Source organism: Centroberyx affinis, unplaced genomic scaffold (genome assembly GCF_046629955.1).
Source record: "Centroberyx affinis isolate AG114_WGS23_722 - 3 ecotype Tasmania unplaced genomic scaffold, CSIRO-AGI_Caff_v1 ptg001129l_1, whole genome shotgun sequence".
NCBI classification, from domain to species: Eukaryota; Metazoa; Chordata; class Actinopteri; order Beryciformes; family Berycidae; genus Centroberyx; species Centroberyx affinis.
In genome coordinates this window covers 1-115000 of record NW_027279668.1, presented here as the reverse complement: position 1 = coordinate 115000, position 115000 = coordinate 1, and the positions used below count along the sequence as shown (strand labels likewise).

At 40.8% G+C, this 115000-nt stretch overlaps 5 protein-coding genes across 5 annotated transcripts in view; all 5 read left to right on the top strand.

The window, feature by feature from the left end:
• fgf10b (fibroblast growth factor 10b) overlaps positions 1–2182 on the top strand; it is a 6951-nt gene extending 4769 nt beyond the window's left edge. Inside the window, exons 2-3 of the mRNA XM_071523892.1 lie at positions 918–1021; positions 1398–2182. Coding sequence (XP_071379993.1) covers positions 918–1021; positions 1398–1589 — 296 coding nt within the window. The 3' untranslated portion in view covers positions 1590–2182. The remainder of the gene's footprint in view (positions 1–917; positions 1022–1397) is intronic.
• A 3009-nt stretch (positions 2183–5191) lies between these two features.
• paip1 (poly(A) binding protein interacting protein 1) lies at positions 5192–13942 on the top strand. The gene is made up of 11 exons (XM_071523863.1): positions 5192–5568; positions 6398–6546; positions 6850–7047; positions 7253–7365; positions 8073–8184; positions 8342–8467; positions 8585–8691; positions 9469–9586; positions 9679–9733; positions 10709–10793; positions 11704–13942. Exons 1-11 carry the CDS (start codon positions 5373–5375, stop codon positions 11789–11791), a joined length of 1347 nt encoding a protein of 448 aa, XP_071379964.1. The 5' UTR covers positions 5192–5372; the 3' UTR covers positions 11792–13942.
• Positions 13943–21641: 7699 nt separating this feature from the next.
• itga2.2 (integrin, alpha 2 (CD49B, alpha 2 subunit of VLA-2 receptor), tandem duplicate 2) lies at positions 21642–43872 on the top strand. Its single transcript, XM_071523911.1, has 30 exons — positions 21642–21768; positions 23434–23557; positions 25319–25428; positions 25773–25864; positions 26658–26772; positions 27110–27237; positions 27432–27580; positions 27957–28107; positions 28820–28985; positions 29264–29340; positions 29663–29801; positions 30074–30219; positions 30572–30715; positions 31181–31384; positions 31650–31780; positions 31971–32134; positions 32260–32411; positions 32721–32831; positions 33317–33402; positions 34861–35002; positions 35373–35465; positions 35573–35649; positions 35735–35818; positions 35964–36063; positions 36152–36262; positions 36442–36549; positions 37253–37366; positions 37502–37591; positions 38079–38195; positions 39040–43872. The coding sequence occupies exons 1-30, from the start codon at positions 21723–21725 to the stop codon at positions 39118–39120; spliced, it is 3552 nt and encodes a 1183-aa protein (XP_071380012.1). The 5' UTR covers positions 21642–21722; the 3' UTR covers positions 39121–43872.
• Positions 43873–45541: 1669 nt separating this feature from the next.
• Positions 45542–51761, top strand: fsta (follistatin a). The gene is made up of 6 exons (XM_071523912.1): positions 45542–45624; positions 46811–47002; positions 47235–47453; positions 47626–47850; positions 48401–48631; positions 50617–51761. The coding sequence occupies exons 1-6, from the start codon at positions 45543–45545 to the stop codon at positions 50703–50705; spliced, it is 1038 nt and encodes a 345-aa protein (XP_071380013.1). The 5' UTR covers position 45542; the 3' UTR covers positions 50706–51761.
• Positions 51762–52658: 897 nt separating this feature from the next.
• ndufs4 (NADH:ubiquinone oxidoreductase subunit S4) lies at positions 52659–68824 on the top strand. Its single transcript, XM_071523882.1, has 5 exons — positions 52659–52766; positions 54847–54925; positions 65986–66158; positions 66413–66486; positions 68193–68824. The coding sequence occupies exons 1-5, from the start codon at positions 52684–52686 to the stop codon at positions 68294–68296; spliced, it is 513 nt and encodes a 170-aa protein (XP_071379983.1). The 5' UTR covers positions 52659–52683; the 3' UTR covers positions 68297–68824.
• The last annotated feature ends 46176 nt before the right edge of the window (positions 68825–115000 follow it).

Sequence of the window (115000 nt, the reverse complement as noted above, 5' to 3'; positions counted from 1 at the left end):
TATGTGTGCTTATCAGGATAAAATAACGACACCACACAGGAAGTGGGGAAAGGAAGTCAGGGAGGGAGGCATGAAATCAAACATGCCATGGGAACCAGGGAGGTTCACATCACACACACACACACACACACACACACACACACACACACACGAGCGTCAGATGAGACAAGTGGGTTCTCTGGTCAAAGGACACAGTAGGAAGTTATATCTCTCTGACCTCTGATACTGAGACCACACAAATAACCATAGCTGTCTGCAGAAAAGGCAAGCCCTTGTTACTGGGGTATAAATTAGCCCTTCTAAATAGCCTTTGGGAAACCTGAATTATTTGCATTGGGACTTTGTAACCTACATACCAAACAGAACATAAACAACTGGAGAATTTGTCCGGTCTCCACCTATTAATTTTCAAGCTAAATGGCCTACGCAGCTGGGATCTGTTACACAGGTGTAGGTTGTAAAGTAACTTTATTATATCGCTGAAATGAAAAATGTGCACAAAGGAGAACTGTGACATTACACAGAATTCCCACAGCGTGTTCCCGCATGGAAATGTCCTGAAATGAGAAGGTAATTTGTTGCTATTTGTTAGTTACTCACCAGTGTCTGCAAACATTAACAGATTTACCCCAGTCTGGCCTGTCACCGCTGCTTCTTATCTACAGCGACTGTGGGCCGAGAAAACATTTTATGGCCTTTAATTCTGACCTTTCCTTTAAGTCCTTTTCGTCTGACTTTTGGATGTGATCTCATAGAAAACTGAGATTGTCATTCTCTGTCAGGTCATCTCAAACCATTAAAAAGCACATACTGAGCACAATCTTTTTACTTGCACAAATGATGTAGGACTTCTTCTGATCATTCAGAATGTTAAAACTTAAAACAATATTGGTAATTTTGTTTTTTTTGTATTTTAGGTATTCTGGAAATCACATCGGTGGACGTTGGAGTGGTGGCCATCAAAGGGCTGAACAGCAACTACTATCTGGCTATCAGCAGGAAGGGAGAGCTGTACGGAGCGGTTAGTATCCGGGTCAGAGGTCAATCTGGATGCTCCAGAGAGAGAGAGAGATAGTGTTAGATTCTTCTGTGCTTATCAGAGGAGGCCTTATCTCTGCTGCTGTGGCTTCTGGGTCACCTTTGGATCATAAGCAGGCCGGGGCACACACTAGGAAAAACTAGGAGAAGTGCAGAGCATTCAAAGTACACACTACCTTGTACACACACTAAGTACACAAAGCTACTCGTCAATATGCCCTGAAGGTTAAGAGGCGCTAAATGAACGCTGCACTGTGTGTTGCCACAATAGATTTGCATGGGAAAAATGATCTCTGTTTTGACTTAACCTCACATGTCGGGGATATAATACTGAAATATGATATCTGCTCTTTTTCCAGAGAGAGTTCGGCATTGACTGCACCCTGAAGGAGCGGATCGAGGAGAACGGCTACAACACATACGCGTCAGCTGAGTGGAGGAACAAGAAGCGACAGATGTTTGTGGGTCTGAATGTCCACGGGAGGCCGCTGAGAGGGAAGAAGACCCGCAGGAATAACATGTCCAGCCACTTTCTCCCAATAATGGTGTGAACTGGAGGACTGGATCTGGCCAGAGAGAGAGAGAGAGAATATTCAGCACTGGACAGAGAGTTTTTGAACACTGACAAACTGTATGAGTAAATACGAAGAGAGACACCTCTCATTTGGAAAAAAAAAGGCACTAACACTGTTCAGAAAACAAGTGGTCTCTGCTCCTGACTTTCAGTGAGATCATGTTCTTTGTTTGGAGGGTGGTATCTGTGTTTTCTGTGGCACAGGATGCAATATTTATCCTTTTTCTGTGCCAAATGGTTTGTAACTGGACCAGAGTATGTGTGTAATATGGACAAAATATAAGATACAGTCCAAGTTGATGAACTGTGGAGTCATATAGCTATGTAGATTCAAAACTGTCTCAAGCTGTTATTTATAGTCCAGATTCTCATGTGAGAGATGAAATATTCCATAACATAAAGAGGAGGGCTAGAAAATGGATAAGATGGGGGGAAATACTTGGTCAGCTTATCATGAAACCATTAAACAATAGTGACTACAACACATTTAAAGCAAATGTTTGATACTTAACCACTGTGTTTTGACTGTATTGAAATGATTTATTTATTTTGTGAAAATATTTAACTGGAGGGGAACACTTACGAGGCAAGCATTCCTTTGCATTCTTTACTTTTTATAGGAACTCTATTATGTGAAAATAAAAGTACCATTTTCTCCTCTGCAACACAGTCCTCTTGCTTTCTTTACATGGCGAATACAGATTTTTACTGTACGCGAGAACGGTGAACAACTTCAGAGGAGGGCCAAGTTTTCTCACGAGCCGCGAGAGAGGCTGGTGACGGTTCAGGTCATGGTAAGTCTATTCTTATCAGGTTCTCTGTGGTAGGAAGGGACAAAAGGCAACCATTAATGCCTAGCCAGATATTCCATGTGGCAACCATTGCACTAATGATTAGAGTTCCCAAACAAACGGGAAACATACAGACCGACCACATCAAAATGCGAGGGAGGTAACTTCCCTGGTATGGGCTGTAGATGCTGACATCATTTCCTACTATCACCCCATTACTGTGTAGCTGCAGCATTCCTGAATGGCGGGAGGCCTTGCATATGAAAAGATAGACCTGCTGAAATGCTAACAAAATATATTATGAAAGCCACTTGGTCGTGTCGGTCACGCCTAGAGGTTTCAGGGCTCTGGAAGAATATCTGAACGTGTGAGGAGCAGGGGACGCAAATGAGAGAGAGAGAGAGAGAGAGAGAGAGAGAGAGAGAGAGAGAGAGAGAGAGAGAGAGAGAGAGAGAGAGAGAGATCAGCGATATGACCTGTGTCTGACCACCCACTTCCTTCAGTAATCATCTACAAATGCACTAATCAATGACAGCTGCCTTGATGCCAGATCAAAAGACCACGGGGAGAACATTAACACCACAGGCTTCCGGGCCTCATGTTCTCTTATCCCGCCTCTCTGAACATCTATCTCAGGGAGGGCATGAAAAATTGGTAGGAGTAAGGAAGGAGGGTGAGAGAGAGAGAGAGAGTAGGGCTGCTAGAGGCTGCAGCCAAGTCTTCATTCCCATATTCTTCTCCAAGTCAGCCTGAGACTGTGACTCCGGGCCGTAAGGAGCTGAAAACACTGGAAGCTACTGTGCTATAGGATTCCAGAGATCAGAAAAGCATTTACCTTGAGCTGTGTACTCATATTGTCCTTTTAATGATGGTTTAAGGAATCGCCGCAACGAATGATTAATACTATGGTATGCTGCAGTGGATTGCACCATGACAGTCGGGCTCATGGCAACATATGGAATACTATTTCATGACATCGGGCTCTGCATTGAGCCCGATATTGTCTGTAAGGTTTTTTCTGCTCTCTCAAGTTGTTTTGCAATATGGTGTGGCCGTTGCACCCTGAGGCCAGATTCACAAAACTGTTCTCAAGACAGATCTCAGGAAGTTACCCAAGAAGACATTTTAGGAAGTTCTTAAGAAGGTTCTTAAGTGCAATTCCTCAATATTTTCTTAAGATTAGTCTCTTCTCTCTTGGTTTCTTACTTACAAACCTCTCAATTAGGAACTACCTACTACAGCCACTGCAGTGTAAACAAGCATAAACTCTGTCTGCTACCTATAGCAATATAACCTTTTTTGGCTTGAAAATTTATATCCATTTGCACAACCTTTACAAAGAAAGCATTAAAGGTATAAACAGCATCATCTAGGAAACAATTTGGAACAGGTATTTAAGGTAGCTATATTTATGGTTCACTTAAATGAGTAACTTTGAGTATAGGGCTCAGACATTGGTTACTGCCTTTTAGCTAAAGGCCTGTTAAGTGTAGCTGAAACAAGATATACACAATATGGTTAAATGTTAAGCTTAAAATGTAAGATACAGTGAGTAAAACTATATTAATACTATGACATACCTAATTAATTGTCTACACTGTGTGATTAATTGAATGAATTTAGAGGCTTATCTTAAAAAACACTAAGAACTAATTTGAGAACATTACTTTCAAAATTCACATTTATTCTTTAAGTTTTTTTCTTAGTAAGTAAAATAAGAAGAAAGTTAAGAAAATACTTTTGATGGATATTATCTTTTCTTAACTTTTTTCTTAAGACTAAAGCTACGAAAAAAGAATTTTTTAATTTTTCTTTTTCCCCTAAGAGGGTTTTGTGAATCCGGCCCCTGGTATGCAACACCACCATACAGCACTGTATTTTCCTTGGTTTATCTTCAATTACTCTAGGCAGCCTTTAAATCACCAGGGATATACATAATGTCTACTGAGGTAAATAGGCCTAGTAACCCTGAAACCCTGAAACTCTACTTACTGTCTGTATTTAAAACCTGTGGTGCTGAATATGGCCCAAATCCCTCCCGAATACCAAAGCTTTGTCATTTGTCATCCTGTGCATTCCCAAGACTTGTGACTGTTTGAACTTCCTCCAAGACACTGGCATGGGGGAAAAAGGGCAATAACAGAAAATAAGGGCAGTAATCTTTTATCAAAGTGGGTCTCCACATTTCTGGAACGGGAATTCTCTTTGGCATAATGTGATCCAGCTTTGGGAAACAAGTGGAAAATGACTGGAGGCTAAAAACAACTAATGAATACTTACACTGAGAGGTCTGGTGCAACACACATGTTTGTAGTGGGCAGCTACTGAGTGAGCTGGGGGAGAGAGGCACTTTTGAGGGGTCCCATAGGTCCTGAATCTGCGAGTGTGTGAGTGTGTGTGTGTGTGTGTGTGTGTGTGTGTGTGTGTGTGTGTGTGTGTGTGTGTGTGTGTGTTTGCCGTGTGAAATGTGTGTGTCTTTCTGCCTTTGTGACTGGAGTTCTATAAGGCGGTCAGGGGTATGTCAATTAAATCCAATCAGCTCACTCCTCTTGCTATGGCAAATATGTTAGATCAATATGAGGTTATTTAAGTTACTCAACAAAGTGTTCTGTAACATTAAAAAGGTTTCTCTTTTTTTCTATGGCTGTGAACTCCCACTCCTCGCCACTAGAGGCCGACAGCCTCGCCTTGACGTTAGACACTATCATGGATAATCTGTGACAGCGATTTTGTTGTTAAAGGAAGTGGGCCTTATTTTAACAAAAAAAAAAAAAAAAAAAAAGTTGTGTACTGTATACCTATACGAACGAGAAAACGTCAACATGAAAGAGAGATAGGGCGCGCTGTGTTGTGGTAAAGCACAAACATTTCCCGTTGAACGAAGCAGGCTTTGGTTACGTTAATAGGATTCCGTCATTTTCAGATGCTGCTCGGTGTCGTGCCCTGAGCGCCCTGACAAACTAGCAGTCATGAACGAGAATTTCGACCGAGCTCCCGGGGCAGGGAGAGCCCGCACACATCCAACAAGCCCCGGCCTCTCGAGTGCTGGAGATGGAGACACCAAAACATCGCTTTTCAATCAGAGGGAACCCCTGAGACAGCCACGAACATCGCCACCTTTAGCCGAGAACAACATTAGCACGACCAACGACTTAGCTTGTGGAGGTAGGATGCCGCCAACGTAAACGTTAGCCACTTTCAGATTCGATTCTGATTGTGCTTGCTGGATCGATTAACTATCTAACGTTACTGTCAACACTAGCAGCGCACAAACTGTATTTGGCCTTCATCCAGAATTAATAGTTATCAATTTTTCTTTGATCGATAATTTTATCTGAGAAGTGTTGCAGCTTGCGCGGTTAACCTGGTCCGCGTTTAACCTGGTCCACCAATCTGTAGGTTTGTAGCTAACATTAGCTAGTTGCTAGGTAGCATTAGCTAACCTTAATTAGCATTTTGGCCTTTGCGACATGCACCTGTTGGATTGTTGGTTCGCGTGTGCAACCACAACATCTAAATAAAGCTCTCACTCAAATGTCACATGTCTAGCTAGTTTGCTTAACAGCTAAAGTGCCACAGTTAGACTGTCTTGCTCGCTTCATATCTGTGATTATAGAGCTGACAATGGCTACCTAACGTTAGCTAAACAGGAATCCACTTCCTTGAGCAGTGGGGACAGGGATGAAATTGGCAGTCATAGCTAAATGGTCTGTTGCACAATCAAGTCTGTGTGTGTGTGTGTGTGTGGATGTGTGGATGTGGGTGGGTGCATTGGGTAGGCAGTAGGGAGCGAGATCAGGTGTTGATCAGGTGCTTCACCCTGCTGAACTGCCCTTGGGCAAGAGGGCAGCTGCTCTGTAGCCGACCCTGCCTGCACTCCGACTTCCCTTTTAGGGAGGCAAGAGAAAAGAGAATTTCCCCTTTTGGAATGAGTGGTGTCACATAGAAAATCACAGAGTAAGCACATTTTTTTGTTTTTGTTTTTCTCCTTCAGACGCTAGAAGACAGAGCAAACCTCAACAAAGTGCATACAACAACAGCACATCTGCATTCAAAGGGTGTAATGTGGATGCTTTGGTCAAGTCATCGAAACTTTCAGCCAGCGCTCCAGAGTTTGTCCCCTCTGGATGTACCCAATATGAAGTAAGGGGGTTTTCTAGACCATCACTGGCTTTGTCCTGACACATCTACTATTCCTTGTGCTTATTTTTAGAGGATTTCATGAGGCAGATTATATGGTAGAGGTTCTCTCTTACTTTCTGATGTGTCAGCTAGGGATTAAATGTGGGTAGGAGCTGTGTTGGTTAGCTTCAGAAAGATCAGAAAATCATATAAATCTTGACAACTGGTGTTACTTATTCAAAAATGTTGCGTTGCTATGATAAACGACTGGAAATCACCATTTAGTTTACCATCTGTTTTTATTCCCACCTTCTTTCTTTGTAGGACCCCAATTTTTATGATGACAGTGAAAACTATTACGGTGAGCCAACATTGGCTGATATGGTCGCAGACTTCCTTGGCCACCTTAGCTCCTCACCAGGGTCCTTTGAGTCGGACATTGATTACATAACTAGCATGCTCAATTCCTGGGTTACTACTGAAGAGACGCTGCAGGAGCTGGTGGAGCTGATCTATACACAGGTTTGGAGACACTCTGTCAGTCCTCATTTTGTTCATTGTTTAAAAATGTAATGATCCATTTGTGTACCAAACCCCTCTAAACACAGCACACCCACACATAAAGTATAGATGTACATATTTCTGTCAGAATGTATGATTATATTCAATATTAGATTGGAGTAGATTCATATGCTCCCACGGGTATTAAGTTTATTTTTCATTGCAGTCTACTGCCATTCCAAACTTCTCTTACACGGGTGCCAGGCTCTGTAACTACCTGTCCCATCACCTCACTGTCAGCCCACCGAGCGGCACCTTTCGTCAGCTGCTCCTGAAAAGGTGAATTTTCTTTAAATTTTGACACACTTCCACTTATGTTCATATCAGGATCAGAAAATAACGAGGGCTCGGAGTAAAAATGCCATTGAAAGTTCACAAAATACCCGTGAACTTTAAAATGGCGGGGAAAAACATGGATGAGAAAAATGGAACGTTTTACTTATCAGAAAACAACCGAGTATGCAGCCTGAAGCAGCAGAAAATGTTGGCACCACTCGGGGCTGCAGGCAGCAGTAGAAGAAAATGCCGACCCCACAAAAACCACTGCGTCAATAACAAACAAAACAAAACAACCAATATGGTAAAAAAAAACAAAAAAAAAACTCAACAATGGAGGGGTGGAAGATGGATTGGCTGGGCACAGAGTGGGGAAAACGGCATCAGGAGTTTCCAGTAGTGGGAAAGAAGTGGGGGACACATGAAATATTATGATTTAAAATGAAACAAACTGTAGTGGTGCAAATTGAGTGGCTATTTGCCAGTATGCAAAGCATATAATATGTGTATAATTTCATCGTTAAGTCAAGTTAAAAAAAAAAAAAAATCCCCCTAAAAATCAGTCCTCTGAAAAAAAGTAAATTTCTTACCCTGATTCATATGTGGCTAATCTGCATCATATGTTTTGTTTTTGTTTTTTTTCATTCACCTCTTTTTATCCTCCACTTTCTTATCAATCACTCACTCTTGTCTGTGTGTGTCTGCTATAGATGTCGGACAGAGTTTGAGCAGAGGGATGCAGCAGTACGAGGAGAGCCGGAGACTCAGAAGAAATTCCACTCCTTTGTGCTCTTCCTGGGAGAGCTCTACCTTAACCTGGAGGTAGGCGGTCCCACTCACTTGTCTGGTTATCTGTTAGGGTTTTTCTTAAATCTTTTTTTCTATCTTTTTTTTTCATCTGCAAGAGTAAATTTAACCTTTCCATTGTGTCAGCCGGTCATTTGGTGAGTTTGAGAAGAACTGTTTTGTGTTTGTTCAGGTGAAGAGTGGGAAAGGGCCTCCGAATCGAGCTGAGATCCTCCTCACTGCTCTGAGAGACCTGCTAAACAGTCTTTTCTCCAATCCGGTGGATTCAAACCTCATCTGTGCTGTCAAACTGCTTAAGGTCACAAAACTTCCTCAGACAACACTTACAGTCAGTGGTCACATGGTACTTCAGGCCTGCCAGGTAGTTTTACTGCTGAGGGAGGATGGGTAATGAGAATGTGTTTTTGCTTTGCAGCTGACAGGCTCGATCCTGGAGGACGCGTGGAAAGACAGTGGGAAATCAGACATGCAAGAGCTGGTCCACAGAATAGAAAACATTGTACTGGATGCCACCTGCAGCAGGTGTGTGTATGTCTATGTGACTCTGTCTTGTGCAAGTGCTGGGTTGGTTTTTGTTTAAGCTAATTTTAAGTGGATAGCATGGAGCCTGGTGAAGCTTATGGTGTGCAGATATATTATTATGCAGGGTTCTTATGTAGGTTTGGAAAGTATGAATAAGTATGGAAATTTAATTTGATCCATTTTCAGGCCTTGACGTTTTGGAATTACACAAAGAAGTCAGGAACAGTAATAAATAATCATGTTTTTCAGTGTGAAAACACATTTTATGTTGTTATAGACCTGCTGCCATGGTATTTTTTGAGAAGAATCTTCAGCAATGGAGTGATATGTTTGTACGATACAAGTTCTTGAAGGCCAATGTTATATATATTGCATGTACCGATATTTTAATAAGTCGCCGACAGCCAATATTTTGTGTCAGTATTCAATCTTATAATGTGACCATTTTCATGCCAAAAAATTTCCCCCCTGAATTTTATTAAGCCCCTGAAACTAAAAGCCCCCTAAAAATCTCCATTGAAGCCCTTACTCAATTTTTTTTAGGGTTAACAGCTCTTAAAGGCAGGATGACCTACTATACCTTTAGGACGCATTAGGCCTTTAAATTTTATATAGCTGTGGTCAGGGAGGAGCATCCATCATGTCGGTGGTGGACGACACGATTTCCGGCCGATTTCCACCGCATAATAAATGGCCGATATTGGCCTGATATATCGGTCTCACCCTAATGGAAACCCTGTGTATAATTTTGTGATAGGACTACTCGTTTCTCCTCAGGGATGTAAGACAGATGCTTTTGAAACTAGTGGAGTTGAGATCCAGTGACTGGGGCAGAGTGCATGCTGCTGCTGCAGCCAGCAACGCCACGCCAGACAATGACCCCAATTACTTCATGGTGAGTGTGATATGGACCACGCTCCCCCTTTTTCACAATTTTTATGGTCACTGTTTTTCTGGTGGTCATTGCAGTATGTTTTCCCCTCTCAGAATGAGCCCACGTTCTACACGGCAGATGGCACTCCTTTTACAGCAGCAGACCCAGGTGAGCATTTTAAACATGTTCAAGGTATCTTTGATGTCTTCAGACCAGGGGCGGGCAGCCTGGGGTTTGCAATCTACAGGTCAGTCTACATGTCAATCACATTGTGCCTGCTGATTGATCACGGGCACCATGAAGAGATGGGATCATTCTCAACTATTGTGTGGTTAATAGAGATATTGCACCCAAATATTGGGTTGTAAATGGTGCATTTACTCGCGTAAGTAGAAAAAATAGAAGCGTAAAAAGATGGAACAGGTTGGAACCAGACAATAGTTGAGAATGATCTCACCTCTCCATGGTCAGACTTTTGACACTCATAACTGTTTGGCCTTGATGCATAAATAAATTTGATGATGAAGACACACAAACAGGAGGGGGGGATATATTTTCTAAATGCTTAACGCTCGACCATCCAAACTTCACACAGGCCTACCTGTCTGCAAGGGGCCTCAAAGTGCATCGAACCACATTTGGTCATGCTGTATAGCAGCACAATCAGGACAAATTGGCAATTTCTCCAAATGAAAATATGTTGGGCAACATTTCACCTGCAGTTGCAGCACTATTACCGGAATGTTGTATCGTTGAGATGTCGAACTTTTCCATAGCTTATATTCTCTCTGTCAAATCATTCACCCCATAGGCTTGGACACCACTAATGGCTGCTTGCGGCTATATTTTTAAATATTATTTTAGATACAAATACCAGTTTATAAATTGTGTCCTCAAATAGCCAGAAGCAGTTCTTTATTATTAGAATGAAATTATATTTATTTATTCCCTGCTTGCATAATTCTTGTTATGAATAGTCATACTTTTTACTGTATCTGCTTGCCTGGCACAGGTAAGTCACCTCACCCTAGTCATTGATAACGTGGATCTCATGTCCAAAAAGTTTGCCACTCCTGTTTACACAGAAAAAATTTTCAGCCATGTTGCAGCAACTTATGTATGTTGCTCTCTCTGCTTTTGCAGAATATTCTGAGAAATACCAAGAGATTCTGGACCGAGAGGACTATTTCCCTGACCTTTATGAGGAAAATGGAAGTGGAAGTGACACGTGAGTACACACAAAAAACAAAAACATCTGCTAAATGACGTAATGTAATGCAATGTAATATAATGTAATGAGTACAAATACTAAGCATGCAATCACAGTGTAATCACAGTGAAGAGTTGGGATAATTCTAGTAGTCTGTGCATATTGCAAAGGCCAGCCCCCCCCCATCTGTGGTAGAGTGCTACTCTGTAGAGACAATTGCGTAATACTCTCTGGGTCACCAGGGTCACTGGCTAACTGATGCCATTGTCATATGCTGGGTATGGCCAGATTGAATGAAACTCAAGCACTAAGTTTTTCATGCATGACTATGGTTTGCTAATTTCCTGGATGGCAAACTAAATGCTAATTACTGCTAACACACTGATTTTCAGGAATCATCTGGGCTGTCTGTCATTCTATTTTGATTTCATTCTGACCACAATAGATATAGAATATATAGAAGTTAAACTCTGTGACTCTGGTCATGTGACTGGATGGCAACTTCACACTGGTCACATGACCATGTCTGTGTGCGGACATTGACCTGTGGGCCCCTCTGAGCTTGGTGGATGTGATTGACTGCCCCACAATGCAACAGGGGCAACCAGGGCCTTAGATTCAGATTAGTCAGCAGATGGGTGTGAAAGAGGGCTAAGCTTGCTCCTACTGTCCACTCACTCAGAACTCTGTGTGTGTGTGTGTGTGTGTGTGTGTGTGTGTGTGTGTGTTTCTGCCAGTGTGCTTGTGTTTGTGTGTCTCTGTGTGTATGTAACATGCACCTGCACGTTGGTCGTGTTAATCCTCGTTTAGCAGTTACTCGAAGCGTCGGAACAGCCGTGCGCTCCTACACAGGAACACATTTGTCTGAAAGGTGTAGAGCCCAAAGTGAAATCGGTGACTCAAAATCACTCCTTTTTTGTGTTCACAGATGCGACTATGACGATGAGATGGAGCCTGAGATCGAAGAAGCTTATGAGAGCTTTTGTTTAGAATCGGAGAGAAAACGACGACAATGACATGAGAGAGAGAGAGCTGTGAGAGACTGAACAGGCACATAACTGTACCTTTTCTACTCGGCTTGCTGGGATGTTTGTGATGGGGGGGAAAATCAAAGAAAACTTGCATTGGATAGGTTTCTGCTTTTTATTTTACCGCAAGCAAGCATTTTAACAAAAAAAGCTGTGCATAGTTTACACTTCCCGACACTTCAGTTTGTTTTTGTTCTGGCAATGTTGGTTAGAAAATGGGGCAACAATCAACAGGATAATTATTCTCAATGTTGAGGTATTCAGACTATTCTGACTTGAAGTTCTCTTTTTGTTGTTTTTAATTATTTTAGAAACACTTCTTTCCTTCACTCTTAAACCTTATGCCATGAGGGAAACTGTGTGCTGTGGAGTTTGAGCGTTCTTTTCTGAATGGCAGATAAGTTTCATCAAATGTGTGCATAATTTAATACTAACTTTTGGTTTTGTTTTGTTTTTTTAAGCAAAAAAAAACTTTGAGCCAGAAGACTATATCAGGGGGTCATTGCGAGGGACACAAGTACAACATTTTGGAGATGGAAAATCTCTCTGTGAAATGCAGTGTAGATGGAAGAGATGCTTGTTTTTCTACATACAGTGCATATACAGTCATATTCTATCTCCAGTGTTATGAATTTGTGTCTCTTATCGGGTTGCCAATATTCAAGGCTGTGTTCAAGGCTATTTGTTCATTGTAAATCTTAAGTCAAGCACCCTATTAAAGGCTATGCATTTTGGAAGGTGGTTTATAGAACTAACAAACACAAATACTTAAATTCAGTCAGACTGGCCAGTAAACACAGGCAAAACCGTTCTTTTTTTTTTTTTGCTCTTCCTTTTGGGGGTTCAAATTAACATTTTAAGAAATTTTGTTGACAGAATATGTTTCACGATGCACGGTATGCATCCAATTTGTCTCCTGAATGTAGCTTTAAATATCTACCCCTCTTGTAGTTTTTTAACGGTCAGTGTGACCTATTCAACTGCAACGGGGATTGATTTTAAGTCCAGACTTAAAGACTGTTTACCAGCAATTTGTGGAACCCATAAAAAGGAATGTTGTTTTATAGTTTGTAAATATTATTTATAGCATTGTTTGCCTGCAATAAATTCTTTATAATGTGAGATTTTTTTTGTTTGATCTGTGTTTGAGCTTTTTGAACTTTTCGTAAGTGTAGGAGATGTACAGTAGTATTTGGCAGGGCCAGACTGATGTTTTGGCTTCAGAAATCTTTTTGATCTGAAATGACACATTGACTCAGACTCAGTTATATTCAGTAATCATTTTTAATTTCTCATCAAAATGTCTTACCGGCCAATGACCTCTATATGTCAGCCTTTTGCATTTCAGTGCCAAAGCAGTCAAACAAGCAACCGCTTAAGCTGGGTCATCCTATCGTTTAGGAGAAAATAATAACATCTGCATTGCTCTATATACTGTTGAATAAAACTGAACAAATGCCACTCAACTCTTGTCCAGGAGTACTCCCGCCTCCTTAACCTGTGCATATTTTGCATGTATAATTGAGCTCATTAAAACAACAAACATCCTGTGTAGATTCATCTAATTGAAACTATTGAAATACATCCCTACTAATCGGTGGAAAAATAATGGAAACGTCTACCAGTAAGGACTATGGCCTCCCTTTGCCTTCACGCAGCTTCAGTCCACCTTGGAATGCTGTCATACAAGTCCTGAACTGTGTGTAGTGGGAAGTTGGACCGTCTTCAAGAAGTAAAACCTCCAGTTTTTTGACAGATGCAGAGGTGGAAATCTACTTCACACTTTGCACTCCACAACTTCTCATAAAGGTTCAGTAATGTTTAGATCTGGCAATTGGGGAGGCCGTGGAAGGCGTTACCTCATCCTGAAGATCATGAAACCCTCTTGAGTTTGTTAAGCTATGTGTCTGGGCCTTTAACTATGGGAATATGGGAACATGTTTTGCACCATAGGGTGTAAAATTGCCTCATATTGCTTGGCAGTTATGGCGTACAGAGCAATCATTGGACTTAACGACTCCCATGAGAAGACTGCCCAGACTATTCCAGATCCACCAATGTGTTTAACAGTTGGTAATGGACGTTGTGAGCTGAAGGGATCCTTTGGCTTTCTCCAAATGTAAACCTGTCTGAATGTAGGAAAAGGGATTAAAGACAATTCATCCATCCGTATTAGTGTTTTCACTGCTCAGGGGTCCAGGTTGTGTGCCATTTATACACCAGGTTATGTATTATTGTGTGGTGGCCTTGGGTACAGAGGGTTTCCAGGTCTGTGAAACTAACAGGTTTTTGTTGAGACTGTCACAGAGGTGTTGATTCAAGTCTGTGGTCAATTTTGAGGCTTGAGACCGCTGTTGCTCTTTGCTGATTTAGTTTGTGTTTGGTATATGTTGTCATGATTTTGAGACTGTTCTCCTTGCAACTTCAAATAATTTTGCAATTTTGAGACCAAAGCAGTTCAAACACCAGCTGTTTGGCCCCTTTAGAACCCTGTTTGTTGCCTCATGTTGCTTTAAAAACTCAACTAAATGATGATTGTCAGGCCGCTTTTAAAGCCGACACATACTAGCAACTGGCATTCAACTTAATATGATTTGCCTATGTAGCTGCCTTTGTAAATGTGGTTTAGTTACGTCAAGGCTTTGGTTATTTTGTCCACCCTCTGTATATCCTAACAGGTCACAAGTCCCTTGAGGTCAACTGTAATTCTCACCTGTGTCGCTCCAGCTTCCTCAAACATCCAATCTAATCCAAATCTTTGAGTTGTTTTCTTTGTTTGTTGACCCTTTAAAGGAACTCCTGACAGAATGGTAACCTTTCAAATTCTTTTAGACAGACTGCATTTATTGAATATTTCCATCAAGTCAGGCATTACAATACTACATCAAAATAAGATTATAGGTACTTTTGAAAAAAAAAAAAAAATAGATTAGTTACTGGGTTGGATTCCTTACATTTCAAAGTAAAGGGAATTTTGGTTATGAGATTATTAACACAATTTTACACCACTTGAAATTATGGTGAACAATGCTTATAGATTATGATAAAACCACTGTCCAAATTCCACTGTAAACCGGAATAAATTGTCCATTTAATGATGCTGAAGATATTTGAGGCAAAGTTTCTGAAAATAATCAGATTACATTGCTAGTTGCAACTTTAAGCAGGTAATCAGGTAATCGCAGCAGATTGTATTTTGAAAATAATTTCTCCTACCCTGTTCCTGAATATACAGTATACAGCATTATTATTTTCTGGCTAGAAACAAAACAAACTCTGCCACCACCTGGCGACTTTGTGTCTGTGCAACACATTCCAGTCTCAAATTTGTGTTGCATTTGATCACATCAGGGCCATTCTATTTTGCAGACATCACCTGTTTGTAATCAAATCACAGGTGATTGTTAAGTCATAACCATAACCACAGCAATGCACCATGTTTGGAAATGAATGCTACGTCTTGAGAATACTATGAATAAACAGCAACGCAATCATCATAGTCATTAAACATATTTACTCAAGTAAAGAATTTACAATGCTTTAGAAGATTTGTGTCAAGTTACATTGGCTTGTTGGTTTTGAGTGGGCTGACACATAGGGGAGGAGCAGTCTAGTTTATTCATGAGTTTATGGCTTTCTGAATACAATGGTCTTGTTAGCCGCAGTTGTGTATAGTATCCAGAAATTCATCTCAAGTATCTGGTTCATCATAAAACATCAAAAATAAAAAGTTAATTGAAATATCCAGGTTATAAATAACTATTTACTACATTGAACTACATTTGAGAAATAGTTGCTTTACATTCAGAGGATGCGTTAGTCATACTTCGGCACTTTGTAATTCCACACAAAATGTGCACATAGACATAGATAGTTAACTAATTTTAAAACACAATGACAACTGACAAAGAGTACAGTACATCACAACTACATGTAACAATGACAGTGAATCACTGAAGACAAGCAACACAAAATACACTATTTTTAATGTTAATGAAAATGGTGATAATACTGGAGGTAATACTAGGAATAGTAAAAAGAAAAATAATGGCTCATCACAGCTCAACTAGGGGGTTGGAAGTGTGGCTTATTACTCCATTATACAGTACATCAAGGCATTAAATTCAATCTGTGACCCATTCATTCTTCACAATCATTAACTCATTAAGCACAGTAACACCGGTGAGTCCATGTTGTTGAATCCTCCCCCCCTCTTTTGTTCCTTTTCCCCCCCTTTTTGCTACACACAGATACATATACATATATATATACACATACACATACACATACACATACATACACATCAAATATATGCATATAGGCCTACTACATATTAAACACATATGGTATGCACACTTCCTAAATGTAACACAGTTTGCACCTATTCAATTGTATGTGCAGTATGAATCTATCAATTGAAATAAGGGGGATAAAAATTAGTGTTGTATAGCCTAAATTAGATTTTAAGTTTCAGGTTTAAAGTGCTTTAAGTTTGCAATGTCTCAACACACTTTACCAAGCAAGGGGTTAAAACAGTTCAACATACATGGCAATTTAAAAACAAAATGGCAATTACATGATTCCAGAGTGGTAATGTTTCACATTCCAAAAAAACATCTGTTAACAGGTATGATCATATAGTTCAAGCTGTAAGGCTGTGCAGATTTTATTTTGGCCTATACCACCACCTGGTGACCAAGTAAAGTTATGAAAGTTAGCAGTCATTCACTGTCATGGAAAGAAAGTTGCATTGTAGGTTCGGTCTTTCAATCTAGTGTTGTGTTTTAAATCTTTCTTGCATGCACACCATACTCTCTCATTAACAATTACAATTGAGAAAAGCCCATCAAGCAGCTCCATTGCAGTCGTTGGGGATTAATTTTGTTGGCCAACAGTGCTTAAATAGTAGTTTTTGAGGATGGCGAGCATTTCAGTTACTCAGTTCAGTTCCCCTGCCCAGAGTCCAGGGATTCAACATGACAACCTCCCAATCTCAAGCCTGCTTCTCTTGAGGATACCACCGCTCCCTTGTGTTTTGACCATAGAATGTGAATTGATTGAACGCTTATTCCTATTCAAGTCTACACTCCTGAACGGTCATTTGGCTGGCACACTTACAATGGCTGCCATAGAATGTTTGATAATGTTGTCATGGAAATCAGTGTTGATTTGTTGCCTGAGACCGTAGAGATAAAACAGCTCATGTGTTACCATGGCAACGTCTTCATTTGGATGAACATTCCAGTGGCAGTTGTGATGAACACTCTGTCAGAGTCTCATGTTCTGTCCACATAAAAACATTATCAAAACTCTATGGAAGCCATGTTAGCTGTGCCAAAGGAAATTTCCATGAAACACTAGGAAGTGTCCTCTATAAAGGGTGCAAAAGAATACCAGTCCCCCTCCATTCCTTGGTTTACACTGCCACCTTTTCCACATAAATTGAAGATAGGGAACTTCATACTTGCCGTGTCAGAAATGGACATAACATTTGTCATCTGGGTTAAGACTGGCCTTGAAAACTCTTAGCGGTTGCTTCTTAGTGGTTGCAAGGGTACTGAGGAAATGACAACCAGTCACACACCACGACACTGTCTCAACCTCACTGACACCACAACTATTTTCTTTCTCGCTACAATGAGATGGCTCTACTGTGCTGTAAATCCCAACACTAAGCATATGTTGAAAGTTGCAAGACTAAGACCTTGGGTTAGTGTGAACATTTGCAAATATGGCATTCTGCTTCTTGTTTCAGAAACTCCCATAACGGGGATCTTATAAGGCTGCTGAAGAAGCACATTGCACATGGCTGATATCTTTAATCTGCAAACCACTGGGTGACCGCTCATGACTTGCAAATAGGAAATTAATCATCTTGGAAAACACTACTCCCATTTAGAAAGAATCGCATCCTTCGCTGTGTTTAGATCTTGTTACACCCCTCTTGAGGAATACTGGGGCAGTCCCATGCCAGGAAATGCACCTGTACAGATGCAGCAGAACCCTTCCCCTGGTTAAAATAAATAAGTAAAAAAAAAAATCCCTGGTCATGTGACTAGATGGCAACTTCACCCAAGTCACATGACCACCATGTCTGTGTGCAGTGACTCGTGAGCGCCTCTGAGCCTGCTGGATGTGATTGTCTGGCCCACAATACGCCAGGCAAAACCAGGGCCTTAGATTCACATCGGTCAGCAGATGGGTGTGAAAGAGGGATTAGCTTGTTCCTACTATCCCCTCACTCAGAACTGTGTGTGTCTCTGTATCTGTGTCTCTGTATTTGTGGCTGTATTTGTGTGTCTGCACATGTATTGTGGTTTTTCACTTACTTATTAGTAACACAACACACTGAAACAGCCATGTATTTAATACAGGAATACATTTATCTGAACAGTCTAGACACAAAAGTGAGAGACTGAAGAAGCTTTTGACAATTTCTGCTTACAATTGGACCGAAAACAACAACAGTGTTATGAATGCATTGCTGGAATGTTTGTGAAAAATCAAAGAGAACGAGCATTGGTTAGGTTTATGCTTTTATTTCACCACAAGCAAGCATTTCAGCAAAATAACGCTGGGCATAGTTTTCCATGATTAGGGAAGTACTTTCAAAGCACCAGTTTGTGTTGGCCATTAAATCAGTTGTCTCTAAGGGGATTAATGAAGTTTAAATAAATTGAATCATAATGGAATATACTTAATAAAATTATCAAGTTAATATGAACAGTATAGATATTTGAGCTTAGTCTGCAATCATAAATTGTCTCCAAACATGCCAGCCAGCCTCAAATGTCCAATGTTGATACTCAACTAACTATCAGGTGACAAAAAGTAGATGTTCAACAAAGTGTCACTTTGGTCATTTAGTGTATCTTCACAGACTATGTTACCCTAACCCTGACCTTAGCCTAACTCTAAACCCAACGCAAACCCTAGCCCAGACACTGAATATCTATAGACTACTTTTCACACAATTATGAGCATCACTAACATAACTCAGTAGACTTTAGTGACACAGGACGTTGAGTATCAACATTGGTCTATCCAAATAAGGTGTGATCCATGATGCTCCTCAATGGGGATTTTTAGTGACATGTTGTTTCAGAATATTTTTAGACTGCTTATCAGGAAAGTAGATCACTAGAAAAAAACAAGGAAATGTGTTGTGGCTTCCTGACGCGCAACCTCAAGTGTACTGAACTTCAGCATGCGCAATGCGCAGTTGGATTGATATCTCTTGAATAAGTAAGAGATGGTCCCCTTACAAATGAATCATGTTTTGCTCACAATTGTTTTAAGTGAGTGATTTCATTCAGTTCACAAATACAGCTTTCTTAGTTTATGATGAAATCATAAAATGATGAAAATTTCAATCAACATCAACATTAGACAAGAAGACATACTGTATGCCTCTATAGGAACTGGTCCATATCACTCACTATCTCACAAATGATTAAACTTGTTCATTTTGAATTCTCAAGGTAGTCCAGCCCACCAGATGACTTGTACACGAGTCATGACTGAACAAACTGGCCAGTGGGCGAAGCACTTAGCAATGCACTTGCTGAATCAGATCGCACATTGCTTCTTTCAGGCCACTCAAAACTACTGAATCACTTGCACTGAACAAATAGAATGAATCACTTAACTAGGGGTCTTGAGATCAATAGTCTCAATTCAACTCTCAGATAAAGACAATCTGTGGCCAACCTGCCTTGCCGATGACATCAGTGTATCTGGATGCTCTCTGGAGGCGGTTCCAGATCACGCACTAATTCACAAATGTTAAAATGTCTCACTCAAAGTATTCCAGCCCACCAGGTGACTGGACAGATCAGCCAGAGTGTGAATGAGTTACAAATTCATCTGAGTTTAGTTGAAAGTTAGACCAGAAATTGTTTCATTCAGGTCATTAATTACTTTTACTGAACAAATCTAACATAATGTTCATCAACTTTCTGAATAAGATTTGCATCAGCCTCGCCACTGCCTGCATGGCCTCTATCGAGTACAGTAGTTTGTACGAGCCAATCCCAACTACTATTCCTACTGCCAGCCATTATTGAATTTTTGTGGTTAGTAATATGAAGACCTAAATTATGGCAGCTTGGAGGGTACGCCTAGTTTACTAAATTCATCATTGTGATTTGAAATGTGACTTGACCTACTTAAGGCCAAGATAACTAAGGATGTTCCACTCATTCCTGTGATTAGACTGCAGGCTATTTGGCTTGGGTGAATATGGTTGCAGCATAGTAAATGAGCTTCTTTGCTCATTGTGTTGGGGCAGGAGAGGGGCGGTGGTGAACTGTAATAGAGTTGGCCATGAATTCTCATTTTTGGAGAGGTGAATCAAATGAGTCATATTAATTAAATGAATCAATTCACCACTACTGGACAGCCTGACAGATCTGAGTTGAGTCAGATCTACAATTTTTACCCAGAACACCCTTGCTGTGCCCCCACCTCTGACTTTCATCAGCTCCCACAGACCCTAGCTGCAACCACAATTAGATCAAGGAGAAGATAATTAGCAATAGGTGTCATTATTAGGTGTCAGTCTACCAAGCCGATAACAGCCCCACATCACTGCAATTACCACTGAGATCTACTATTTATTTGTTTATTGAATGGTTTAATTCCAAAATGAGATATCCATTTGAAAAATGTGACACCTAGTCTAATAAAATGAGTGATGGCATGGAGATAAAACTAATTATTTACAATTATTGAAGTTGTCAGCTATCTTGAGCCTTACAAAATAGTATGATTTTAGAGGATGTTATTGTCTGTGTCTTTTAAACTATTGAACAATGAGCATCAGCTAACATTTTTTTCCCAACATGGATACATGGCATTTTGGAATGAAATCATTCATTTATAATAAAACGTCCTTCAGTTGTGTCCGACATCCTGTCTAAAATTCCATTGTAAGCTCCTGTTCCCAGCAAAGGAAAATGCTTTGTTATTTTTCTCTTGCATCAATTAACCCAACAGGCCTGTTAGTGGTTTAGCTTACAACTAATAAATTGTTTATACTGTATTCACACCATTTATTATAACAGTATGAACTTATTCTTCCTTTTATGCTTTAACACTACAACAAACCTCATACCATATCTTCTATTCATCTTTTGTTTGAACTATAGTTTGGCCTACTACATGCTTATGCTTCTTGATATTTCAAGATGTGTTCTTGCCTCAGCCATGAGTATCTGGTCTGCAACTAGTTCTGAATTCAGAAACTATAGACTTTTAATTAGAGCTCAAAGAATGATGTCCCATTTAGTTTCACAGCAAATTTTGCGGTGTTGATTTTTCAGTGACAGTTATTTGGAGTTAACAGGTGTTTGCTGGAGTGTTTGTCCACCGATTGCGCTGATATGGCTCTGAGACAGCTGGTCAAAACTATCTACGCGTGTTAATTGAACTGTGATGGGTGTGAACTGTTATAAACCCTGACCCAGTGTTGATTTTACACACTCTGAGTTCAAACATGAATTCTGCTGTTGTACCTTACATTGGCTTTCTAGATTTCATCTATTATTTTTAAAGCAATAAATGGCTTTCTCTTAGATTTTCTGCTCACTGTTCCAAAGTTTGGATTAATGAATATGCCATGTCGGACGTATTCTTCAGGTCTTCTGCGTGTTATTAACTGGATTTCAAGTTACAGTAAGCGTCCAATACCCAACTGGACTCTTCAAGTGATGAAAGGAAACGTCATTGAAAACTTCCCAGCCTTAGAAATTGTCGGTCCATTGGTTTTCCTAATAATACAAGGAAGTATCCAGCAGAGCGCCAGTCCTTATTTAGAGGACGCACCGTGACGTCACCAACTGGATGAAGGCTGTGGAGCCACAACTTTGACAAGTGCGACTACATTTAATCATTCCACACAAATGGAATAAAGGTGAAGATGGAGTACTTCGGGAGGAATATCATCTTTACCATATTTGTCATAAGTAAGTTGTGAACTTCTTCGGGGAGGGGAATAAATCACACTTTTTACGCATCAAGTATTTTAGACGTTTTCATCGTGATGCGCTCCGCCGTCCGCTCACTCTTTTGATGTAGGTTTAATCTTCAGTTTGAGTCTTGGAGAGAAATGCTTCAAATATCTAAAGCTGTTGTTGTGCATCCTTTTTATAAGGTTGGAATCGGTGCGTTTTGGCAGTCGTTCATACGTTTTTATAGCTTTTAATGTAAACGTGAATGGTGAAACATGTTTTTATAGACTGGCACCTTTGATTAACAGCCGAGAGCACCGGATGAGCGCGTTTCTAGTGTCGGTAACACAATCCCTTTCACTTAATGGATCTGAATAGAAATGCTATCACTTTAAATTAGATTTCATATCACCCTGCTGGGCTGCAATGATTGCATGCACAATTCCTCCTCTGCCACTGAATACAGAAACCACTCACTCCCAAGTTATACCATTAAATAAGGCGAGCTCGGTTGTTTACTGTGCATCATACTGTATATAGCCTACAGGGGATGTAAGTCACTAATATACACAGTTTGTGTTGCTCTCGTCAACTCTAAATGGATGGCCACAACTTATAGAGGCTTTCAAGAAGCAGCCAGAAAAAAACACCTTTAATCACACATGCATACACATGCCCGTTTCTGGAACCAAAGGGAATATTACGCATTTCTCTTGTGGAGTTTGTGGAGTCCCTCTGGTGCTGTGCTGGCTGGTAGATGCCAGGTAAACAGGCGTGGCAGGAGGCTGTATATGCTGGTAAATGTCTCCTGAGCCCAGTGCCCATAGACATTCCTCTGCTGGTGCATGTAAGAGAGGCTGGTTTGTAGCGGAGCTCTGCATGTATGGGCTTGTGGGTCTAACAGTGATAAACTGCAGCAAGAAAGACTCACTGGGAGAAGCAAATTCCATGTCCTGAAGGGGTTCAGGGGCTGTGTTTGACTTTGGATTGTGTCTATGGACACACACTGCCCCGAGATATATATTTATTAATTAAAGCCTTATCACTTCATGAAGAGTATTATATTTTATGTGTTTTGTGTCTATATCAGGGTGGGCTGCCTTCATGACTCAGACTGATGTGGTGATAAAAAGCTTTAGGTGATTCAGTCACAAAAAACACCCCTGAGTCAAAGGGGGAAGTCTGGCTGGCTGCAACTATTACAGGAGTTATAACATCACCTCTCCCGTAAAATCTTCCATGAGACCAGAATCAAAAGTTAATTGTGAAATCACATCCGTTTTCCTCGCCATATCTGTAATTCCTGTGGCCACTTTAAAGCTATAATGTCTGGACACGTTCACGTTATAATGCTCCATTTACTTTTATCAAAATGCTTTGATAAATCAGCTTTTGGGCTAGGTTTCCCTAATAAGATTTTTCTAATTTTTGAAATGATCCAATAGCACCTCAGTCTGAATCTTATAGGACCCAGAAACCAAATCAGGCTACAAAACTAACAATTATAATGGACGTCCAAATCTCCTACAACATTAACAGATTCCAATTGGATTCTTAAAGGAGTTTCATATTGATTTGATCCCGAAAGGGAAGTTATTGTTGAAGTATTGATGTACAGGTAAACCTCCACTACCACTGTCACTGTCAAACAATCATCTATTTCTCATACTTCTTCTCCAGTTGACAGAATCTGGTACTCACAGTCCTTCAACGTTGGCACTGCAGACGCCAAGATCTTCAGCGGCCCAGCAGGAGAAGAGTTCGGCTACACGATCCAACAAGTGACAAATCATCAAGGCAAATGGTACGAGTGCAAGTCATCCCCCCAAGTTAGTTTAATGAAAGAAGAGTGATTGTCTTTGCCGTAATTACTTTCAGTCTGAACTTGTTTCCTCAAGTCATGTTAGTGAGAGCAAATTAAGTGGTTCTATCATCATAAATACATTTTATTCAAGCCCCAGACTGCATGGCTTTGATTCAGGTTTCCAGGTAGCTTTCTAGGACGGTCAGTCAGCTGTAGATACACATATTTATGCTGCATCCTGTTCCACTTCATCCCAAAGATGCTCTATTGGGTTGAGATCTGAGGACTGTGCAGGCCATCGGAGTAAACTAAAGTGTCTGCCTCATTCCTGGAACCCTCTTGAAATGATGTGTACTTCATGACATGGAGCATTTTCCTCCTGGAAGTATTCAATTGACCGTGGACAGTGGACATGAAGAGATGCACCTGATCAGCAGCGTTGTTTAGGTACACTGTGGCATTCAATCAATTCTCAATTGGTACTAAGTGGCTAACACATTCCCCACACCATTACACCCCCACCACCAGCCTGTTCCATTGACACCTAGCAGGATGGATCCATGGATTCATGATGTTTACACCAAATTCTGACCCTGCCATAAGCATGTCGCAACAGAAACCAGGAATTGTTGGACCAGGCGCCGTTCTTCCATTCTTCAGTAGTCCAGTTTTGGTGCTCATGTGTCCACTGTGGCTTCATCTTCTTGTCCTGTCTGCTCCGCTTCTTTGTTCAATGAGTTGTGCGTTTTGAGATGCCTTTCTTCAAACCCTGTTATACTGAGACGTTATTTGTATAAATGGCGCCCACCTCTTAGTTTTAATACGTCTTGCCATTCTCCTCTGACCTCCCTCATCAACAAGACTTTTTGTCCACACAGGACAGCTGCTGACTGGATGTTTTTTTGTTTATTACACCATTCTCAGTAAATTCAAGAAACTGTAGTAAGGAAAAATCAGGATTTCAGCTGTTTCTGAGATGCTGGAACCAGTGCGTCTGGCGCCAACGATCACACCATGTTTAAAGTCTCTTTAGATCATACATCTTGACCATTGCAACATTTTGTTAAACAGTAAAACCTAACCTAAACCTCCCAACCCCGTCTGCATGATATATTTACTGAGTCACTGTCTCGTACAGTAACTCATTGTCTGGAGGCGTGAGCTGTTTGTGCAAACACGGAAGTATACCTAATGAGTGTATATTACACATCAATATTCCACGAGAAACCCACAGTGAAAATAGCAATATAATAAGGTGATGAACTATATGTTCAACTTGCGAAATCCTGTTTCCTCTTTTCTAAGTAATACAGAAGAATGACGTATCCCACTGTGTCTAGCTCAGAATAGAGCCTTATATTGCCTTGTATTATGTAAAATATTGCTTATATCATCCTTATATCAGTTGTGGTACTTATACATTGCTATTACTAGTGCTTGTAGGTTATGATAAATGTATCATAATCATAGCTGTTAGTGCTGTAAGGAAGTTTGTCGGCCAAATCAGAAGTAATCTGCAATGAGATTATTTTTATATTTCTCCAAAACCTACAGTGAAATTACTTTTGTTTCGTCTATAACAAAAAAGTCAGCATCTACAGATAATGCTATAATATTTTTTTCCACCAAGTAACACTGAACAAGCCCCATTAAACTATATACAGCCTGCAGTGCCTTGTACACAAAACCATCCAGAAATGCCTCTTGTGCTGAGTGTTTATGAGCGTGAGGAAGAAGTGAATATTGCTCTGTTTTCTCCAGGCTCTTGGTTGGTGCTCCTTGGAGTGGTTTCAGTCGAAACAGGAAAGGGGATGTTTATAAGTGTCCAGTCTCAGGGTCCCAGAGCAGCTGTGACAAGCTCAATCTGCAGGGTAAGGTCTGCTGTTTTGTTGTTTCACTTTTGACCTTTCCACCAAACATTAGACAAGTGTATAGAATGTGTAAACAGAACTTAAAATGTGCTCCATGTGGAAACACTGTCACCCAGCTACTGGCTTTGTTTATGTTTTGATTAATTAATATGTTTTTTACTCTAAAATTGACTTGACTAAGATATAGCACAAGCTAGCACAAGCTTAATATATATATACTTTGAGACTCTGATATTTTGTAAACATTGGCTGAATAAATTACGGATTGGGGTTTTAACATATATAAACTCAGTTGTAATATAACAGCTACTGCAAATTCATCACCTTTGTCAATATATTCTCAGATTCTATTAGTATTCCAAACGTCAGAAACATCAACCGTAACATGAGTCTGGGTATGACCCTCACCCGGATGCCCACAATCAATGGTTTGATGGTAAGTGTGTGTGTACCTGTGTGTGTGTGTGTGTGTGTGTGTGTGGTGTTAATGTGCACTCTCACAGAAGAGAGAGTGAGAGGGTGAGAGAGAGAGAGAGAGAGAGAGAGAGAGAGAGAGACTGTGCATGGGTGTGAAAGGTAATTGTGCTATTTCAAAAATGTATCTTGTCACAAATTATTAATACTACCTCAAAACAAACATCATAAATTACCAAACACATAAGACAACAAATGTATTTATTCAAAATATGCACTTTTTTAGTTTCAAAATAAAGATATATACAGTATACAGTAGCAACACTACCTTAAAGTGCTGTAATATTATAATTATGAGATGAATACACTTTAATGACCAACAAAGTAGTAAATACAGCTGGGAAAGTCAGGATTTCTTTCTATGAGTTGAGATGTGGCGTTTGGGTGGAGGAAAGTATGTAAGCCATATCATTTTATGGTAAAAGTGATGTGCCTTACAACTTTTGGTCAATAACTTTTGGTTTAATAAATTAAAACATCAGTTACATGCCTGATGTGCATTTCTCTTCTTCATTCTGTCCCTGCAGTGGGAAGTAGTAGTTCTGTGCCAGTCAAAACAACAGCCACCCAAAACTACTTTTGTTACAGGTTCCATTGTGTTATTATTTCCGACCAAAAGCACTTTAATGCACGACAAGTCGGATTTAACAACTCTTCACCTCAGACATAAGATCTTACCGGTAGCTTTTGAAGGCGGCGAAAGATTTGAACATCAGTAAGTGGCCTCACTCTTCTTCTGTGGTCACCTGGTACAGACGTGTGGTCCTCTGTGGGCGCAGCAGTGCGGCAATCAGGACTACTACCCAGGAGTCTGTGCAGGAATCGACCCCCTCTTCAACCCTCAGCCTGCCTTCTCCCCTGCCGTCCAGAGTAAGACCTGTTACACTATCATACATCAGAACATTTCTCATATTTATGCTCTCTGCTTAAAGCGATGCCTGACATTTTGAATTGTACATAGTTGGTTATTAATCTGATGGAGTCATTAACAAGCAATTTACTAATCATCTGTCCAGACGAGGTGAAGTAAAATAACCAAGTAATCCCCAAAATGTTGAGGTGTCCTTATAACCACTGTGCTGAAATCTCCCCGTTATGTTTGAAAAGAGTCTGAGCTTTTCCATCGTTCTGTGGTCTCAGCATGCGTAACTCCCTCATCTCATCTGCATTCATCATCACATGTATGCCTCCCTCATGACATCTCTAGCATGTGGAGGACCTATGGACATTGTGATTGTTTTGGACGGCTCCAACAGCATTTATCCTTGGGCTCCAATGAACCTGTTTCTGCAGAAACTTTTACCTGCGCTAGACATCGGACCTCAAAGCACCCAGGTAACGTCATGTTCCCGAGGCTACAACTGATGCTCTGCACTGACAGCAATGTTGCAATATAGTAGTAGTTGATAAAGTAGTAAGTAGAGCTAAAGCTAGGGATAAACTGGAGTTAATTCACCTGTTTTCCTTTGGTCCTCCTGTCATTAATGACATCTTTGTGTGCTTTATCACACCATTCGTTATCCTGCCAGGTCAGCGTCATTCAATATGCAGTTAATCCCAAATTTGAATTCAGACTGAACGATTATAAAACCAAAGATGGAGTGGTGGCTGCAGCCTCCAGAATCACACAGATGTATGGTCATTCTACCAACACCTTCCATGCAATCCAATATGCCAGGTTGGTATGGAAAAAATATTGTCCTTTATGCATGTATGTGTGTGTTTATATCTTTATGAATTTATTACATTTTTTTCTATTTATGTGTGTCTGTGTGTGTGTCTATTTATCTATCTGTCTGTTTCCTTGTTTATATTGAATATTACCTGATGAAAACTGGATGATTATTATGGCAATCTACTTTTATATTTACCTGTAAACTAGGAAGCTACAGTTTTAACTCTTTTTTTTTCAACCACCATCAATTAATAGAAATATATTTTAAGCATAGCCTCAGATTTGGATCTCTTACTCACTTTTGTCGTAGCTGCTTTTTGTGGAAAAACAAAAACAGAGAAAGAATAGTGAAAAGAGTAACTTGTTTCCATTCTCTTAGCCAATGGGGCTTCCATCAGGATAACGGTGGCCGTCCAGGTGCTGCCAAGGTGATGGTGGTTGTCACTGATGGGGAGTCTCATGATGTGGCTTTCAGGGAAATAGTCATTGAAGATTGTGAGAAACAAGGAATTACCCGCTTCGGTATTGCTGTAAGTGATAACCTGTATAAGCACCAATTATAACTATTGTTGACTCTCATCATAACGTTTATACTGTATACTAGTGGTGATTTTTGCTTCAGCTAATTTTATTTTTGTTTAAAACCCACATTAAGTCATGTATGTAGCCATTAGATAAACCAATGAACTGATACAGGTCCCATCTCCTTTTTATTTGAGCAACATACAGTACCTTTAAACACACTAATTTCCACTGTGGAGTTACCGTAATGGATTCTGCATTGTAGTTGCCTATGTTACTGATCATTACTAATTAACCTTCTTAGAACATTAAAAAAGTTTGTATACGGGTGTTTTTGTTTTTGAGAAACTGCCACCAGCCTCTTGTAAGCTTTTGTGAGCAACTCTACTGCAAGTCAGTGGGAATGACGCCACCTTTTATTAATACTACAGCTACCAATGGCTTATAGAAGAAGAAGGAATGGTTGGCATGCGAGGTTGACGGAAATTGTTTCATCATGTGCACAGAAATATTTTATTCACCAATGACTTGTACTAGCATTGCTAACAAGTGCTGAGAGGTGAACAGTGATCCATTGTCAATGATTGTAAAAATCCTGATCCTAAACTTATTAATTTTGCATACATTTCTGATTATTTGATGTGTTGATGTGCTGATGATGTCACTGCTTACAATTTTTAATTTGCACTGATTTCCCTTTTGTTATGCTATTGTTCTTAGGTACTGGGTTACTACATCAGAAACAACATTGACACTAAAAACCTAATAGCTGAAATCAAGTCCATTGCCAGTTTACCCACAGAAAAGTACTTCTTCAATGTGTCTGAAGAGGCTGCCCTTTCCACGATTGCTGGAGCACTGGGGAACCGCATCTTCAACATAGAGGGTACATATTATGTCTTTCCCCTTCCTGTTGTATGTACTGTATATGTAATTTACTTGAAAGAGTCACTGCATGTTCATTCATACAGTACTTCAAGGGCTCTTTTCAAAGAGTTTCACCCAGACACGTCAAAACAAGTCTGTCATTGTTGAAGATCCCATGAGAGATCTTTAAAAGACACAATGGCATTCTTTCATACACATTTTGCAATTTGTCTGAAATACTTAATCTGCCTCTGTATTTCTGTTTGTGGTGATGACATGGTGCTCTTTTCCCACAAGGAACCGGAAAAGGGGGCGACAACTTCAAGATGGAGATGTCCCAGGTGGGATTCAGTGCTCACTACTCCAGCAAACAGGTACAGAGCGCTACCTTGTACACCTCTAAAACCTTTCTTTATCTGAGGAACTTTGACAGGGTGTTTTACACTTTTGGCAGTTATGCCTTTCTTCACCTTGCAAGGTGCAGAGGAATATCATAGCTCTCATCTTAACCATTTGTTATAATTAGGTTCACCCAAAATAGAAACTCCTTTGACTACAGTACAATACTTTTGATTAACATTATGTTGGGGTTCTCAAGCTGTTCAGTCTGGCACCAAGACCAGAGACACAGATGGCTGTGACCCAGAATAATGTAATGTGTTCTCATCTGTTGACCTTTTACCTTTGCTGTTTCAGAAAGTGATGATGCTGGGGGCAGTGGGAGCCTATGCATGGAGTGGGACTGTCGTCCACCAGACAGGATCCAGAGCAGACATCCTCCCTTTCTCTGCCTTTGAGGGAACCCTGCAAGACAGAAACCACAGCTCATTACTGGGTAGGCACTGGCATTGGTCCTCTGCATCTGAGGCTGGTATTTGACCAAACCCACTATGTGGTTACTTGTTGCATTAGCTCTTTTCATTAAAGAAGCAGTGCAGGAATCAGAGTGCAGTATAATCTGTGGTGTCACCTTCATCCAATATTGCCTTATGTTTGTATTTATTTAACTGAAGGCATTCTTTAACTCTCAAAAGCATTAACTGAGCTGAAGAACGGCTGATCTAAGTACATGTCCACTGCTAAACATTTCTTTTGTGGTCTTCCCAGGTTACTCAGTCAGCACACTGAGCAATGGGCCCACAGAATACTTTGTCGCTGGTGCGCCTCGCTCCAACCACTCTGGACAAGTTGTCGTCTATACCATCAACGCACAGAAACAATTGACTATCGTGGACTCGGAGAGAGGGAAACAGGTACTGATGACTTTCCCACACTGCCACTGCAGAGGTTATGACATTGACGTTGTTCCATAAACTCACTCTGCATACAGTTTCCATTTCATCTGTTGGCCCTTTGGAAGGTATTGGATGAGGACCGGATACACTGAACAGTATAAATGCAATTGAAAACATTGATACCTATTAATTGCTGGCATAAGCATCAATGTCAACAGATTGTAAAAAAAATATATATATTTTTGAAAAGTTGAGTAGCTTTTCCCCACAATCTGAGGTATCACATTTTGGAGTAAAGTCCTTCAAATAGAGTAGCACCTATGAAATTAACTCAGAAAACATCAATAAAGAGTATGCAATCTTGTCCTAGATTGGGTCCTACTTTGGCAGTGTCCTGTGCTCTCTGGACGTGAACAAAGATGAAGTGTCAGACCTCCTGCTGGTCGGTGCACCCATGTTCATGAGCGACCTGAAGAAAGAGCAGGGCAGGGTCTACCTCTTCTCCGTCACCAAGGTAAACATGAGCACAACATCTCGTCGTTATATGAACATCTTGGAGTGTGGATTTCTTGAGCAAAGGAACGTGAACATGATCATCATAATTCACACAAATCAGTCAAAAAGATGAAGACACATTGGTTGAATATGGGTTGAAGATGATGATGTTGATGATGGTAATTAATACTAGAAAGGCCAGTGGATTTTGTGGGTCTAAGAGAAGATCAACAAGACGTCAATTGAAAGGGGTAAATATCATTATAACTACTATTTCCTTGCAGATACTGGTTTGTACTAAAAGTGGATCTAAGAAAAGTCACAGAGGGACATTCTGAAAATTGAGATATTTCAATTCTAAAGTTCAAAACAGCCATCAATTGACTGTGGTTTGGCCTTTCTAGTGTTAAGACATGGATGAGGATGACTAAAGCAGCTACAGTGTGATGGTTGGATTATTCTCTGTCTTACTCGCTATCCAAAGGGTATACTGAATGAGCAGGGCTTCCTCAGTGGTCCGTCCCCAGCTGAGAATGCCCGTTTTGGAATGGCCATCTCTGCTGTTCCTGACCTAGACCGCGATGGTTTCAACGATGTGGTGGTTGGAGCACCACTAGAAGACCAAGAGAGAGGTGTCATTTACATCTACAACGGGGTGAAGAAGACATTACGCAAACAGTTCTCACAGGTAGGGAACAAAACGGAGTGACTGAAAGAGAGTGAGGGGAAAAAATACTTATTGGAATGTTGCCTTTGAGCCTAAACGTCTAGCCGTGGTTTTACACAGGTATGATAGATCCTGGTGCAGATGGTCTTGTGCCACTTTGGAGCTAGTCTATACAAACAGTAGCTACAAAGGAAATTTTGTCTCTCATTTGACAAATATATTAAGTTTGATTGATCAAATATAGTGTGATAATAAGCCAGTGACAATGATCTTTGATCTTTTCCAGAGAATCCTTGGCTCCAAACTGGACCCTAAGGTGCAGTTTTTTGGAAGGTCCCTAGATAGCTTTAGAGATCTGAATGACGACAGCATCCCTGACATCTCAGTCGGAGCACATGGTAAAGTGGTACAGCTGTGGTGAGTTAAGCCAACACAATATGTGGGAATAACAAGGATAACAATTTTTGAATGATTATGAATTGAGCTAACGATTGCTTCTAAGGCGATATATTGTACTATATTGTTTGTATCAAGTTCAATCAATAAAATGATTGAATTCTGAAGTGTATTACTTATTGCTTGTTATGTTTTTGCACTTGGTTTTCAGGTCCCGTGGTCTGGCTGCCGTCACAGCTAAAGCTGCCTTTACCCCCAGTAAAATCAGCATACTTAGTAAGCCTTGTGTAATTAACGGACGTAAGCTTTCCTGTTTCAACACCAACCTCTGTTTCAGTGCTGCATTCAGGCCCGTGAAGCCCGTTGGACCCATTGGTAAATCTGATTAACTCCCACTTTAGCTAGATATAACAATATGTTAGGCTTTTCAGTAGTAGGCTACATTAGCTCAAATCAAATCAAATCAAAAAAGTGTCATATACCGTCTTTACTTCTTCCAGATGTATCCTACAACCTGACACTGGATGCTGACTTGCAGGCTTCTCGAGTGACTTCTCGAGGACTGTTCAGTCAAAACAGTGAGCGCTTCCTTTCTGGAAATGTAAAAATATCATCTCAGCCTGTGTGTCAAGACTACCAAGTCTATGTTCAGGTACTTGATGGAGATTATCTGCATTGTTTTGATTTTGATGATTCAATGGGTGCAGTCATTAATGGGCATGAAAAACTTCAGATATGATCCTTAGGTGTGAAAGCCAGCTGTTATTATGTGGGTACCTTGATGTGATAAGGCTTGCAGAGAATGCATGCACATCATAGGCTACTTCTACTTTGGCAGAATTTATCCCTTATTGTAGAGACATTATATGATGAACTTCAGGCAATATTTTTTTTTCCAAAATAGGCAGCAAGCATTTTGGAAATGATCTCTTGATGTGTCTGTCTATGGTTTCTTCAACAGGAGGCACCAGACTTTGTCAACTCGATCAGTCTGAAGGTAGATATCGGTATGCAGAGCCCAGATGCAAACCCAGTCCTCGATGTCTTCTCTCCAAGTGCATGGGAGTTCTTTGTAAGTGTGATTCATATGATTTTCCCTTTGTCGCTTTGCACCTAGTTTTTTGGTTAAAGTTGTTTTCACCTATTCAGTCTTTACAGATCTGCATGACAGGAAACAATTCAGGTGAAAAAAGCTTCAAACCTAGTTGTTATTTTGCAGAGGCATTTGTCTCAGTCATTTCAAATTACAAGGTGTGCACGCTCCCTAGTGTCATGATTACTAGCTGTCAAAACCAAAGTGTGTCACTAAGTCACGCAAGTTCTCAGATACAGACATCACTTGGTTGCTACTTTCCCAACTACAACAATAACATTAAAGTTCATGCAAGTGAGTAATCATATAATAACCTATAATAATACAAAATATATAGTTCTTTACAAATGATAACAGAATAATAAATAAAAGCCAATAAGATAAAAATCCCAGACATGAATTGAAAACATGTCTTTTGAAGAATAAAGCACATTACTGACTATGCCTCTCTTTCATTGTTTCAGGTCCCCTTCTCAAAAGACTGTGGCACTGACGAAGTGTGTGTGAGCGATCTGGTGCTGAGTGTGAAGACAGAAACACAGGGGTCCAGGTGAGTAGAACCTTCCCGAACCTTAGTTATAATAATAATAACTTAATTTAGATGTATACAGTGTTTTAGGAGTAACACGATATGCTCATCTCATGATTTCATTTGATATATGATAACTGGTCTCAGGTTACACGGTTTTATTGCCATGAAATTAGTTGAAATTGAAAGAATATTGTGTGTCACAGAACATGTTCAGGCGAGGCTTCGTCTTTCTTAATTATGAGTTATTAAATGATGAAGCAACATCTTGTTCCTTTGGTATGAAGTTGTTACTATGATGAATCATATGCTATTGCATAAGGCTAAATTCAGGTACAAATTTCTTTAATACAAAAGAAATAATTCTGTGAAGATTTTGCCAAATGTGACAAAATGATTGATCTCTCCAATAAATGTCACACCCTGGTTATTCCTAACAGCCATTACAGCATTGTTCTATTTTAATCTTCTTTATGAGTCTGTCTTAATTGCAAATGGCTTCACGAAACAGAATATTCCAGTTTATACAGCAAGTGCAGAGCTCATAAAATGGGTGGGTCAGTCTGTGCTTGAGAGCTTGGAAAAATTTCCAGAGTTTGGGTGACGTGCTCAGTGAATTAATTCAGATGAAAGCATGTGACAAATACACTTACGGAGAACCTTACAATACTTTTTAAGATGTTTTCTCACATTCAAGCATATTTGGTCATATGTGGTTGACTCTCATTTTTGTGCCACTTTGTGTTAAATGCAGACTTAGTTTCCATGTCAGAGTATTGGAATTAAGCAAAGGGGAAAACAAAACATGTGCTGGTTATATAGCAAGTTAGTAAAGCCTGGTAACTAGTTTGTGAGGCTGTTAACACTAATTTCAAGGAAGTCCCCTGTGATTCATTCCTATGTATAGTACTCAGTGGTGGAATGTAACTAAGTGTATTTACTCAAGTACTGTACTTAAGTATAATTTAGAGGTACTTGTACTTTACTTGCATTTCATGCTACTTTATACTTATACTCCACTACATTTCAGAGGGAAATATTGTACTTTTTACTCCACTACATTTATTTGACAGCTTTAGTTACTAGTTACTTTGCAGATTTAGATTATTAATACAAATTATAAATCAACTAATAAATTATGATATATTTTTATAGGTTAAGCTACCCAGCAGTATATAAAGTAATTAAAATTAGCTCCACCTTTACCAGCTGCAACATTAAAGTGATGAACATATTAATTATTACACATAATTAAGTGAAGTGGAGGAAGGGGGATTAAATAAAATTTGGCATTCGTTGTTATTCCTTTACCTCTGGACTATTAGTCTATACTAATGTCTATACTATTAGTCTTCTCGTGGCTACAGTTGCAAGAGCAGAGATTCCTTAATCTGTGATGTACAGAAAATAAATAACATATTTTGTGAAAGCTAAACAGCAGAGTAGCAGAGTACAGTAATCATAGCTCTTGTGTTGCAGCTCAGACCCCATTCTGGTCAGCTACAATAAGCGGGAGCTGTCATTTGAAGTTGTTGTGAAGAACAAAAAGGAGAATGCTTACAACACTCAGGTCTTGGCCACGTACTCCAGCAACATCTTCTATGCCTCCATCACCTCTCCTGTGAGTTATAATAGCGGAGTTAAAGAGCAATTGATGTTGGTGTTGACATGATGGTTAATGTGAGAAAGTCTTATCTAATGCTATCAAACTCTTTCTTTAATAGGCTTTCTGCATAATAACTATAAAGTACAATTCCACAACATTATCATTTCAAATCACACACAAACTGGGTGTTGTGGTAATGGTAGCTAACTACAGTTGTGGTAAAGCTACCTAACTACAGGAATTTGAAATGTATGATGTATGAAAGTGTGGATTTAGACAATTTCCCTCAGCTACCTAGTGCACTAGCATAGAGAAACATTTCAAAACATTTTAAACATTAAAAAGTTATGCACAGAGTATACTATCTTGAACTGTAACTTTACAGAAGGATGGTACAGCGGTCAAATGCACCTCTACAAAGCAAACACGTGTTGTCGCTTGCCAAGTGGGATACCCAGCTTTAAAAAAAGACCAAGAGGTAGGTGCAAGGGGGAAAAAACTATTTGTCCATTCATGTGACGTAATTGTGTGACTTTGGTGATATGTATTCTCTTTGTTTTAATATTTCATGTGATTTCTCTGCAGGTGAAATTTCGGATCAGTTTTGACTACAACCTTGCTCAGCTGCAAAACCAAGCCGAGGTGAACTTTGAGGCAAAAAGGTACACTGACATGAAATGTTTAAAATGCTGATCAATTAATATATCATCATGTGCATATGTAATGATGTACCTTTATCATTTATAGTGATGGTAAAGAGTACAGACCTGCAGACAACAAAGTGGACATAACGATTCCTGTCCGATATGATCCAGGGATCATTATATCCAGGTGATTCATGAGATCCTCAGATGCTGCATCTTCTTTTTGTATCCTAAACATACAGTATAACATTGACCATAACTATTAAATACCAGATTTAGATCGATTACAAAAGAATTACAGTATTAAATTGTCATGTTTTTTTGTCCTATAGGCAATCAAATATCAATTTCTATGTGGCGGAGGAAACCAATGTGGTGACGACAGTGAAAACTCTAGATGACATCGGTCCAGAGTTTAACTTCTCCCTGAAGGTGCAGTAAATGAGTCTGCCTCTAAAACATCACCATCTCCCATTTGATACATTATAGACATATTCATTGAAATATTCTTGATTTAAAGGTTTCAACAGGTAACTTCCCAGTCGGCCTCCTGTACCTGACCATAGCTCTACCCATGACAACCAAAGCTGGCAATCCGCTGCTCTATGTTACCGGTGTGGACACACAAGTGGTGAGCATTCAGGCACCAAATTCCAGTGAGAGTTTGAGTTTCCAATTTTGTTTAAATAACATAAACATCACAGTTGAAACCCTAACTTGAATGAATAGTATCTGTATTTAAAATATTAGAGTTTCACACTATTATGTTTTCTGTGTTTTCTCTTTGGATTGTGTGATATGTTGAAAAAGGGTTCTATCAGCTGTGATTCCAGCAGCCTAGTCGACCCGCTGCAGATTGGTACGAAGACCCACACAGCCTCCTTCTCTGAGGAGAGCCTCAGAGGCATAGAGACACTGGTCAGTCACGTTATTCTTTCACGTATCTTTCTCTTCATGTAAGTCAACTCATATTTTTGGAGACATTTCTGCACATATGTTGAACATAAGGTGAACAACCAGTAACGCACACATCCAAATCTGCACATTCTGTACGTTATCTAGAAGAACTGAAAATATTTGATAAGGTGACTATTTTTTTTACGCTGCATGTCTGCACACCTACACACTTCAATCTGTAGACCTGTTAATGTGTACTTGACACATTTTGCACATCCTGTGTATTTGCTGTAAATTCATGCTTTCTTCATATTTTCATATTCTTCTAATTTGTTATGTATTGTACCTTGATATTTTTATAATTCCTCCCTGATTACAACCTGCATATATTTCAGAATTTCATCTTTTATATCATACATATTTTTCTTTCTTTTTTTTCTTTTTTATTTGTCTAAGTATGTTCTACTGCTGTTAGTTTCCACACCCTCTTACTGCCATGGTTCATTTTTTCAAACTTTTTATTCATACATTTTACTTCGCATGTTCTAGTGTTGAAATTGTCCGTTGCATTGTGTTTAAATAACCTCCATTTTGCTATATTCTTATTTCTATTCTATTTTTCTTTGTTGTATCCTTTTATTAATATCAATAAAAGAATACTCATCAACTCATATAGAATTGGAACTAACACCTAATCGAATTTCCATTTTTCTCAAATTCGCAGGACTGTAACAGTGCAAACTGCAAATACGTAAAATGCATACTGAAAGACATTGAAGTAATGAGTGACTATTTTGTGAACGTTACGACAAGGATCTGGACCGGCACATTTACTTCGGTAAATATATTCAATATTAAGTCCCATTCTCTCATTATGAGCATTGTGTTGTTTTTGTAGACCTGAATGTTTGGTTCATTACCATTAATTGTCTTGTATTACTGATTCATTAATTCATGTTTTTGGTCAACACAGACTACCTTTCAGACCATTGAGCTGACTTCCACTGCTGAGGTCGAGAGCTCCCAGCCTGATCTACTTATCATCGGCCTCAAGCGGTTACCAGTAGGATCACATTTCAACATTTTGCTTTGGTTCCTAATATAAAGATACTGAGGGAAGAGAGACTTATCACATTAAAGCAAGTTGTATCTGTAATTCAAAGCATTGCACTTTAAAGTTCAGCGTGATTTAAGTTGACCTCTGATGTCTTAAGTTGATTCAAGATCATTGTTGATACAGTTTTATATGCTAAGGATTTATGTAAGGAAATGTAAAAAAGAAAAAAAAGAAAAAACAGGAACCAAAGATTCCATAGTAGAAAGAAGGAATGTCATTCTCTCCTGTTAAAACAAAAGAACAGTAAAAGTTTTGGCCATGGAGGCAGGCCTCCACTGCCGATACATCATGTTTACATTGAATTAAATAAACATAGTCTTTAATGACGAGAGTGAATAGCCGGTTTTCTTCCACTGATGCTGTTTTATGTCACATGAGCCGTGACATGCCCTGGGCCGTGTTGTGAGCTGTCCTCCCCCCCCCCCCCCCCCAGGTGGTGGTCACCGTCAGTAAGCCTGGAGAGACGGCTGATGTTCCGGTCGGGGTGATCGTGGGCAGCGTGATAGGAGGGCTGCTGCTGCTGGCGCTGGCTGTTGGACTGCTGTGGAAGGTGAGCATCTATCTACGTTAGAGGGAAAATCAACTTACATTTCAACTTAAAGGAGAATATAAATGAATTTAAGAGTTTGTGTGGATTATTTCCATATCTTAGGGCTGCCCAATCAGTATTTGTCAACATGAGCAGTTCTCCTCTGCAAAAGCAAGAAAACAGAGAACCAAGTTACTGATCTGATTTCATATAAATGTGATACGATAAATGATAAACTAATTGCCTTTCAATTAGTTTACTTGCAACACTAAGGCCAAGATTCTCTAAGGTTTGTGCAGGAAAAAGCACACACTGTATCACCAAAATGATCAAATCAGGATGCCAGGCTCTGCAATAACTATGTGCAGTGAGGGGAAGAGAGCCACATGAAGCCTCTTTCCACCTGCTGTGGTTGTACATATGTTAATTCATTATTTTGCCCACATATCTATTTGTAAATCAGGCCATGTAAATTGAGATTGCCACCAATTCACTAAAACTTCGCAACACTACAGTCAGGCAAGCATGGGAGAGGGTTTTCAGTCCTAGAATCTCAAATCAGACCAGGGAACGCTGCAGTTATAAAGGCCGCTTTAGGGCACAGGGCTGCCAGCCATGGTGGATTAGTTTTACAGTTGAAGCACAGTTTGCACCTGCAACTGATGATGAAGTGGGCTGTTTGCTTGCACAGTGTGCTTGTTCTTAGTGAATAAGACAAAAACTCACTCACTGTCTCAGCTCAAGCAACTGAGCCGCGAAAAAATGCTGTGGTAGTGAATGTGGACCTAGCACTGTAACACAGTTTTTTATATTTTTTCAATTGTACAAGAACTGTGTACCTGAACATTATCTGTTCACTTTCTAGTTTGGGTTTTTCAAAAGAAAGTACAAACAGCTTCAGAAGGAGGCTGGCGACGACATGGACGCTGAAGACGATGGGCTGTGAACTAAAGAGAGAACTTCCAGCCTTCTCTCTTGGATGGATATTATCAAAGTGGACACTGACATTTCTCACAGGTTCTTGCAAACTGGGAATGGACAGTAGCTCAATCACTGGGAATTGGGCATTTTGATAAAATGGAAATTACTTTCCATGGCAGTTGTGTTGACCTCTTCCTCTGTTTGTGGATAACTGGGATTCAATCTTCTGTTGATCTTACAGAGGATTTTTGTTCGTCTTTAACTTTTTGTTTTCTGGATTGTACATTGACAAATTGCTGTTATGCACTGATTTTGAATAAATGTACAAAAAAAACATAATTTTCATGACAAAAAAATTACAGTAATGCTCATTTGGCCTTAGATGGATATTTATAATTTTAATGCAAATGTTGCCATCCCTAGTATTACACTGTCAAGGTGTCTGTTATATGAATAGCCATTTATTTTGACCATTTCTTGGCAACATGATTGGCCAACAGCACATTGTGTTTTTATATGAGTTAGAAATATGATGTTTTAGACTTTATAATGTTTTATATATGATAAGCTATGTGGCAGTGTCTATGGGTCCCTGGAGTGGCCAACTTTGGTGGTTGACCTTTCATAAGTTACGGAAGAGGTACAGAATGTGCACTAAAAACAACCAAACAAACATGTTCTTGCAAAGTTTAATATTACTTTAGGGAATACATTCAAATAACTGATAAAGTAATTTATATATTCTATAGTAATAGTATTCTATAGTAATATAGCAGCCTGTTGTTAGGAGACCATCATACTTACAGCCATGATACTAGAGATATAAATATACTTTCAAGCAAACATTAGATATGATTACAAGTGTTGGGTGGTGGCAATCCTAGTTGAACAAGTCAAAGAGGGTTTATGTTTTATGAAGAGATTGGACAGGCTATTGATGATGTTTTTGAGTTATTTGCCACTAATGATGGTAACCCAGCAGTTATGAATATTGATGAGAATATCTGTAGGCCTCATTAAACACCAAGATCATCCACCTAGCCCAGTCGGCCTCAAGATGTCACTGATGAGTTCTGATAAGATGGCTCTCCCGTCTCGGGTCACGGCCAAACAGAACTGGAGAAATCAGGGCGAGCTGTGTGACATGAGCAGACAGTGGTTTGACTACCTGTGCAAAAACTATGACACTTAGCTAAGTTATAATATAGTAATAAACTATAATATAGTTTAGCATATAGAGCGATGAAACACAAAGTCTATTGCATGCTGTGTTCTCCTCCTGTTGCTTGAGGATCAGTCATTGATTATGGTCAGCTGGATGAAGTGATTGCAAGGGTCATGTTCTCCCAACTGATACCTTTGTTTCTCACATTGGGACTGAGGTTAGATCAAAGCTAATTCCACTTTGTGTGGTTGTATTCGCCCAGCTTCACCACAAGATGGCAGCATGATATAGGTGACATCTTGGGACTGTTCAAGATTTCGTCACTGCTTTATGTGGATGACCTGAACACTAAACCACTTTATGGCATCAAACATGATACTTTATTTAGGATTCAGATCATATTTGTTGTTCTGTTCAACTCTGTTCTGTTCTGTTCTGTTCTGTTTAGTCTTCTCTTCTCTTCTCTCCTCTCCTCTCCTCTCCTCTCCTCTCCTCTCCTCTCCTCTCCTCTCCTCTCCTCTCTTCTCTTCTCTTCTCCTCTCTTCTCTTCTCTTCTCTTCTCTTCTCTTCTCTTCTCTTCTCTTCTCTTCTCCTCTCCTCTCCTCTGCTCTCCTGCTGGAATACTTTTGGAAAACCTAACTCTGCTAGGAACCCTGGTTGGATCACATCCTTCCAAATATCAATACAATTTAACTTTTCTCTCTAACTTCATTTCTTTCTCACATTTTTGATTGTCATGTTCTCCCATAGCTGGGTTAGTCTTTCCCTTGACTGTTTTGGAATGTTTTTCTTAGTGCTTTTCTTATTAAGGAGCCAACTACAGGGTCTTTAGCATACATTCCTTTGGATCTGGCAAGGTGGAATCTACTATTTGTTTCTCATAAGTAGCATAGTTTTGTGATCCCAGGCTCCAGCCTTCCTTGTTGGGGAGAAATATTACATTTTGATAAATGATCGAACTACTCTATTTCACAATTTGTGATGCACTACAGAGTTGAGAAACAGCATTTGGATGCTATGTGTCGACAGGGAACAGTGTGGAAATAGTTCATGAAATGAGATACAGTGGAAGTGTTTGACCACCTTTGTGAGCGTATCCTTCTGGGGCTTCTGCAGAAGATTGGCAGTTATGTAGCAATACACTCAACACATACCACATTGGGATGATTGCTCACAAATTGCTGCAATATTCTTTGCAAGTCAAAATTGACATTGATCTCATGATTAACTTTTTGATGATAGCTCAAATAGGATTGACCTTTATTTGCACTTTGTCATGCCTTTGTAGCCTATAAATCTTAGAGCATGACGTTCACAGTAACTATGATTTAAGACAATTTCTTTGTATCGTTGCATAGCATTGGTTGCCAATAATTTGACAAATTACTGACAAGTTGCTGTGGTGATGGTTCACTGGTTTTTCTTTTATTTCACTTGAGAATGAAAATGAAAACTTGAACATTTTGTTATGCATGTTTGGGGTGGATTTTCTATGCAGTGTTACACATAATCACTCAAGGGGCAAAAGGTTGCATTCCACAGTATGACAGTATACACTTTAGGCTGTTTTTATGCAAGAATTTTGTAAACTTTTGTAAAAAAAAAAAATGATAACAAATAGTATCCCTATGTCATCAGGAACTTGTGCAACCAGTCCAACCAATGCACAACATCTGCTCTATTGCACTCTCTTAGAGAAAGTACCTTTTTGGTGGCAACAACTTTTATATGCTAGATTCCAGTTAAAGTGAAATTAGTAAGTTCAGGTCCTGGGACAGCGAGCCTGGTTGTCCCTCTGCTGGTGCCAGTCATGGCTCCAGGGCAGCAGCCAGCACTTGAAGGTAGATACGGTGAGGCAACAAGTGTTTTGGGACCTTTAAGTCTTCAATGACAATTTCACTGATTTTGCTTTTCAATTTCGGCAAGAAGAAAATCTCACAAATCATTCTCACCAGACACAGGATGATTTGATGAACTTGCTACCGCTTTAAGGTTTATATACAAGTTTTGGTATATCCTTATCTATTCATTCAGACTCAGAAAAGGACTCAGTTAAATGGCCAAATTTATTAAATGTACAGAAATTCGATCTTTGTGACACTAGTGCAGAAATTCCACAACACAATTCTTACACACATACAGGACAAACATTAAATTGTGTCTGTACCCTGAAAAAGTACTTGCTTACTATGAGTTTGATGTTTGGGAAAATGTTTAAGGTGATAAAGGAAAGTCATCATCTTCACTGTAGTTATTGAGTTGGCAAAAAGGGGAAAATGGTCAAGATTCAGGCCCAAATGGTATAATCTGCTTGCTTAAGTTAAAATAGTTGAATAACACAGTATGTGTGGCATTTTAGGCATGAATGTAGTGTAGATGTTTCCTTTCAGACTGATCATCTGATTGATCACAGTCGACCTCTCTGGGCTTTCACTAGAGATGATGGGACGTCTCTTTAGCAGTGTTTGCTCATTCAAAAACTCATATTGTGTCCAAATCCAAATATGTGAGATATCTTGGTGCTACGCTGTCTGATTCACTCACACAGGAAGCAGTGGCAGTAAAAATAATCATCACAGGTCCAAAGCTTTCTTGTGGTGACGATCGTTTTTACTAAGTCTGTTCTGCAGCACAGCAGACGGCCAGCTAAACATTCAGTGTTGAGGAGTAATAGATTATATTATAATAATTATCGTAACCTGATTGTGAAAGCAGTAACCGTAATCTGCAGACTGTGTGAAAACAGTAATGATTTGCCAGATGCTTTTGAAAAAATAGGTGACTACTTGTTGGATTACTGATAAACTACATTTAGATTGTAAGAATATCTGCATCTTGAAACAATAGTTGATAAGAGATAATTGTTAGTAGGAAAGAAAATATTTGTTTACATTCATATCCTGAAGATTTTGATTACAATTTAAAGCAGGTAATCAGTCATCTGTAACATTAGATTTATACCAACCTCAGCTTTATATGTGGGTCATTTAAATGAGGACCAGGATCCACACAGGGACCAATGAATCAATGAAGCAAAAGGGCTTCTTTTTCTTCTTCTTCTTGATAAAAAGTGTACAGCAGCTGAATGAACTCCATTAGCCTACATATTATTGTTCCTTTCCCTGGATCACAAAAGGATACCCGAAGTAAATAATACTGCAATAACTTGTCTCTTTTTTTTTTTTTTTTTTTTTTTACATAGGCATACAATTAATCCACCACTACAAATTAAAGGGTCTCCTCTTAGCCAAGATATTAGTGTGTGTAATTGGAGAAAGTAAGAGAGCTTGATAATTAATGTGTAAGAGGTGGGAAGTATCTCATTGCAGTTTGTATGAGGCTGTATCTATTTCTGATGTCTGTGTAATGACCTTTTTCATTGTGATTTGTACGTACGTTTAGCGTTTTGCGTAAAGTGTGTCACAGTAGGTTGATATCTGACGGTTTTGACTCGTCTTTTGTTCTGGGGGGCGTTGGAAATGAGTGGTTCTTAAAGAGAAAGAAACACTTGTTTTTTAAATGAGAAAATGTCTTTATATTTCATGTCAAGGTGGCTTTTAATGTCAATATGGCTTTTCCCTGGGGGTTTATTACTGTAAATGGTTGTTTGAATTAAAAATTATATTAAAACTAATCCAAAATAGTCAACGGCATTTGGTTTTGTCTAACTTGCCACCCCACACACACACACTCTCTCTCTCTCTCACACACACACACGCACCTACGCACGCACGCAGTATGCCCATTATTGCGCGTCTGACGATTTGAAGATTAAAGCCCACTGTATTTTATAGTGATAATGCCCTAAAAAAACTGTAGTAACACATTGTATAAGGATACTATACAAATATCACCGCAAAACTGTAAACAAATATTATAGGGATATTATAGTGATAAGAGATAAAGAAAAAATATCATTAAGTAGGATAAGGTCACTATAAACTCACTGTTGAGTACCACAGACACATTTTAAGTCCTTTAGAAATATTATAGGAATATTATGATTAGGATTTCAGAGACTGAGGAGACCATATGTTCTTATAATTTCATAATTTGTAGATTATGGATTACCTGAGCAATATTCCACCGGTATAAAGAGAGATTACAACCTTCTCCGTCCCTGGCTGACACTCTAATTCCCTGATGCCTGATTTCAAACCAGACACTTTGCACTGGGCTTTGCCGTAAAGTTGTAACCAATGTTCCGCTGAAGAGGTCGCGCAAGGACTTCTGAAGGAGTTCAGCCTGTGCATCGGTGTGTGTGTGTGTGTGTGTGTGTGTGTGGGTGTGTGTGTGTGTGTGTGTGTATTTCATTCAATGAAACGTAACACCCTGCTCCTCTGTCTGAAGCCTCTTCGGAAACAGGTTTGATTATATTTAAAAGCTTGACCCGGGAGAGAAACCCAAACAACTGTCTGTTCTAATATTAGTAGTACGGCTGCAGGCTACTATGAATTCTATTATTGTCTGTGCTCAGATGTATTCCAATAGGCAACTCTCATCAAAAGATTAGCACTTTTGTCTGCAGTTGGTGGAAAAAATATCAGTTATCACCAAGTACTCTTAATTTGAGGGACTGATTGTAGGTCCGGAGGTATGTTGGCTATAGGCCTATTTTATTATAATTAAGGCCTTGAAATATAGTTATGAGAAGTGACATTATTATTATTATTATTATTATTATTGTTATTATTATTGTTATTATTATTGTTATTATTATTATTATTATTATTATTATCATTATTATTATTAGGCTATTAATACTATTATTATGTTGGCACATACCCACGTCCAGAAACGTCATGCGTAAAAACGAGCTGTGTATCTCACACTTGCATAATATGGTCAATAAATGGAATGGCCTAAAACGTTTAAAATTAAACAAACCAGGTTGTATACACCATCAAAACCACACTGATATCAACTAGCGCATTTTGTTTGATCTGCTTCTGTGCATCAAGCCTTAACTGCCTGTCTGTAGTTTATTATGAATTCATAAAATTTTCATATTATTTAATTATTGTGGCAAGAGAAAGTTGCTTCTAACGATGTCACCTGAATGGGATTGAAAGAACTTTGGTAAGAAAAAAAAAATCTCCCCACCCCCACAGAAGAGGAGACCGCCCACCACAGACAGTCAACCCGAGACCCCTTATAGATTTAAAAAGAGAGGCTGCATTCTCAGACTGACACTTATTCAACACTGCCACCTTAAGCAGATTACTTTTGCGCTGCCTGTGTCAATACTACGTGGTTCACTTTGCCTCTCCATCATGTTTAGGATGCTGAAACACCACCTTCACCCGGGCATTATTCTCTTGTTGATATGGCTTTGTCATCTCATGGAAGATCAAAAAGTTCAAGGTAAGCTCTTCATCATTTTGTGCTAATCTTTACGTTTTGAAAAACTTCGACTGCTGTCAGCTACAGAGCGGGCATGGATAGGCTACTTACTGGAACCGACAAACTTTTTAAAGTGAGTTTCTGTTTTTCCCACTGATAAAACTCTCTCTTCATCAGACAGTGCGTGCGTAAAGTGTCCATAAAACAGGTGCCATATGGGACACTTCAAAGTGATAGACTAGCATGGCAAGTTTTGCAGCTCTCGCAAGGCGCACAGACTTAAGCCGCCAAACCGTGTTGATGGCTGCGTCAGCTCTCCATAATACCTGAGAATAGCCAAATATTTCATGTATGTACTGTACGGTTAGTGTCTTACGATGTTCTGGTCAAGCCTGAAACAAACTTCAGCATTTACACTATGAGTTTATGGGCGTGTTATTTATAAATTACCCGCACACCCCCATTGGTGTCTAGGGAATGCATTCTTTTTAGTCATTTTGATTGTTTAATTATGTCAAATATAAGTGGAGACTTTTTTCACCTATGGTTTCAGAACTTACTACCCAAATGGCTATAAAAAAAAAAGTGCCTTAATCTAAGAAGCCCATGCTATACCTCAGCTCGTGAGCACTTGGTCATCTGTGTCTGTGTCGGTTTTGATATCCTGCTGCTGTCTGGACCAAAAGATATTTGTGTACCATAGTAACAGGACAGGTCCTGTTTTTTGTTTTTGTATTATTTTTGTTATTTTGATCAAACTTTGCATTGGTTTGCTGATAAGCAGATCAATGTCTGGTAGGCTATATTGTTCTGGGGCGTTCAAGACGGTGTGGTGTGGTGTGGGTAGCCCTGTCACCTCAACACCGTGGTTTTCTGAAAGAGATAGGCTGCTATTTAACACTGTCTAGACGCTCCACTTTCTGTCCAGTGATAACAAGGAGGCTAGGAGAATAAAGGGCAACCCCCCCTCCAAAGATTCTTCCTACTTTTTGGTTTGTGATTGTATTGTAGGGGCTGTCAGTCAGATGGGATAGGCAAGTGTTAACGCAGTCTCGCACAAAATCAGACAAAATACTGCGGGGAGGGCGAGAAGGGAGGGAGGGCGCGTCTCAGATAATGCAGGCTGCGTGTGTAGTGCGTCTGGGTCAGCGGTTTCAGACGTTCGACATGCGACAGTAGGGCAATTTTTTTCTGTTTGTGTTTACAGCTGGAAACTGCTGGTTGCAGCAGGGGAAGAACGGGAGGTGCCAGGTGCTCTACATGCCCGGCATGAGCAGGGAGGAGTGCTGTCGGAGTGGAAGACTGGGGACGTCCTGGACCGAGGAGGACGTCCCCAACAGCACGCTCTTTAGGTGGATGATCTTCAATGGCGGAGCCCCCAATTGCATACCTTGCAAAGGTGGAGGTGCACTCAATTCCCTTGGTTTCCACGTAACACATATCCTCACGCATGACCTTTAATTCTCTTGCCTTTTTTTGTAGTGATGACTAGTCTCAGTTGTTTTACCAACATGCGTAAATGATTCATTTACGTGCTCTTTTTTTATCAACTGCGTCAAAGTGTTTTAACGCGTACGCCCAAAACCCTTACTAGCATCACATAAAGGTATAACACAAACCTTTTATTTTAGAAACCTGCGATAATGTTGACTGCGGGCCTGGGAAGAGGTGCAAGATGAACAGGAGGAGTAAGCCACGCTGCGTGTGCGCGCCAGACTGCTCCAACATCACCTGGAAAGGACCCGTCTGCGGCTCGGATGGGAAGACATACAAAGACGAGTGCGCGCTGCTCAAGGCTAAATGTAAAGGCCACCCCGACTTGGACGTGCAGTACCAGGGAAAGTGCAAGAGTAAGTACACCAAATTGTTGTTTTTTTAAATTATGACCACTGATGAGTTTCCACGAGGTACTTTAGACACGTTTTTCAAAGTCAAATGGTCTGAACTGGACGTTTTGTGTTTATCGGCAGCTGGCATTTCAGGTCCTGTTCTCAAAATCTTCCATTTCCTTTGACTTGACAGAAACGTGCCGTGACGTCTTGTGCCCCGGCAGCTCCACATGCGTCGTGGACCAGACAAATAACGCGTATTGTGTGACGTGTAATCGGATTTGCCCCGAGGTGACGTCGCCTGAGCAGTACCTGTGTGGAAACGACGGGATCATCTATGCCAGTGCCTGTCACCTGAGAAGGGCTACCTGTCTCCTTGGCAGATCCATCGGAGTGGCATATGAGGGAAAATGCATCAGTAAGTCTGCAACAGGAGACTCAGCCTGAGACTTCATTCCCTGAGAGTGGCCTCCTCCTGCAATTGACTTTGAATATTATTTGAGTGTGTTTCCCTCCTGGCCAACGTTGCAGTTATTCATTGTTCATTTGTGCCAACATTCCACTATGAAGGGGGTCTTGAGCTGAGAGTGTTTTGTAGTTGCTCATGTTTGCTCAAGAAATGATGGACATCTTATTGTTTCCTGATGTTGGCAGCACTATCCCATATGGGAGAGAGGGAGAGAGAGAGAGGGGGAGGGAGAAAGAGAGAGAATTGTTGGGGGGATAAAGACATGCTGCCAGTTAATATTTGAGTCAGATGGATTCTTATTTGCATAATAGCTAACTTAAACTTATGTAGTATTAGTCATTAATTACTAGGCATTACCAAACATATGATGCAATGTCTGGACGGAATTTACTTTTTACTGCAAGCTTAGCTCACCAGTCATCTGATCTAGCTTGTAAAACAGTCATGGTAATCCATCTAATCAAAGATTTCCCCTGCACTGATTCCTCTCTGCTTCCAGAGGCCAAGTCGTGTGAGGACATCCAGTGCAGCGCAGGGAAAAAGTGTCTGTGGGATGCAAGGATGAGCCGGGGCCGCTGCTCTCTCTGTGACGAGACGTGTCCGGAGAGCCGGACGGACGAGGCGGTGTGTGCCAGCGACAACACCACATATCCCAGTGAATGTGCCATGAAGCAAGCTGCTTGTTCTTTGGGGGTGCTGCTGGAAGTCAAGCACTCGGGATCTTGCAACTGTAAGTAAAAAAAACAAAAAAAACACCCCTCCCCCCTCCAAGCAAAAGACAATATTCCATGTTGTTTCCCCAACAAAACCTCCCCTGAAAGTACCCCCACCCCAATTCCCCCCCAATTCCCACCCCACCCACTCCACCAAGCACAGCTTAAGCAAGCAGAAAGGACTTGGGAATGGAAGAACTTGCATGATGTCATCTTTGTCGCTGGCTTTTGTTGTTGTTGTTGTTTTGTTTTTTTGCAATTCTTCTGCAAAACAAAATAACAGAAAGGTGAATAAACAAGCATACATCTATAGGTGAACACATAGTCAGCAGACTCTGTCTGGGAGTCTGGGAAAGACTAACTTCATAAAACTAACACAAATAATAAAGGAGACTAATTTTTTTTTGCAGTGGAACAATCCTGATATTTAAAAGTCTAGTTGAGTTTGTGGCTAGTGACCTGCCTGAGCAGGTTGCCTTAAGTTTCATGCAGTTTTTTTGTCAATAGTGGTTTATTTTTATGATAGTGGTCATATCTTTACAGCTTGTAAATTCCATGGTCACATTGCTAATTTCATGGTAATGGTGTATTTATGGGGTTTTTTTGTTTTTTTTTGTTACTTTTGGCTATAATCAATCAATTCAAAATGCACTGCCTCTTGTGACATACACCGCACTGCCAACATCAATAAGAACAGAATACTTTTGAATATACTCATATGATGTGCATAAGGTGATTGTAACATTGGTGCCATTATAATGATGATGGATTTTAAAGTTGCTATTCATGTAGACTACCTATTTGTAGAGCAGTGTGAGCCATTCAGGTGCTCACAGATCTGGGGGCAAACCATCAAATTGAACACTAGCCTCAAGGAATTATCAAATTTACATTCCAAGTTGCTATGTAAAAGAATGTCTCCTTGTTAGTTTTTTTCCTCCCGACTGAGTACCTTAATGTGATGTGCCTTAAGGTATACAATGGAATCCAAGGGACCAACTTTATGATCACCTCATGAACTAAATATAAGTGTGATATTTTACAGTATGCAGGATAAGCATAAGAAGCTTGTAGAACCACGCTCTCTTACTTCTCATCTCATCATTACAAAAAAGTAACATCTATCAGCTGACTTTTACTGCTTGTGCTGTTTCCAGTGAATGTGTTGTCTATCAGAATATGTATCAAAAATTACAAATCCATTTGGATTGATGAGGGACTGCCTGTTTTTTGTTTTTTTTTGTTCGTTTGTTTTTTTGTATTGTCACTGTTGCTCTTGCTTGTGTGCTTTTACATGTCCGATGTAAATCTCTTCTGTAAAAAGAAAAGAAAATACCTCAGAACTGTGTCAGTGAGCTTCGACCTGCTTGCTAAGGTCAGGCTGTGACACAGCGTCCTCCCTCCCAGTAGCAGCAACTGTACGTTTGTGTCAGAGACAAAATAATATAAGAATAATCATAATGAGAAGCATAATAAGGACACTAGCAAATCCTAGAACACAAGAGCACTTTTGTGTGTTATGTGTGTCTGCTTTCAGGAACCTGCTCAAAAGAGACCGAGCCACTGGAACCGTCAGCCCCAGTGACCTAACCCCCCACCCCCACCCCCCCCACCCCCATCATCCCCCACCCCCCCTTCCCTTCTACCACCCATCCCACCCCTCCGCCATCATCCCAACTTTCTCTCTTGTCGCAGCCCTGACTTGCTAGATTATGTAAATGGGAGTTGCATAATTGGGGATGCCACAGTGAATCGTTGATGCCAAGTCACACAGAACAATCCTACCCCTCCACCCACACCCCCACACACACACACACACACATACACATACACACACAAACACATCCATAAACACATAAACACACACAAACAAAAAAAAGAAAGAAAAGGGAGGTTGTGTACTAGTGGCTTTGCTGTGATCTTTTTTTGAGAACATTCAGTGATATTCTACGCTGTTGTGGTCCATATTCATACAACAGCTACCATATATTCTCCCATATAGCCATTACGGAAGACCAGGAGGAGGATGAGGAAGATGAGGACTCAGACTACATGGCCTATGTCCATTTATCTTCTATACTGGATGGATAGGCCGCCATCACTAGGGGAACAGTCCTAGGGCAAGGAATCATGTCCATACTGTACATTATGTGTATGCTTATTTATTTTTTAAAGAAAAAAGGAAGTATACATATAGTTCAGTCTGCTAGATGTTTATTTATACTGTTTTTTTTGTGTTTTATAATTTATACATTTACAATGTCAGGCTTACTATCTACCATGATATATTGTGTTACCACTCATTTTCCCCTTTTGTTGTTGTCTCTTTTACTTTCTTTTTTATCATGAAGAAATATATTTGTCCAAAGAGAAGCAGTGTTATTTATTTGTCATGTTACCGTGTAAGTATAAGTCTTCTGCAAGCTGTAAATTGCATTCCCTGAGCTGTAAAAATCTGCTTGTTACTGTCAAATCTTTATCACAGATGTTTATGTCACACATACGTAAATGCATGTTTAGGCTGTGTGTTTATTTATTGGGAATATATCAATCATTTTATGTACAGAAGTGTTTCTGGTTTGTTTACAACTCATAATAACTGACCAAAGGGATTCTCTCAATGGTTCTGCAAAGGTGCGTTGTAAAAGCTGCAACATGGTGGTGATGAAAAGGAAGAGAAAAAAAGAGCCATTTGTTTTTTTGTTACTCTTCAAGTGTAGTCCTTTAGATTTGTTTCCCCATGAAGATGTCGAGTGTAGACATTCAATAGCATTCACTTTTACTCACCACATTAGAGCAGAGATGAGTTTTGGACGATACTTGATTATTTTGGAAAAAAAAATGTGCCATTAACATTTGTGTGCTGTCTTCTTGCCAATGTGCTCCGTATTGCTCTCGCAGAGCTACAATAGGATAACGTACAGCAGTACTCAACACTATATCGAACTTCATCACTTTGCTTCTTTCTCTGTTTTTTTTTTTTCTCAGAATGCATTTTTATTTTCAAACATCACAAGAGAAATACAAAATTCTGTTATGAATATATAGTTTTGTATTTTTTATGTAAATGTCATATGTACATACAAAGTTTGATGGTATTTGTACAGATATGAAGAGTGAAACAATAAAAGTTTTTTTTTCCTTATACATTTTCTGACTCTGACATATTATTGATATTTAAATCATATCAACGATGTAATTATACTTATCAATTTCCACAGTAGGCAACTGACATATCAAGTACAATTCAAAACATCAGTTGCACCTTGTCCTAGATAAGTATCAATAATTCACTGATGATACAATACACACACATACCTTTACATGTGCTGAATATAGTATCTCAGATATTTTTGAACAGAAAAGCAAAACCCTATTAAATGAGAAGTACTGAAATGTTTTTAGCCCTATCACTGCATAAGCTACAGTATGTGTGGTCTGTAATACAAAACTGCCAACTTCTTTCTTCTTATTTACACCTTTATAAATCTGTAGCTATATGATCTGGGGTAAACCATTTATCCTATTTTAACTGAATGATACAATTTAAACAACAGTTGATATGGGAAAGTCCACCAGACTGTTGCGAATCTACTGAGGTTTAAGACATTTTGCATTATACTCCCTACTCCAGTATCATCAGGATATAAAAACTATAGCTCCCCAGACTAAAGATCATATTAATTCAAGAACTTTTATTTTGACAAGAAAGAAATAAAGAAAGAAAGAAAGAAAGAAAGAAAGAAAGAACGTCCAGTTGTTTGAAACCTTTATGAGACACAAAAATTATACATAAAAACTATGGCAACGTTTTCTTTGAATTATTTCCATATTGGATAGTTTTCAGGTTGTTGTTCTGTCTATTTTTGTAATACGAACTAATCAGCAATAAGGCTAAATAAATGATGGAGCCGACTGGAGATGGTTAGTGTTCAAAATACGTGAGAAAGTTATGGAAACTTAGGTGATGGCATGCATAGTGCGATCACTTTGCAAATATAATGCATTCATCGTCAACACGTACTTTTTGTGCCTTCGCAGACACCGTACGAAATTGTTGACAATAATCATGGCGTCCTCAATGTCACTTTTAGGCTTGGGGCGTCTGTCTGTGATCAATGCGGCTACTAAAGTCTTCCTGAATCCCACCAGGTAATAACATATTAATTTCTATGATATTTATTATCGTGTGCGTTAGTGTGAGTCATTCTATTTGAAACATTTCTCTCGATGTAGACTAAAGGCAATGCAAGTAGGCCCTGCCTGGCAGGCCACGAGCTAACTGACGCTAACATGAAGTTATTGTAAGCTAACCAACGTTAAAGCTAATAAAGTAAATATTGCTCATTCAGTGCTAGACATAAGAAGTGCCTTCAGACACTTGACTGATAGTCCACACATTCTGATGGCTTCAAAGTAACTATGCTACTAGCTAACGCTCGTGTTAGCCTGTGTCCTTACAGTATTCGGCTAGCAAGCTAATTAGCTAGGTCTAGTTGTGAAAATATTTTCGCTTTTCCAGCTAAAGTTACTAAATGTTGCTCAGTGCTCGGCATTACTCGGATTACGACAATAGATGCATTAACTGTTGTAGGACTGCTATGATGGCTATTGGCTAACAACTCCATTATATACCATATGCTCTTAGGTTTTGTACTCAGATAAAGTGCATTTTTGACACTTTTTAATAACAGACACACCTGTGTACTATGAAATGCCAGTTAATTCATGGCGAATAAACATGGGCAGGGGTGGCCAAATGTTTGTGTTTTAGAATTTGCATTCTTGACAGACAACTACTGTGAAAAAGGCATGTTGTCACATAACTAGCAGTCTGGCCGGCCAGCTAGAAACATAGCAGCTGCAATGAAGTTGGCTGTAATGGGGATAAGTTGTGTGTCTGCCAGAATAATTGAAGTAGGCTAAGTGTGAAGGCTGACATGATTATTTTTTATGGAGTATAAAGTGTTTTTGGGTAGGAACCACAGATCAAATAGTGAACATGAAGGCAAGAACATCATTACTTGTGGTCAGCATACAACAATGAGTAGTTTAGGTTCTGAGTGAAGTCTGTATTGTAAGAACTGACAGCTTTGCAAATACAATGAAAACCTGTGAGTTCCAATTGTCACTGTGCATTTCATACCTCTAAAACAGATATTGTTGGCAACATCAGCATTATACTAGTGACTAGTTTATACTAAGCAGTAGTATTTTTAATTGAGTTTTCCAGTTTACAGATTGAGTGGCCTTCCTCTCAGTTTTGATGATCAGTCATTTGCCTCATCATGCACAGAAATAAGTCAATAAATGACAACAAGTTGTATGATTGCATTGCTTGTCATGTCCATATGCCACTACAATTGTCAAATCCATATTTTTCATGGCTTTAGCATCATTTAAAATTGCCCAGATAATCCCATGATGACAGATGTGGTCATTGTTTTACAAAAACCTCAGCAAGAAAGTTATGGATACAGCATTTTGTGGCACTTACCTAGAACTCCTCAAAAGACATTTTACATTTTTTTTTTCTCTCCTGTTTCTTTACCTGTAAAATTGTAATTCATTGGAAAATCAAAACCTTAGTGGGGTTGGTGACAGCAGCCTTTGTATAAAATGGTCTCCCATTGTTTAATATAACACACACCATGTGGTGATTGTTTTATCTCAATAGCCTTACAGTGCCATGAGGGCCTGGCGGGCACAGAATGTCACATGAAACAAATATGAACTTTGTCACCGATTTTTTTTTTAATTTTTTGATTTTTTTTCAATTGAAAATAAGAGACACAGCGTGTGGAATATTCTTGGCACACAATTTAAACCTTTGAAATACATTTTAAATTAGATTGACATTGAGTTTGAGTGTGATATGGACTTGCCCTTCGCTGGCTGAGGCATTATGGCACATTGCTGGTTTGTGACAGGACACTACTGTACAGTCACAAAGAGCCACATAGTCCTCGGCTGACAGTTGGCCACAGCCAACATTAAGCACATCCTGTCATTAGGAGGAGAGTGAGAGCCTGCCAGAAATTCACCAGACAGAACTAATGGGGAGGGGGGGATTCCCCCTGTCTCTTCCTTTTCAGTCCATCCTCTCCCCGCCACCTCCTCCAAGATAGTCACTTGTTGCTGAATGTAACTTGTTTATGTAATTTACTTGTTTGTTGCTTGTCTGCCTTTGGTGTTGTGCTTTGTGTGTAATGTCTATCCAACTGATTTTCAGGTCTACAAGCACGTCAGCATGGAGGCTGGCAGAAAAACCAGGACAAAACACGCAACTTATTACAGTTGATGAGAAATTGGTAAGGATCCCTCCCTGTTCAACGTGACACATGGGCTGTTGTCTGTCTGATCTACTGTCATCCAATTAGGCTATGCTTGTATCAGTTTTGGTGGGGATTTTTTTTGCTGGACAGTTTGCTGGATAGTCTCTCAACTGTAATTTAGGTGAAAAATAATTTTCATCCATGAAAGCAAATCAGCTCATGTGTAAATTCAAAAGTAAACTGTAACATAGGTAGTAGTAGTATCATTTAATATCAGCCTCTGAGGCTGACAAACCATTCTGGAAGGAAGTTAGGAGAGTAGTGAACTGCATCAGCAGTAGAGATGTTCTGATACCATTTTTTTCTTTCTGATACCTGAACTTGCGTATCGGCCAATACAGAGTACCGATCCGATACCAGTGCGTTAAAAAATATATATATATATTATTCTTATTTTTTAACAGCTGTATACTACTAACCCTGTATGGATGTGATATGATTGCTATCATTGTTGTATGGCCTGGCTCAGGTTAAACCCTTTGTAAAACATGAACAAATACATATAGAGAATGAATGCCATAGAACTTTATTATCTAGTTTGACAGTCAGTCATAACTGAAAAAGAACATAAATAAATACATCTAGAAATACATAACAATTCCTTTAAAAACTGTTAAAGTGCAGCCACAATTTAGTAAAATAAAAGACATTTAAAATTTTAAATAGTACAGTAACAGTATAAATTTAGTAAGTATAAGTATAGATTTCCGGGAAAACGGCTGTTTTATCCGGGTGAAACTACTTTAAGGTTGATTTTTTTCAGGGCTAATAAATTACATGATATCGGATCGGTGTATAGACTCGAGTACTCGCCGATACCCGATCCAGCAGTTTAGGCTGTATCGGAGGCATTTCCGATACTGGTATCGATATCGGAACAACTCTAATCAGCAGTTCAAGAGTCAGGCTTCCTTTTTGAATCAGAGCAGCCTTGAAGGCACTATTGACCACTACTTTGCCTGTAAGGAGACTGGAAACATGAATGCACTGCAAATTAGCAATGGAGGTAGCATGCAATAATTTGACAAATATAATGCACAGTAACAATGTGCATGCTCTCTTTATAATCTGTGTGCATTGTTTAGGCTAAGTGTTGATTGAATTAAATTAAGTAAACTAGCAGTAGAGATGCAAGGCAGCCAGCAGCTAGCTTGTTGGCTTTAGCTTGGCATCAAAGCATGTTAGCCAAGTGGCAGTGAGAAGAGATTTCAATACCCAGAAATCATGTAACACGGCGACACTAAACTGCACACAGCATGCTCATCTTTGCCAGCCTGGCTGGTCTGTGGTTGCTTTATACCAAAAGGATGAGCGAAGCAAAAGATCTAACGTCTTTGACAAATCTTGGAAAAAACATTTTTTCTTAATGGAACGCTCGCTCACTACTGTTGAGATGCAGGTTTTGTATTCATTGTTCATTGTTAAGGTCTGATTTGTCACTTCCTGTGGATGGAAAAGTGACCGTACCTGTGACTAGAATTTAATTTGGGTGAATGTACAGAATCTCAGTTAGGGGGGACTCTTCTCTGTTATAGCCCCACTTCATGATTAAGTCTAAGACAGGTATAATTTTACATAACAATCTTGCATAATGTAGCTTTAAAACAGATTAATAAAAAGTTACCCAAGGATAAAAATATAACCGTAGTTTTGGTTGTCGTTTCAAGCCATATCCATAACCTTGACAAATCTAACTGAATCTCTGTCAAGCCACTTGGCACACAGCATAGCTCCACATGCACTTGAAGGGCAAGTTTCAGTTAACAATAAATAATAAAAGCTGGCTATTAGGGCAACGGGTGAGTTGACATTGTAGTAAAAATGTCATCTTCATTTATAATGAAGTCATCATTGCTTAAAATTACTTTTTTATTGTTTGATTTTATATAGCTGTAATTAGCTTTAGGTTTGGTTAGACAAGGTCTTTGCCCCCTCTGTTCTTAAACTGTTAAAGTGCAGCCTAAACACTGATAAGAATGCATTTGAAGTGGCCAAGGTTAGCAATGTCTGTTGATTTTTAGCATAGCATTTGAGTAAACTGTAAAGAAAAGAGAAGGCTCCTGAAGTGAATGCCTTGTCATTGAAAGAGAAAGAAGAGATATGGAGAAAGGGAGAGGTGGTGGGGAATGTGGGAGTCTGTTGTGGACTTGTTGGGGGGGTACTGTGTGTGGGCAGCGTCAGCGCGCTTTTGTCCCAGACCAAAGCTGACCATACTGGCAGACAAACCTTTGGCTGGGCGGAGTGTCTGTCTCTGTCCTCACAGTAGGGGCCACTGAGAGGAACAGCAGAGGAGAAAAAAAAGGGCCTCTCAAAAAAAAAAATGGGGGGAAAAAGAAAGAAAAGGAGCTCGCATGGAAAAAAAAAGATTGTGAGACACCCTGAGACTCACGAAAAAGACAGCGGCCACTTCAGTGTTGTCGGCCACAGAGGTTCCTTTGTGGCATGCTGTCGCTGGCGACGGCGGGAAGTAATGCTCACCCAGACAGGCCAGAGAGAGAGGCCCTCAGCTGTTTACAGTACAGTGGTCTCCGTCTCACATGGAAGAGGGCAATGAGAGCACTCTCCCTTTTGGGCATTCAGCAAACAGGCTAGTCATTCATCACGTTATCAATAAGTGTGAATTGCTTTCTGGTTAGACCAATCAAATGAGGTCTCGATCCAATGAGAGGTTATGCTGGGTTTGCACGCTGTCTCTCTCGGACGGCCCGAGGAGAAACTGGCCTGCTGCTTGTGGTGCAGTGAAAGTTTCTGCATTTTTTTTTTACATTGGATGAGGTTACATTTTGGCCCGGGCAAATATTAATTTGAAGCCATTCCAAATATGGTGTCGGTATCTTTGCACGACACTCATTATCTTCTGCTTAGTTCTTTTCTGTCCACATGTAATGGGGTTTTTTTTATAAGCAGGTAATTTTAGCTTATAAAACGCAAACCTCACTTACGGGAAAACAATTGCTTCTCTTTAATTGTGGAGTTTGTTTTAAGACATTTTCCATCACCTCAAGAGATGTAGGGTGTGAAGAAACCCTTCCTGGTCAAAATTATGAACTTATCCAGTGAAGAGGATTTTAATTGGGATTTGTTAGCACTTTCACTGTAGGCTGTAGACATGGGCTATCTTGAATGAAAAACATCTTTAAAACCTGTCGTTTCTGTAAGCAAAACTTTGAAAGCACTGTCTGAATTTTAGAAATTATGGCAATGAAAGACCTGCGTGATGGAGCCTCAGTGCCCAGAGCTGTTCCCTAGAGTGCCCATGCCGACCCGCTTTTGTTTGTAATTACTGTTTGATTAAGCATGCTGGGCAGCTCCCAGGGTCCGGCTGGCTGGCCACTGATACACAGCTTTACACGGAATGTCTGCGGCCTCCCTCAGTTCGAGGCAGGCCTTTCCAGTTGGACAGGAGAGAGCAGTGCTTGCTTTACTCTCTGGCCCTGTCTAGACACAACCACAAGCCTGTGCTCCTTAGCAGCTGGTTCACTACGCATTGCAAGAACTAAACCTAGACTGTCAAGAAGCTATAATGGTGCAGTAATGCAGTATCTTCCACATATGCCCAGTGTCTTAGGAGTAAGGGCCAGAGTCTATCCCTGCCTCAGTCTGTGGCCAACTACCCTCCCTCTCTCCACATAAAGACAACACCATAATCTTAAAGCGCTTGTGAAGCCTTGTTATAGAGTTCTCTAAAGGCACTAGGGTTTTACGAGACAGAGGAGGACAGTTATGAGAGTGTGGGGAATTGCGGGAGGTGAGGAAGCAGGGGAGAGGAAAAGAGTATTAAAATTGGTAGGCTTGTCTGATGCTTGACATGTTAAATTTGCTAATCTGTCATTCCATTTCTTGCATATTTAGAGTGTGCTGTTTGGCAAGTAAGATTACATCTGGACAAAAGATGCAGGATTTGATGATTTCTGTGAGGTACTAGTTGGGTCTAGAGGCAGGTTGTTAGTTGTTTTGAATAGCCCGAAATTGAAATCAGATTGAAAGATCTAGAGGCAGTCAGTCAATATTTATCCCACACAGATATCAGGAAATTCCCTGTTCAATTCCCTGTCCTTCAAGGGAAGCTGGGTAGCAAAAGATCACCTCATTATTCCGATGTCTAGGACTGTTCAATTTGACACGCCAGTTCACTTAGTGACACTTGAGAAGTCAATTTCTCAGAATTAAGTGCATCTTCAGAGTGTCATCAAGCAAAGTACCTTCAGCCACTGCAACTTCAAACAATTATATTCGCTTTCACACTCAGAAACTGTAAGAAAATCCTTCTGTGTAAGGCAATGAAGACGTAGAATCACAATAAAAAAGAGCAATGCCAACTATGGGATATTTTTAGCACAAGCAGTTTAAGTCTACAGTACAGGGGTGTAAATTCTCTAAGCCTGTCTAGCCTCAGACACAGAGTGACCTACAGTGGAACAGACCACATTCACCACCCCACCCCCTTCCTCTCCCTCTCATCCTTTTCTCCCACCCTTCCTCCCTCCTTCGCACACAGACAACTTAAGTGTCTGTTTTGTCTGGTTGCCCTCTCATACGGCGCGCTTATGCAAAAAATCTCTCGGCTCAAGTTTGGAGTAGTGGGTCAGAGGATGTTGCTCTTTGAAGAGTGCCAGACAAGAGGCTTTATTATGTATCATCCACTAAAAAGTATTTCGTTCATTAACACTCTCTTCCATAGAGACTAAGCCTCTTAAGGACTCCTCAGCCCTGTCAGCGTTGGGTAGTTTTAGGAAGCGTCTAGCTGCTCAGTGTAGTGTTTGCAGTGGGGATAAAATGATTGCTTGCTACTTCTGTTTGCCTCCAGATCCATTTATTTATTGGTCCTGTTGCATGATATGGGCTCTTCTTCTCATTTTTCCAAATTAGTTTTAATCGGTTTGGTTACAGTATTTTAATACTGACTTCCTATCGTGTGGAATATGAATGTGTACTCCTTGCAGGCTATTTATTGTAGGTTATTGTAAAAGTAAAACCTATTCCTAACAATGTGTGGTGCGTTTGGATTTCCACAACAAAACTTGTTGTACGGTGTCTTGAGAAGAAGGCTGTTGCACTCACAACACACACAACATATTGTTGGCCTTATTTTTATGCATTCTACTTCTAAGAGGGCATTTGAACCTGCGTCTTTGGCATACAGCACACAAATAAACAAGTGCTGTCCAGCCATATTCATAAATGACCCCCCATCTTCCTCCCTTTCCGATCCTCTTCGGTATGTGTAATGTGAGATTTAAGATGACCCTTAGCGCCAGCTGCTTCTCGTTCTCCAGCGTTGAACCACTCCCACACATGAGCAAGCAACATAATATTTGTTTCTATTAGAGACGCCCCCTATGTCCAATCCGTAATTGGCACGCTCTTTACACTTCAAAGACGTCTGAAGGTGGGAACCGGTGGAGGGTGATGAGTGAGGCCCTTGGTCTGGGTGTGGGCTGGACACCGGGGGGTTAAGGGTGATGTGTTTGGGCTTTCGCCACACGCTGACTCAACATGATTCAGCTCTGCTGACCTTATGACCCCCTCAGGCTGCCGAGCTGCAGTTTTGGCATATGGGTGTTCACGCTACTTTCAGAGCAGAAACGATAGGCTGACCGATAGGCTACTCTCAACACGTCTGTCAAGGTGTCCAATGTTACCCATCACAACATCCTAGTAGTAGTTACCCTGAAAGCAATTTGTCACAGCCAAACATGCACAGAAAGGTATTGTTATTTATTTATTTGCTTATTTAAATTATCTGGAGTTTTCTGTGATCACTGTTTTAACGGGCAAATACACTCTTAAACACATATGTTACTCCTATGATGCTGGGCACCTCAATATAGATCAGTACAAAGTCCTGGGAATAAGAGAGCCAAGAAGACTAATCTGTTTAGACAATGTGACAGTAACCAGGGCATTCAAGGATTTTGTTTTCCAGGAATAAGGATACACAGGTCTGGTTATAAACTATTATTATTAAATGTTGCTCATTTGGGAGAAAACGCTCAGACAAACATTCTATGATTCCACAGTCAGTGTCAATAGAGCAGCTCTAGGTTTTGTCTCTTGAAAAAATCACATTAGTCTTAGTTGTCTGGTTTGTAGCTTTGGAAGAGGGTTGGTCATGTTCACAAATATTGATTGAGCTGTCCAAGATCATAGCAATAACAGATGTGAATTCCCTTTCAGGGTTTATTTTAACTTTAAAATAATCCTCTATTTCTAAATGGGCACAAAGGGAGTATCAAGTGATTGAGTGAAAAAGACAGGGCTATTCACTTCAATAAGTGAATGAACAGTAATGTGTTTGGAAGACAAGGTTCTTCTACTCGCCTCTTTTCAAGCTCTGGGCTACATTTTGTCAAACCTCATGAGGCCCCAGGTCCCCCTGTATGAACTGCTATTCAAAGCCCCATATAGTTGATATTTTCATTGGAACTGGTCGCTTAAGAAAAACACAAGTAATTTGCTTTGCGATGCCTTAAGTTCATTTTTAGCGTTATCTTCCTATTGGCAAAAACACTTTTAGGGTAAATTCTATCGGGCAAGATGTGACTTTACATCAATACATTACACACCACAAATATCCTTTTAACTTTCTTTCCATTTGGACCGGACCTGCAAATCATATCAAAAATAATATGAAGGCTATATTTTATGTCAGTGAGTGGTTAATAATGGGTCCGCTTCAAACAGCAGCTGTATAAACTGTGGGAGATTGACTTCTGGGAAATGGGGACATTCACCTGTGAATCAGTCCGAACTGACAAGATGTGCTGAAGGATATGGGAACAGTAATGCTGGAGTTAGTCCAGCACAAAACACATAATAGAATAAGATTCATTATTTCATTGTTATCAAAACATTTCAAGTGGATTCTACCCAGTCAAACAAATTTCGCAACAATAAGATGGATGTCAGTATTATTTGTTTTCATGATCCACACCTAAACCTACCTCTTCTAAAACGTGTTAATTGACAAATACGAACAGCACTTCTATAACTGGAGGAATTTGTACCAGAAGGGGCTGGAAAGATGCACATTAATTTGATTGCATTTCATTTAACCAATGTTTATGCTGGGGCATTTTGCACCCGGGCTTCCCTCAGAGAAAAATGCCATTATATATTTGTGTTTTGAGCTGTAATTTGAAACCAAAGAGCTGCTACTAAGTACCTTACACTTTCTTTTTTATACCCCTATCTTCTCTGCTGTTTTGCCCCATTTAGGCGTATTGAGGTTTTTTTTTTCTTGTTTACATAGAAATCTCCCATCCCAAGTCTCTGTTGGAGCATTAGGGGTACCAGCTCTCAGCATTCTGGTGGGCCCAGTGGCCCCACAGCGACAAGCCCCCATGCTCTTTATTCGGCGAGGAGCCTGGAGGTGTCAGAAATATCGACACGCTTTCACGTGACGGAGACTTTGCCAGCCTTTTTCCCCCCTCTCTTAAGCCCGGCATTCTGTCTGCCCAGCCAGGTATTGTAGGGCCCTGTGAAGGCCCTGTGAATAGTGTCAAACTTGATAGTTTTCATTTTGCTTCCTGTACATGGCAGAAGAAAAAGTGCCCACCGTGTGGGTTTTCCTTTTGTGATGGCCCTCTCTAGTCTTCCTGGGAACACACCACATTCCAGCCACAATCATTCTCTTTGTGGATCCAGGCATTGTGGGTGCGTCTGTTGTGCCGATAGCCCTCCTAGCTTTCAGTCTAATGTATGCAAGTATCATGGAAGTCTAGACTCGTATTTTTACAAACAATGCAAGATAATGAGCACAGTATTTCCAATGCTTCGGCAGAGCTTCTGTTTTGACACATCCTCCCTCATTCATGAAGCACCTTTTGTGCTCATCCACGCATAAGGTGTGATTTAAGGTCTGCTACATCTGGACAAATTATTGCATGAGTTTACCATACATGGGCCCCATGTGTCAGTTATGGTTTATGTAACATACATATGCGTAACCGTAGTCTGGCCTGCTAATCCCAAGGGTATAATTTCTAATGCTTGCATCTGTCTGGGAGAGGGATTTTCATGCATCCATCTTTCGGAAGTGTTTGTTGGAGAGACTACAGAACAACTGCTAAGTTTTCCTGTCCAACCACAAACTTGATTTACCTCAGCGCTGAAGTTACTAATAATTAGTGTTTTTGGCCTGGATTCATCCAAATGTGCTACCGTTCATTGTGTGCAAAGTACTTGCAGCCACATCAATGATGGTTCTTATGTTTCTCTCCAAAACTCTCTGGAAATGTTTGTTCACCACTAAAAATCTTGTTTGAAATACAAGTCACAGAAAGTAGTGTTCAATTAAGCAAACCACACATCCTGTAGAAAGCACTCCTGAAACATTTAACATTTTTTATTGTCTGCTGCTGCTTCCAAGATCAAAAAATACCTGGCCTCTCATATTCTTGCTCTCTCACATCGTCTTGTCTGTTGTTGTGTCATGGACCATCCGCCATTACCCTCTTTGGGTGAAGAGAACGTGTTTTCCTCCTTTCTCTGACAAGGAGGAATTGTTAAGGTTAAGTAGATAGGGCAACCGGAAATAATTACCAAGTACTTGTGAAGTTTTTTTCCCCTCCTTGTCCTTCTTTTCCTTTCATTTTAACAATCTTTTCAATGTGCAGATCTTGTTCATGATTAAATTCAATCTGGTCTTCCAGGATGGCAAAAGATGTTTCACTGAAGCAAGCTGTATTTTAGCAGTTGGAGCCGTAATTTACCAGGCTTAAATATCATTGCAACGTTCTGTGCCAAAGCAAAGGCGGGCTTTTGTGTGGAGTTCATGCAAAAAGACCCCCTTTCTACAAATCAACTGGCAGATGACAGACAATGATGAAAATTTGATTCTTTGAAGTTGTAATGGCCATTGAAATGTGTAAAATTCTTGTATTGAAAGGGGAGCGCCCTGGAAAGCCCTCAGTCTTGGGTGGCTGCTGCCTGCGTGCTGGGAGGTTCGTCTGTGTTTTGTCGCCGACTTCCCATTGCTTGTTTGCTAATTCCCTGAAGAATTGAACGAGATCCTCTATAGGAGCTTGAAGGGGCTCCAGTTGCCCAGGAATATGCATTTACGCCCAAAGGCCCCTCCTCCTCTTCTCGTGCTGGCCTACTTTCTGAAGGTCTTGAATAAGGTCTTTTCCATAGATTTAGGTTAAGGTGTGTTGTCACCTCAAGTATTTAGCTTTTAATTTTATCCACCTTAATGCAAGAGAGTATGAATAATGTATAAAGAGGGCCACTGTATTTGTTATTTTTGTGCACTACAAGGCCTTTTGAATGCATCATTAACCTTTTGTACAAAATACTAATATCAATTCTGGTTTCCTGCTATTTTTTAAGCTTGGTGTTCATCAGCTAAATTAAAGCTGTACTATGTCATTTTGGGAAGCAAATTTGAACTCAAAAACAAAAATAATGTGAATTCCTAAATTATGTCCTGAGAGGAAAACTAGATCCCTGGAAAAACAATTGGATGTTTACAAAGTAAGCTCAGTTTGCTGATTAGTTCACAGAGCTTCACTTTTTTTTTTCTTCACATTATCGTAAGTATTTTTCAGTTATTTTCACTGACATTAGAAATACGTTGTTGCAATTTTATTCTAATCATCTTTTTTTCTTTCTATTCTAATATTTTTTTCCTTTCCAAAATGACATTGTCCATCTTAAAATTAGGTGTCCAGTTAGAATAGCCAGTCATTAAAATGTATTAGAAATGCTAAATGCTATTAGAAAGACTATAGACAGCTAGTGATATTGAATTTTTCACATGCCTGTGATATAGAGATTGGCCTAAGCCTGAATTTTATTTTCCCACCCGCGAGCAATGCTGTGGATGGACCGCCTCAACAAACACGTACATACACACCATGTCCAACCTGCAGAGAGGCGTTAACCTAGTTCACTAGCAAAGAAAAAGACGTCAGTCACCAACTCAAATGAAAGTCAAAATGGTCCTGGAAGACCCTTGGCCAGGCTGTCACCACAAACAGGTCAATTAGTTATTTTCTTACACATAACATGCCGGAGAGGGATCTAGCACAGGAACGTAGCATAATTGGGAAGCTTCGGCTGCCTTTGTTCTTCGTTTTGTCTGCACCCCATAACCTTCATTTCAGTTCCATGTTTTGTCGTTTTTAAAGCGGTTGCACTGACTGATTCATTCTCCATCAGTGAGCCACTTGATATGCATTGTTCATTCAAAAAGAATTCATTATGCATTATAGCTTCCACCTCAAGTTATTTTTGGAGTTTCTCTTTAATTTTTCCGCTCTGTAAGAAAGAGTGAAAATATAAATACATCAAGATAACTTGCATATTATATACAGTGTCCATATTCATTTATTGATAATTATTTGTCACATTTATTTTATTTTTTATGTAGTCATACTCAAGATCATGGACAAAATGGCACTTTGCAGAGTTGTCTATCTAGTGTAGAAGCATCAGAGGAAGTCATGCAAAAGCGATTGTATTGTAAGTGTTATGTAGTTTTGCTTCATGTATTGAAGTAACATCCAACAGTTTCACAGTGCTGCGAGGGGGTTTGGGTAGGTAATGTTATCTTAGCTGCCTCGTTTGAAAAATGCACTTGGATAATCAAGTCGATCTAAAGATAATGTTTTCAAATTGTGGGCATACGTGATTTATAACAACAACTGCTACTGAGTATTGCTGTGTGTGCTCCTCACATTTACAGATTACAAGTACCACAGGAATTTTAACAGACCTGAACAAGCTTCAGTAAGACTGTAAACACCCTAAACTGTCATCCATTAATGTTTTTCCTTTTTTCCAGTAATATGTACTACACACAAAACATTTTTATTATTATTTTGTATTTTTATATTCTTTATATTCTGACACTAATGCGGGTTTGTTATTATGCTCATTTCTGAGGTCAAATTTGTTTGTAAGACCTTTCTATAAATGAGGCCACTGGTAGTTAAATAGGTTAAAAATACATTTTTTTTCCACAGCCACTGAATTTTTTTTTTTCGATCCCTAGTATCATCCAGGCTAAAATCTGCCTCGTTTCTGTCTCCTAGGACATCACCTCTGTGACAGGGGTGCCAGAGGAGCACATCAAAACACGGACGGTCCGCATCTTTGTGGCCACCAAAACGGCCATGCAGTCAGGAATCAACAACACCAAGAAGTGGAAGATGGACTTTGACACCAGAGAGCGCTGGGAGAACCCGCTCATGGGCTGGGCCTCAACGTAAGAACCGTCTCCCTGCCATTTTCTACACACACACCTTTTATACTTTCATATGAAGAGAGCAATTAGCTTTCTTTCCTAAGTCATGTGATAACTTTAAGCATGGCAATATTGATAGGGAGAAAGTATTGACAGCACTTGTATCAGTAATTGAATGCTGTTTATTGGATCGGATCGTAAAATGTTCCCTAGTGATAGCTCTAATTTTGTGGGATGTCTGCTGTGTGGCTGAACGGCTCTTTCTTGTCTTTCAGGGGTGACCCTTTATCCAACATGGTCCTCACTTTCACCTCCAAGGAGGATGCCATTGCTTTTGCTGAGAAAAATGGTAAAAAAATAATCATATTATATTTTCATAACAGTTTTCTAAAGTGCCTTCCATGAAAGCAAGACTTAATAGTATAAAACACTGTCAAAATGTTAAAAAAAACCCCCACTACAATTTAAATAAAAGAAGATCAAATTTACAAGAACAAAAACTCACTAAAGCATTACCTTAAAGCAAGTCTGTAAAAATGTCTAAAATACACACACACACCACAGTTTTTCTCTCCTGGTGTAGGAGGCTTGTGATGTGATAACATTGTAAGTGGAAGCTAATTTGGTGGCATTGACTGCATCAGTGAGTGAATTGGTCAGTACTGTAGTAATTGGATTTGGTCTGGATCAATGTGCGCTTTGATCTCTGTCTAAAATTAGAGTCAGTTACAGCATGTTAGTTAATGCAAAACATCATTAGAGTACTTGACCGTCCTAGATGGCGACTGAAAGCATCCATTCTCTCGTCCACCAAGCCACGCTCAAACAAAAATATAATTTCAACAGTCACACTTATAAGCATTTGATGATATTTCAAGTTTTATAATAGTATATATTTATTCAGATATGAAAAAATTAAATGTTGGAAACTGCTGTCATGAAAACCGGGATAATGTAACCCTTTAATTGCGGCATAGTGCAGCGTATACTCTACAGTTAAATTGACAAAACTCAGTGACAGTTTGACTGCTGGATATTGATACTACCTTTAAAATACCACTATGGCAAGAAAAATTTGAAACAATACTGTATGTGAAAATAGCTCTTATAGCACCTTCAGCTTTCTTGTGTAATATTGGATATTTATTCATCATCACTGGCTTTGCTTTTGGTAGTAAGATGAGAAGAAAGGCAAACAAATATGAAAATGAATATATATAGGCAAATTAATATATGCAACAATTTTCTTATTTTGTGAAAGAGTGGTTCTGGTTGTTGCTCGGTTGCTCTCAGCCTGCCGGTCTCTCCACCAAGAGCAGGATCAGTGGATTAAACGGTTAGGCAGCCTTGTGAGAGTTTCAGTGGACTTATCATCTTAATAATTAGTGAGGGAATTAGACTTAATATAATTTTTTTTTTATGGTGACACAACAATATGCTACCTGAATGGGATTGAAAATATAATAAACTTTTTTTTGTTGATTTGTAAAATTCATGGAATAGCACGGTGCGCAAATTGATGCACAGAATAAGCTTTGGTCCATTTAGGTGTTCCCTGCTCTTTTAAACTACATTCAGAGACGACGCTGTTCCTCTCTGTGACTGACACAGGCTACAGACAAACAATAGGTGTGCATGGGCCCAATAACAAATGACACGATTAAACGTTCAAGCAATAATTCCAATGTGACAGGACTACAAGCCGAATCATAAAGTTCCCTGTTAGTTAGAGTTAAACGTGGTCTGTGCATCTGCACAAGCTTCCACACACCAACCTGGTTAGCATGAGGACTCACCATGTCTAACAGCCTAGCAACGTTCAGCAGAAAGTACACATAGACCTGGGGAACCGAACCATCTGGGATACTTTGTTGAAACGAAGCAAAGGAAACTGGCTAACTCTGTTTATTGCACCATGAAAGTGATTAGGGAAGTTCTGATTATACACAGCCTGTTGATGTCTACAAAACACCTCATTGTGGTTGGAACGCGTCCAAAGTGAATATACGTGATGTTCTCGCCCCCATCACTTATTATAATGGTATTTTCCCCCAGGTTGGAGCTACGACATAACAGAGAAGAGAACATCAAAGCCCAGGGTGAAGTCCTACGGAGCAAACTTCTCCTGGGACAAGAGGACCAGGAGGTCCGCTAAGTAAACTGAAGACACCCATCTGTTAGGTTGCTTGACCTCTGTTTGTTCTGCAGCAGACCTGTACATTCTCAACTTGTCAATAAATGGATAAATATATATGTATGTAAACCAAATCTGTTGGCCTGTGTCATTTTTATGGTTCAAACATTCACCTCATTAATTATTACCTAAGATAGTCCGCTTGTTTAATGAAGTGTTTGGTCTCGGAGTAGAGCTGTGCAGCATCAAAATGAAGGAGAACATATTATTACAATTAGAACCAGTTTAAACAAAAGGATAAATATCACTGTAAGCCAAACCCAATAACATTTTTCTTGTGTGACTGTTTGTTTCCATCCTGTTACCTGAAATGCGTTGGTGTTTAAGGAGAGCTGTTCAACAGGAATTTGAATAACAACCAAGCATGTTTTTTTCCTCCTAAAGGTTAACTCCACCACTCCAACCCCTGGAGCTGCCATGTCATTTATGAGCATTATCGTAATTTAGATTGTGGTTTGTCCAAATGTAACCTTCACCTTTTCAGTCAGACCTGCCACATTAACATGTGATTTTCATTTCTTTACTGACATTTATCTGAAATTTGTAATAAAATGACTTGGAACAATCTATGGTCCACCTCATACAACTATACCAAAAGTTAAATACCATCGGCCATGGTGATCCAGTAAGGTAAACAAGTCTATCAATGTTTCCCCTTTTCTAGTTAAATCCAAGATGGTGAATAAAATAGTAAGACTTGTACTGCAGGATAAGCAGCCTGGTTTTCATATGAGGAGAGTCTGTATGGAGCAGAAACGGATTTCCATTCCTGGTTAAAAAAAAGAACCCTCTTGTCACTTTACTTTATCTTACTTGTTAATTGAGCCTATTCCACATAAGCTTGTAAATCATGAGCCACGCAAACATTTCTCGCCCCACTGAGATAAAGTGGAGATCTTTGGAGAGCGTAAGCCATAAATTCTTTTAATGCCCAACTATTCACACTTGGCAGTGCACTTGTTGCCAGCTCTTGTTTATGGTCTTTGTGTTCAGTAAACAGCTCTGTTAGTCTGCACCGAGCCCCAAACTGCGTGACTGCACTGATATTCGCACACCAATCATGGGCGCCTAATTGGTATAGCCCTTCGTTAATTAACGCACTGCATTGCAAATCCTTCGCAGCCTCGCGCTCGCTATTTATTTAGTTCCGTCACTCGGCACATCAAAAGGGCCGATCTGATATGAGCGTAATGGTCCATATGAACGCAAGACATGAATGACAGCATGTGTTGCTTTCCCTTTGAAATCCCCACAGAAAGAAGCAGGGAAAACAACTCTCGCTTGGCACAAGTCTGCACCATAAAAGTTGAAAGCATTCCGCCAGTCTTGGCCTATAGGAGGGTAACGAGAAACGAGACGGCAGAGCGTGGTGGCACGGTGCTATTGTTTCAAGTCATCATTACACTACAAAGACCACTGCTGCCTTGACAGAAAAGACACAAGTATCATGTTATTGTCTGGAATCCTAGCAGGTTACTGTCCATCCCAACCATAAACTGTGGGAAAAAAATATGAGTATGCTAGGATAGTACATGCGAATGTCAACACATTATATGCAAACAGTACTGACATCAGGACTCAGTACCTGCAGATCACTACGCCTTTTCACTATAATGAATTTGTAATGAATTCAGCACCAGTGTACTGAAAATGTCCCGACACACTGGAAAGATTCTAACAAGAGAACTAACTAGTTTTCTAAACAGGACAGTGTGTCATCTTTACTGTGATCTGAGTCCATGTTTCTGTTGTTAGGCAGCATGTTGATATTATTCCACATGGGACTGTGTGTGCTGAGTAGACCAAGGACTTGCAACCTCACAGCACAGCTCCTGCTCATTATTACAGTGTTGTTATGTTTTTGTTTTTTGAGTATTTTCAACTAACAGTGCCATAATGTTATATTATTTGATGGCTTTGATTAACTAAAAATTGGCCCAGCTGGAAAACAGAATTAAAAAAATACCTGCAATGGTCCATGACTGACGTGATGATAAAATGCACCAATCACTAAAAACATGATGCAAGATTTGGGGTATTTTGGTATGGTGTATTCATTTATTCATTCATGCAAACTTTATTGTCCTAAAACACAATAAGAACATGCAATAACAGCATGATTTGTACTTAGATTAAATTGCATTATAATGTAGGCTAGCATATTCATATTTTTTTGATACAGCATGACACAATATACAATGCAGTTAGACATTACTGTTAGGTTTCCTCTTGAGCAACACATTTTGAAGCAGATGGATGAATGTTTTTCTTTGAAACCTAAGCACATGATAAAGGGATTTCATTTGATAAGTTCTCGTCATTGACAATGCTCATACATTTTGTGGGAATGCATGCAGGCATTAGTGAGTAGCGCGTCCTGCTTTGACTCAGTAACGGGACACGAGACCTGACGTGAAAGTTTTAGTTTGAACCTGTGCCAAGACGTATTGGATAATGGAGCTTCTCTAAATAACACACACACACACCTTCTAAAGATCAGTGCGGTCCGTGGCCTCTCACTACTGTGAACTCGCCAATCCAGCCGATGAGGCACGCAACCCAGCCTGTCTGTAGCCAAAGATCTGCTTCTACTGTGTGTGTGTGTGTGTGTGTGTGTGTGTGTGTGTCATTGTGAGTTTTCAGCACATTGTGTGAACTGCAGTTTTAAAGGGCATAGATCACAGATTGATGGTGACTTCTGGCTATCCAAACAAAGCAAGCAACACTGAAAAGTACTTGTTTACCTAAAGAGTGCTGTTTATTATCCTTGTATCATTTATTACCCATTGTACAGTAAGACAAAAAAGCAGCCATGCCATATTGTCACGTTATACCCCTTCCTAGAAAATGATGTTTTCAGATATTTGAGTAAGGTTTTCTATAGATTGAAGCTCTCTGCAAAATGATCACAGCGATTGTTACAACTTTGTCAAATAGACGTTCACATAATTTTCAAATTGATTGGATTTCCAGCAAAGGGTCTCAACAAAACCCAGAGAACAAAAGCAGCAGAAAGTATTTGTGGCATGCTACTTGATTTGAGTGTAGCTGTCTTCAAAGGGAGACGCTCAGATGGGTCGACTTCCCCCTCTGCCTCTCAGGTCTCTGGCAGAAGAAAGGCCGGGGTTAGGAAGGCCCTCTCCTGGGACTGAAGGCATGCCACGCCATAACACACTCATGTTCCGCTATTTATCAATTGCTGTATTCATCTTTTCTGTTGTCCCATTCACACTGCTATCAGGTTGGATGTGACGCCTCCCCTTAGGAGGTCAGGATCCCCCCCTTCCTCCCCCCTCCCTCCCCTCGAAGAGATCAAAGATGCTATTGGTCAGTAAAGAAGACAAAAGAGTTGTCTGGGTTAGTTAAGGGAGCCCGGCTAACATGCTGATCCCTAGATGTCTATTTTAATGGCATTCTTCTGACATTTAAGTTAAATTGCTATGTTCTCAGTGCCTCTTTAACATCTTAATGATTGATGGTTGGGAAAGGCATGGAAATACTCCTAAATTGTTTCAGGGTGTCTTTTAAGACCTCAACAAACAAGTTAAACCTAATTTTATAAAGGAATCTCAGTGTAGCATTCCAGCATAAATCGTTTTGAAACTTAATTTTCGGTGTAATTGTTGGCTCGCATCTCTTTGTGAAGACGGCAGGGCCAATTACACACTGAACTAGCATCAAAACTAATTTCCCTGTTGCCAAATTAGAGGAAAGTTTTTAAAATGTCTGGAAAACTAATTCATTTGCCAATGTTTGAAGTTCCTTGGCACATGGCGGGTGACGATGAATTGTCCCCCAAAGAGTTAATTGATGGAGAGGAGAAACCTTCAGGGAGGGAAAAGTTCAGTTTTCTATCTCCCTGTCCTGTTTGAAGGAGATGTGAGTTGGCAGTGCAGGAGAGGCTTGAAGATTAATGTTGCAAAAGGGGGCTCTGACAGCCTTTCCGCTGGTTGCGGTTCTCTTGGGTGGCCCGATTGGTCTTGGATGTCACTTTTGCTACTTAATCTTGTGTATGTGAAACAGGCTGATTCAGAGAGACTGGGGGCTGTCCACTCGGCAGCAACAGGAGAGGCAGACGGAAAACAATGCAAGAATGTCACTTCGTCAACTTTCAGCAGCTAAATTTTGTTTATTTTGTCCACAGAAAAAAGAATAAAAGCAAAAAACGAAATATTAATTTAAATCTTCCCCTTCTGTTCTTTGTAGTGTAAATGTTTATTGCACAGCTGCACTTTTATAGTCCTGCCTGCTGCACGTTTGAAACTGATTTTACAGTTAGAGTTTGGAAAATACCTCACAATACCTCATAGAGCTGCTTTTGTGTATGATTTACTTTATCACGCTAACTCTAATTTTAAAATAAGCTTAAAACGTCCTGCAGTTTTGGCAGTGAAGTTGGTTTTACCCATTTAACAGACACCATTACAAAATGATAATTCATTTAAAGACATGTTGGGTTTTTTTATGATAAATATGAACATTAGACCATAAATGGTTAAGAGTAATTCTAAATCAAACTTCCTAGGATATCCAAGTCAACTTTGTTGCTGAATTGCCCAATAGGTTAGTAATAATTTGTAAGGGAATTCCCTTAGAGATTTTTAATCAGGAATGAATGAATAACATAATTAGCCTGCCACAACTATTATGGCAAATATACATTGGCTTTATAATGACTATACAGTGTAGACAATATTGTGGTTTTACTTGTAGGTTTGCTCATGATCATATGTAGACCTACATGTGTGAATACCTACATTTACAGTAGGCATGCTTTTTAAACTATTGAAATGCTTATGAAACATATTACTCATGACTTCTTAAACATAACTAGGGTGCATCATTACTCCATCCACATTTCTTTTCATAAATCGTTGAATTTGTGTGGCTAGGTGTGGCATGGCTACGCTTGGTGGGTTTTGGCCATTTCTGGCTATGTGAATCTCTGTGAAAAACAATCTAAAAGTGAAAACTATGTGATAAAGTCATTAAATCCCTTTAGTATATTTAGAAAAATCAGTCTAACAAATCTACATTAATTGTACAGTTTCAATGCCTTAAAAAGGGGCATTAACTCACAGTGAAAACTAAGCCTCTATGTATAATGCATTTGTACCAACAGTAGATGTTGAACTGTTTTTCTTCATTTAAGGGACTGGGTTGGGTCACTCCTCAGTGTTAGAATAGAAATAATTTTACAGGTGGTCACATTTTTCTGACTCTTGGCTATAATCTAGTACCAATGAATACCTACATCATCACAAGGTCAAAATGTGTTGTTTCAATGGGGAAATAGTATGTTTTAAAAAATCTACAATTAAATGATTATCCTAAAAATATTTCCACACCTGAACAGAAAAAAGAGCAGGAACATGTTGAACCAGGGGATTAGGTTTGAAGAGCAGCAAATTAAGTGTTGGGGCTAAAGTTAACATTTTAATGATTACACAGTTGTTGTCTACACTGCCTGGTCAGCCAGTCACCCTCCAGCAGGTAAAGAAAGGCTTCTCCTTCCTTGTTTACAGGCCCAATCCTCAGAACAACCATAAACAAAAAGGAAGCACTGCCAAGAGAACCCAAAACACTGGACTGGAGACATCAAAATCAAATCAAATTGACAGAGAAACATTTAGGAACTGAGTGTATGTGACAATTACCTATGTATAATGTGCTTTGAAACTGTAATGTGTTTATTTAATCAAATGTACGTCAACAATCTATACATGTATACAAATAATTGACATGCTCAATAAAATGTTTGATTTGGGCTTTAACGCCACATCTTTTGCTCTTCATTGAGTCAAAATAAAGATGTTTCAGCACATCAACTGTCACTAAATTTCCACGGCCTGTTACTAAAGCTACCTTGAGATTTATTAGGGAATGACCCCATTCATAAAGAGGCCAGGTTCAGGCTTGTCTGCGTCATATGCCAAATCGGACATATGGCATCAGTCACTGTTAACATAAAATATACAAGGAGTTCTGCTCTGGAGAGAAGTCTGGCTGCCAATTGACCAATTGTCCAAGGAGCTCCTTCCAGCTAACCTCTCTAAGCCAATCTAAACTGGTATCTGACTTGACCTTTCTGACATTTAACCCTAATCCTAAACACTATTTCTGGCAGCCGCCCTAAGCCTATTCCCATTATCTAACCCCTATTTGTCTCATATTCACAGTGGGAGAGGCTGCCTTAACGCTGCTCCCCATCTGCAGTCTGCTACACCGGCATAACTGCATCACCTCGGCTCAGCACTGCTCCACTCAACCTGCTGTATTCAACACTCATATCGCTATTTTTTGTGATTCACTTTGCACTTTATCTGGATGAGTCAGTCAACATTTCATCATAGCTGTAAAGGCGATATTCATTTTTCCACTCGACCAAATATGGTTCCGGCATCCATCAAACCACTTCATGCCAACAACAACAACAACAACAACAAAAAATAAAAAATAAAACACAGGTGTTCACTCTCTGCAGCTATCGTGTTTACTAGATTGTGCCTGTGAAAGACTCACTTTTTCTTCATTTTCTCTTTCACACGGAACGTTTGTATTTTGAGAACTGCAAGCTGCCCACATAGTGTCGTCACTGGAGCTGCTTTCCCCGTAAACTGTTTGGATTCAATGAACTAATCCACCTACAGAGTTTGGCTCGGTGCCACGCAGCACACCAAACAGACCATAACGTATAAAAGGCTACATTTATAGGAAATAATGAAGTATTTACTACACATTAGCGATTGATTAACTGTGGCTTTTTACGATACATTCACAGCCATGCCTCATTATAGGAGTTATCTTGGAAATCAGAGGCCAAAGCTCATAGACTAATATTAAAGATAGAGGTAAATGCCACACATGCTATTGAATTCAGGTTAATGTGAAAGTAAGGTCAAAGCTGCAGCAATTTAATTTTGGCTGACAATGTCCTGTTCGCATAGAAAGGACTTTCCCTCCCTACTATTCCGCAGAATCCAGCCTTCCTGATGATTGTAATTCATGTTGATCCTAATTTAAGGCTGGCGACTGCAGTACATGAAAGCCTCATTAACCATCTCAGAGAGCAGCCAAGCCACAGCTGCACTCTCCACATGTTCATCGCAGACTCCTCAGTCTCCTGGAGGGAGAGGGAGTGGATGCTCGTCTGCTGTCAGAGCCTTTCCCTTATTATTCCCCAAGCCATAACAGTAAATTCTACAGAAGTCCACAAAAAGGATGGTCAAAGAGTTATGTCTGTCCGTCTTCAAAGAGTTATGACAAGAGAGAGTCACCAGTAAAACCGAAAAGTCTGATAGCCATCAGTGGGATGGGGACTCTAGTAAATGGAGCTCTGAGTCTAGACCGCTCGAGACGGGCATGTTAAGGTCACGCTCATAAAAGTCCCCTAGACACGGTGCTCCTTATAGGCCTGGAGGGGAGAGGGGAAGAGGCAGAGCGAGCATCACCTGCACAGATGGGTCAGGCGGCTGCACTGCCATCACAGGGCCTGAGAGAGCAACAGGTTTCATATGAGGCTCATCATGAATCAGGGTCGGCGTCAAATAAGTCACAGCGGACGAATTGTATCCTGTTGTATCCTCAAAACGTAAATTGTAAAGTGACAGAGGTGTCGACATACTGAGGAAAAAACACCCCAATGCTACATGTGTGAAGAAAATGATTGGTTTCTATAATCTAGAACAGTGTCTATCTCCCAAGAAAGATTTTCTAATAAGCAAGCTCCCCTTATTTTGACTTGAAGAAAGGGTTAGACCCTGCGACGGCCACCACTAATTGACCTTTTGAAGGAATGCAACGCCTTCTACTTGACTGACATTTGCTTTTAGCGGCTCCTGTGGGATGGGGCAGCGAGCCGGCGGAAGACGATAGCGGGGGAGATCCTCCGGAGATAAACCGCCATGCCCCCTGTCCCTCACACAACAAAGAAAGTGAGTGATGTTTGTCTGAAAACCAAGAGCTGGGATCCCTCTTGTTTTGATGTGTGGGCCACCTGGGATGCGGGTCTCCATCAGCACTCGGGCCGGGCAGAGAGGAAGAGAAACAGGAGTCACACAGACCCCGTCCCTAGGACAAACAATCTGAGTGACAAGCCCGCTGGAATCCCACGGAAGTCACCCGACAGACGAGGCATTCAAACACGCAGAAAAAACAAGAGGCGTTTAGGTGGCCACAAAGGGCCGGAGGAGAATCACATGGCGTGGTTTCCTCAGCTTTGGAGGATTGACGTTTGAACCTTTATAGCAAGTAATTTCCAACACCTATAATAACTGTAATTTACCCTGGATCCCCGCATGGATCAATAAAGTTTTATCTACTCCAAAGCTCCGTTACTCATTAATAGTACAACAGTTAATGCCAAAACCATCCTCTGTTATGGAGCAGCTGAAAATGCGAGCATGCGAGGGGGGTTGGGCGGGGAGTTTTTGTTCTAAAACAGAGTGCGGGCTGGAAAGTTTTCAAAGCCAAAACATCTCAGCATCTTGTGAAGTAATGGTTGAGTCATTGGTACTGATCAACACTCCATCAAATCCCACAATATATTATGGTCATTTTGTGTTACGGGAAAGTAAAAAACTTAATTCCTTCATTTTTAAACCTTTATTCATTTGTGGTAAATCACTAGAGGCTAAAACTTCTGATAACTAGAACATGTTGTAAACTGTCTCCTAATGATTTACTTATCATCTAATAAATGGCTTTAAACATTTTTTGATGGCCTAGCCATCAAAAAATGTTTAAAGAGACGGAGCCAGAGGGTTTACAGAAGAGAAACCGGCAGAAAATGTGGGAGTCAATCCATCATCACCTGTAAAACTACACATTCAGTGTGCTGCAGGCTGGTTGACTTTACTGCAGGTTTACCTGGTCTGGTTCAGTTGCAGGGGGAGTCTGAAGAGGTGAGTTCACACTTGAATCCCTGAAGATGAATCCGACATACTGAACGTGCTTCTGAAGGCAGTGCTCACAGGTTTCAGCAGGTTACATCTGTCCAAGAAAGCGCACACTTTTGTGGGGGTTTATGTATTCTTCCATTAAAATCAAATGTTAAAGCAATATTACACTTAGTATGGTAACATGGGGGTTATTCGGCACTTGACTGCCATGAAAACCAGAATATAAACTAATCAGCTGGACGAGTTTGTAGCGTTCGGATTTTTACTTCCCATTCGAGTGAGGCTATGAAAATAGCCTGAAAACTGACATTTAACACGTTTGTGAACAGATTCAACAACAGATCCTGCTGTTGTGATTTTCAATTGACTGTGGGTTCAACGTTTTAGAACATAATGTAGCATTTTTATTGAAAGAATAGAACATAGCGGAGGAATACCATTTAGGAGAGATAGTTCCTGTCTGAGAGACTGGATCTACAGTACTTTTATTTTTAAATACCAATTTTAGTGTAAACCAAAAACAGAAATACAAAATGATGAAAGACCCAGGACTGCATTGTTGTCTTAAAAGCAGGATCTGTTGTTGAATCTGTTGGATTTCATGGATCACATGAAATGGGATTACATTGTACCATCCATTAAAGAATCCATTAAATATCCATACATCCATTAAAGCAACATAATGACAGTTTTCTCACTTTCTCAGCTCGCTTAAAGCAATATTCCACTTAGTTTTAACATGGGGGTTATTTGGCAATTGACCGCCATGAAAACCAGAATATAAACTACTCACCAAGGTCAGATGCAGCTGGAATGAGTGATCCATGTTTCTTGTATGTATACAAGAAGCCACGTGAAATGCGATTACATTGTAAAATAGGTTTGAATTCCAGTCATAAAATGTATGTGTGAATGACACTGTACTAGCCCACTAGTCCAAGGCTAGCAGTCATCCTGGCCTAGTGGAAAGCAGTTCTCACATGTCAGAATTGGAATGATTGAAAAGAAATGGTGATGGCAGCTCAATATCTTCAATTCCCATTCCTAAATAGATTTCATAGGCAGGACCCACAGTCTTAATTAAAACTTCCTCATGCCTTGCGTTGCCCAAGTATCATGGCTTTACATCAGATGTAATAAAATAAGTAAAAGTGTGAAGGAACAAATCTAAGGTTAGACGGAGTTTAACTTAAGGTGAACTGAAGTTTAACCTAAGGGTTAAACTCAAAAACTGAGTGACTCATAAAGCAAGGTGAATGAAAAATCAAGCGGAGCAAGTCAAATATTAATTGGTGTTGATAATTTCGTTGTGGAAAGCACATGGATCATTAGTAAGATCATTTGGCATGTTGCTGCAAAGTGCACTTTCAGCTTGGCAGGGGTGTAACTCATTAAGATCGTATCAGGTTGGTGCAACTTTTCCTTCACAGCTCAACCACAAACTGACTTCCAGGAACACATGCAAGACTGATGGAATTTCTCCACCTTTACATTCATCATTAGATGTCAGTTTCAGAGGAACCCTGCAGCACATCTGAAGACACAAAGCTGGCAAGGAGACGCTAGGAAATTATCAGTAAGTCATTGCATAATTGCAATAAAGCAAAGACTTTTGACAACTTCTCGAGTGAAAGAAAAAAAAAAGTTAGTTTAATTTGTTGTCATGTTTGTTGTCATGTTTGTTTTGGTCAAAAACAAAAAAGTCCATATCAGACCTGGCTCAAATAGTATTTGAAAATAATTCATTGGATTTATTTTGAGCATCATGTGGATGAGCTTTACTCCATTTGGACAAAATGCATTATGTAGAATAAGCTTTCAAATCACAAAAAAAGTCAAGTATATTGGCTTTAAAACAATCTAAAGTCACTTTATTGCCTTTTGGCAAGCCCTAACCATGCGGTACTCCATGCAGATTAAAAAATGCTAAAAATAAAAAAATTGTAAAAAGCAAATAGTCTAAAAAGACTGTTTGGACGCACTGACTTTTGCATTACAGTACACATGAAAGTAGAATATAATGCACAGAGGAAGGGGTTAACAGCACATATAATGAGAGTTTAATGGGCGTATGCTTCACATGTTTGGCTCTCAGAGCTGTGGGTTGTTTTGGATAAACGCAAATGGCAGTTTGCTTATTTAAAAAAAAAAAAATCAATTGCAGAGTATCTTCAGCAGAACGCTTGTTTCCTGTTTTCCACTGACGTCTCATGGACTTCCATGTAAGCCAGGCAGTGACTCTGCAACAATCATCTCACAATTCTGGCAATGATTATTTGGACGAAGGCACATTTCCCTCACTAGCTCACAATTACATCATATGGAGCATTCCCATTATTTGTGTTTGTTTTTCAAAGGGGGGAGTGTGTTTGTGTGTGTGTGTTTTGAGGGGCTGGGGCAGTGTGAGGGTGGGAGGCAGGAGGCAGGAGGGTGTTGACACAAATAAGAGGAAACACCTCGGATGAACCCGGAGGTCCCGCCTGTTAATTGCCTGGTATCTCTCCTCAAGAAAACACAACATGAGTGATAGCTGCAGCCCGGCTGCTTCTGTGGTGCGTCACTGCATCAGGATCCTGACGACTGTGTTTGTCTTTAATCGCACGATGCCTTGTGGGACTTCACCGGGGCCGGGGAGCGGGGAGCAGCACCCAGAGAGGGGGCGACCCCTCGCTGTGAGGGGGCGGCCTGCGCGGAGCATCACTTGTGGGAGGCAGAGCAGGGGTACAAGGCCCAGATGGATGTCAGGGCAACATCTGTTCCACCTCCATAGGGGCTGGACCTTATCAGCAGAAACATTACCACACAGACTGGACTGTGAAAGCGAGAAGACAAAAAAAAGGCATTCTTTGCAGAGTTTAAGAAAACATGCCCGCTTTTGTTTGTCCTGTAAACGAAAGTGAGGTTCCCTGTCGGGTGGTACATTTGCATTTCACAAAGCTCACGGGGTTCAGGGGTTTGTGTGTGATCAGATTTGTTTATAGTGCTAGTCGGCTGTTATATGTGGCACATTTTGTCAACATTTAGATATTACGGATAAAAGACAACAACTATCTAATAATTTTTGTCTTAATGTTTCACCACCAACCCTCCAGAGGAGATGGGTCAGTGACGAGACAATTTTAATATCCATCACAGAACAGTATACTATGTTGGCTTTAAAATGATCTAAATCTCAATGTATTGCCTTATCAAGCCTCAACCATCTGCCACTCCAGGTTAAAAAAAACAAATAGAAGCTATAAATTCACAATTAAATACGGTTTCATACAGATCTAGTCTGGGCATTAAAAAAGTGTAACTCTTTGGATACAAAGGTTTACATTACAGTAGAAATATTTTCCAAAATCAATGACAATGATAACAGACATAATTGTTATGATATAGCCCATATTTATTTTCTGTCCTTTTATTGATATTTTACTTTTACTAGTGTAATCTTTGTTTTTGGCAGGCATGTGGATTTATGAACAATCAGCCACCAGGGTTTGTTCACCTGGTCACTCTTTGCTTTTTCTTTAGTTTGGTTGATCACAAAACGCTACATCTGGGGTAGCTGGACAACTGTAAGCCAATTCATGCCAACTTTGTTTATGTTGTGTTTTAACAGCACACTATTAAATTCTTGTCATTTTAAAAGACACGGGGCCTCAGAAATAGTAATTTCAACCCAAATATTCAACAGCTCAAAGTAGCAATGCCAGTCCAGTTTTATCATGTTCACAAAGCTTCCTGCATTGCTTTTGTAAAAATATCTCATTAATACCATTTGAACACTACAGAGAGTTATATGACTCTGAATCTAATGATTAGAGTGACCGTCCCATAATAGAAAGGCCTTAACTGTTCACTCATTATATTTGTAAGTCGCTCTGGGTAAAAGTGTTGACTAAATGCCTAAATATTGCATATTACTGCATTAAATGAGAAAAACCTTTAAGTATTTACAGTATGCTTGTTGAAGTATATGAGGGAAATAGAGTTGTTGTTATTCTGATAAGCTTGGACAGTCCAATCAGTATTTGTAGATATGAATGACTCTGTTCCCAAGCTGGAAACAAGACAACCAGAGTCTGAAGATTTACATCCGAATGAGCTTCATATTAAAGTCAATTCTATTAGTTTGGAGTTATGAGAACCAGTAGTGAAGTTCACTAATACAAACTGAATTGTCATAAGGCAGAGGAATGACATATTTCAAACCTTGAAATCAGCGGCATTCTCCCCTAGAATTTCACGTTATTTGTGTTTTGTGGGAATTAGTTGACAGTCATAAGAAACAGTCTGTGGAGTAAAAAGCAGAAGGCAAAGATTATCTGTTGAGTGAAAATACAACCCCCTTTAATAATTCTATCTCGGCTATCCCCCTAAAAATATTCTTTATCTATATCTTAAACAGAGAGAAAAAGGACTGTCCTGCTCTTTAAACAAACAAAACAAACAAAAAATGTCTGTTTACTATATCCTTGTCTCTTGTTTCTGAACAAGCTTTGCACTTGCATTCTTAAACTGTTTAATGGACAACACCACACTATAACTCCAACCTCCTCCACTCAGTCCTGATGGCCACAATACATTTAGGCAGAAGTGAACCTCTGTCTTGACTGGACAAATGGCTGAAAAATCCTAATTGCACTTGTCTATTGAAGTGCATTGGGATATCGAGAGTTTTTTTTTCAGCTTATCTGTGGGCATCCTTGAAGGTCTGCCGCCGTTTGAACAAGGACACAAGAAGAAACTCCCTCAACACCGCAGGCGAGGCCATTCTGCAGGGACCAGCAATTAAATTGGCTTTACGCCGGTGCAGCAGGTTAAGGTTGGGTGTAGGAGGATTGGATGCGTCTTTTTTTCAGGGGGATGAGTCTACTGGACAGAAAAACAGGAGTGAAAGACCGAGAGAGAGCAAGAGAGATCCCCCATCTCTCTCTCTCATCTCCCTGGAGGGCTGCTTCGCTGAGGTCCTGGCCTCTTCCCTTCCCCTGGGCACCCTGGATGCCCATGCTGAGGGAGGGCTCCTTTAGCGTGACCAAAGGGAAGCAGAGCGAGTTAAGAGAGACAGAGAGATGGAGAGAAACAGAGAAGGAAGGAGAAAAAATTTTGAAAAAAAACAGAAGGGGGAGAGAGAGATAGAGAGGAAGCACAGACAGACTCAAAAAACAGAGAGAAAGTGAGAGAGACAGGAAGAAAAAGGGGGAGTGAGACAAGCGCAGCAGCCCATGGTTTGTCTCAGGGCAGCAGCTTCCAGAGCCGGTGTGCAGCAGACTGAAGAGAAGCACGTCTGCCCCAGAGGCAGAGACTGGAAAACAGGATCAAAGAGTCGCCAGGGCAACCTGCGTGACACACATTGTATTAAAGCCACACGGTTAATTTGAAAGAGAGGGAAGAAGGGCAAAAGGAAAGAAAGGGGGAGGCAGAGGTAGTACAGAGTGGAGTATATATATCAGGAACTCCTGTCTCACTCAGTTAACTTTCCACTCAAACTTTCTTCAGCTGCTCCACTTTGACTTCCAGGGTCTTTCTTGCTTTGGCCCGACCTGCATCGGTGAATCAGCGCTGCCCCAATTATCTCCCAGCTATTGAGATTTTCACAGGTCACCTCAAATCACAAATCCCACTTATTGTGAAGAAAATCCTTCCTGAAGAAAATGCAGATACTCCACTCACCACACATTTTATAGTGGTATAATGAATACAAATATTCATGTAAAATAGCCAACAATAACACAACTTATCTGGCTTGTTTTCTAGATTAACAAACCAATAAAATGCGACAAACATGGGCTACACAGGTCTTTGATTATTCTTTATGCATTAAATGACATTGCTTGACAACCTAGAAACTGTCATCCATAATCCTATTACAAATGCTATGTATTAACATTGTCAAGTGTCCATATGAGTACTCAGAGTATTACATACATAGAGTGACTAGTCAGCACATACTCTTTGTGGCACATAAGATTAAGTGATGCTCTAAAATAATTTGAATTAAAAAAAAGAAAACACTAGCAACCAAAGGCAATGGAATTCTAAATGAAAATTAAGACACAGTTTCACTTTTTAAAACTTTAATTGCCATTATGGACAAAACTCATGATTGAATAAAAAAACAGACTGCAGTGAACATTTGAAAGACCTAATGTGTAAGCAGATACATGATGATATGCAAAAGCTAACACTGCTGTACTCCCTAGCTGATAGATTTATCTTGCATTCACTGAATGTGACTGAATGCACAGATCCATCCAGATTACAAAAAAAACTAGTTGGTAGATCTCATGTCAGGTATAAAATGTGATTAAATCTCTAAAAAATTGACAAAATACAGAAAAGAACACATAAAAAAAAAGACAAAGCACAGAGGGAGGAGGAGGAGGAGGATTCATCTTCTGTTACCAAAGCAGGTCTTGGGAACAAGCGCACACCTGTGGCACATCAAATATCACTAATTTCAGAGGTGTGGGGTCCACATGAGGGCGGCCGGGCTGGAAGGTGGCGTCGGGACTACATACCACGACGGGGAAGAGCGGGGGACAGGGAGCGGAGCTGCAGCGGAGGGGCTTCGGGTGGGATGGAGCGGGGTGGGGGTCCGCGATAGACAGCAGCGAGGTGGCAGACAGGGAGGGGTCTTCACAGACAGTTGGGAGGCATTAGGGTGTCGGACAGGGACTTGTCAGATGCAGCTGTTGCTGCGGCTGATTGATAGAGTTTGTATTCCACCCTGATGGGAGACTGTGGAGTCGCGAGCCACTGCCGGAAAGGGATTATGTCAAATTCAAAAGCAGCAAAAAAAACAAACAAAAAACAAAAAAACAAAACAGTAAAATGTAGAAAAAACAGAAACAAACATGACATTCACTAAAACACTGAAACAAAGCTAGGATCCATCACATTTCTCTATCCTGCGGCTACACCAAGCCAGATCAATCGTTGTTTTTTGGTCTTTGATTTGAATGAATTCATAAGTGATGCTACGATATATAAAAAATTCTTTGTAATCTGAAGGTAGCGCTAAGAGGTTAACATACGGAGCTATAAAATATATCCTAAGTTGCACATTTAAAAAAGCATTCAGACTTGTTCCCATTTACTCCAAATGGACTCATCTCTCCATTAAGTTACCTAGCACTCCGTCATTTGATTAGCAGTACTTCCGTATGGCCACACAGCAGGGTACACAGCATTATGCTCGTTTGCATGTACATGATACTCCATGAGATATTCAGACTAGACTATTCAGACTAGATATTCAGATGCGGTGTGACACACCGATATGTAACTACTGTACATAACACATCACGTAAGGCTTTGGACAATGTACGTCAATTAAGCAACGACATTCTTTGTTACCGAGTCAAAAGGAGAAGCACACTTGACAACCATACAGTACTTTTCAGCTTTTCAGTGGAAAGAACATCAACCGTGCCCACCCAAACATCCTGTAAAGTAATTAGTGGAGATGTTAAACATATTTACAGACAACCTGGGCTCCACTTAGTGTGAGAGTGTGTGTGTGTGTGTGTGTGTGCATGAGAGTGAGAGTGAGTGTGTCCAATGATGATTTAAGGAATGCCATATGTCCCAACTGCCATTCGTTTGATCACAATGGCACAGACAGCAGTAAACAAGATTTCTGTTTCTGACAAAGTTCAATGATTTTTCCGACAAAAACTGCATTAAGTTGAATGGGACTGGGTTTAATGGCGGCTCTCCTCTGTAAAGATGTAGTGGGCGGCTGTCGCCTGTGCACACTCTTCCAATTTGAAAATTGAGAGAGCAGTGAGTGGAGGATAACATACAACAACATACAGCTCAAAGAGAGAGGCCAACATCTGCTGTATTTGTTTGTGTGTATGTGTTTGTGTGTGTGAGTGTGTGTGTACACATGGACACCAGCAGGATGTGGTGTATCTTTGTCGTTAGCCGCTAATGTCCGTTCACATTAGCAGGGTTAGCATCATATCCTTGCAGGCTCTGTGTCTTTGTCCTCCAACAGGCTAATGAACTGAGCGAAGCTCTCCTTCACGGCCTCCATGTTGTCCGTGGTGCTGCCCTCCATGATCCAGCGCTTCCCTCTGGCCAGTGGCTCTAGCTCCAAGTACTTCTTGATCTGCCGACAAGCACAGAGCATGGGGTTAATGACAACATTCAACTGTGACTCCAGACTTTCAGAAATTGTCAAATTAAGCAATAAGCCACGAGAGGCTGTACTTTACAGTGACTTTAGAACAGCTACTTGTTAGGCCTGATATGAAGCGGCAGCTAATCAATGTTATAAATGTTGTATTTTAAGTAATAGTAAATAATAATAATTAAATGTTATTTGTTTGCAAGTAATTCCAATCAAGTATGAGTGGTGACTTTTGGTTACTGCATTAAATATTTAAATTAAGAGTGATGTCACTGGTCTCAAACTATGTGCTATGTAGGGCAGAGTTTTCATTCCAACCAAAAATTACAGCAGGTGATGTCACTAATTAGCACAGCTTCAACCAGAGAGGAGAAACTAACCAGCAAAATCACCTGCTGTAGTGATTGGTTGGAATGAAACCCTGCAGACTCTTGGCTCACCATAGCACATGGTTTGAGACCAGTGAGCTGTGTGGTCACATGTTATGATTCAGCCATTTATAATTGAGGACCAGAGCTATCATTCTCTAATGCTATTTTGACAAAAGTGTAAAAAAAGCCCTAGTTTTACTGTAAGCATTCCAGTTTTAAGCAGGGTGCTTGAGGTCCAGGAGCGCTCCAGGAATGCTGCAGGAAAACTGAATGAGATTGACAGAGGCCACAGGCCTTGCCTTTGGGGCCGAGAACATAAAAAAAAACAGGGGCCACAAGCCTCCCATCTCATCCCTATACACACTTCAATTAGTTTTCCATGTGCAATGTGTAATCTTCACACAATCACTCATAAAGCCGTGGAGACACTGCCATTGAAGCCCAGCCTCCAAGGTGAAGCACGGTTTCACCTTGGAGCTTTGCTTCAAGAATGCAACCAAATTTAATAAATAAACAATATGGTGTTCAAATCTGAGAAAAAATGTGGATTCTTGGCTTGGCACAACCTGTTTGTAACAGTTGATTATGAAGTTCATATGTTGGATTTATTCAGCGCCTGGTTTTTTGTAATATGTTGGCAGCTCATGACAGTGGGCGGGGTGGGGTGGGGAGGGGCGGGGGGAGAGAACCAGAACCAGCTGTTACGTAAAAACACATCTGAGCAGAGGGAAACAATATCTTAGACCTCCACTAAAAGTACCACAGGTTGTTAGGGTTTCTGACATTTTCAAGCTGAGAGTAATGGGAGCAATTTCATTTTCCCGTTGTGAATGTGGTTTAGCCATCTCCTCCTGTCTGTCTGACAGCAAATGGTGAATTTACCATGACAGTATAAGAAAGTATATAGTCTACAGCCTACAGTCTCTGAAATGCTCCTAATGAGAACCGATTCATGCCATGGATGCAATAAAACTGGTTTTATTGGAATTTGTCCTGGTATATGTACTTCATGAGGTGCCCATACACTCATAATTGACATTATCATTTTAAGAAATATGTCCATCAGTATTAATTAAGCAAGTACAAATGCTATTTCCCCAAGGGAAAAAGTGATGGAATACTTTTATGACATGCATAATATATGCATAAAATAACCTTGGTTCCTTTTAGCAGGTGATGCAAAATTTGAAAAATTCAAAGAGCCATCCACTCCTACCTTTATTTGCTAAAATATGACAATACTTTAGCCTGATATATCCAAATTAGACTTCTAGTTCAATAGAGAGTTTCTTTGTACCAAGAAATCTCAGGTACACATGAGACTGAAATACTGTTTGTTCAGAGACACATATGCCGGAGAGATGACATGCATCATTCATTGCAAAAATAAACCAGTGCTGAGGAGCCATGTACTAGGCTCAACTTACAATGCAAACTGTACATTTAGCTTCAGTAGCAATGATTTAAAAAAAAAAAAAATGTCATTACCATTTGAATGGCTTTCAGGAAATATTCTGATATATTTTTGCAAAAAAATTATTGATTCAACACATTCATAAATTCAAAATAGGTCAGATGTGGCAGATAACCTCAATATGCTGAATAGGTTTGCGTCAATGCATAAAACAAGCAGGCAAATAGATTTGTGCACCTTGGAAACACCACCAAATCCACACGGGTGCCCGTCACACAGTCAAATGACTTTTCAACTTCAAGTGAAATTGCTTTTGTCTAGACCGTGCTGGGCTGTCTAGCTGTGCCATGGTGTGTGGCATGAAGAGGATGGGGAGGAGGAGGAGGGAGCAGGGGGGAGGGTATTCTTTGTGTCTGCTCAAATCCAGCCAGCCATGCCAGTGAGTGGGAGAGTGAGCTCTGTCTCTGCCCCCCTGAGCCGAGTCTCTGTCCGGGTGTAACGTGAGTTTAATGACAGATTAAGTCACCTCAGCCGCGTTTGGCCCAGAGGCCTGGCTAGAAAGCCGAGCGGACCCAAACAGTGTTAACAAATCTGTCTGGGTAACTTGAGCTGCCCTAGTCCGGGCTCTAGCCCCAGACCTAGACTGCAGACGATGCGGCTGGCTGCCTGTCTGGCTGGCTGGCTCACTTGTCTGCCTGTGGCCAAGGCCCTCTTCTGGAAGACTCCGGCCCCTGCACTGGCAGACAGTCAAAAGGCCAGCAGTGACCTCTGTGCAAGTGCAGACAGGCTCAAGCTTCTCTCACTTCCCCTCCTTGCCTCACAGGCCAGCAGAACTTACCCAGGGGTGTCTCACGGTGCAGCAAATGCCATCTTTAACACTATGCAGCAGACAACTCATCTTACCAATAATACCAGATGACTTATAAAGTTCTCAGTGCAGCTTTACATTTCTGCGCAGTCATGATAACATGAGTTGTCTGGGTTACTAAAGAATCCCCCATTTACTTGATACTGAATGGGTAGAGATGCTTTCAAACTGGCCAAATTTTCACACATTTGGCACATCCACTCCAGAGATTTTATCACATAACAGAGGGAAGAGAGGATATGTCCCCAAAAAGGCTGTCTCAGTCTTATGTGACTGAAGGAACCCCATGACCTCATGGCTGGGTGTATCCCCACTGGCACTTACCAGTGTGGCCCAAACCAGTTTCTCTGAGATTAAGTCCTCCTAAGCACACTTATGCTCGCTTAAGGAGTTGCGTGAGGCAGTGGGAAGGGTAAGCCCCACAAGACGTGGTTGCCAGATGGCTCCTGGGATGACCACTGGGTCATCCAGTCTAGCCTCTTCTAGGTCATTTGGACCCCGAGCCTTGCCTTGTGGAAGGGAGAAAGCGGCTTACCCTTGCAAAAGGGTGTCAAAAAGTTACTCTTTAACCACCCGTGTCTGTGTCAACTGTATTCCTGCTGCTGGAATCCAGCCACATGGGATATGCTGTTGTGGGGCAAGCCATTAAACTCAGGAAAGCAGAACTCTTTTTGGTTTGGCAACAGGCCTGCACTGAGTGGTCATAGTGACTTCCGAGCCTCACTACTAGTGCAGAGTGGACAGTACAATGATTGAGTACTTGCATGTGCTGGATTTGTCATTTAAAATTGATGGTTTGTTCGATATTATTTGTTTTTTTCCAAGACAATTACACTTTGCATTACTTAGTATTACTTTATATCAAGTATAGCTTATCGACATGCAAGTTATTGTTACCTTACATTCTTCTTACATGTTTCAGTGAGTGCATTTACCTTTATAAATTAAGGCTTGTGGGGATCTGTACAAGAATGTGACTCAATGATTTAATGACTGCTAGAGTGAGAGGTGAGGGGCTGTTGTCATGGTGGGAAAGTCTATATAAACATTCTTTAATTTCCTTGAATCCCTATTGGAAATCAGTATCTAGGATAATGCCGGGACAGACAAACAAGTCTAGGACAACAAGATTGTGAGCTTCCACTACTGGTATCATTTTTTCCGACATTTTTTTTAAATGGCAAAAGTTGATTAAAAGAGACAATTCAGCAACAACTTTTTTAAGGTAGTTTTCAGAGTGTGGCTTTCAAACTGAAGATACGTGAGTGGTGAAAAAATGGCCTAGAGGAAATGTCACATCATAAAAAAATACATCTGTAGGCTTGATGATTTGTTGCTCAGTGTCTGAAGGGAGTGGTTCTACAGCTAGTCGGCTAAGCTTAAGCTCCAGCCCTGGCAAGCCTACTTCATGGGCCTTATGACAGTGGATGGGCATGCATGGCATGTGCACCCAGCTGCTCCCTGACCTATGCCAGATTATTACATGTGATGGTCACTGTTGGGGTCACTCCAGGTCAATAGGATGTCCTGGCAGGATAAAAGGAGCCTTGGCTCCAGTCTGCTGCCAGCAGAGCCTTGCCCTGGCCTCCTGACCAACTAAGCACATCAGGGAGGTACAGACAGAGGCAGATATAGAGAGAGAGAAACAGAGAATTTTGTATTGTAATTGTGGCAGTGTGTTTTTCTGTGGACACTTCTTGTGTGTACTGTGTGATTATATGTTTTGCTGTTGTTGAGCGCACCAAAGCAAATTCCAATCAACTGTAAGGTTGATCTGGCAATAAATTATTGAATCTTGAATCTTGAGAAACAGAGAGAGAGAGAGAGAGAGAGAGAGAGAGAGAGAGAGAGAGAGAGAGAGAGAGAGAGAGAGAGAGAGCGAGCGAGCGCTATCTAGGGATGGACCGATACCGTTTTTTTCACTGCCGATCCGATACAGATACCAGAATTTTGAGTATCAACCGATACCGAGTACCGATCCGATATTGACGCGTTTTTTTTTTTCTATAATTACACAGCTGCATACAACATGTAAATACCATGGGAACAATAATTTTATTGTTAAAAAAAGAAAAGCAGCAGGGCAAAAGAACTGACCAAAATAGGAATGACAGTTCCTAGGATATATAAAAGACTGCTGCAATATAGGGATACAGTGCAAAAAAACTCACAAAAGTGCAAAAGAGCAATAAACTGACCAGTGCATACTGCTACAAAACAATATTGAAACAACCATACAGCCGTTGCTTATATTTGTTTTTCTCTTCTTTGGTGTGAATAACTGACAGAAAAAATACTGCCACACATAAGCTTTTTCTGGTCATAATCTCCAATGTGTGCCAAGTCTAGTCTAGTTTTAATCACTTAAGGACAAGGTGCAGGTTTTTCGTCAGAAACAGAAGCATCTCACCTCTCTCTGCTGTCAGCCTGTTCCTCCATTCACTGACAGTGTTGACAGTCACTGACGCTGACGCACGCACAGGTCGTGTCAGCGTCATCAGCGCGGTAGCATTAGCTTTAGCTCCCAGCTCCAAAAAGCTTCGTTTTGTGAAACGGAAGACTTAATTGAAACCTTTATGGTGGCGTGTACATGATACTAAGCCCAAGGACACTCGAGGTAAGTTTGAGCCAAGGAGCAGGCATTTGGAAGGCGTCGCTAGATGAAGTTCTTGGTAAAGTGAGTTGGATAAAGATCTTTGGGACGCTAACTAGTAATGGCATAGCCATCTAGTAATGGCATAGCCATCTACCGTCCCTTTGGGGCTAAAATAATTCCCAACCGCTGTCATGTTTACATCTGCACATTGCCTGCACGCTCTCTTTCTTTTTCCAACTTCTTCACTCACTCTTGTCGCGTCACGTGCAAACTCAGGCATGTTTTACGGCAGGCGACTACGCCCGTTGATTACTCGAACTGATTGCTTTGGATCGCATCGGATTATAACGTTCACTGCCACCGATGTCCGATCCAGCATTTTAGGCCAATATCGGCCCGATACCGATACCAAGTATCGGATCGGCGCATCCCTAGCACTATCTGAGTCAATCGAGAGAGAGATGTATGTTTGAGGCCAAGTTCTGGTCAAGGAGGTGCATTATGTTGGCTGCTGAGAGCATGTGCATAGAAAGCCCCCGAATTCACAAAATTATATTCCTCCTACAAATGACAGCAGGTTCCTCTTGTCTGAGATGGTGTTCAGTTAAAGACATAAAATGGGGGATTATGGCGAGAAAGAAGGTGGTGCCATGCTCAAATGCTAGTCTACTTAAATGGTAAAAAAAAAAAAAATCATACAGTGATTCTTTTGCCAAATATTGGGATTGCAATATAAATTGTAGATAATTTCTAAGTGATCAAAAGGATGAAATTGGGCAGTGGGGTACCAATGCTTAATATTTACTCAGTTTGAATAAAATGAAACATTTTCTCCAACATCCAACTTAGTTTGTAGGCTGGTAATTCTGCATTGCACAAAAATAACTTAAAGCTGTCTGACATACATTTCTCTAAGAAAAAAAAATTGTAAACTACAGCAGTCACTATAGTTAAGTGATGTGGATTACATTATAGCGTTACATTAGATGCCTCTATATTTTATATGTATGCAGCCAGGGCCACCGTCTCTTTCCTATAGCTATTTATGCAGCAGGGTTTGTGCAGAATCAATTCAGGTTAAGTGCCTTTCTCAAGGGTACAATGGCAGAGGTCCAAGGCAACAGAGCACACAGTCAACATGCCATGTTGAGGATCTTTCTGATAAAAAGAGCTGCTGTGGTTCGATGCTCTTGTGCTATGTAGATGTATTTGGGAAATCTAAAGCCAGTTCTACATAAGCATTCTTGCAGAGGTTAACAACAAAGCCAGATGGAACAGACCCTAGTTTGTTGGATACACTCCTGCAGCAGATCAGTATCGTAAAAGAAAGTTAAATGACCCGCGCTGTCAACTCTCAATTTCTCATCTAGGGTAAGTTTCTTTGTCGAGTCTGGCTCTTGAAGTAGCCTCAGGGTCCAAAAGTCTGAGAAAAATATCTAAACTAAATTCAATAATATCAAATAATACTAATAATCTCTTCCTGTTTAAGTAATAAGATCATAAAAGTAAGGACAGGAAATGTTCACTTGAGAAGATTTTGCCTTTCAGCAATGCTAAAAAAGGCAAAACATAAAGAGAACCTGATAAAAAGAGTTACTCACACAGAGAAGTTATCCTACAAACACTACTTGCCTGCAGGCAAACTATCAGAACTCCTCTTCTGAGGAAGGGGAGCTTTACTCAATAAACTCATTGGAGAAGAGGAAGATTTCAGCCTTGAGCTTTTCATTTGGACAAACTTCAGCAGGGCCCATTTTCAACAATAATCCTTTATTCAGTGCCTATGCATAAAATGACCTATGACCAAAGCAGGAGAAAGTGGCCCAAGCATGTCTTTATAAAAAATTGCCTCTTACGTATTTTTGCAGTAACATATAGTATTCGCTTTGAGATGACTGGCTGTGCCTTATAAAATGGCAAATATGGTCTGCCATTTGCCCTTGGCCCAAGACGTAGCATGACCACATGTCTATCACACTTCAGGTTGTCACGCGTCAAAACCTCACCACGCGAGCAAGCTATATAACTGGAGAAGGAAGCATTAGGGGGTCTCTGAACTAGGGAAAGTGGCATACTCAAATATCCAAGACAATCAATTACTCCATCCCTTGACATGTTGGCCCCTGTGAAGATATCAGTCACCTGGAAAGTGGCCCACACTGGCGACTGCATTGAAATGGGGGGTAATGCGAGATCCACTTACCATATAATAGATATGCCTTTGTTTGCTTTTCCGGCTTACCTAAAGAGCCTTAAAGACATGAGAAAGCCCGGAGGTCCCCAAGAAGGGAGCACTTGGGAAGCATGCGAAAAAACAAACACTTGCCCCACAAACTCAGGGAGGCGTCAAATGAAACGGCCTGCTGTCCTGTAAGTAAAAAAGTCTAAAGCCTATTTAAGCAAGGCTGTAACACCTTGGGCAATGGATGTAAGGTTTTGCATTTGAGGGGATTACTGTCCTCGAGCCTTTCCCAAGGTAGATAATGCCCCTATCACCTGTTAAGTGAGAGTATTAGCAGCACGTGGGGCACATGACACTCTCACCTTTGTTTCCAGATTATGTGGGGTGAGGAGTTTGGAACCCCTTTAGAACTTTGTCTGGATAGCTGGCAGGTGGCACAACACAGGGAGCGGAGTATAAAAAGCAAGTGCAGGGGAAAAAATATGTTTAGAGAAGTTTAGAGGAACCTGTGGAGACGTTGGGGGACAATAAAGATACAAGGACCAGAAACCCAAAGTCTATACATGGATGGAGAGCGACAGAGATATTCGGCATGGGTTTGAAGTTGTGTCCTACCGCTCGATGTGGAAACCATCCAGGCCTAGCCAGGCCCAATAAGCGTGGAGGCCACCCTGGAATCAAGCCACAGCTGTAGAACTGTTGGGCCAGGGGCTGAGGCAGGCAACAAATTAAGACTTAAGACCCGACGTCACAGCATAAAAACTGTGCTGCCTTCAGATTTACTGTCCTGCTCCGCTCAGGTGGGACCATGGGTCTCCCTCAGGCTCAGCTCAGTGCAGGTTCAAAGTGATTCACTTGCGGTACAATCTCTTCAAAGCCAACTGACCACTGCCAGATCAGAGCCATCCTCAGAGGCGCCGTAAATCTCGGCTAGACTGCACAGGGGACATTCTTGCCGACCCTTTCAGTATGCCGCTTGGAACAATGCTATTGCACTTAAGACCCTAGGCTGTGATAATGTCCTTTCCATATAGGCAGGCATCCTGAAAATGTATCTAAAAGATGTGCCTGAGAAGATTCCCATTTGGACAATGAGCATGTTGACCTTTTTTTGCTTTGTTTTTACAAGCACAGAGGCTTTTATTTTTATTTTTCTTGCGGCAGATCGGATAACTTCCAAAAACACTGGCTGCTGTTACCCGGGTAAATGACCCATGCCTCCAGTTTGGTAGTGGCAACAGCAGATGCACTGTGTGTTTGCAGAAAACACATTAAAACATACTTTGTTGGGGTTGGATCAGGTATCGGGAACCTGACAGGACCAGATCCTCTCAATAGGGCACACAAAAACCATAGGCAAAGCTGATATTGCCCATAAAGTATTAAAAAATTCAAAAGCTATGAATTTCTGTTGTGCCTTTTACATCTCAGCGGGCACTTCTCTTTGGATTAGGCCCCTGGGAGGGATCGAGAAGTGAAAGTCAGAGACTTGGTGATTACAGTATGGTTACAGTACTGAAGCAAAAATGGAACTCTCCTCCCTATGGCCTTGATTGACACCATGGTTGGGGGGGGGGGGGCACATAGGGAAAGGAAAGCAAGCCTCCTCTCATGCAAGATGGAGAATAATTGGCAGGGTCAATAGCTGGGCGATGACCCCTTCACCAATAGTTGACCTGTACAACATTAAGAAAAGGCTATGAGGGTGGGACGTGTGTGTGGGTGGGTGGGGGGGTTGTCTATGTTTGCCTTGCCTTATTACAGATTTACAGTAACTCAATTTATTAAAGGCCAAGAGCTCCCTGACAGGGAACATCTGGTCTGTGGGACTTGAACGGGTGAGCTGGCGGCCTGCCCATGCTCCCTGCTGCAGGGGCCAATGCGCCAGCACCTTCCCTGGAGTTTGCCCTCCCTCTCTCCCTCTCTCTTTCTGCTGGTTTCTTGTGAAGGGGGCCGCCATGCTGTAGCAGCCCACACAGAGGGCCTCAAAACCCAGGAGGTCTGTCACAAGCCACCCCCCCCCCCCTCCTCCTAAGACCCCCCTAGTGGGACCCTCCACCCCTTTCACTCCGAGGCCCCCCTTTCACGCTCCAGTCCTGACAGTTGACCAGCTTGAAAGCTGCAGTAGGCCCCCGCTTTAGCACACAGCACGCGGCATTACAATCAAAGTGTTCCCCCTCTGCAAAAGATTTAAACCATGCGCCAAGTTGCAGTCTGCACACACTCACACACGCATGCACCCTCTCTCACATAGACAAACACACACACACGTACACACATATGCCATGGGACTGTCATTTGAAATTCAAGGTTCCTTGTGTTTTCTTACCTTCTCTGCCTTGCATACTTTCTCCTATTCGTGATCATGGGTGTTTGTGTGTGTGTTCTGTAAATTCATCAGAGACAGAAAGGCTCCTCGAAAAAGATGGCAATAGAGCAGACAAATGGGACAAGGGACTAATCAGAAAACAAAGGATGTAATGCAATCAAGGCTCATTTTTTCAGGACACACACAGGCAAGACGCACACACACCATCCGGCAATTTGTCTAACTGTTTCAAGTCTATCTACCTTTTACCATTCATGCTGTACATCTGACAAACCAATCTACAACTGAAATCTACAACTCCAACATGAACAGTGAGATTTGATGTACTTCAAAAAACATGTTGATTTTTATGCACTATTAATTCCCTCTGGTACAGAACTGCTGTTGACTGGTTTTAATCACTACCAGGAAATCATGAGTGTACAGCCAATGCTGTGGCCAGGCCCACGCAAAAACATTCCCAGCCGTAGTATTGACAAACTTAAACATGTGCGTAACACTGCTGTCAAGGATAAAAGCTATCCCATAAACTCTAACTTTTTCAGTTAATTATGCATAGACTCAATAATGACCATCAATGGCTAAATAAAAATGAGGCATTTAAAAATATAGGAACAAAGGAAACTCTAGAAGTTGGACCTGGTGAAATGCAAACAAATATTTTCTATCACTTTCTGTAGAGACTGGATGAAACTCTTGCAGGAGTCTCACATTTGTTAAACATTGCTATGCAGTCAAGGAAACCCTTAGAAAAAAATCATTCGTCATTTTGAGTTTTTTCAAAGGGGTAAGTCTCAATGGATGAAAAAAGCCATGGAGGAGAACCCCCAAAGATTCCCAGCGTTTGATCCCCATGAGTCAGAAGTGGAACCCGGGGGTCAGATCGCATGCTGAATAGGCTTTTCGGAAGTCTTGTCCTGGCTAGTGGCGGCCGGTCGTCCGACCCTGCTTGACCACTAGACAAAGGGAGGGCACTAACCACAATTGGGATGGGGGGAGATTCCTTTCTCCTCCAATGGAGAGTCCAAACCTGAATAGGGTCTGGCTGGCTGAATTGCGTTCCCCACCGATTTTGAGAGTGAGGACCCACTGGGGTCAGGGTTCAGCAGCATTTGACGCAGGCTGTGTGGGAAAAGGCGAGCACGGTGCCCGTACAACCTGCGGACTGCCCTGTCACCCACGGTGCCCCTTAACCTCCCAAAGGGACGGACCACCAGCCCAGGGATGACAGGAGGAGAAGGGCTGTATGGGAGTGAGCTGGAAAGAAAGCGGAGATGAAGGTGGGCGGGAGGAAAGACAAAGATGTAAGAGAGATAAAGCATCAAAGAAAATAGAAGTTTCTAAGTAGCTTCACATATTGCGCTTCGAAGGTCTAGCACATGATCTCAAGAGGGTAATCAATATGTGCCACTTGACTGGTTTTCCAACCCTCGCCTCCAAAGGTGGGATGGATCAAGTACTGGATACACCTCTGGGAGATCTCTTCTGACACTGAGGGTCTGTAGTCCTTTTTTCTAGTCACTCACACATACACACACAAAGATTACTAGGTGCTATGGAAATCTATGCCACAGTGCCTCTGAAAGTGGCTAACCTTTTTTTAAAGAGCCAGATACCATTACTAGCTAAAACATATGGACTCAAAATAGCCTACTTAGGAATGCAGTTTGATATGAGGACACCTAGCAAGTTTGTGTGGAAATGCAAGTTCAGAATTTCACAGCCAAGAATGCAAACCCACAGTCTGAACCCTGAACCCTACCTACCGGACAGGTGGGCACTCTGCCAGGCAGCCATAGAGACCTCTAATCTGCCTGGGGATCCAAGACCCCATTTCCCCTAACACAGACGCACACACACACACAACACCTCCTTCCCTGTCTTGTTCCCTGATGTGATAATTGGTGATTGACGTCTGCGAGCACTTTCCGGCCACCAGCAGTAGGAGTGGAAATCTTCCTGTCACTTCCTTTCTGAAGTCCTTCCAAGGACTATAAGAGTATATGATAACCAGACAGGAGTCAGACACTTTGTTCCACATGCAAAATGCATAGCTGTTGCTCACTCTCCAGCCACCCACAGGCAATGTTCTGTTGTCCTGCTTGTCCAAGAGCAGGAAGGGCTTACACAATGCTAAACACTAAGAGCACAGGCTTCGTGGGATGGAAGACTGATTATACGTTAACTTTATTTCAGCTGCACATTTCATTTCATTCACACCAACGAGAAATACTGATGGATACCTGAGGCATTACATGGTATTTGTATCCATATCTAAATGAAATTCAATGTGAAGAGCCTTACCTTGAAGTCAAATAAATAATCAAGCACTTTGCAAACCTGCCAGAATTTGATAGGCTGAAACGTCTCTCCAACGACTCCCACACATTAGACGTATTCAGTTGCATGATTAAATGATTAAATCACACGACGGTGAAGAGTAAGGCTAAGGTAAAGTGGAACATAAGACTGAAGGGCAGATTCTGGCATTTGAAGAAAGCAAAAGTATAATAGTGTAATGTTCTGTTATTGGAAAATCCACCTGTCAACACTGTGCTTCACAAGGGAGGATATAGAGTAGTCTAACAGCACAGCGGGGCCACTGGCTGGCTGGAGACACCTCTTAAAAAACGATCACGCGCTGCTTTACATGGAATGTCACACTTCGGGGTGCCATACAGTCCACCTCATCAACTGACAGGAGGGAAGAGAAAACACGCCCACTGACCATACGAGATTTCCTGCAGTACGTTCAAATTATCCTGACATCTGTGTGTAAGATAAAAATGCTTTATTAGTTGTGATGTCGTTTTGAATTCATCTTTACTGTTAACAGTCCAGAAAATATTTTTTTTTGTCTCATACTGTGAATAAAGTATGAGAACTGTGTGGTGATCCATAAGCTTCTTAACTTCTTAAATTATCTGTTTGTATGCTGTAATCTAACATTAACCACAATTATGACAAGTACGCGTAAAGTAATCAGTTTGTTGCCACTGACTGCCAAAACAGGAAGTTAAAAATTACTCATAAAACCCAACATCAAAAGAGTAACAAGCAGTAGCATGGGAAGTTCACTCTGGCGCTAGCGCTTGTATTTAATCTGGTGAGAGAATGTCCTCCTTTCAAAGGCTAACACCTTGTAAAAAAATAGAGGCACTGGACTAATCTATGTTGGTTATATGTAAACAGTAAAACATTCATAATGTTGTGTTATTTTGCAGGTGCTAAAAGTGTTATTGATGGTTAAACACAAGGAGAAATGGGATTACATATCAATTAATAATTTTAACACTAATTAGATATTAAGTCACTAAGAACCTCACTACAGTTAAACAGCACCCCTTTCATGCTTTTGGCATTGCCAGGGCCAACTTGAGCAGGCTATCAGTACACAGTGGTCAATATGTTTATGTGGCCATTGAGCAGTTTTACACTTGGCTGGAATTAGGGGACAGGGCTCAGTAAGGTCACCTGCTCCTCATCCGTTTTTCCACTGTAGCCAGCAACTCACGAGTCGGGGGTTGGAGCGGGGAGTGGTGGGGCAGGGAGGGGTGGTTGCTGACCGGCTTCAGTCTAGACGGCTCAATACGCAGTTGACTTTTTAAACCCGCTTGTCTGGAAAAAGAGCAGACGTGAGGTAAGAGGGGGGTGAGCTGCAGCAGAGAAGTGGTGGTGCTTTTTGGCTGCCACAGCCAGCAGACTAGACTCGGGACAGGCAGGCAGGGAGAGGGGATGAGAGAGAGAGAGAGAGAGAGAGGGAGAGAGAGAGAGAACGAAAGAGAGAGAGAGAGGGAAAGAGAGAATGAGAGAGAGAGAAAGAGAAAGAGAGACAGAAAGAGAGAGACGCTATCGGAGAGAGCTATCCGAGTCGCTGGCTGTGGCTCCATTGTCAAGGTCAGTGAGCCGCGGAGTAAAAAGTCACGCCACCTGACCCCCCTCCCTCTCCGCCTGTCTGCTTTCCTGCTGTTCATCCCCTGTCCTCCCCCTCAGTACCTCCATCAGTCTCGTCTGCTCACTCAGCGTACACGGTGAGAGAATCTCACCTCAGTGATTGCACAAAATATTCTAAAGGCCAGCTACACCGTCATCATATGGCACAAATTCCACAATTTCTCTTTTGATGTAGTTTGATGTAGAGACAACATTAAAAGGAAAAACAAGTAGGGAAAAGAACCAATCAGTTGCATATGATGCTGTTCAACATCTGAATGATCCCCTTACTCTTTCAAGAGACTTGGTAAATTCACAAAATGTAAGAAAACACTACGGTGATCTCACAGCACCATTTTTTTTATCAGTTGAATCTTTCAAAATCAGAACACATTCATCTTCATTTGGCATCCTGGGGAAAGATGTTTAATGGAAAGTTAGCAAAATTGACAAAGAACACATCTTTAAAATGCTGAATGCGCACAATTTGCAGTTTTCATTAGTCCCAATCTTTGGCAGTCTACATGATGAAAATGATTTGGTATTGTACAATGATCTCATCTTTACAAGATTGGCAAAAAGCCCTTTTGGAGGCTCTCTTAATTATTATGCTGCAGAGAGAAGAAGAAAGATGGGATTGGCTCACTTCTGGTATTGCAACATTATTTAACTCTCTTATGGCAAAAGCAATTCACTGAAGGATACTGACATCTGCTGAATCATTTGACAGGGCTTCTGTGATACTTTACCTATTGCCCAGTGGGTTTGCATGCTTACTATTGCTGTGACATGATCAAATCTAGATAAAAAGCTTCTCTTCAGCCTCCTCAGGTTAGTTCACAGACTGCACTTACGATCATTATGCGCTGACCAGACGCTTATTCCGGTTATGAGCAATGATGTATGTGCAAAAACAAAGGGCAAGCCAACGCAACAGTGACATGCTGTGCAGCGTTAAGCATGTTGTCACTCTGTCTTGAGCGCCAGTGTTTATGAAGCAGACGAGGTTGGCAAACATACCCCCCTCCAGGCCTCTTAATATCACCAGCCCTTCCGTCCTGAAAATAGCCTGTAACAACCAAAACAAGCAGAGGGAGGAGAGAACAGACCCGTCAGGACCCATCATGATTCAGGGTAAGGAAGACAGTCAAACAACAAGGTGATCCTCTTAGCTTGGGCGTTATACAGCATCAAAATATCACACTATAGCAGACAACCACACACACTTATGGCCAAAGCAGATTTGTCCATCACAAAACACCATGCTGCTGTCATACCATAAGTTGCTCTCAGAGTTGTGTGAAAACAACAAGCCCATTTTAGGAGACACTTCCGTTATTCTTTTCAATATGGTGTGTTGTTGCTCACTGTTAACACCAAAAAATTCTGTTTCAATATCTTGCACTGTTTGACATGTCCCATTTCAAAAATGACCTCAAAGGACCCTATAACATGTATTATGATCCGGCACATCTAATATAGCAAATTACAACTGAACATTGCCACATGCTGCTAATTGATCAAGATTATGTTTACTGCAGGTACAGTAGGACAACTGTTGTAACACCAAACTGCAGTACATTTTCAAGCTTACAATAATTGACTCCACCTGATCCTCTCAATGTTGTTTGGGTTAATGAACAAGACAATTTACTTATAGGACAATATGAATTAAATATACAAATAAAAGAGAAAGATTCAAAAGGAAGCTGGAGGATTTGCATACTCCTGGTAAAACGTAATCAACACAAATGAGAGACGTCAAATACAGCCTACCCTCATGACAAAACATCACGAAATCTGATCAACCCACAGTTTACAACAAATACTAAACCAAAAAACCACACACACACACAAAAAACACGTACTTATTTGTGACTGACGGACAACATTCATCCTGTTGATAATTATGAATGAGCTGGCAATAATTAGACATTTCCACTCAGTAATGACGCAAGTGCAAGGTATTGTAAGGGTGATCTTAACAAGTTAGTTAGAGCCATTTGGTAACGGGGTTGCTCATACTGTGTTGTTTCCTTCTTAAGGTTCATCGATCGCTCTCACCTGTGCCTCATCATCTACACGACCAATCAGCAGCCACTGTGGAAATCAGAGCCACCAGCGTCACAGGCCACAATGACACACACCATGTGCCAGACGATTGACGAAACTTTCAGACACTGGGCGCTACATGAGTCATTGAGCACAACCACCACCCAATGTGTGCCAAGACCTGCAAGTTCACCATGTGCAAAATGTGACAGAGGACAGTGGTTGACTAGCAATTATGAGATAACTTCCGTCTTGGCCTTTTCCCAACACAGTTTGATCAAAGTTATGATTGCACTTTATGCCATGTTGACTGACTGCAATGGACGCTGAAATTAGACTTGTCCCATCCATGAGGGGAACAAAAACACATGGGATTTCTTGTGGTTAGTGGGCTGCTGAACAGCTGAACACGTCAACACAACGTCAGCACAATGTTATTCTGAGCATGGATTCACAAACAGCAAGATTCTCCAATAGAACATTTTTCCCCTTTTTCTGAATTTAAATGTTTAGAATTTTGTTCTAATAAAGGTTGCTGGGCCCGCAGTCCATTACATTTCCTTAAAGATCCCCATGAAATGGCATGGGGAGCATGATTTGCTTCTGTGTATTGATGTGTTTCGCGGAGGTGGGCGCATCAGTGTCAAACCTGCTCAGATCAAACATCAGACAGCAGTCTACACTCAATTGTGGAGGAATATTCTCCGTCTCCATCTGGGAAAAGAGTTTTAGATGAAGCGCAGCCAATAACACACCTTTGTTATATGTTGCTAGCTGAACTGAGCTTGCATGGTAGAAAAAAAATATCGGGGGTGGGGGGAATCATTCCAATTGTTAGCAAAGTTTTTGTAAACGCCCCTGAGTGCAGGATGAATCATCAACAGAAATGTGATGATAACTGGAAAGAGATGGTCTGTTAATTTTTAATTAAGATTTCTAGAAACCAACATTTTTTGTCATTTTTTTAGCCTGTATTGGTGAATAGGTGTAAGTCCAGCAACATCGACAAAAAGGTAAAAAAAAAAGTTAATTTTCATTTCATGGGGTCTTTAAACAGTGTTACTAATTGTTTCATTAGGCAAGTGGACTTTGAAGTCAAAATCCCCAAAATGCAAGTTTTTACACCTATTTTTACTCATCGAACCAACTGGCAGGTTGGTTGGCAAGTGTTAAACAAATCAGACAGTCTGATTGAAGTCAATGAAGGCAATGAACAAGGTTTAGAAATTCCTACCATTCCGTGGAAACCAAAACATGATTTATAGTCTGCATGTCATTGTGTGAGACCCATTGATTAATCATCTTGAAGGCTTTAATTTTAACAAATTACCTGTTTTGATCATGACTGCCAGATCGCGTGCCAGCAATTACAAGGAACCTACTCACATTTGGATCACATTAATGCACTATAAAGGTGCTAAAAAGGCAGGCAAGAAGCAGCATGTACCGGGCTCCATACATTGCAGGTTCCATAAGTTGTGCAAGGTACTAGCATTATTTACCTTGTAATTACTGAAGATACTGAAGCTACATGCTAACAGGGCTTATGAACACATTACTGGCTAAGAATAATGAAAGAGGTCTATCGGTTGTAACATTCAAGTAGCCGGCTGGATTTCTACCACCTGCCGAGGGTGAGTGAAAAGATGTGTCATATTTCAAATAAAAACCCACAGTTGATTTTACACTAACTATACCCACCACTAAGACAGCTAAAGGGCATTTTGACCAATCGATCAATCTATCTACTGTCTGTCTGTCTGTCTGTCTATCTACCTAAACTGGGAGTCTCCATTGATGCATAGAAAGAGACAGAGAGATTGCTAGGTATAAATAGACAGAAAGAGAGAGAGATAAATGGACCAATAGACAGATAAATCAATGTAGATCAGAAGTACATCAAATGTTCTGTGCCTTTTACAGTCTTAGTGACGGGCAAGGTTAATGTAAAATCAACTGTAAATAAACACATGGCTTGAAAACATAGCTTGTTGTGTTATGTTCCCTTAACTTTCTGAACTGCACAGTATTATGTGTCTGAATCTCATACTGGTTTGTGTTGTCCAGTGATGCTATAGCAACGCCTGATCTTAGGACGAAAGGTCTTGACATGCTTCGCTGAAGCTGGCTCATGCTTCACAGGGAAACGACAGTGGCGGACTACGCACAGCCAAAATGACGCAATTGCAAAACAACTGGCCACATGTGCAGGTTGCACACCACCTGTAATACGAAACAACGTGGACAGTGCCACAGTTTGTATGCATGCCTCCATCCAGGATCGGCTGAACGAAGTGGAGTTTTTTTCTAGTTGGGGGATTTGGATAGCTGAATTTTCTGGCAGGGCCACTGAAGCCCTGCAGTTTTCAGGCTCGGTCAGCACAGTCATCATGAAAGTGTGGGAAGCATGAATGGTAAGGTACGTGAACATGAATATGTGTTCACATGGAGCTCATATGCGTCAAGCCACACAGAAAACATGGACCAGGGATGACTGTCATGATAATCCAGATAACTGACCTATATCTGCACGTGCATTTCTTCAATAAGCCTACTAATACGGACTCCAGTGCAGTAACATCAAACAAATCAATGAGCAAGCAAAGCTCTAAATGATGACAATGAGAAATGTCTGCAGTTCATGGTGTTTGTATTCCTTCTGCATTAATGAATGGCTGAGTCAAACAAATGTCTAAACTAAAAGAGATAATTATACTATCACATCATTGAGATTTCCGCTAGAAACACAAACAGTCACTGACTGCCAGGGCAATGCCGGGGAGCTCAAAATCATTATCACCAAGCACAAAGATCTTATAAACTTGCTTAAACAAATGTCCTAAATCTGTATAACATAAATCAGAAGAAACAGGGAAGCTGTCTGAGATATACCGAACAGAGAATTATTTCTTTGTTCCACCAGATTCTACAGTACGAGTGCTGACAGAAATAACTCTGTCCTTTCATGTTATGGCTTTAGGATAATTTCAGTAATATTCATGAAAGTAAAGAAACACATATGCCTCTGAGAGCAGAGGGTATCAGTTGGAGGTAACTATATATTTTATTGTGTGACATTCACCTAATACTTAATGAGCAGCAGAAGTGAGAGCTCTGAGAAAAGGCTGGGCCCCATTGTTATCCGCCAATTACCTTCAAGTGATTAAGTGCAGTCTTCGCTGTGGGGAGTAAATTAGTACATTTTGGATCAGAGTCAAGTGAACATAAATTACTAAATCAAAGTCAAATCAAAGGGGATAAGGCATAGTTTGCTGAGTGAGCATTGTTGTGGTAGCTGGACCCGTTCCAAACTTGGCAGCAGCTTGTTTAGTCGCGCAAACGACTGTTCATTTTCATAGTCTGCCTCCCTCTCCTGCCTTTTATCTTGCTTTCCTGAAACCCCTTTGTTCCGTTTACATGTTCAGACCATTTGGATTGCACAGAAGTACTAAAGGGGTATCACATGCCTCGTTTTAACGATTACAAACACTGCTGAAAATAAATTGGACTCACTACGGTGCCTTGTGGTGAACTACCTCCACTGGAGGTGTGAGAACAACTGTGTGGTGTGCATGTCAAGTAAACAATAACGACCCTCAACACACATGCATTACTTCAAAAGGCCTCAATTACAAGAGATTATTACACATAAACGTTTCCGTTAAACATGCCATTGTACGGATGTATACAGTTTTCAACAGTAATTGTGCGAGGTGGAAAACCATCCTTTCCATTGTAAATGACTGGCAGTTCATTTCCACAGGTGAAAAACAGATTCTATCTTTCCACAGGCTAGGATTACCAAAGAAAAAAGAGGAAACAATATCATAAATTTTGTATGCCGGAAAGCCCCTTCTGAACAACAGACACCAAAGGAGGAATTTAAATAGAACAGGAAGGAGGAAAAAGCTTTTAACATCTTGCTCCAAATATCACAAAATAATAGATTTCTGGCCCACTCTAAAAGCAAAGGGCACGTACTCTGTTTGCACACTTGTGTGTCTGCAGTGCATCCACATCCTTAGAAAGCAGAGCTAATGCAGCCTTTCTCTGGAGGCTATGACACAGCTGCTTTTCAAGCACCCAAAATCATTAGATTCATTTCCAGACAGTAAATGCACGAAACACATCGGCAGAAACACACTGTTCTGAGAGGATGTCAGCACTGGGACCAGCCACGGCGCCTGATGAGTCCCCAGGCACAGGCATTACGTAGACTCCCTGTTCTTTGGAGTATAATCCAAGCAGGGTCGATCTAGTCATATCATATCAGAGACCTTTAACACGTCACCATTAGCCCCAATTAGGTCTTAGTGAGCTTACTCATTTCCCTAGACATTTTGTTGATTCCCTTGCAAAGTCTCTGTTAATCAAGGACACAGTTTAGACAGAGTGAATCATTGGCTAAACCTGAGGCTTCAAGAGTCACATAATGCACCACGTGCAAGGAGAATGCATGCAGAGATGCAGATGCATTGATCTCATGTGAACTGCCTTTGTAGGTTGAAGTTACAGAAATAGATAGCTGGAAGTACTTTTTTCCAATTCAATTATGTAGGTAAATTAAGACTTTGTATTTGCCAGCTTCCAAAATTGGCTATTCCACTCTGCCAACCAACAGCAAGAACAAACCAAACCACCAGCCTACAGTTCCTTCATGGTATAATGCAACATGGCACACTGGGGAAAAATGCTTTTGAATTGGTGCCTACAATGATCAAAGGGATGAAGGTGGTTTCAAAAATTTGGTACATGCCCGTGGTGTGGAAACAATCACTTGCTGTGCCCACAAGTTCATCTAAGAAGAAAACTGACAACAATTATCAACTCCCACTTGAGCAATAATGTTCTGCTGTGGGAAAAGAGTGATTTACTTTAATATCTGCTGTTGGCAACATGACAAATGCCATGTTGGGCATAACAAAACGTGCTACTGAACACAAGCACATCATTAAGATTGTGGCTCTAGTGATGTATAGTGGTTCAACATAAGACAACTTTGATCATGCTAATCCAAAGTGACTTTTTGGATGAGGAGGTGATTAAGAGTTGATTTTGCTCTCTTTATCTAAATAAATTGAAATATCGGCTAAACAAGATGGATTTGGGGTGTATGGGTCTATAGGTAGATGTCTTGAATGATTCAAACATTGGTTTCAAGTGATGTACAAGAAACAGGTGCCTGTTTGCAGGAGAGACCCAGATGGTGTCAGAGCTGAGAATGGTCTTTTCCATGGAGTTGGAGCTAGGAGATGTTTGCATAGAGGCGTAGGACTGAGGTTCAGGTGTAGGCCCCCAGGCTCAACTAATCCTACTTGAAGCGCCGTCCCATTGGACCATGTAATCAGGAATGTGCTGCAAAGCAGGTGTGTTAATAATGCTTATTAAACGAACGCCTGTTTACCGCTGTCTGCTTTGGATACCTGATGTTGGTGATGTCATGACAGACATGAGATGTGACAGAGAGAGAGAGAGAGAGCGAGCTAAGGTTAGTGAGGAGTATTTTCACAGACTGGCGAGTCCAGACAGAGAGGCAGAGTGAAAATAGCTCAAGGGGCAAACAAGGTAACCTTTTTCAAAAGACGCTTCAGGGGGTGTCTGCCAAGTCCCACACAATAGCGTCTGCAGTGAGTGTCTGTGTTGCAATTGTAGTGCACTGTAGAACAAAATATCTTAAAATGTCCGCATGCATCTTCTTAGGGCAGATCAAATCTACTTAAACAATCCACAGCTGCTCATCTGAATGCCAAAAATGTTGCATCGTCAGCTGGTGTGAAATTTAATATCTGCTTTGCACAAATATTCATTTTGCCCAGAGATAGTGCAGTGGTTAAGACCCCCGCCTCACGCGAGTCCTTGTTGGCCTAGGAATGAATCCTGCCAGAGTTTTCTCTCCCGTGTCTCCCCAGCTCAAACACGTCTTTCTCACTTTCAAAATGAAAGAATACAAATATAGAATATAAAAATAAAAATATATTAAACGGTGAATGGAGTGATATTAATCTCAAATCAAATCAATGCATGACATGCCACATTTACAGTGCACGGAAAGAATGAGCTATTCTGCATTGCAGAGCTAAGAGAATGGTGCTGAAATGTGAGCAACATATCACATGAACCACTAAAAAGTGAATGAGGCTGGTTGTGTATGCAAATTGGTTTATGATATATGCAATGATGATCCTGTTTGGACATGCCATTACTGTGGGCAAACAATGATGCATTCCTTCACTACCTGCCAACCTTATTATGGTAATTAAACCTATGTTACACTGTGCAGGACAAAACCACTGAACACTACGGACTACTCCATTATCCATCATTTGGTTGACGTGTGACATCTAGAAAACAAACACGGCCTCCAAAAATCATGACAGTCATTCCAGAGGGGGAAAAAAGTCATAGCAGTCCATGGATTCTCTTCTACCTGAGTCATTCAAGCTGGCACCCATTCAATATATCCACTAAGCACAAGCATGTTCTACTTTTGTACCTAGTTTTTGTCATCAGGACTGTCTGTTATTGAATTACTGATGTAGTCTGGGCCATGTTTATCAGTAGAAATCATGTATAATAACGCATGCTCATTGGGGTATCAAGGAGAGTGTATACAGTATCTATGATCAACTTCAATAAAATGTAGTTGACAATGACAATAATAAAAGTGCAACATGATGTTATTCTAGAAACTACACCATTACTATGCACATATAGAAGAAATGCAGAGCATACACTCCCTGCTGGTGTCCTAAGACAGGCACATAAACATATATTTGCACCTTTGCACTGAGGTTATGGACATCACTCGTATTCATGATGATGACATCATATGCACAGAATAAGCCATGAACACCTAATGCGAGGCTATAATCAGATCTCCTACATGGTAACCGTTGTCAAGAATAAGGCCCAGAGGATAACACTGCCCAGTTTACTTGAAAGACGAGCATATCCCTTGCAAGACATCTCTGTGATTCATAGGAAGGGCCCCTGTCGTCGAGGGGGGCAAAGGGCTGTACGACAAGTCTGGACACATCCATGCCAGCCGGGACATCCCCATAAGGGGCCACTTGGTGCTAAAAGTGGAGAGAGGTGCAGGGATCAAATGGCCAGTTGTTTAGAAGGTGTTTACCCGCTGACATAGATAAAAACTTAAGGGACAAGAAAGCAGGTGATGCTTGGTCTTGGTTAGACTCTAAGATCAGGGGAGGAAATAAAGACAAAGCGGCTTAAAAAAAGCAAATACTCCCTTTTATGTCTGTGGCCTTCATAATCAAATTAAATCCAATTCATTACTCTGTCAAGTGAAAAGTATGCACCTGGGTATGGAGATTGTTGGACTGGTGTCGGGAGAGGCGAGGCAGTGTTTTTTGTTCTCTGGGTTATTCAGGTGCCAGAAATCCAATGTTCATTAAAATGAAAGGGGATTCGAGGTCACAGGAAGGGGAAGTACACAAATGCATGAGGAGAAGAAATTCAATTAAAATCAGCCCTGTTGAGACGTGGAGACCCAGGTGAAAGAGACCTATATCAGGTATTTTTAGCTGGAGATGTACAGTACCTTGAAATCCTGAATGCTTGAAAGAGCAAAGGAAACACTGCTTTCTAAAATTGATTTTTAAAACACATCCCCCATCAGGGGTTCTAGCATCGCAATGGACAAGACTCACTCGCTTGTTGAGGAAGTGACGTGTGGGTAAAAAAACAAGAAGTTACGGCAAAAAAGAAAATGACTGAAGTGAACGGTGAGGGGTCCAGAAGCGGTGGATTTAAGTGCTACAAAGTGACCGGCCATGCCCTCCCTTTGTGTCCTAGGGCCAGAGTGCATCCTATACGAGTTCCCCGACGCGCCCAGGCCTCATTCAGGGGTAATGTACCAGACAGAGCAGATTACTCCCCTTTCTTCATTCTCTCCGCTCGGCCGAGGAAGCCCTCCCTACCCATGCCCTCTCGCCCACTTTCTCTGTGTCCTGTTTATCAAGCTGATGGGACCACCACCATCTTGCCTGAATTCGGAAAGTTGAAAGCTTTGACAGAGAGCGAAAATCATCTACCAAAGGACAACAGAAAAAGATTTTAAAGTACTGTAGTGGTATTTCAGTCAACACCTGAATTACTTCAGCATTTTCAGACGACATTTAAGTCACAAAAATGATTTTGTTACATAAGCCCAATAATTGTGAAGTGCAGTGGCTCAAACATTTTTAGCCTGGGATCCAAATTGACTACATTTTGTTTCTGACACATTAAAATATACTTGTGCTCTTATCATTTGGATAGCCGCCAGTAAGAGGTCCATGACCCATTTTGCGTTCCAACCAATTGTTTAAGAAATGGTAAGCAGTAAACCTTGCTCACATATTAGAGAGGTTAGGACTCGCATTATTTTTGGTGAGTACAATCTCTTGTTCATTTGTACTTGTTCCATAATTTTTTCCCCATTCCTCCTGTCAGTAAAGACTTCGGCAGTGGGATTGTTTGAAGTGACAGTGACAACCGGATCTCCGAGACTAAGTGATTGTTAGCAGCGGATTGTGTATTCTCAAGTCCTTCGAGTGCAGTCTGAAGGGCCCCACATTGGTTCTGCACCGTGAGCTGTGCTAGGACCCTGCGCAGTGTTTACATACACTCACTCTTCCATCTCGCACAACAACGGTGATGGAGGAGTGTTGGGCAATGAGGCATTCAGGTCCAGTCCATGGCCTATTTGTCTCCAATGAGCAGTGGCCGCTCAAATGCAAATAGCTGAAAAAACGTATTCATTACTTGTCTCTCAGCTCACAACCACAGAGTTGGAAATGGCCCCGGTGTAAAAATGGAAAATACTAATGTCTCTTGATACATTGGAGAATTTCTTCGATAACATAGTGAACTCTCCTTAAATGACATAATAGTAACCTAGGTGTTACCTCGAGGGTGCGCACAGTAAACTTGTGGGGCTAAGAAAAAGAAATTACAACTGCTATGACTGTATGAGGTTAAAGTAGAAAATTACAGAATATATCATACATAAATTACACCACTACCCACACAAAATGCAAAATCTTGTTGTGGCAATCATTTTAGCAAACCAAAGATTAAATCATTCACTCAAATAATAAAAAGCAATACCCATTTTTGTTTTGTAAACTTTGGGAATTTGGGAAACCTGAGGCATTTGTCCCCTTGATGTCACAAATGGGGGCAAAGGACCACAGGCAGTGGGAATGAATTACTCATGGCACCTGATCATGTTTCAACCACAACAGTGTTTAGAGGGGATCACCAATATTAGAAACAAAACACTACACAACAGGTCTGTAATGAAAGCATTTTGGAAATAATATCTTTGTAACACTGGACTACAATTTTTTTCTGTTTGCTAATCTGGCCAGAAGGCGATTCCTCAACCATTCATTCACTGAAGTGGAACGAGACTCCTAAGCAGTCTACATCTTACAGTGTGTCTACTTTGATTCTGGCCTATATAGTCTGATAAGTTCACTATCACTAAACCACACAGATGGTGCCTTCTCAGGACCCTTCACCAGTGACTTAGACATTGGCACTGTCACAGAGAGACAGACAGACAGAGCGAAAGAGAGAGAGAGAGAGAGAGAGAGAGAGAGAGAGAGCTGGCATATGAGTAAGGTCCACAGGTTTGGCATCCAGTGGGGCTGGCAGAAACACAGCCAAAGATGGCTGAGTGCATTCCCAGCCCTGGCAGAACAAATGGAACTGTTGTTTGGGTTCAGAGGAGCTGGCCCTCAGAAAGGACACCGCAGGAGGGGGGGGTGGGGCGGGGGGAGGCAGGCCAGACAGGGACAGACGAGGACACTGGAGCAGGGTGGCAGCGTTGCATGGCTCACACCACCCACACCAGCTCCAACAACAGAATCGAACAGTTCCCAGAGGGGAAAGTTTGTAGGGGGAAAAAAACCCCCATAAAGGTCAAATTACAAAGTGGAAGTCAAAACTAAAGCATAAAATATATAATAATAATAATATATTCTACTGTATGTGGCATCACAGAAATCAAAGAATTGACAAAGAATTAGAAAGGTACAAATGTGAGGAGACACGCAATGTCAAGATGTTCTGCTGCTTTGTCTAGGCATGTAAATTGTATAGTTTGCGCCACCGTTTTCACGTTACATCAAAGGGACATTTTTGATATGCTTTCTATGAAAGTGACTGTGAAGCTCTGTCTAGTGAATCAATTGAGGTGAAGATGTGGTGAAGTTAAGACATTCCATAAACTTAAATTATCTGTGAGGGCAATAATGCCCTAGTCAAATGCTTTGGGAGGCTAACCCAGATCAGAGGAAGCTGGGGAAGAGTGTCTCATGTGGCTCAGACAGCCCAGGGGACTCGTCTGTCATCTAGTGCGATTAAAACGTGAATTGAGCTGGAACACTGAAACTGGCCAATGTGCAGGCACTACAAACAGCGAGGGCTATGCCTTGAGATGTGTGGGATTCACTCAGGGAAAGATGATGGATGATGGCTGACTTACAGTGGCAGTTGCTGTTTATGAAGGAAGGAAGACTGCTTAGGCTGGAGCCCACCTTCCTCTGTCAGTTCCTCAGATCTTCTCAATAACATGGTAAATTTAGTAAACATTAAGAGGCTGACCCATGGAGTCAGGAAAGGAGATAGGTGAAAAGCTGACATTGCAAAGTTGAATCACTAAAAAGCCTAATGCTAACTGATAATGGGGTCTTGAATGGGCAATGATTTAGAGGCTAATTTCAACTCCTCCAAGCTTCATCCCCAAAAGACATTGTCCATTTGTGGGAATTTCATTATATTCAATTAGACATAGCACTTTCTTTCAAGTACTGAGCACAATCTCAAAAGGTGTATCATAAGTCTTGTGATACATTCTTGAATAAAAGGAAAATTAATTTATGGGTGCTTCATTACACATTTATGGAGGTGTGAAAGAGCTTTTGGTTTTGTTAAGTTTGGCTTTCAAAAATTAGAGTCCACAAGACAGAACCTCAACCCCATTTACACCTGGTATCTTATCTGGATAATAAAAAAAGCATGTTAATGCAAGGTGTAAACGCACGTAAAAATCATTGCGCTCAGAATGTGATCGTATCTTCCAAACCCCCTCCCGAAGCAGCCTGGCTTGCACTTTGTTCAGATCTCAGCTGAAGTCAGCCAGGTGTAAATCTGTATAGTGTGGCCACGTTTGTGAGAAAGTACCGCCCACGGAGTACAAACGTCATGGCTTACTCTGAAGTTTGCTATCCACTCAAAAACCTGTCGTCGTTTCTGTTGCCTCCTATAAAAGAGATGGAAAAGACGACCCTTTCCACCTAAAATGAAAAGTAAATACCGGCTGCACAGTATCACGTCCAATGGCATTACACTCACCATGTTGTTTTTGTTGACAATGCCATCTCCCCACCTACTCACGTGCTTTGCATAATGCGTGTGAAAACTGACATACGATTGCAGACAGAATGCAGACAACGAGATCGCACCTAAATACTGGGTGTAAACACAAAGATCAGATTGTTAATTGTCCAGATACAGATCGCATTTTAATACCAGGTGTAAATGGGGCCCTTGTATAGAAGGGGGATGAACACACAAAACACATTAGACAGACACCTGAATTCTTTCCAAATGTAGGAACATTTCCGAATTCTTAGCAGTAAAAAAGCTGGGTGATGCAAACTAAACTACGCTTTCAACTACTAAGCAGTAGTTCAGCAGTAGGGTTCAGTAACCCCTTAAGCATGGTATGCTATCTTGCTTGAAGAATGTTTGAGATAATGCCTCGGCTTTAATCATATCCAGGCAGGCTTGTGGCGCTCAAGACACCTGGCTTCCAAATCCTGTCAAACACATCTCCATTTTTGGTAGACATTTTTCATAAAGCAATTTAATGTGCCTCTGTCTGTGTCTGCAGACAGGGTGGCCATGGCTGTTTAACAGTTTGGGCTGGGGTGGGAGAATAAAGGGATTCTGTTTGGTTCAGACTTTTTTTTTTGTGAGAGAGGATGAGTGAGAGAGAGGCAGAGAGAGTGTGTTTGGGGGGCGGGAGGTTGGGGGTTAAAATGCAAAAGATGAAGACTTGGACACAGGTCACCTCTTTAAACATGGACTCTTCAGCCAAGACCACATCTGGGTAATAAAAGCTGAAACTTAAACAGATCCAAAGCATTTTATTGTACTTAGGCCAGAGGTTCCCAAACTGGGGGGGCACGCCCCCTATGGGGGGAACAGAGGAACTACAAGGATAAGATCCGCACGGAATGCGTCACTGCGCCGCTTCGTTTCTGCCACTTTTTACAAAGCGAGGCGCAATGTGAACGCAACCGTATGACGAGACAGTAAGCCCACATCAGTCATTGTCTGATATGTAGGATTTGTTTTTTTCTTGCACACTAATTCAGTTTGAGAGCACCTGCTGTTAAAAGTGGGGAAATCTAAGTTGTTGCACTGTGCCTAAGTTCAGTTTAAAAATTTGAAGTTAATTTAACTTTCACTGTGAAAATATATTCAAGAATGTTTACAAGAAATATGTCAGAAAGCACTGACTGAAAGCAATCTATACTATCAAATCTTTTTGGAAGTTGATTTTATTTATTTTTTTCAGTAAAACAAACAAACTGAAGAACTGAGAGTTTATATGTCATAGTGCAATTAATTCAAACTAAGATGGTAGGCTGCGGCACATTTGAGGGTGGTGGGGGGGGGGGGCTCAGAAATGTTCCTATATCATAAAAGGGGGGCCTGACAGAAGAAGTTTGGGAACCACTGATTTTGGCATACTACATTGGCATAGGGAATGGACAAACGTGTATCATATCCATATTGTAGATAAAACCAGTGCTGTCCTTTGTCCTACTTTTTGGCTGGACCGCAACAGCGGGGCCAGCCCTACAAACGCGAATGTCTGTCACTGACTGACTGACTGACTGACTGAGTGACTTAGTGATCAAGTTACACCATTGGTCGGCCGTGGCACGTGGCACATCATAGGATCACAGAGCCAGAAATTTCAGTTTTGTTTTCTCCGCCGTCTAGTTTCTCCGCTGAGATCAGGAGCCCGTTTCTCCCACACAGTAAGCAGGCTGACCAATATCATGCATGTAAGCTGAAGCTAAAGTAGAATCTGTACAATTATATCATATCACCGTTTATGTCGATGCATATGCGCGAGCTCAGTCCACCTGAAGCCCCTCTGTTCTGAGAGAGACACAAACAAGCATGGAGGTTTCATCACGCCAAGGGCTTATTTCCGACCTTCCTGAAGTTTCCCGGGGCCACGGTTCCGGCCAGCTAGTGCCACTAGCTGGCCGCCGATTTGTTCCTGATGATCCGGCCGAGATTTCGGCCGGGGTCCCGACGACGATGTGCCCCCGGTGTCCGGCGAACAGCGTTTTCGGCACCGACGGGTAACAGAGCGCCTGGCGCTTGGATCGGCAGGATCAATGCGGGCCGTGGGTGGAGACGACAGCGGTGGAGCGAGAGACGGGACGTGCTGGAACGGAGATCAGTGTGGATGTGTGGACTATTATTCTGTATTAGCAGTCTACAGCGGAGTTAGTTACACCATTGGTCGGCCGTGGCACGTGGCACACTCATACACGGTCCAGCCATATACTAGGTTTTGACCTAGTCTTGTTTGTCCAGTGTCTAGATTCAAGACCAAAGGGTGATGGAACATTTGGCCCCTAAACTGTGAAACAATCTGCCAAAGGAAATACAGCACCTTTATTACATTCATTAACCCTATCTTACTTTAAACCATAACTGACTCATATTTACAAACTTGAATTGAACTGATAATATACTGTATATATATATATATTATGTTATCGCTTCTGCATTTTGCTGAGTCAATTTTAACAAACTGTGTTGATGAAGTCAACAGTTAATTTCCCGGTTTTATTA

What these genes read in the sequence shown, in the direction of transcription:
- paip1 (XM_071523863.1), top strand. Translation starts at nt 5,373, where the DNA reads ATGAACGAGAATTTCGACCGAGCTCCCGGGGCAGGGAGAGCCCGCACA. An exon ending in CTGGATGTACCCAATATGAA is followed by an intron (nt 6,547 to 6,849) that starts GTAAGGGGGTTT and finishes CTTTCTTTGTAG; the next exon opens with GACCCCAATTTTTATGATGA. An exon ending in AGCTCTACCTTAACCTGGAG is followed by an intron (nt 8,185 to 8,341) that starts GTAGGCGGTCCC and finishes GTGTTTGTTCAG; the next exon opens with GTGAAGAGTGGGAAAGGGCC.
- itga2.2 (XM_071523911.1), top strand. Translation starts at nt 21,723, where the DNA reads ATGGAGTACTTCGGGAGGAATATCATCTTTACCATATTTGTCATAA. An exon ending in TTACCCGCTTCGGTATTGCT is followed by an intron (nt 28,108 to 28,819) that starts GTAAGTGATAAC and finishes TATTGTTCTTAG; the next exon opens with GTACTGGGTTACTACATCAG. An exon ending in CCGGTGTGGACACACAAGTG is followed by an intron (nt 36,263 to 36,441) that starts GTGAGCATTCAG and finishes ATGTTGAAAAAG; the next exon opens with GGTTCTATCAGCTGTGATTC.
- fsta (XM_071523912.1), top strand. Translation starts at nt 45,543, where the DNA reads ATGCTGAAACACCACCTTCACCCGGGCATTATTCTCTTGTTGATATGG. An exon ending in CAATTGCATACCTTGCAAAG is followed by an intron (nt 47,003 to 47,234) that starts GTGGAGGTGCAC and finishes CTTTTATTTTAG; the next exon opens with AAACCTGCGATAATGTTGAC. An exon ending in GCACTCGGGATCTTGCAACT is followed by an intron (nt 48,632 to 50,616) that starts GTAAGTAAAAAA and finishes TCTCCCATATAG; the next exon opens with CCATTACGGAAGACCAGGAG.
- ndufs4 (XM_071523882.1), top strand. Translation starts at nt 52,684, where the DNA reads ATGGCGTCCTCAATGTCACTTTTAGGCTTGGGGCGTCTGTCTGTGATC. An exon ending in TTACAGTTGATGAGAAATTG is followed by an intron (nt 54,926 to 65,985) that starts GTAAGGATCCCT and finishes TCTGTCTCCTAG; the next exon opens with GACATCACCTCTGTGACAGG. An exon ending in CTCATGGGCTGGGCCTCAAC is followed by an intron (nt 66,159 to 66,412) that starts GTAAGAACCGTC and finishes CTTGTCTTTCAG; the next exon opens with GGGTGACCCTTTATCCAACA.